General features: G+C 48.9%; 1 protein-coding gene across 1 annotated transcript; it reads left to right on the top strand.

Moving 5' to 3' along the window:
* The first annotated feature begins 26,812 nt into the window (after positions 1–26,812).
* LOC138286665 (motor neuron and pancreas homeobox protein 1-like) lies at positions 26,813–114,879 on the top strand. The gene is made up of 3 exons (XM_069227133.1): positions 26,813–28,482; positions 105,831–105,991; positions 114,142–114,879. The coding sequence occupies exons 1-3, from the start codon at positions 28,050–28,052 to the stop codon at positions 114,460–114,462; spliced, it is 915 nt and encodes a 304-aa protein (XP_069083234.1). The 5' UTR covers positions 26,813–28,049; the 3' UTR covers positions 114,463–114,879.
* The last annotated feature ends 29,300 nt before the right edge of the window (positions 114,880–144,179 follow it).

The raw sequence follows: 144,179 nt of genomic DNA, 5'->3' as shown, positions 1-144,179 counted from the left end.
GGTGCTGTGGAGTTCGTGTTTGACAGACTCCCAGACCATATACTCTTATGGCTACCCTGCACTTACAATGTCTAAGGTTTTGTTTAGACACTGTAGGGGTACCATGCTCATGCACTGGTACCCTCACCTATGGTATAGTGCACCCTGCCTTAGGGCTGTAAGGCCTGCTAGAGGGGTGTCTTACCTATACTGCATAGGCAGTGAGAGGCTGGCATGGCACCCTGAGGGGAGTGCCATGTCGACTTACTCGTTTTGTCCTCACTAGCACACACAAGCTGGCAAGCAGTGTGTCTGTGCTGAGTGGGAGGTCTCCAGGGTGGCATAAGACATGCTGCAGCCCTTAGAGACCTTCCTTGGCATCAGGGCCCTTGGTACTAGAAGTACCAGTTACAAGGGACTTATCTGGATGCCAGGGTCTGCCAATTGTGGATACAAAAGTACAGGTTAGGGAAAGAACACTGGTGCTGGGGCCTGGTTAGCAGGCCTCAGCACACTTTCAATTGTAAACATAGCATCAGCAAAGGCAAAAAGTCAGGGGGCAACCATGCCAAGGAGGCATTTCCTTACACAACCCCCCCCCAAACGAAAGAGGATGAGACTAACCTTTCCCAAGAGAGTCTTCATTTTCTAAGTGGAAGAACCTGGAAAGGCCATCTGCATTGGCATGGGCAGTCCCAGGTCTGTGTTCCACTATAAAGTCCATTCCCTGTAGGGAGATGGACCACCTCAACAGTTTAGGATTTTCACCTTTCATTTGCATCAGCCATTTGAGAGGTCTGTGGTCAGTTTGAACTAGGAAGTGAGTCCCAAAGAGGTATGGTCTCAGCTTCTTCAGGGACCAAACCACAGCAAAGGCCTCCCTCTCAATGGCACTCCAACGCTGCTCCCTGGGGAGTAACCTCCTGCTAATGAAAGCAACAGGCTGGTCAAGGCCATCATCATTTGTTTGGGACAAAACTGCCCCTATCCCATGTTCAGAGGCATCAGTCTGCACAATGAACTGCTTAGAATAATCTGGAGCTTTGAGAACTGGTGCTGAGCACATTGCTTGTTTCAGGGTGTCAAAGGCCTGTTGGCATTCCACAGTCCAGTTCACTTTCTTGGGCATTTTCTTGGAGGTGAGTTCAGTGAGGGCTGTCACAATGGATCCATATCCCTTCACAAACCTCCTGTAATACCCAGTCAAGCCAAGGAATGCCCTGACTTGAGTCTGGGTTTTTGGAGCTACCCAGTCCAGAATAGTCTGGATCTTGGGTTGGAGTGGCTGAACTTGGCCTCCACCTACAAGGTGGCCCAAGTAAACCACAGTTCCCTGCCCTATCTGGCATTTGGATGCCTTGATAGAGAGGCCTGCAGATTGCAGAGCCTTCAAAACCTTCTTCAGGTGGACCAGGTGATCCTGCCAGGTGGAGCTAAAGACAGCAATATCATCAAGATAAGCTGTGCTAAAGGACTCCAAGCCAGCAAGGACTTGATTCACCAACCTTTGGAAGGTGGCAGGGGCATTCTTTAAACCAAAGGGCATAACAGTAAACTGATAATGCCCATCAGGTGTGGAGAATGCTGTTTTCTCTTTTGCTCCAGGTGCCATTTTTATTTGCAAGTACCCTGCTGTCAAGTCAAAGGTACTTAAGAATTTGGCAGCACCTAATTTACCTATGAGCTCATCAGCTCTAGGGATTGGATGAGCATCTGTCTTGGTGACAGAATTGAGCCCTCTGTAGTCCACACAAAACCTCATCTCTTTCTTTCCATCTTTGGTGTGAGGTTTGGGGACTAAGACCACTGGGCTAGCCCAGGGGCTGTCAGAGCGCTCAATTACTCCCAATTCCAGCATCTTGTGGACTTCCACCTTGATGCTTTCCTTAACATGGTCAGATTGTCTAAAGATTTTGTTCTTGACAGGCATGCTGTCTCCTGTGTCCACATCATGGGTACACAGGTGTGTCTGACCAGGGGTTAAGGAGAAGAGTTCAGGAAACTGTTGTAGGACTCTCCTACAATCAGCTTGCTGTTGGCCAGAGAGGGTGTCTGAGTAGATCACTCCATCTACTGTGCCATCTTTTGGGTCTGATGACAGAAGATCAGGGAGAGGTTCACTCTCTGCCTCCTGATCCTCATCTGTTACCATCAACAGATTCACATCAGCCCTGTCATGGAAGAGCTTAAGGCGGTTCACATGGATCACCCTCTTGGGGCTCCTGCTTGTGCCCAGGTCCACCAGGTAGGTGACCTGACTCTTCCTTTCTAGTACTGGGTAAGGGCCACTCCATTTGTCCTGGAGTGCCCTGGGAGCCACAGGCTCCAGAACCCAGACTTTCTGCCCTGGTTGGAACTCAACCAGTGCAGCCTTTTGGTCATACCAAAACTTCTGGAGCTGTTGGCTGGCCTCAAGGTTTTTGGTTGCCTTTTCCATGTACTCTGCCATTCTAGAGCGAAGGCCAAGTACATAGTCCACTATGTCTTGTTTAGGCTCATGGAGAGGTCTCTCCCAGCCTTCTTTAACAAGAGCAAGTGGTCCCCTTACAGGATGACCAAACAGAAGTTCAAAGGGTGAGAATCCTACTCCCTTCTGTGGCACCTCTCTGTAAGCGAAAAGCAGACATGGCAAGAGGACATCCCATCTCCTTTTGAGTTTTTCTGGGAGTCCCATGATCATGCCCTTTAATGTCTTGTTGAATCTCTCAACTAAGCCATTAGTTTGTGGATGGTAAGGTGTAGTGAATTTATAAGTCACTCCACACTCATTCCACATATGTTTCAGGTATGCTGACATGAAGTTGGTACCTCTGTCAGACACCACCTCCTTAGGGAAACCCACTCTGGTAAAGATACCAATGAGGGCCTTGGCTACTGCAGGGGCAGTAGTCGACCTAAGGGGAATAGCTTCAGGATACCTGGTAGCATGATCCACTACTACCAGGATATACATATTTCCTGAGGCTGTGGGAGGTTCCAGTGGACCAACTATGTCCACACCCACTCTTTCAAAGGGGACCCCCACCACTGGAAGTGGAATGAGGGGGGCCTTTGGGTGCCCACCTGTCTTACCACTGGCTTGACAGGTGGGGCAGGAGAGGCAAAACTCCTTAACCATGTTGGACATATTGGGCCAGTAGAAGTGGTTGACTAGCCTCTCCCACGTCTTGGTTTGTCCCAAATGTCCAGCAAGGGGAATGTCATGGGCCAATGTTAGGATGAACTCTCTGAACAGCTGAGGCACTACCACTCTCCTAGTGGCACCAGGTTTGGGGTCTCTGGCCTCAGTGTACAGGAGTCCATCTTCCCAATAGACCCTATGGGTTCCATTTTTCTTGCCCTTGGACTCTTCAGCAGCTTGCTGCCTAAGGCCTTCAAGAGAGGGACAGGTTTCTTGTCCCTTACACAGCTCCTCCCTTGAGGGTCCCCCTGGGCCTAGGAGCTCAACCTGATAAGGTTCAAGCCCCAAAGGCTCAGTTCCCTCAGAGGGCAGAACTTCTTCCTGAGAAGAGAGGTTCCCTTTCTTTTGCTGTGTTGCAGTTGGTTTCCCAACTGACTTTCCTGTTCTCTTGGTAGGCTGGGCCATTCTTCCAGACTCCAGCTCTACTTGTTCACCCTGTGCCTTGCACTGTGCTCTTGTTTTCACACACACCAGTTCAGGGATACCCAGCATTGCTGCATGGGTTTTTAGTTCTACCTCAGCCCATGCTGAGGACTCCAGGTCATTTCCAAGCAGACAGTCCACTGGGATATTTGAGGAGACCACCACCTGTTTCAGGCCATTGACCCCTCCCCATTCTAAAGTAACCATTGCCATGGGATGTACTTTTCTCTGATTGTCAGCGTTGGTGACTGTGTAAGTTTTTCCAGTCAGGTATTGGCCAGGGGAAACCAGTTTCTCTGTCACCATGGTGACACTGGCACCTGTATCCCTCAGGCCCTCTATTCTAGTCCCATTAATTAAGAGTTGCTGTCTGTATTTTTGCATGTTAGGCGGCCAGACAGCTAGTGTGGCTAAATCCACCCCACCCTCAGAAACTAGAGTAGCTTCAGTGTGGACCCTGATTTGCTCTGGGCACACTGTTGATCCCACTTGGAGACTAGCCATACCAGTGTTACCTGGATGGGAGTTTGGAGTGGAACCTTTCTTGGGACAGGCCTTGTCTCCAGTTTGGTGTCCATGCTGTTTACAGCTATGACACCAGGCCTTTTTGGGATCAAAGTTTTTACCCTTGTACCCATTGTTTTGTGAAGAGGCTCTGGGCCCACCCTCCTGTGCAGGTTTTTGGGGGCCTGTAGAAGACTCTTTACTATTTTTAGTTTTGGTTGTCTCATCACCCTTCCCCTGGGGGGTCTTTGTGACCCCTTTCTTTTGGTCACCCCCTGTTGAAGTCTTGGACACCCTTGTCTTGACCCAATGGTCCGCCTTCTTTCCCAATTCTTGGGGAGAAATTGGTCCTAGGTCTACCAGATGCTGATGCAGTTTATCATTGAAACAATTACTCAATAGGTGTTCTTTCACAAATAAATTGTACAGCCCATCATAATTACTTACACCACTGCCTTGAATCCAACCATCTAGTGTTTTCACTGAGTAGTCTACAAAGTCAACCCAGGTCTGGCTCGAGGATTTTTGAGCCCCCCTGAATCTAATCCTATACTCCTCAGTGGAGAATCCAAAGCCCTCAATCAGGGTACCCTTCATGAGGTCATAAGATTCTGCATCTTGTCCAGAGAGTGTGAGGAGTCTATCCCTACACTTTCCTGTGAACATTTCCCAAAGGAGAGCACCCCAGTGAGATCTGTTCACTTTTCTGGTTACACAAGCCCTCTCAAAAGCTGTGAACCATTTGGTGATGTCATCACCATCTTCATATTTAGTTACAATCCCTTTAGGGATTTTCAACATGTCAGGAGAATCTCTGACCCTATTTATGTTGCTGCCACCATTGATGGGTCCTAGGCCCATCTCTTGTCTTTCCCTCTCTATGGCTAGGATCTGTCTTTCCAAAGCCAATCTTTTGGCCATCCTGGCTAACTGGATGTCCTCTTCACTGGGGTTATCCTCAGTGATTTCAGAGGTGTTGGTCTCTCCTGTGAGGGAACCAGCATCTCTGACTATTATTTTTGGAGTCAGGGTTTGAGGGACCCTGTTCTCCCTAGATAGGACTGGTAGGGGGGAATTTTCCTCCAAGTCACTATCCTCTTCCTCTGAGTTGCCACCCTCAGAGGGGTTGGCCTTTTCAAACTCTGCCAAAAGCTCCTGGAGCTGTATTTTGGTAGGTTTGGGGCCCATTGTTATTTTCTTTATTTTACAGAGTGACCTTAGCTCCCTCATCTTAAGATGGAGGTAAGGTGTGGTGTCGAGTTCCACCACAGTCACATCTGTGCTAGACATTTTGCTTCTAAAAGTTGGAATACTTTTTAAGAATCTACAACTGGTTCTAGAATCTAATTCAAACTTTTACAAACTTTTAAACTCTAAAAGAAATGCTAAACAGGATCTAACACAAGGCCCTAGCAGGTCTTTTAAGAATTTAGAAAACTTTTCAAATTGCAAAAATCAATTTCTAATGACAATTTTGGAATTTGTCGTGTGATCAGGTATTGGCTGAGTAGTCCAGCAAATGCAAAGTCTTGTACCCCACCGCTGATCCACCAATGTAGGAAGTTGGCTCTGTATGTGCTATTTCAAAGTAAGGAATAGCATGCACAGAGTCCAAGGGTTCCCCTTAGAGGTAAAATAGTGGTAAAAATAGATAATACTAATGCTCTATTTTGTGGTAGTGTGGTCGAGCAGTAGGCTTATCCAAGGAGTAGTGTTAAGCATTTGTTGTACATACACATAGACAATAAATGAGGTACACACACTCAGAGACAAATCCAGCCAATAGGTTTTGTTATAGAAAAATATATTTTCTTAGTTTATTTTAAGAACCACAGGTTCAAATTCTACATGTAATATCTCATTTGAAAGGTATTGCAGGTAAGTACTTTAGGAACTTTAAATCATAAAAATTGCATGTATACTTTACGAGTTATTGACAAATAGCTGTTTTAAAAGTGGACACAGTGCAATTTTCACAGTTCCTGGGGGAGGTAAGTTTTTGTTAGTTTTACCAGGTAAGTAAGACACTTACAGGGTTCAGTTCTTGGTCCAAGGTAGCCCACCGTTGGGGGTTCAGAGCAACCCCAAAGTCACCACACCAGCAGCTCAGGGCCGGTCAGGTGCAGAGTTCAAAGTGGTGCCCAAAACGCATAGGCTAGAATGGAGAGAAGGGGGTGCCCCGGTTCCGGTCTGCTTGCAGGTAAGTACCCGCGTCTTCGGAGGGCAGACCAGGGGGGTTTTGTAGGGCACCGGGGGGGGCACAAGCCCACACAGAAATTTCACCCTCAGCGGCGCGGGGGCGGCCGGGTGCAGTGTAGAAACAAGCGTCGGGTTCGCAATGTTAGTCTATGAGAGATCTCGGGATCTCTTCAGCGCTGCAGGCAGGCAAGGGGGGGGTTCCTCGGGGAAACCTCCACTTGGGCAAGGGAGAGGGACTCCTGGGGGTCACTTCTCCAGTGAAAGTCCGGTCCTTCAGGTCCTGGGGGCTGCGGGTGCAGGGTCTCTCCCAGGCGTCGGGACTTTGGAGTCAAAGAGTCGCGGTCAGGGGAAGCCTCGGGATTCCCTCTGCAGGCGGCGCTGTGGGGGCTCAGGGGGGACAGGTTTTGGTACTCACAGTATCAGAGTAGTCCTGGGGTCCCTCCTGAGGTGTTGGATCTCCACCAGCCGAGTCGGGTCGCCGGGTGCAGTGTTGCAAGTCTCACGCTTCTTGCGGGGAGCTTGCAGGGTTCTTTCAAGGCTGCTGGAAACAAAGTTGCAGCCTTTCTTGGAGCAGGTCCGCTGTCCTCGGGAGTTTCTTGTCTTTTCGAAGCAGGGGCAGTCCTCAGAGGATGTCGAGGTCGCTGGTCCCTTTGGAAGGCGTCGCTGGAGCAGGATCTTTGGAAGGCAGGAGACAGGCCGGTGAGTTTCTGGAGCCAAGGCAGTTGTCGTCTTCTGGTCTTCCTCTGCAGGGGTTTTTCAGCTAGGCAGTCCTTCTTCTTGTAGTTGCAGGAATCTGATTTTCTAGGGTTCAGGGTAGCCCTTAAATACTAAATTTAAGGGCGTGTTTAGGTCTGGGGGGTTAGTAGCCAATGGCTACTAGCCCTGAGGGTGGGTACACCCTCTTTGTGCCTCCTCCCAAGGGGAGGGGGTCACAATCCTAACCCTATTGGGGGAATCCTCCATCTGCAAGATGGAGGATGTCTAAAAGTCAGAGTCACCTCAGCTCAGGACACCTTAGGGGCTGTCCTGACTGGCCAGTGACTCCTCCTTGTTGCTTTCGTTGTTCCCTCCAGCCTTGCCGCCAAAAGTGGGGGCCGTGGCCGGAGGGGGCGGGCAACTCCACTAAGCTGGAGTGCCCTGCTGGGCTGTGACAAAGGGGTGAGCCTTTGAGGCTCACCGCCAGGTGTCACAGCTCCTGCCTGGGGGAGGTGTTAGCATCTCCACCCAGTGCAGGCTTTGTTACTGGCCTCAGAGTGACAAAGGCACTCTCCCCATGGGGCCAGCAACATGTCTCTGGTGTGGCAGGCTGCTGGAACTAGTCAGCCTACACAGACAGTCGGTTAAGTTTCAGGGGGCACCTCTAAGGTGCCCTCTGTGGTGTATTTTACAATAAAATGTACACTGGCATCAGTGTGCATTTATTGTGCTGAGAAGTTTGATACCAAACTTCCCAGTTTTCAGTGTAGCCATTATGGTGCTGTGGAGTTCGTGTTTGACAGACTCCCAGACCATATACTCTTATGGCTACCCTGCACTTACAATGTCTAAGGTTTTGTTTAGACACTGTAGGGGTACCATGCTCATGCACTGGTACCCTCACCTATGGTATAGTGCACCCTGCCTTAGGGCTGTAAGGCCTGCTAGAGGGGTGTCTTACCTATACTGCATAGGCAGTGAGAGGCTGGCATGGCACCCTGAGGGGAGTGCCATGTCGACTTACTCGTTTTGTCCTCACTAGCACACACAAGCTGGCAAGCAGTGTGTCTGTGCTGAGTGGGAGGTCTCCAGGGTGGCATAAGACATGCTGCAGCCCTTAGAGACCTTCCTTGGCATCAGGGCCCTTGGTACTAGAAGTACCAGTTACAAGGGACTTATCTGGATGCCAGGGTCTGCCAATTGTGGATACAAAAGTACAGGTTAGGGAAAGAACACTGGTGCTGGGGCCTGGTTAGCAGGCCTCAGCACACTTTCAATTGTAAACATAGCATCAGCAAAGGCAAAAAGTCAGGGGGCAACCATGCCAAGGAGGCATTTCCTTACAACACTCTTCCACCTCTTCCTCCCTCTCTTCTCTCCTCCTCTCTTTTCTACACCCAGGGCCCCTCCCCGATTGCTCTGCTCGGCCTCTCTCGCAATGCGCCACATGGAACAGGCAGCAAGGGCTCCATTTAACTGAAGGTCGGTAACTAAAGATCTCACAATGCGCCCCGCGCGCCGTACTTCCGGGTCACTCCTCCATCAGAGGTGATCTCAGTGGTGTGGCCGAGCCTTGCTGTTGGATCGAGGAGAGTCCGCGGCTGTCATTCTCCTGGATCTCAGTGCGCCGTTGGATACTGTCAGTCATGACATTCCTATGGACAGAATGCACTGGGCAGGAGCCTCCGGTCCTGTCCTTGTCTGGCTTCAGTCCTTCCTCAAAAATAGGACTTTTTTTTAGGAAGGCTTTTTTTCAGACATACTTTCCACTGTATTGTGGAGTACCACAGGGCTACTCATTCAGTCTCACCTTATTGAATGCGTGCATTGGCAGACATGTCCTTCCTTTTAGGACATCCATCACATGTGAAAGATACCCAACTGGTCTCTGCACTTTGTCGAGGTCAGGATCTCACTTCTGTGGCCCTTGGCCCCTGTTTAGAGGAAATAGCCGACTGGAAAAACAACTGTAGGACCTGGCTCTGGATATACCAAAGCAAAGTGAGATCTAGTGTGCACAGAGTCCAGGGGTCCCCCGGGGGCTTAACAGAGGCAATAATAGATAATACTAATGCTCTTTTTTTGGTGTGGTCGAGCAGTTAGGCTTATCAGAGGGTAGTGCAAAGCACTTGTACACACCTAGACAACAGAAGAAGCACACACTCAAAGACTAACTCTAGGTCAATGGTTTTTATGTAGCAAAAATATATTTTGTTACTTTATTTCTAGAACCACAAGATTCAAGTTGCAGGTAAGTACATTTTTAAGTAAGTATCCATCATATGTATCAATATCACTTTGTTTTTATTTGGCAAATTAAATGGTTTTCAAGAAAATAGCAATAATCTGTTTTAAAAGTTTACACTGCAATTTTTAGAAACAGTTCTTGTGGGGTGAAGAAAAGTTAGCACAGTCTCAAGGTAAGTACAAGACTTACAGTTCCAGTCTCCTGGGGCTTAGGATGTCCACAGGTTGGGCTTCAAGTTAACCCCAAACACCCACCACCAGCAACACGGGGCCAGCAGGAAGCAGAGGTCAAATTTGAGGTCATTTTAACGTTTGCTCCTATGGAGACTGGGGGCACGGAATCAGGCCTGCTCGCAAGTAAGTACCATTGTCTTTTAAGTGCAGACCTGGGGGGTTTAGAGGATCACCAGGGGTCACAAAGATGTTGCAGGTGAAGTCCATGGGGGCAGTTCCGGGAAGCCAAATGATGGACAAGGAGGAGGGCCGCCAGGTGGACGTTGCTGCACCGAAGGTCGGATTCCCCAAGGCCAGGGGACTGCGGGTGCAGGGGTACCTTTTGGCTTCAGAAATCTTCATCCGGTTCTGTCACGTTCAGGGGGGTCCTCCAGATTTCGGCTGCAGGCATCGTTGTGATGCACAGAAGGGGTCAACCCAGGGTAAACACTAGGTAAGAATCGCCTGGGGACCAGCTCTAGTCGGTTGGTCGACCTGGACATTGACTTTGAACGTTGGGTGCAGGGTGGGCAGGTCTCGCGGATCCAGGGCGATTCTGGAGTCCTTTGCTGATGTTTCCTTCTGGGCAGGGCCGCCGTCCTCAGGAGATCTTCGTCCTCTGGGGTGCAAGCAGTCCTCTTGAGGCTTTTAATTGCTGGCCCTGCAGGATGCGTCGCCTTTTGGTTGCAGGGCTTCAGAAGCTGGAGACAGGCCTGTAGGGTTGGGGCTAAGTCAGTTGGTGTTTTCAGTCTTCTCTGCTGTGGGTCGGCTCAGCAGTCCTTCTTCTTTTCTTCTTTCTTCCACTTGAGGTTGCCAGGAACCTGACGAGCTACGTTCAGGGGAGCCCTTAAATCCTGGATTTAGGGGCGTTGCAGGGGTCAGAGGGCAGTAGCCAATGGCTACTTTCCCTGAGGGTGACTGCATCCTTCCGGTGTACACTCCCTTTGGGGAGGAGGACAGAGACCTAACCCTATTGGTTCCTGTCATCCAAACCAAGATGGAGGATTTTTCAAGGAGGGGTCACTTCAGCAGCATGAGGGGTAGACTTGCAACCTAGCTCCATGTCAGCTGAACACAAAGCTTTCAGGCCTATGAGGATTACATCTGGTATCTTAATATGTTGCACAACTTACATCTTGGTTGGCTAATGTGGAACCAACTGTAGGAATAAATCTCAAAATAATGTTAAGTAAAAGAAACGCATGGACCGAAAGTTTGTTTCTTTTTTGGAGTATACCGTGGACTATAACCCAACAAGGCATCTGCAGAGATGGGCTACCACTGCTGCGGAGGGGCACCTCTGTGTGATGTCTACTTCTCTTCAAGGAAGTGTCCTAATTGGCAGCATTGTGTATAATTTAGATGCTGCAGTCACTTTGCTTGAAGGTAGTTCCAGGCACTTTTGTCCCATTGCTATAGGCTCCTCTGGAAACACTCCTAAGGCAAGGGATACAGGATACTGAAGATGCTCAAGAATGCTGTGGGTCCGAAGTGGTCTGTGGGTGTCTCTTTTCAGCTACTTCTTGGTCAACAAACTTGGTGAGGTGGTCCTTGTCACAGGGAATGATGTCCCTCAAACTCCTCTCATTCCTGTTAGAAGTCCAGATGCCCCTTGCCTACCACCCGCCTGCTATCGCAGTCACAGCAGAATCCTACCTTGGATGATAACTCAATGATAAATTGCCTTCTGGGTGACAACGGTACACTCCAATGACTCTCTCAGATTCGGCAGACTCTGGGGCAACTTTGAGCATCAGCTCCTGGTCTCTGGTACTTCATGGTGATGAGAAATGACAGCTTGAGGTTTTGGGCTACCAACTCGCCCCAGAAGGCTTCTTAAGCTGTCGTGGTGCTTTGTTGTGAACAGGAGATCAGCCAAGTGACCCTTGAAGTCTCCTGCTTAGGTTGGGCTCCGGAGGTGACTCCTCCATGAGCAGGACACAGCAGACACAGTCCCTTTTCCTTTGTTAGCCACCAGGTTCGGCTGATGCAGTCCACACTGGTGCAGTCCCTCTTTGCCGGTTTCTCTGTGCAGCAGGGAAGTCCTTCTTTGGCCCTTCTTCCAGTCCAGGACAGATCTGAGTAAGGAGTCCAGGAGTGCCCTTGTATGCTCCGAACTCAGAAAATGCCTTTAGGATAGCATACAGTAGATAGTCAATGGGCCAGGTTCCCTTCCTACTGATGACCACTTCCTGCAAAGTGTAGCATCTGCTATCCCAAGATGCATCATTCTGCCCACTTCCAATATGGCAGAATCACTCTCCTGGTATCAAGAGCTCATTAGCCCAATCAAGAGGTGTGATTACCAAGGGGGCTACACGCCCCTGGAAAACCGGTTTGGCAACTGATTTCCCCTCACTGTCCCTCGTGCCAGCCTGTCTACCTAGGCAAAAGAGCAGCCTGTCGCCCCAAATGTTTTCTATTCATCCCTCAAAGGCACCTTCTCCTTTGAAGCTTGCCTTCTGGGGTAAGACTTGCATAGATTCATGCAGGAGGGAGGTAACACCTCTCCAGTGCAGGTTGTAACCTTTCCTGGGAGTTAATAGCACAGCTGGGGGAGTCAGTGTGTAACCATGTGCATTCCAATGGGGTGAACAAGCCAGGACACGTAAAATACATGTTCTGCCCATTAAATATGCTGCACCCTGTCTTAGGGCTTGGTAGGCCTGCCTTAGGAGTGACTTACACATATGGCAGGAGGAGGCTTGGCTTTGGCAAGGTGAAGTTAGCAGTTTAAAGCTGCTCTTCCACTCTGCAATAACAGACTGGGAGACTTGTTTTACCTACATCACATCCAGGGGGCACAACCAGTGCTGCAATTCCTGGGTGACCCTCTAACTTACATTCTGTGGGTACCCTTAGTACCAGGTACTAGGGACTTGGAGGTAAGCTAGCTTGTGAAATTTGAATATAAGTCAGTTCAACATACACATTTTAGGGCCAGGGCACTGGCACTGAGGTCTGGTTAGCAGGCCTCAGTGTACTCTCAGAGTACAAAAAACAGCAGCATCAGTCCAAAAACATAGGGGTGACCGCACAAAAAGCAGCATGTTCTTCCACCTTGTGATTGTGGTTCTAAGATATGAGATTACTCAAAATTCCTGGGGTACAATGAAAGGCAGTAGACAGAAGGATGTGCAAGTGCAAGGGGGATCACTGTAGCAGACTAGATATCCGCCTTCTGCATGCCACCGCCAGATCGTGCCAGAAGCCTACCAACCACCCTCGAAAACGCCAACAGCTGGATTACCACCTGCACCGATGCTCTGCCGTCCCTCAGACCTAAAACCACCACAGCAAGATCTTGATCAAATGCAAGCTGGTACACAGAAGTCAAGCTGCCAAAACAACACTGCAAGCAACTGAAGCATGAGTGAAGAACCACCCAAGACACTGAGGGCAAAGACTATTTCAAATCCACCCTAAGACACAACCACCAGCTGATCGAGAATGCCAAGTGCACTGCTACTGCAAACTGTATCAACTCCTGCACAAACAACAGCAAAGAGATTTTTACCATTTTCAAAAAGTTCACCTTTTACCTATTCACCTTCAGCAGTGTCACACCCTCACAAGACCTCTGTGACAAACTATCTGAATTCTTCAGCAAAAAAATCAACTCCATCTAGAGTAACTTCAACCTGCAACCAGACCCATCATGATAGTCATCCAATTCCCCATCAAGACCAGGAAGCGAACCCTGACCACCTGGCCCACCATCACCACAGACAAAACCACTACCATTAAATCAGTCCACTCAGGGCCCCCCGCCGACCTCTGTCCCCACCACACCTTTACCAAGGACTCCTAATCAATGAGGCGCTCACACCCATACTCAATGCCTCCATTGATTCATCCACATTCCCAGACTCCTGGAAGCATGCCACCATCACCCCCCCTGCTCAAGAAGCCCTCTGAGGACCGAATCACACTTGCTAACAACAGACTGATCCCCCTTCTACCTTACCCGGCCAAGGTCCCAGTGAGCCTCACTGACTAACTCAGCAAACACCAGCTTCTTGGCTCTACGCAGTAAAGTTTTAGACCCAACCACAGCATGGAAATAGCACTCAATGACACCACAGACGTAATTAGCGTAAGTGGGCAAATGGCAGGCCTCCTCCTAGACCTCTTGGCAGCTTTCGACATTGACTCACACCCCATCCTCATCAGATGTCTGCCCGAGGTCGACATCCGAGAACTTGCCCTCTTCTGGGCATGGCCCTTCGTAACAGATAGAACTCAAGCTGTCAGCCTAGCCCCCTACCCTCTGTATCTCATAAAAACTGATTTGGGGGTTCTTCCCTCAACCCTACCCTGTTAAACACATACATGACCCATGTGACCAAAATTACGCGTGCACACAATAGCAACATCCTCTCTTACACTGACAACATACAACAGATATTCACAAACCATGTGGTAGCAGGCTACAACTCAGTGCACCTGACCCATAACTCCCCTTAATCTAAATGTAATTTGGATGAAAAAATAAAATGTTCCTCATGCATGCACTAATACCAACACCTGCTGCCAAGGTGCACTCCTTGAGAAAAGGAACTAAAATGCTATTAGAGTACTGGCAGTGCACCACAGTCAACAATATTTAAATGTCCAATTCTTAAATGTAGTTTCGTTCAAATCTTCTCTTTATTCTTTTTTCTTAAAACAGCACATATTCATAGCAGAAACAGCCAATGTGTTTCGCCCTTAAGAAAGGACTTCTTCAGGGCAAATACTTTGGCTCCCCTTTCGGTTCACCATTTTCAAGGGGTCATTCCCAATGTAATAAGAATATCAAATGATTCCAATATAAATGCCTGGATGACCTGTGAAAAGGATAGTGATGGGTTGTTAATGTTTCTGAGCAGGACCCCCAGGTTTTAGTCACAAGGCACACTCCCTCAGGAGAGGTAATCTGTGCAAGCCACACTTCTCCGGGAGCGTATCAGGACAGCCACTCAGGCGGTTGCTGCCTCTGGGAGTTCTTCGGCATGCATGTTGATTGCTACTTGTTCTCTCTCTTGCCTCTCCGCCTCAGTCACAGGCTTTCTCCTTCCCTCGCGGTTTCGGCACCCCCTCCAGTCAAGGATTCTGGTGGTCATTCTGACCCTGGCGGTCTTTGACCGCCAGGGCGGAGGACCGCGGGAGCACCGCCGGCAGGCCGGCGGTGCTCCAATGGGGATTCCGACCGCGGCGGTAAAGCCGCGGTCGGACCGGCACCACTGGCGGGCTCCCGCCAGTGTACCGCCGCCCCATTGAATCCTCCACGGCGGCGCAGCTTGCTGCACCGCCGCGGGGATTCCGACCCCCCCTACCGCCATCCAGATCCCGGCGGTCGGACCGCCGGGATCCGGATGGCGGTAGGGGTGGTCGCGGGGCCCCTGGGGGCCCCTGCAGTGCCCATGCCACTGGCATGGGCATTGCAGGGGCCCCCGTAAGAGGGCCCCTACATGTATTTCACTGTCTGCTGCGCAGACAGTGAAATACGCGACGGGTGCAACTGCACCCGTCGCACAGCTTCCACTCCGCCGGCTCGATTCCGAGCCGGCTTCATCGTGGAAGCCTCTTTCCCGCTGGGCTGGCGGGCGGTCTGAAGGCGACCGCCCGCCAGCCCAGCGGGAAAGTCAGAATGACCGCCGCGGTCTTTCGACCGCGGAACGGTAATCTGACGGCGGGACTTTGGCGGGCGGCCTCCGCCGCCCGCCAAGGTCAGAATGAGGGCCTCTGTGTCTCTTCCACGCTTGGTTTCAGCTTCTCACCGTTCCCCCGAACTACCAGCGGTCTCGAGTCTCCCACCTTTTCCTCTTCACATCCTCCTCTAGTCCTTCTTCTCTTTTTCTTTTTGTCCTTCTATTCTCGTCCTTCTCTACAGGAGAGTGGAACTCTCTGGTCTCTGTATGTCACCCCTGAAACACTGGCTGCAAAACCTGACCGCTTTATGTTTCTCTTGTCACACTGGCTGCAGAGCCTAGACTCTCTGGGTCTCTTCTTTCACACTGGCTGCTGAAGGTGGTCTCTTCACGCCTCTCCAGTTACACTGTGCCCCAGCCTGACCTCCACGGGTTTTTCCCGTCACCATATGTCCCATCCTGGCTCTTCTGGCTCCGTTCTGCCACATTGGGCCTGATTCTAACTTTGGAGGACGGTGTTAAACCGTCCCAAAAGTGGCGGATATACCACCTACCGTATTACGAGTCCATTATATCCTATGGAACTCGTAATACGGTAGGTGGTATATCCGCCACTTTTGGGACGGTTTAACACCGTCCTCCAAAGTTAGAATCAGGCCCATTGTCTGCTAAACCAGGCCTTAGCAAGTGTCTCCTGTCACAGTCCGGCCTCTCTAGGTCTCTTCTGTCACACGTAGCCTTTTATGTCTCCTCTTTCACACTGCATCCCACCCTGACCTCCAGGGGTCTCTTCTGTCACACTGCATCCCACCCTGACCTCCAGGGGTCTCTTCTGTCGCACTGCATTCCACCCTGACCTCCAGGGGTCTCTTCTGTCGCACTGCATCCCACCCTGTTCTCCATGGGCCTGCTCTGTCATACTGCATCCCACCCTGACCTCCATGGGCCTGCTGTGTCACATTGGGGGTCATTACGACCCTGGCGGAACAAGTCCGCCAGGGCCGTGGGACGCGGTGGCACCGCCGACAGGCCGGCGGTGCCCCGCGGGGCATTCTGACCGCGGCGGCTCAGCCGCGGTCAGAGAAGGGAAACCGGCGGTCTCCCGCCGGTTTCCCGCTGCCCCAAAGGAATCCTCCAAGCCGGCGCAGCATGCTGCGCCGGCATGGGGATTCCGACTCCCCCTCCCGCCATCCAGTTCCTGGCGGTTCTCCCGCCGGGAACCGGATGGCGGGAGGGGGAGTCGCGGGGCCCCTGGGGGCCCCTGCCGTGCCCATGCCTATGGCATGGGCACGGCAGGGGCCCCCGTAAGAGGGCCCCTAAAAGTATTTCAGTGTCTGCAAAGCAGACACTGAAATACGCGACGGGTGCAACTGCACCCGTCGCACCTTCCCACTCCGCCGGCTCTATTACGAGCCGGCGTCATCGTGGGAAGGGAGTTTTCCCCTGGGCTGGCGGGCGGTCTTGTGAAGACCGCCCGCCAGCCCAGGGGAAAACTCGGAATACCCTCCGCGGTCTTACGACCGCGGAGCGGTATTTCGGAGGGGGGAAGCCTGGCGGGCGGCCTCCGCCGCCCGCCAGGCTCGGAATGAGGGCCATTGTCTGCTAAACCTGGCCTCTCCGGGTTCCCAGCCTGGCATCTCCGTGTCTTTTTTCCTGCCTAAAGCTGCCTCCCTGTGCCGCTCTTGTTATCCTGGTGCTCGCTTGTCCAGTGAATTATTTGTAGCATAGACTACAAGCAGGGCTTCCACTGTAAGGATATGGCAGCTGGTTCTGATTTCATAGCCATAAATGGCGTGGGGGAGAGTACATAAAAAGTTGAAGCATAATGCTAGCCTCCAGCCTTGACATAAAACCCTATGTTGAGGAAGGATAATGTTCTCTGAAGAGATGGGTTTTCAGATCCTTTCTGAACTGTGCAAGAGTTTGTGCAGTTCAGATTTTACTGAGGAAGTTGTTCCAGATCCGAGATATTTGTGTGTGATAGAAATGTGATGCATTGGGCCCTGAGCGCCAACAGGCTCCTGTGGGTGGTGTGGATGCCTGAGCAGGGCCACACCAATGCACTCATGCCTCGGTGGAGACTACATGTGACCCAGCAGTCACAGCTGGGGAGTGGGGCCTCACAGGAGGCGGTGGGGGGCGGGGGTGGGTTGTGCCCTGTAGCCCCTCACAAGGAGCTGCCACTGGTGATGTGCTATGGGGAATCTGATTGACCTGCACTAGGGTTTGCATGCCTCCGGGTTCACGTCCTTGAGTCAAGGATGGACTATGCAGTGCTTGCTGTTTTTAACAAATGGCAGGTATTCTGTTTTTGTGGGCTTGAAATAATCTTTTGTCAAAGACCTACAAACGTCTATAATCTTCTAGACAAATACCTATAAATGTCTCCTACCGCCCCCCACCTCCATATGTCTCATGGTCTCACTTCCCTCCTCGTTGTTTTTTATTATCCACTTCTTCCTCCTCCATCCTTTGTCACAAACATGTTCTTTCCCTTTATGCCTCTGTGTCTCCTTTCCCTCAAGTACTCATCTTTTTTTAGGGTTGAGTGCACAAGCGCTCCCTCCCTGTTGTAATCTCTCTTTCGGCTTTTAACCACATCCATGTCAGGCCCACCGGTTTGGTTGGTGCGTGGGCTTAGCTTTTAAAATTTGCTTGATTTCATTAGCGAAAGGCATGCATCCGTCATGCCTTTTCCAGTGCTTAGCCCTCCTTGAACGCACCGGCCAACTACTGAAAACATACAAGGCTTCATGTTTTCAGCTTGGTTTCTGGACTACTTTATCTTTTTATTTTCCATGCACCGCAATCACGCTGGGTTTACATAGCACAATCACGCTCAGTTTTTTGGTTTTCAATTTCAGCGCAATCGCACTGCATTTTACATAGCGCAATCGCGCTCATTTTTTTTCTTTCAACATGTGTGGCAAGAAAAGTCCGATTAGGAGTTTACAGCACTAATAGCTCTAACTCGAGCAAATGTGAGACCCGTTGCATTGCAAATGCTTGTTTCATGTTCTCTCCCTCGTCTCCCTCTGAGCGCTGCTTCTGTCAGGGTCCCTCTCCTTGTCTCTTATTCTATCCAAATGCTTTTTCTCCTGTCTTCGGCTTGTGTCATTCCTTCTCCCACTCTTTCACACACTCGTTTCTCTTAGTCTCCCATCTCTCACTCTGTTTTCTTCTCTTCAGCCTTGTATGTGTCTGATTTCCTGTATGTCTCAGCTTCTCATACACTCTTTCGCTGTCCACATCTTCTCACTTGCCTGCCCTTTTCTCCCCTCTGTCTCTCCAACCTCTCCACACCTATGTACTCTTTCTCACCATGTCCCTCCATTCACTCATCTCTACTTCCTTTGTGTACATTCTTTCCCCTCACATGTGCCTTGCTCTGTCCTCATTTCTATTCCTCATTCTTCTCTTCGCTCTTTCCTCTTTTCTATTACTCGTTCTTCTCTCTTCACTCTTTTCTCTTTTCTTTCACTCATTCTTCTCTCTTCGCTCTTTCCTTTCACTCATTCTTCTCTCTTTCCTCTTTTCTATTCCTCGTTCTTCTCTCTTCACTCTTTTCTCTTTTCTTTTACTCATTCTTCTCTCTTTGCTCTTTCCTCTTTTCTATTCCTCGTTCTTCTCTCTTCGCTCTTTTCTATTCCTCATTCTTCTGTCTGTGTGCTTTCCTACCTCTCCTCCGTCTGAACTCACGTTCCCTCTCCTACCTTCCTGCCCTTTTCCCCTCCACTCTGCCTTGCAGTCTTATGTCCCCAGCCCCTCTCTCTACCTTCCTCGTTTGTCTATCCTTTGGGGTTGTATGTAAAGGTTACATCTCTGCCTACTCCGCCCTCTTTTCTTTGTTCCCTTCTTCTCGTTCTCACCTCTCACTCTTTACCTTTCTCTGTTCTCTAAATCTCGTTGCTGTTTTTGCCAACTCTTTGCCGCTTTTTCTTTCTCTTTTCCTCTGTTTCTATTCTGCCCTCTCCGGCTCTTTTTCAGCTATGTTTCAACCTTCTCTTTCTCTGATATTTGCTCCTTTCTCCTTATGTTTCTTTTTCTGTCTTTTGTTCTTAACTTTATTTTATTTTTTTCTCCAGGTCCCTCTTTGGATTTGTTCTTCTTTTTCCCTCTCTCCAGGTCTCTTCTCTCTTCCCTGTGTCTCTCTTTCATTCCCGTGATCCCCCGCCTCTCCTGCTCCCCGCCCACAGCGCCCCCTGCAGGGACCTCCACTTGTATAGGATGCTTCCAGCCTCCAGGCCGTAATATACACACGTGACACAAACTCACCACAGACCCTAAACAAACACACCACAAACACACACCATGCATAAACAGACACAAACACACATACTATGCACACACGCATCACCCGCAGAACCGTCTTTCTGTACGTACACACATCACACACAAGAACCAACAGACACGCACACCGACACACACGCCAACATACACAAACACACACACCACCATACATCAAAACATACACATCAGCGCGCACACAGCAACACACGCACACCAAGACGCACGCACCAACATACACAAAAACACGCACACCACCACACAACAACACGCACACACCACCAGACATGAACACACACATGATACACAACCACCCCAACACACACCAACACACTACAACACACACACCACCACACACCAACAAGCACACACCACCAGACATGAACACACACGATACACACCGACACACACCCTCCCCAACACACACCGAAACACACACACACCGACAAACTACAACACACACACCACCATACAACAACCCGCACACACCACCAGACATGAACACACACGATACACACCGACACACAAGATACACACCCTCCCCAACACACACCGAAACACACACACACCGACACACTACAACACACACACCACCACAAACCAACACGCACACACCACAAGACATCAACACACACCGACACACACACACACACGATACACACTGACACACAAGATATACACCAACACACCCACCCCTACACACACCGAAACACACATACCAACACACACACCACCGCACATCAACAGACACACCAACACGCACACGCCAGCGCAGAAACACCCCCACACCTCCCTTCCGCCTAAGTCTCCGTCTCTAGTGTTCTAGTGATATATTTATATACACAACTCACAAACGTAAACGCGAGCACCACAATAATCAGATTGTGATGTGCAGCACTAACCGGGTGATAACAGACCAGGAGCGGGCACGGCAAACTGCTGCCAGGGCTGAGGTCGCGTCCTCCCACAGCCTTGAAGGTGTCCTTTTAGTTTCATTACTTTACCTTTGTGGTCTTTGTTTAGTGTGTCACTTCCTTTATTTTATTTCGTTTTCCTGTCGTGTCCAGTTTCTTTATTTTTCGTTCGTTTCGTTTCCATCTTCTTTCTTTTTTATATTCCGAGATACATCTACTTCTCTTTCAATGTCAGTTCATCTCTTCAGTATTGCTTGTCTTCTCTTTGTGTTGTGCTGTATTACTTTCGTACACTCTGTTTTTTTATTTTCTTCCTTTAGGATTTTTATTTTTTTCCCATTCTCAGCCCTCCTTGCTTCCTTTGCAAAATAGCGCAATGAGGTAAATGAACGCTCGCCCTTGACACGTGTTTCCCTACAGGTCACCAGTTCTAACCCTGACGTCAGCCCAGATGTTTATCCTTCAGACAGCGGCAAACTGAGTATTCTTAAACTAACTTCCTGTTTTTATTTTTTCATTCTTTCGTTCTTGTTTCCTTTTCTCTCTTCTTTTTTCTTCCTCCTCTGTATTCGTTTTCTTTCCCTCCTTTTCCGTTCTCTGCTTCTATTCCGCCCCCCCCCCTTCTCGGATTACAAACACGTACAATATATAAACAACTTTTTCCTTTTGGAAACGAGCCCCGCCAGGTCGTTCGTAGTTATGCTGTTACTAAATACACAATAAAGCCATCATTTGGTTTTGTAATCATTTTACGAGGCTGTAAAACAATATAAAACGAATTGCCTGCAGTAGACAGTCCCATCTGTGCCCCCCTCCCCCCATCACACGGGGTAATTATGGTCCTTATCAGAAATCCGTCCTCCAGAGAAGACCCTTCACAACAAGAGATACGGGAATTAAACAAACACGTCTCCAGTTATTAATTTCCCATATCAGCAAAGTGCAATTAAAAACAAAAACGGTTTACAGCCTTGGGGGGGTAGGGGAGGGGGGATCAAAGAAGCAATGTCCCTGCGGATAAAGGCGGCGCAGCCGTTGGCATGAATTACCCCCATAATCTCCTTTTCCGCAGATAAAGGCGCCCGGGTGTTTAAAAACATAAAGTGACTCTGTGCCCTACCCCCCGCCCCCCGTGAGAGAGGGCCCCAAAACCGGCCGAGATCCCCCCTGAAACACGGGCTTAAGTGCTGCTAAACACAGGGTCACGGGTGAAATAAAGAGAAAGCCGCCGCCTCTCGGTCCTCGACCCCAGAGAGATCTTCACACCTGCCTCGGCCGCACCCTGTGATCTGAGGCACATGAGCGGCAGACGAACGGTGAACCTAGTAAAGTTCTGCTCTCTCCTGCTGGAGGACAGAGGGCAGAGCTGAGGAGGATGAATGCATGAATAACAATAGGGCAAATACAATGATCGAAAACGAATGAACGAGAACGCTGATCCTACACAGAGCACAGGGATGGATACAAAGCAGCCAATGGCTGACAGCCTTCCTTGCACGGAAGTGCTGGGACGCTTGTAACTTGCCACACAGACCTCCGTCAGCTGGAAATAGCAGCAAAGGAAAACAGATGGATATTTAAAACTTTCCATACAATTTTCACTAGCAGAACTTAAAAAGGTAGGTAGTCAAATATGTTAAAAAAAAAAAAATAACAATAAGCTCTGATGTCGAATATACAAGTAATGACGTAGAAATGAAATAAACCTATAACACGCAATCTAGAACTATGTCAGGTGATGCTGAGCGCACAGTGTTACCATGTGCGAGCTCTCAGGGCGCATTCACCGGTATCGCTTTATATTTCGAAGTGGGCTCGCCGTGAGAATAATCCAAACAAGAGCAGAAAATATAAATAAAGGAACAAAGAACGAGAGAGAAAAAACAAGAAAGAATTAAAACATAAAGGCTATGTATTTGCGTTTTCAGTCGCGGTAACCCGGTGCCTGAGGTTACAAGTAGGGAAAGCGGGCGGGTGCCGTCCCTGACGGAGTCTGTGGCGGGTCCTCGGCGCCCCCATCACACGGCGACACTGTGCCAAATCCGACCTCGCACCCTTCGGATGTCCCTGAGGATGCTGCTCCCAGAACAATGGGTGCTCGGAAGACTGGGGGCGCACATGGCAGCCACGCGTGGTCTAAGTTTATACTTGTTTTAATCTGCCGACATTTCAAGGGAGTTTAAGTTTTAAGTGCTGCCTTCTTTTTAGTGCGAAATTAAGTGAACCATTCAAAATGAGAAAAAAAACATGTATTGAACTAAGAAGCCTCTTTAATCGCTGACTCCACGATATTCTGCAGTTTGAAGCAGTGGCGTAACAAAGGCTCCCACAGCTCCCGCTGTGGGGGTGGAGCGAGCTCCAGGGGGCCCTGAATGGGTCCAGGGTGAAGGGGGCCCCCCAGGGACTTTGCGGGAGAGGTGGGTACCTTACGTTTCGTTACGTCACTGGTTAGAAACAGGGGTAGCCCCGCTGCAGCCCCGCTGCCTCTGTCCCTGGGACTACGACGCGCCCTCTTAACAGGAAACTCGTAACCCTACAATCTAGCGCTCTCTTTGCAACACAATGTGAACCCTACAATCCAGGCCCTTGAGCCCCTATGTGGCAATGCGCGTTCTTAGCAGCAAGCGGTGAACCCTACAATCCAGCGCCTTGAACCCCTATGTATCAATGCGCCTTCTGAGCAGCAAACCATGAACCCTACAATCCAGCGCCTTGCACCCCTACGTCAATGCGCCTTGTTAGCACCAAACGATGAACCCTACAATCCAGCGCCTTGAACCGCTATGTGTCAAGGCGCCTTCTTGCATCGAACGTGAACCGTAGAGTCCAGCGCCTTCTATGATCCAAGGTTTATCTACAACACCCCAATAATCATTCACCTTGTACAACACAAGTAGCCAAATGGTAAAGGATGAAATATAAGCAACGGGAGAGCGACGATAAAAACCAGAACATAACAAGGACAATAATATTAGTGATAATAATAACACCAGTAACAACAACAACAATAATAATGTTAATACTATTAATGATAATAATAACGCAAATAAAGATAGTAATAACAACAACAATAATAATAATAATAATTTTAATACAAATAATGATAATAATAACGCGAATAACAATAATACCAACATTAACAATAATAACAATAATAAAAACCATAATAATCATAACAACGATAATAATAATAATAATGTTAATAGTAATAATTATAATAATAACGCCAATAACGATAGTAATATCAACAACAATAATGTTAATAATAATAATGTTAATAATAATAATGCTGATAATAACGCCAATAACGATAGTAATAACAACAATAATAATAGTAATAATAACAGTGAAAGGCGGCGAAGAGGAGCCCCTTCTGATTATTTTACGGAGCTTCGGGCCACGTTTCGGCCCCTGCAGGTGCTGCCGACCTCGAGTCCCGGCGTCGACTCCACATCCTGTGACTCTGGGCAGATCGGCGCTCCCCGCCCCCCGCGCAGGAATGTGACCCTGCGTCACGTGACTGGTGCTCCTGCATAGCGCTCCGATGCCCTCCTGGGCGGCGCTATACCCAGCCGTGAGGAGGTCACTGTCAGCGCCCAGACGCGCTCCCACCGGACGCGGAACCGGCTGCGCTCGTCTCATTTACGAGATTGAAAACGGCGTAATTAACACTTTGTGATTACAAACTGCCGCAGCCCGGCCCTGAGTGTAATTTGTGGCACCTCAAGGGCAGAACGTTTCTTAAATAAGATGCCCCCTCCCTCCGGGATGTCCTGAGCCCCCGAGCCCCTTGTCAACATTCCTCGGCGGCCCGGGGGTGTCCGGTGTTGGGTGTTTTTTTCTCGCACTACTGGCCTTGTTGGCGAGTTGAATGTAGAACCATTAGCCGTGCGTGGGCTGTGAGGGGGTTTATAGCGCTCACCCCCCGCTCCTGGGAGGGTCTCACATCTGTCTTCAGGGAAGGTCTCACCCCCGGCTACAGGGAGGGTCTCACACCTGTTTCCTTAGAGAGTCTCATCCCCGGCTCCAGGGAAGGTCTCACCCCCAGCTCCAGGGAGGGTCACACCCCCGGCTACAGGGAGGGTCTCACACCTGTTTCCTTAGAGGTTCTCATCCCCGGCTCCAGGGAGGATCTCACACCCAGCTCCAGGGAAGGTCTCACCCCTGGCTCAAGGGAGGATCTCACACCCAGTTCTAGGGAGGGTCTCACCCCCAGCTCCAGGGAGGGTCTTACCCCCGGTTCCAGGGAGGATTTGACACCCATCTGCAGAAAGGGTCTCGCCCCTGGTTCCAGGGAAGGTCTCACATTTAGCTCCAGAGAGGGTCTCACACCCGGCTCTAAAGAGGGTCTCACACCTGACTCTAGTAAGATCTCACACGAAGCTCCAGGGAAGGGCTCGCGTCTGTCTTCAGAGAGGGTCTCACACTTACTTCCAGGGACGGACCCACACCGCTCCAAAGAGGCGGGTGTGAGACCGTCGGCTCCAGGGATGGTCTTACCCGGCTCTTACACCTGTCTTGACGGAGGGTCTCACACCTGTCCCCAGGGTGGGTCTCACACTTAGCTCCAGGGAGGGTCTCACACCCGGCTCTGGGGAGGGTCTCACACCAAGCTCCAGGTAGGTTCTCACATTTAGCTCCAGAGAGGGTCTCTCACCCGGTTCCGGGGGGGAGTGGGGAGGGGGGCTCACATTTAGCTCCAGATAGGGTCTCACACCCGGCTCTAGGGAGGTCTCACACTTAGCTCCGGGGAGGGTCTCACACCCGGCTCTGGGGAGGGTCTCACACCAAGCTCCAGGTAGGTTCTCACATTTAGCTCCAGAGAGGGTCTCTCACCCGGTTCCGGGGGGGAGGGAGGGGGGGGGGCTCACATTTAGCTCCAGATAGGGTCTCACACCCGGCTCTAGGGAGGTCTCACACTTAGCTCCAGGGAGGTTCTCACACCTGGATCCAGGGAGGGCCTCTGCCAAGTGAAAGACCCTCTTGGGCCAGTGAGGGTTTGGAGGGGCCTAGCCAGAAGTGAGAGGGTAAATTGTTAACTTGTGAGCTGTCAGTAGCTGCCCCCCCCCCCCCTCCCCTGAGAGGGTGCAGCAGAGGGAGCCAATGGAAGCATCTGTCCCAGAGACCGCTGGGCAGAGAGGGAGGGAGGAGAGAGGGCTGGAGTACACATCAGCGGGGCTTGGAGGGAGACAGAGAATGAGGGACGTCTGAGCTGGAGGGAGGTGAGGGCAGAGCGAGGGTCAGCGCAGGGTAAAGCATCCTGAGAGGAGAGAGAGAACTGAGGGTGACACCAGGAAGGTTCTGTCCGCACCCAGGGTGGCAGCGGAGGCCACTGACGGAGAGGTAGGTGCTGGGCGCTGGTGCCAGGAGGAGGCTCGCGAGCCGAGCCCGCTGCAGCCCGGGAGTCGAGCCGAGCCGGGGACGCAGGGCGGAGAGGCAGCGGAGGTGCAGCGGGAGAGCCATTCCTGGACACTCCTGCTTCGGTGCAGGCGGCCAGTGGCTGCAGGAGGGAGACCACCTGGGAGTACCCACAGATCAGAGGAGCAGAGCACCACTTCTAGGGTGCCAAGGGGCAGCAGCACTGCCAGGGTGCCGGGGATCAGCATCATTTTAAGGGTGCCAAGGGACACCAGCGCTGCCAGGGTGCCAAAGGACACCAGCGCTGCCAGGGTGCCAAGGGACACCAGCGCTGCCAGGGTGCCGGGGATCAGCATCACTTTCAGGGTGCCAAGGGACACCAGCGCTGCCAGGGTGCCAAGGGACACCAGCGCTGCCAGGGTGCCAAAGGACACCAGCACTGCCAGGGTGCACAGGAGCCGCATCACTTCACTGCAGGGAAACACCAGCTGCCACCCTTCAGGTAGGAGTGATGCCAAGTGGCGTGGAGAGGGGATCTGAAGCCCACCTAAGGGTGATGTCTAAGTAAAGTTGTTCCTCACACGTGTTCCTCGTTCCACTGGTGGCGCAGGGCGACTACAAATCAATCTTTAGAAATGCCACCTCTGCTGTAGGGCCAAAAGAACCAGACTGCCAAAGGGATCCACACCTGGGCACAGGAGCTCCTACCTGCCACGTGAGCTTCATACCTGCCAAGTCTACCACTCGCAACTAAGTCTGTGAAGAAAACTCCATACCCATTGCCCTTGCCAAAGCATCCTCAGTCCACAGGCACCAAGGCTGGCAAAGGACCCTAACACCTGTGTGGGCATCACAAGCTGGCACAACTATTGCACGCACTTGGACAGAAGGATCTCTGCCAGCACCTGTAGAAACAACCAAATATTCTCTCAAGCTGGACAGGAGGTCCTCGGCGACCCCCCGTTGATGCCACCAAAAGTCCCCCCAACATGAGCAAGAGCACCTTGGTGACCACCCATTGATACCACCAAAGGTTCCCTCAGCCTGGGCAAGGACCTCTGCGACCATCCGTTGACACCACTAAAGGCTCCCTCAACCTGGCCAAGGACCTCCGTGACCACTAGTTGATACCACCAAACGTTTCCTAATCCTGGGCAAGAGGGCTGTGGCCACCACCTGCCAATACCACCACAGTTCTCCCAACCTGAGCAAAAAGACCTCAGCGAACACACATTGATTCTGCCAAAGGTTTACCCAACCTGGGCAGGAGGACCTTGGCTACCAACCACTGACCCTGTTAAAGGTTCCCCCAGCATGGGCAGGAGGACCTCAGTGACCACCCGTTGATACCACCAAAGGGTCCTCCCACATGTGCAGACAGTCCTCATCACCACCAGTCAGACCGCCAAAGAGTCCACAGCAGTGATCAGAAGGAACTGGGCCACCAAGTGCCAAAACTCCCAAGAGTCAGCACACCTGGGCAGGAGGGGTTCTGTCAGCACCGAGCAATCTTTGCAAGCCAGGAAACACCTACCAAGTGACCCCAAGCCTGCCACCAGAAGGACCATCTGGGAAGGCGAGCAAAGGATGTTGTGACTTCTCGAGGCCTCAGTCGACACCTGGCAAGCATCGCAAACCGACCTGACTTCTGCTGAAACCCCCAGTAACAATCTGCTAAACTTAGCAAAGGGTCCTGACTTTTTTTGCTGAAACCCCCACTTATCACCTGCCTAACCTAGCAAAGGGTCCTGAGTTTTCTATTGAAACCCCAGTCACAATCTGCCACACCCAGCAAAGGGACCTGACACTTCTGCTGAAACTCCCACTTATCATCTGCCAAACTTAGCAAAGGGACCTGACTTTTCAGCTGAAACCCACAGTCACACTCTGCCAAACTTAGCAAAGGGACCTGCTTTTTCTGCTGAAAGCTCCAGTAACGATCTGCCAAGGGACAGTCAAAGGTTTCTTGCAGTGCACTGACTCACCAGGACTGGCTGCCAAGGGACCCCTCTGTGAAATCGGCCAGGGCGCCCCTAAAACTGCCAAAGCGCTCAAGGCGTAGATAGGTCCCCCAGGGCCACTCTAATCTGGGGATCCCTGGAAATCAGTAAACGGCGCAGACAATGACAAACACCCCCCAGAATCACTGAACATCAGTCAATTGTTAAGGCATTCACAATAGGTGTCAACTTTGGTACAAGGCCTGCGCCCAGCTGCCCTCGCCCTTAGGCCAGGGGTGTCCAGTTCAGCTTCCCCGTGTGCCCAGCCTGCACTGTGCTTTGCCTAGGTGAGTGTGGCACTGCCTTCCTCATCCATAGCCAGGTGTGCCCGGGTGAGCGTGGCCCTGCCCGCCCCTTCCTTGGTGTTTAGGCGCTGCTGCCCAGCCTGGCACTGGAGGTGCCCAGAAAAGACATTATGATGCTTAAATCCATGGAAAAGTCCAAGAACTTCCGAATCGATGCTCTGTTGGCGCAGGAGCCCCCCAAACCTCGGGCCGGTACCCCTCCACAAGGGTTGAGCCCAGAGCGCTTGGCACGGAGCCCGGGCATGGAGATGCCCATCCACCGGGCACATGTGGGGTCCCTGTCCCACCTCATCCCCAAGCCGGGCTTACTGACCCTGCACCACTCTGGACTTGGCGCTCTGAGCCAGGGGACACTGCCAGCCTTGTACCCAGCCCCTCTGTACCCCATGGCCACCCAGCACCCCGCCTTCACCTACAGCGGCTTCGCCCACCTGCACCAACCCAGCCCGGAGCACCTGAAGGCGGTGGCCATGGCGGGCTCCTTCCCCCTGGAGCAGTGGATCCGGGCGGGCATCGTGGTACCCAGGCTGCCGGACTTCCACTGTGAGTACCCAGAGCAAGGGGGTGAGGGGTAGGGTGGGGGGAGTTTAAAAGGGGTGAACACTGACACCTGTGGCCAGTAGAAGGGGCGAGACATGGGGTGCCAGGGATGGAGAGGAAGGGCATTTGATGCCACCTGGGGAGGAGGGGGCAGGAAGGAGAGCCAATGCCAATGTGGGTGAGAGGATTTCATGGCAAGGAATAATTAATGCTAGGGTAGGGTAACAGGGGAGAAAATCCCCCTGTTGTGAGGGGGCAAATGCAAACACGTGCTGAATGCGAGGGAGGGGTTTAATATCAAGGCCGGATATCCATACTATGTACTTCCGGGGAAGAGGGGCTGGGGATAGGAGGGATATTAAATGTCATGGATGGGAAGGGGAGAGCCTGGCGCCAGAGAGCGTGTTGTGGAGTTAGGGGACAGGAGAAGAGGTGTACTGTAGTGGAAATGGGATTGACGAGGTGCAGGTGTGTTGAGAAGGGCACAAGGACTGGAAAGTGGACGGAACCATAGGGCAGGGGTCCACGGGGGACGGGTGCTGCATTACTGGGATGCTGCGGCCGAGTACGGGCAGCTGGGCAGAGTTCTAAGTGAGAGTTTGGTGCAGTGAAAATGGGGAGAGATGCAGTGCAGTGGACAGTCTATGGGGCAGTGAAACACAGGAAGGATACAGTGCAATGGGCAGCCTATGGTGCAGTGACACTGACAATGAGGAGGGATGCAGTGCACACGACAGCCTATGGTGCAGTGACACTGAGGAGGGATGCAGTGCAGTGGGCAGCCCATGGTGCAGTGACTCTAACACTGTGGAGGGGTGTAGTGGATAGCCTATGGGGCAGTGACGTTGAGGAGGGATGCACTGCACTGAGCAGCCTATGGTGCAGTGGCACTGAGGAAGGATGCAGTGCACTGGGCAGCCTATGAGACAGTGACACTGAGGAGGGATGCAGTGCAGTGGCAGCCTATGGTACAGTGACATTGAGGAGAGATGCAGTGCAGTGGGCAGCCTATGAGACAGTGTTACCGAGGAGGGATGCAGTGCAGTGGGCAGCCTATTGTACAGTGACACTGAGGACGGATGCAGTGCAATGGACAGCCTATGGTGCAGGGACACTGGCAATGAGGAGGGATGCAGTGCACAAGAAAGCCTATGGTGCAGTGACACTGAGGAGGGGTGCAGTGGGCAGCCCATGGTGCAGTGACACTGACACTGTAGAGGGATGCAGTGCAGTGGACAGCCTATGGGGCAGTGACGCTGAGGAGGGATGCACTGCACTGAGCAGCCTATGGTGCAGTGACGCTGATGAGGGATGCAGTGCAATGGGCAGCCTATAGGACAGTGGCACTGAGGAGGGATGCAGTGCAGTGGGCAGCTTATGGTGCAGTGACATTGATGAGAGATGCAGTGCAGTGGGCAGCCAATGAGACAGTGGCACTGAGGAGGGATGCAGTGCAGTGGGCAGCCTATTGTACAGTGACACTGAGGACGGATGCAGTGTAATGGGCAGCCTATGGTGCAGGGACACTGGCAATGAGGAGGGATGCAGTGCACAAGGCAGCCTATGGTGCAGTGACACTGAGGAGGGATGCAGTGCAGTGGGCAGCCCATGGTGCAGTGACACTGACACTGTAGAGCAGAGGTATTCAAACTGGGGGGCGGGCCCCCCTAGGGGGGCCTCGAGTGATCACAGGGGGGGCGCCAAACTCTGGCCAAAAGAAGCATTACACAGATAACAGGCCTTTGTTTTAAGCAGAAGCATGTTATTGCATCTTTAAAAAGGTAACAATACTTAACTGCAATGTTTAAATAGGTCTACACATATGGAAGTGTAGAGAGTGCAGTGCAGGGGTATACAGGAGGAGGTGAAGACTAGGGGTATAGAAGTGTAGTGTGTGCAGTGCAAGGGTATACAGGAGGAGGTGAAGACTAGGGGTATAGAAGTGTAGAGTGTGCAGTGCAAGGGTATACAGGAGGAGGTGAAGACTAGGGGTATAGAAGTGTAGGGTGGGCACTGCAGTAGTATACAGGAGGAGGTGGAGACTAGGGGTATGGAAGTGTAGGGTGTGCAATACAGGGGTATACAGGAGGAGGAGAAGACTAGGGATATAGAAGTGTAGGGTGTGCAGTGCAGGGGTATACAGGAGGAAGTGAAGACTAGGGGTATAGAAGTGTAGGGTGTGCAGTGCAGTAGTATACAGGAGGAAGTGAAGACTAGGGGTATAGAAGTGTAGGGTGGGCACTGCAGTAGTATACAGGAGGAGGTGGAGACTAGGGGTATGGAAGTGTAGGGTGTGCAATACAAGGGTACACAGGAGGAGGTGAAGACTAGGGGTATGGAAGTGTAGGGTGTGCAGTGCAGGGGTATACAGGAAGAGGTGAAGATTAGGGGTATGGAAGTGTAGGGTGTGCAGTGCAGGGGTATACAGGAGGAGGTGAAGACTAGGGGTATGGAAGTGTAGGGTGTGCAGTGCAGGGGTATACAGGAGGAGGTGAAGACGGGGCATAGAAGTGTAGGGTGTGCAGTGCAGTAGTATACAGGAGGAGGTGAAGACGGGGCATAGAATTGTAGGGTGTGCAGTGCAGTAGTATACAGGAGGAGGTGAAGACTAGGGGTATGGAAGTGTAGAGAGTGCAGTGCAAGGGTATGCAGGCTCAAGTGAGGACTAGGGGTATAGAAGTGTAGAGGGTGGTGCAGTGCCGGGTACAGAAGGGCTGCAGTGCAGGGGTATACAGGAGGAGGTGAAGACTAGGGGTATGGAAGTGTAGGGTGTGCAATACAGGGGTACACGGGAGAAAGTGAAGACAGGGGTATGGAAGTGTAGAGAGTGCAGTGCAAGGGTATGCAGGCTCAAGTGAGGACTAGGGGTATAGAAGTGTAGAGGGTGGTGCAGTGCCGGGTATAGATAAAGACTGCAGGAGTACGGAGGAGAGGCTGGAGTACAAGGGTATAAACAAAGGTGTAGACTAGTTACTAAAGAGGTACATACATAGGGTATAGTGCAGGCGTGTGCAGGGGCGGCTAGACTGCAAGGGGGCATTATGGGGGGCTGTAATATAGGGGTGTGACAAACTTACTGACATGCTTGCGCATTGAGAAATGTGCAGCATAGGTGCATGAAACAGAGCTGCATTGCCATCCCAGGGGATAGAAGAGAAACACTAGTGCAGGGCAGAAGTGCAGTCCAATGCTCCAGAAGGGGGTGTCGGACAAAGATACGGAGGAGGAGTATTAGTGCAGTGTTCTGGGCATGGGGTGCAGCTGTAGTGCTCTGGCATGTGTGAAGAAGGTGCAGTGTGAGGATTTAGAGGATGTGCTGTAGTGCAAGGGTTTACTATTCCTCCTTATTATTAGGGCTCCTGGTTCTATGGTATTCTATGGCCCATATTTATACTTTTTTAGCGCTGCATTTGCGTCATTTTTTTATGCAAAAGCAGCGCAAAGTTACAAAATACAATTGTATTTTGTAAGTTTGCGCCACTTTTGTGTCAAAAAGCGGTGCAAATGTGGCACAAAAAAAGTATAAATATGGGCCCTAGTTTTTTCAACATTTCTGTCTGTATTTATCCATATTTATTTTTGCTCATTTTTTAAATGTATTTATCCTTTTTTATTTTGTGTTCATTGTATAAACGAAGCTGCAATAGGTATTTTTCCATGGATCAGTGGTTATTGCTCTGAAAATCATTCCACAAGAGCAGGGTGAGGGTTTCTCTTATCTGTGATCTGATGCGCTGCAACATTTTATACAGTTTCCCGCTTCCTCCCCAGCCCCCGGCATCAATGTCCCCCTACTGGGCACTGCTGTATTCTAGGGGTGGCCAAAAAACTCTGCTCCGCCGGCGGAGTTCGCAGGGTTTTGCTTACTCCGTACTCCACTTGGAGCATGGAGTTCCGGCAAAACTCCACCAACCACTTCATGGCGGAGGTTTTATTCACATGTGGCTCGCCAACCTTAATTTGGCGAGTGCAAGTAAGAATTTGTTTTCCCTAATTTTCGGGTGCTAGAACACCTCTTGGCGAGATTTCTCAACGTGGCTCATCGCAGTAGGACACAACTGTTCGTGCTGAGAACGTTTCTGCTCAAGCAGAACATCTACTCGACCAGCAGAAAGACAGTGTGCCCTCATGTCCATCACGTGGTGCCATTCGCGCTGATTGTACGGTGTGGAAGACCCGTCGAGCACTAAAAATCAGTGCGAGCAGCACGAAGTGCCTGATTCTGCCCGCACACGGAGCACCGCAGCATCTCGCAGACCTTTTATGTAACTCTACGGAATTCTGCGGAGTGAAACTCTGTGAGTTTAGCCCAGGCCTACTGTATTCAAGTTTTGGTGAGAGGCAGGGAATTGTTTTGAGTTAGGTGTAAGGTTTGTAGATATGTAACTTGTAACACAAGGTGGATGTGAATGTCTGTTCAGGTGGCACCACTCACTTGGCATCCGTTGGCAGTGACAAGCTCAGTATGACCCCAAGTTTTTTATTTCTTATGGCGCTTGTTTCATCACCCTCTGCGGTGACTTGGCACAGGCTGAGGAATGCCCCCCAGGGCATTAGAAGTCTACAGTGAGGACCTCCAGGCCAGACTTACTAAAGTGGGTGCAACTTACAACTGTCATGGCTTACGTCTACAGCTCCTCTGAAGTCGAGCCTGCTGAGGTTAGTCACTAAACCTCTCTACCAAAGGATGCGTATCCTGTCACTATATGGCTGGTGCGACAAGTATAAAAAAACACACTTACACCTGTCTTACCGGTCCAGCATTTGCACATTTGATCATTCACGAAGAATACACCAGTTTGGAGTTGGAAAATGATACCTACATTTTAATTAACTCTTTCTTAAGTCCCTTTTTTCTGTCGGATGAAGCTATCTATCCCTAACATGTCCCTTTGTTTTCCACTCCCCTGAGATACCTGGATAATTAGCGCCTCTTCCTTGACTTCCTAGCAGTTACACCTGAACCTTTCCTCTATAACCTAAGTGTGCAGAAGTACATTGTAAACGCTTCAGAGATACACACAAAGTTACACCTGATTTTCAGAACCACTCTTCTGACCAGCCCTGGTAACTCCTTCAAGTGAAACACAGGGAACACTTACAAGTGTGTCAGTTACGCACTAGTGAATAGATTATCAAATTGAACCGCTTTGATTCACAGGTTTTTTAGCTTTTACAAATATGGTGCGACTGATGCAAGTGTAGATTACACCTGGTGGGCACAAGGTGAGGATGGGGCATAACTGCAAGAACTGCCACCTTCGGAGCTGGGGAACCAGCAGTTTGAGTCTCAGCGTCGGCTCAACATCCTGTGATTCTGGCAAATCACTTAGGTCCTCATCAATCAATCAGGAATTTGTAAAGCGCACTACTCACCCGTGAGGGTCTCAAGGTGCTGACAAGGGGAGGGGTGGAAAGTAAGGTGGCTGCTACTGCTTGAACAGCCAGATCTTGAGAAGTTTCCTGAAGGTAAGGAGGTCTTTGGTCTGTCGCAGGTGTGTGGGAAGAGTGTTTCACGTTTTGGCGGCGAGGTGCGAGAATGATCTACCGCCGATTGTACTTCTGCGGACGCGTGGGACGGTTGCGAGGGTGATGTCGGCGGAGTGGAGATGCCGGCTCATTACAAGTGTGGCGGTATGAGGACCACCACACTCGTATTGATGGTCGGACCGCCCAATTACAACCCTGGTGGGCAGACCCACCAGGGAACCGTTGTCCCCGCTGGGAACATGGTAGCCAGTGGCATGACGGCAGTCAGAGTTTTACTCAGCCAGGGCGGCGCCGAACTCAGTGACGCCCGGCTGCTTACATGGTCGAGTGACCAGCATGGAGAGGCTGGCAGTGAGGGTGTGCGCGGGTCCCACTGCCCAGCTTCATCAGAATGCATGCTGTCTGTTTCGGAGACAGTACGCATTCCAAGGGCGCTAGTCGACCCCCTCTGTGCTACGAGATAGCACTCAGCTCCTTTAAAGGAGCCAGGTCCTATCTCAAAGCACTGTTCCTGACGGTCTGACGGGCGGGAACATTCTATTGCAATGTTCCCGACAGTAAGCCTAGTGGGAACATTGTAATAGGGCGGGGGGAGGATGCCACCACCATGGCCTCCCTGTTAGTTTGGTGGTTCTGTGGTGGGACCACCAAACTCTTAATGAGGCCCTTAATCTTCCCCTGCCCACCAGAAATAAATGTGTCCTTGTGTAATGTAACTGCTGCTCATGCTGTTCAGTTCCAGTTCTCGCTATAAAAAACTGGAAAAAAAAGTCAGGTGTAAGGCTGGAAATGTTCTTTGTAAATTCAGCACTGTGTTGTTCACACGTCTATGAAGGGTGTAGTGTAAAAGTGTAGTGGCAGCAGTAGGGAGCAGAGCTTCTGGACACAGGTATGGCAGGGGGTTTTAGGGCATTGATCTGAGTGGTTGATGTTTTCCCTGATTTAATACCAGTAAGCTAACGTGTTATAAAACACACACCACACAAAGCAGGAAAAGCACACCCCATTTAAAATGTGCATTAGATATGTGTGCTCTGAGTTTACTGTACTTGCTGGGATAGACACATCTATGATGTGTGTGCCTGCTTGTCATTACACATGGAAATACATGCAATTCACTTTTAAAGACCAAACACTGTGATATGTGCTATTAACACCAGGACCATAACATTAAGAATTATATTAAAAATAAATGTAGCAATTATTAACCCTAACATTTCTATCTGTAGCAACTGCAGCAATGTCCCTCAAGCTCCGCCCTCTGCTGCACCTCACCCTGAGCACCTCTGACGTCATGCAGCGCTGGCGTAACAGGCCAGGCCATTGGTCTGTTCCCTCAAGCTCTGCCCCCTGCTGCACCTCATCCTGAGCACCTCTGATGTCAGGCAGCACTGGCGTAACAAGCCAGGCCATTGGTCTGCTCCCTCAAGCTCCGCCCTCTTCTGCACATCACCCTGAGCACCTCTGATGTCACGCATCGCTGGTGTAACAAGCCAGGCCATAAGCCTGTTCCCCGTCAGTTCATGTTGCAGGGGATGTTTGTGATTGGGTTATTTTTTGTGCTCATTGGTATCAGAATTGTTTTTTAAGCATATTGGTTATGGAACTATCTGCTAATTGTATAGAGTGAAACTGCGCAAAGGGCAGCGGAGTGGGCAATTCAAGGCAGGCAGCTTTTCCTTCATCTACTCAGATGAGTTAAAGAACAACAATGATTGGTTATTTGGATTTGTTGATCTGCATTTACTCATTTAAGGAGTTTAGGTTGGTATAACATAGGTTTGAATGTTGGATGTTTGAAGCCCAAGGGTTGTTGAGCTTTGCTGTTCAAGATTGTTGGAAAATGGTATATTGCTTGGTTTTGTCCAGATTTGTCGTTTTTTTCAGATCTTTGAGTAGGATGGGATGGGGCTGCTTGGGTGTAGGCTGCTTTACAGTGCTGTGTTGGTTTGGGACAGTTGTAATAGCTTGACTTAGCTACTTAGGTTGATTTGGAAATATTTACTTACGTTTGAGATATTGTACGGTGTAGGTGTAACTCACGTAATTCAGTGTATCGCAATCATGCAGCATTACCTGGGAAATCTGCAAGACAAGGCATAATTATGCGAGGCGAGTAATTCTGCATTTAACACTATTTCTTAGTGCAAAAATGCTCCTGCACGTTCACAAGGGGGGCAACATTGTATTTTGCCCTAAGAAATAGCTCTAAATGCAACAAACAATAAATAGCGAGCATCCTCTCGCACCTCCAAAATGTGCTCTAACAGTTTGATTGTTTTTCCCCAAAATTACTCTTAACTATGCAAGCAGGAGTAATCACATCACTATCTGTAATTCCTTGTCATAGAGTAACACAGAGTTACTGAAATTGCTCTGATTAGTCTGGCATCATTGAAAATCTGCCCGGTCCTACTTTGTATGAGGCAGCTTTGTTTAGACAGTGGCTACTTATGCATGAACCCTTCCGATTGGTTATGACAGCTGTGGTACTTTGAGGCAGGAGTGATGATGTAGGCTTTGGGGCTGGTTTGTAGATAGGTGCACTAGTTTCTGGCGATGAGTTGAGTTGTAATTTCAAGTTTATTTCCAGTCGCTCACATTCAAAACACTGCCCCTAACCTTTGTATTTGTGGTTTGGCACTCACAAATTACCTAAATGGTCCCTCCCAGGTAATAAAGTCTACCTGAAGTGTTTGTTGACCGCCCATGGCACTCAAAATACAGGCCCTCACATTACGATTTCTAGTTGCACAATGAGAAATTACCCAAAAAGTCTGCTCAAGTGAAAAATCTACCTGAAATATTTGTTGACTGCCTGCGGTAAAATTTGCCATATTATGACCCCCGGTCGCACCGCAGGGACCAATGGTTGCTCTGGGGATAATGACTCTCCTTCCAGCCAGCCTGTCCATGGCAGTAGAGACCGCCATGGAAAGGCTGGCGGGAAGGGGAGTCGCGGGGCCCCTGGGGGCCCCTGCACTGCCCATGCACTTGGCATGGGCAGTGCAGGGGCCCCCAGGCACATCCCCACCCTGCTTTTCACTGTCTGCACAGCAGCCTGCTCCAATGTTACGGCCGACATCCCCGCTGGGCCGGCGGGCGGAAACTCTGTTTCCGCTCGCCGGCCCAGCGGGGATGTTGTAATGTGGCCGGTGGGATTGCGGCCGCATGGGCGGCCGCTCGGCAGTCCCGCCAAGGTTGTAATGAGGGCCATAATCTCTGTAATTCCAAGTAATTTTTGCTGTGTGAATGACCAAAATTATGCCAATGACGCCGGTGTAATTAAAATGTCATCCAGGCCTAGTGATGAATAGCTTAGAACTAACATTAAGCCAGGAATTTGGCCCCTGAAGGGAATTCATGAAGAACACTGGGCAAGGAATGATGCCGTCAGCTTCAATGAAAGCTTGTTAAACATCGAGCTCTTTGTAACAGTAGGGCTCCATCACTGGTGCCCACCACTTAATGTATCTACTTGAGGATGAATTACATGTCTACATCTTCTGGGGACCTGTGATCACTGCTTGGTCGGTTAAGAGATAAAACGAAAGGGGATACATTTATTACCTAAAAAAATATTAAACTCAAAGAACAAGCAGTTATGATTACTCTGTGACCCTGTATATGATTAAATACTTAGGCATTAATTACAATATGTCATGCCGCTGAAAGAGAGGAAAATACAGAAAGTTAATTGGTAAATTATATTAAGGAATACTAGTGAATGTAAACCTCTGTCATAAGTAGGAAAGAGCCTAAAACAAATCATAATAACTACATTAGCATCAGTATAGAAATGTTGGTGAATTATCATATACACTTATCACGTACCATCTTAGTACCGAGTAATAAAAATGGTGGCAGATTTGCCTTTTAATTATCTGCCCATGTCTTGGGATCATGTCTAATTGAGTGGCTCGATGCATGGCATATTGTCCCTAGCACGTGAGAGAGGATTTGTGAATGGATACTTGTGTACAAAGCAGCCCCCCAAGACCTTCCAGTAAGGGGATATTAAACACTGCCCCTATTCCACCCAGTGCAGGTTTGCCATAGGAAAGATGTCATTTTCAAGCACCAGATCTGCCATCAAGAAGCTCATTGAGAGGCCATAGAGGCCGGAAGTGAACACAAAGTTTGACAGTGTTGCACACACTGCATTCATGCTGGTGGGGACGCTGCTGACAGTGCACTGCTCCCCAGGCAGGAACTGTGATTTCCACGAGAGCAGCTCCACCCAATACCAAACTGAGCAACTATTTCAGACAGCCACTCCACCATACCAAAGGCAACCCCCTGCAGAATTATAGTTTTATAGTTATTAAATAAAGTTATAGTTAACTATAAGCAGTGAATTTCAGTGTTTTTTCTAGTTTAAAATGTTACAGTTAAATTGACATTTCCACCTAACTATGTAATCACTTTAAACTTTGTTTTTTTCAGTTCAGTACGATATAGTTACAATACCTAATAACAACGTCACTTAACCTATATATTTTCACCCATGCCATCGGTTTAGTATATAGCGTGCTGACCCACCTCCGAAAGTTGGGCCGAAGCCCATGTGCCAGATGACTACAAACAGGAACTCCCAGCCAAGGGCATCAAAGGCCTTCTCTATGTTTAGTGATACCGCCACATGTTCATCCGCCGCGGAGGAGACTCTTGCATGACATGTAAAAGGCTTCGTATGTAGAGAGAAGTGCTACGGCCAGGTATGAACCCAGCTTGATCTTCATGAACTAGTGTTTTGACAAGGGGGGGAGTCTATTTTGTAAAATTTTTCTCAGAATCTTACAGTCAATGTTAAGCAAGGATAAAGGCCTATATGACTTTACATCCAGAGGATTTCGCCCTTGTTTTGGCAGGACCACTATTAGCACCTCACGCTGAGATGTAGTTAATTCTTCCCTTTGCCATGCTTCTTGGAAAACTTCCAGTAGTGGCTGGACAGGGTGGGCCGAGTATGATGCATAATATACTATTGGCAGACCATCTGTGTCTGGTGTTTTATTGTGAGCCATTTGGGCTATAGCTACGCGTATTTCTGCAACCTGGATGGGTTCCTCCAGAGCAGCTGTCGGCATGACGGATAGGTGGGATACAGGAGCAGTGCTCATGAACTTCTCCAGTTGTGTGGTTGTGGAGGTGCTTTATATAGTGTGTGGTAATAATCGCGGAAGGCTCCGTTAATAGCAGATTGTGTGGTGGCCTGGGTGCCATCACTAAACTTGATAGCGCCTATTAGAGTGTTGTGATGTGTCTCGCGGGTGAGCCAGGAGGTAGTCTGCTCGCCCAATCAACTTCCACGTTTAATCTAGTGACATGAAAATTATAGTCTTGTTTGCGGAGGCGTGTTTCAGCTTCGTTGTATAGTTTACTAAGTTCACAGAGTTGAGTTGGGTCCGTCCCTTGGTTTGCAGTCATCTTTTCCAGTGGGCGAAGCTGACTCTCTAATGACAGCACGTCTCTGTGTAGTGTTTGTTTTACCCCACAAGTTACAGACAGGCAACGTCCCCTCACCACCACCTAATGAGCGTCCCGTTAAGTGGCCCGGAGGGTAGTGGAGCACCTATTATGTTCCAGGGAGTGTGCAATACAAGTGGAGAGTTCTGCCCTGAATGGGGGATCCGATAGAGCAGCGACCCGTAGGCACCATGTGGGTATTCTAGGGTGCAGTGTGCCCCATTGAAGTGTAAGCATCAGTGTGCAATGATCAGATAAAGTGTGAGCAAGGTATTCTACACTGGCTATCTTTTGTCCCGTAGTGATAGTGTCCAATAACAAGTCTATTCGAGTAGGAATGTCGTGCACTGGAGAATAGAAAGAATATTCCTTTTCCAATGTGATGTGTGAAACGCCAGAGATCATAAAGCTCACTGTCCCTAATCCATACCCCCGGTTGCTGGGATGCTTCCCTGCTTGCTGCGCCTCGTAGTGGAGGGAGCGAGCGGTCCATTTCCACATCAATAACACAATTAAAGTCACCCCCCACAGACATGGGATCAGTGGGTCACAGAGAAGTTCTGGTGTGACTGTTGTGAAGAAGTCTCCCTGCGCATAATTAGGAGCAGACTCCCCAAATCGCTAAAGCTGACCCGTCCAAGGAGCCTTCCACAATTACATATCGGCCTCCTGTGTCTTCTCTATGTGTGTGAGTCGTGGATGGTACTCCCGGTGCTATCCATATTAGTACACCTCTGGCGAATGCTGAATAGGACGTGCCATAGATTTGACCTCGCCATTTAGCTCTTAGTTTGTGAAGTTCACCTTCAAGTAAGTGAGTTTCCTGTCTAATGGCTATCTGTACTCGGTGTAGCTTGAGGTAAGTGTGTATTCGGTATCGGTTAGTTGGCGTAGTCATACCCGGACGTTCCAAGTGAGCATGGTGTATTGCAGCCTATTATCAAGTGTGGGATCACCCACTGCGGTATCGTTGGAAGTAAAATGCCCATCGCAGGCTCTTGTCCCATATTGCCTGACGCCCTACATTGTGCCCGCTCAGTATGCAACCAGCGTAGGCCATCCCAACAAATGCCAACAGCACCCTGTTTCACCTCCCTCCATCCAATTTCTGCGAAAAACAGAAAAACATCTGTATTAACCAGTAAACAGGCAACAATAACCCTGCAGGCAGTAGGGCTTTCCCCAATCTGCCATAGTACCTCATATTACAGCACAAGCAGGTCCAACAAGATGTAGAGGCAGAACTGGTCCATGTGAATAACATGGGTCGGGTCATAAAGGTCTCACAAGCACTCACAATTTCTGACCTTGGCCCAGTTAAATAATGTTCCATCTAGCTTCGTAGTAGAATAAAGTTACGGGGGAGCTTGTGCGGGATCTTAACGTGTGTATTTGGGCCCCCTTTCCACTTCACTGTCCATTTCAGGAGTGTTCTTGGCCACATCTGGCCCTTATAGTGTGACCGCTTACCTTACTTCACAGTGGCAGCCGGCCCTTTAGGCGTGCTCAAGACTGTGGAATGGGAGCTCCCTGTGTCTGATCCTGAGCCTGAGTGATCCCTCTCCCTGGGTGCCACGAAGAAATTTGCTGTGTGGTGTGAGGTCTCTGCTAGGACTTTGGCCCTTTCTTTTGCAGCTTGACTTTTAGTTGGCTTGGTTCTTGGCCTATTGCGTCATTGATGGCGCACGGTAGGTGTCAGACAAGTATCTCCATCCTTATTTGCTGGTGCACTTGAACCAAACTCCTTAGCATGCATCCACGTCCATGCATCTTCTGGTGTAGAATAAAAGAGAGTCTGCTCCCCATCCACCACCCGGAGGTGGTTCATATTTAATGTTCAATTCTCTAAGACACTGTTTGATTTTCACATAGGAACCCCGCTGGCATTGCACCTCCGCTGTGAAGTCCAAATAGGCCGTGACAGTAGAGTTCTCAATCTGCCATGGTCCATGTGCTTGAAAGCTTTGTAGTATTAAGTCCTGGTCAAGGTAATTCAGAAAACGGACAATTAGCGGGCAAGGCGGAGACCCGGGTGGTGGCGCCCTGTCTGTGATTCTGTGTGCACGCTTGATCGATAAGAATTTAGGGACCGTGTCCCCTAATCCAATCATGTATCTAATTATCTTGTAAGCACCTCTTGCACTCACGCAGCCTGAAGAGCAGGTGTCTGGGCACAGAAAAGCTCCACAGACACCAAAGATGCCAAAACACATGTACATATGTCACGACCTTCCACCCTAGAGGCTGCCAACAAACTCCCACACATACTCACCTTCTATGGTTAATGTCTGCACAGGCATTTAGAAGGACAACAAAAATAGGCTGTGGACCAGGTCTAGTCCCTCTTTTTGGGGTACAGGGGTCAGCAGTGATGTCTCAATCTTATATCCAGAAACAACCATCCAGCCACTCTCTCTTCTCCCCATGACCCTTGCTGAGGGCAAGAACTGTGGAGCCAAAGCCTGGCATGGAAAGCCTACAATAAGGTTACAGACAATAGCACTGATAACCATGAAGAGCAATATTACCCCTCTTCCCCCATCCTACAATCAAAGAGAAGATTACCCAAAAACAAAACAGCATAGACACTTTGCGCGATGGATGATATCTTCACATATTTCCTTTGAAGGTCTTAGATTGAAGACTAGGTGTGTTACCTCAGGTTCCGTCTGGTCTGGGAGGCGTTGGTGAGGTAAAGCCACTGAACTTCCTAAACTGCCTAGTCCTCCTTCTAGATCCTCAGCCCTCCCTGGACAACCCACTGATGCTCCCTGATGATGGGCGTCTGGCTCACCCGGCTCTGATCATAGGTCCTAAGAGGCAAACCCTGCACCGAGCGAGAGTAGGGGATAGCCGGAAGCTAAAACCACACACCCAGTAGGTTCAACTCCCAGGACTCTAGTACAGGGGGCCACCCAAACTAAATGCACCTGTTGTGGCTTGTGGGGGGGCTGCACTGCCAGAATCACTAGGAACAGGAGATTGCAGGGACTGCTGTGACCAGGGGTGCCCTGTCCATATAGGCAAACTAGTTGGTCATGTAGGGTGCCAAGTTAAGTGGGATGCCAAATCCAAGGCAAACAAATGTCAAAACACAGGGATTCACGAAGACATCATTTCATCATCTGTGTATTTGTTTGATAAATGCTTCTTTCTGCATTGTTTGTGTGTTGTTCATCGAAACTGCTTAGGCCAGGTTCCCTGGCTTCCAGTAATATCTCGGGGGGAGGGAGTCCTCAGATTCAAGTAATAATTCAGTGGTCGTCTTTAGAAGTCAAAAGAACCACTGTCATAAGGATTAAAATGAACAGAAAGTGAGGGCACTGTATAGATGGCTCACACAGGACATTAGGTGCTGGTATCTGGTCTAATTGCAGCTCTCCCTGAGACCACTGTGTCCCATACTCAGATCCACATCACAGGGGACTCTGCCACCCAAACCCTCTCAGTGAGGGCAGGGAAGAGGCGGAGAGGGAAGGGATGACCACCACACACCAGAGAAGCATTCACTCGGCAGCTAGACCTAAAGTGTGCCTGAGTGAGAGCCCGTGGTTGGACCTTGCATTACTTGAACTCTGTTCACTGATTGCTGAGAACTGGGGATGATGTGCGATAAAATAAATTACCTCATTTGCCTTGTGTCATAGGCTGGGGGAAAGGGAAATGGAATTTGCTCATGAAAAATGACAAAAAATAAACAAGATAAAAGTTAAATATAGGGACCCTGATAAGGCAGCTTCACTGCCCCTTTTCCGAAGTTCCACAGTAAGTCCAGGGACATATTGTCATGGAAACCAAAGTTGCGACAAACTATGAAACTAATTTTAGCAGAACAGCTCCTGGGGGGAGAAACAGGACTGGTGCCGACAGCCATTTAAACACAAGCGGTGTCCTCTCTAGCATGATGTTCTATCAGGCTATGGAAACAACTGTATAAACACACGTCCAGAGCCGCCTGCCCTTGTGGGCTTGACTTTAAAGACTATAAATTCGTTCTCACAGATCCAGGTGCGTTAATCTCACCAGATGCAGCTCTTCTGAGCTCCCAGGACTTTGGCACACGTCTCTTTACTTGTGGATCAGACATAATGAGGTCCCTCCCTGTGTGTACACAGACCAGGAAGAAAACATTTCATGTGAAGAGGTGAGACCAGTACACAGGATGTGGGAGAAGGGGGAGGTTGTGGGAAAGCCAAGCAGCCTCTATTCGAAGATGAGCGAATAATCTGGTTCAGGGTGATGAGCTGGGTGGATGACTGGCTGACAAGGGGCTCCCAGACCACTCTGCCATTACTTGAAACAAAATGTGCACTTCTCTGCACACATTCAGACCTGGTGCGCAGAGGATAATGCCACCATTTAAGTGCATTTTGCAGTGAACAGTTCTACCTGTTTCTGCCAGTGACTCTCTTGTCAGAAGCACTGCAAGGGTGCCATGGGCCCTGATGCAAGGAAGCCAACTGATGCACTCCTCCCTCATCCTGGGGAGTAAAAGGGAGCCATGCATGGGCTGTTCTTCATTAGCAGCTGCTGGACCCTGTCTCCTGCTCTGGTGGAAACCTGTGGATACTGGGCAATTCTGTGAGGAATACCAGTCCGTTACCGCTGGTACCCCAGTGACATGGGCACCATTGCCATGCTCATTTTATGCCACACATTCCTGTGCAGGTCTTGACTCTCAGGGGATGAAGGATTGGAGCTCAGGGACAGAAGAGCAAAGTGTAAGGATGCTCCGAAAAGGCCACTGTCCAGCCAGAGCACATCTTTAGAAGGATAGCTCCTTATTTACAAGACGTCGAACAAGGAAGTCTACGAAAGAGCCAGCAAACAGAAGAGCATAAAACCTTTTGGGTGAAAATAAGACCCCCTAATGCATTTAGAGCGCTTACTCTCGAGGGGGTCTACTTTGGGTATGATGAGCATCTACAGTAATGTTACTCTATTGGTGGTGACAGCAAACACTTGACAGCCCAGAGTCCTTGCTTTCCATGATCTGGGCATGAAACTCAGCTACTGGGCAGGGAGTAACAAAATGTCCTTTTAAGGACGGTGTTTCTGCCCTTTGTCCTTGCCCGGTCATTATCCTGAGTGTTGGAAAATGGGTTATTGATAGGGCAGGTAGGTACCTACACCTAGCAACAAGCCACAAACCTCCACAAAAGTACAGTTAGGTCTCAGTAAATTAATCCCAGCTCTACCCTTGGTAGCTTAGCATCGAGCGTCAAGGCTTAACTTAGGAGACAAAGTGTAAAGCATTCAAATATCACAAAACAGTAATTAAATAAAACACAGGAAACAGTTTAAAAATCCAAAACCAATTTATAAAAATAGCTTATATTTTTATCTTTAAAATGACACAAAAACGATTAAAATCGGTTCAGGGGAACCGGAGATATGAATTTTTAAAGTATTATTATTTTCTAGCGCTCAGAAACGAAAAGCGCCAATCGGGTCATCTGGTTGCACCAGGACCGGGGCAAAGTCAAACTTTCAGGCCGACCGCGATGGAGCCCTGCTCGGCTACAAGTCGCGGGAGGCCTCGGTCAAAAAGTTACCTTCTGACTTAGTCTCTTTTTCGATGTTTTTCTTCCCCGGGACGAACCTGCCAGTTGGATCCGACCTCCTGGAGCCCTTGTCCGGATACGCGAAGTCGGTTTCCTCGGTGGTGATTTTTACCTTCGGACTTAGTCGTTTTTTCGAGATGAAAATCCTTCGACCGGGGTAAACCTGGATCTTGATCCGACGTCCGTGGAGCCCTTCTCGGATACGATGGCTGGAAGGTCCCGGTCAACTTTTTACGTTCGGACTTAGTCTTTTTTTCAGATGTTTTTCTTGACCGGGACGAACCACGAAGTCAGGCCGGGTCGCGGTTGAGGCAAGCCGGCTAGAATTTCCGCGTCGAGTCGGTCACTTTATGGAGCTTTTTTCTAAAATTTCTCCAATCTTTTCCAAACTTCTGGGGCTTCACTCAGATGTTCTTTTAAGGTTCTTTTGGGGTCCACAGCTCACCCCAAGGGTCCAGAAGTTCTGTGATGGTCCTTGGGAAGTGCGGACTTCAACTCCCAGAGTGCACCTGGCGCAAACTCCTTTTTGGCCACTGGGCAGTGGTCAGCTGGTCACTTTTTCAGGAGTTGGTGCAGGGGACTCTGGTTAGCAATTTTTCACCTGTAGCAAACAGGGAGTCCCTCCTTGAACCAGTGGAAGCCAGGCAAAGTCCTTCTTGTGGTGAAGCCCAAGTGTGCAGCTGGTGCAGTCTTTCTGAGTGCAGGGTCCAGGTGCAGGCCAGGGGTCCAGCAGGGCAGTCCTTCTTCTCCTTGTAGTTCTTTCTTCTTGAAATTTGGTGGGGATCTGAGGCGTGGGTGCAGGTCTGCCAGTTTTATCCTTGCTCCTGGGTGAAAAGCAGGGGGGCCCTGGTCCTCCAATCAGGGACAGGGTCGTCCCCCTGTGATGACCACTTCCTGGGAAGTGTGGCAAAAATCCATCCCAGAAGGCAATAGTCTCTAAAAATCCAAAATGGATGAATCTGATTTTTGGAGGAGAGATCTGGCTGAACCCACCCACTGGTGTGGCTAAAAATCATAAACACACCCCTCTCCTGCCCTCTCCTAATCTAATCAAGGGGGCACCTAGCTGTCTGGGGTTGCAGGATGTGGGGGTGTTGCTGGGTGCTCCAGATGTCCCTCTCTGCCTTTGAAGACCAGTTTGGCAGCCCTCCCCCTTCCTGCTTCCCCATCTGCTGAGGGGAGATTCTCTCCCCCAAGCACATTCCTTTGTGTAAAGCCAGGCCACTTCACACCTCATTAAAGTGGCCTGGCAGAAGCTGCTGCAGGCTGGCCAATCAGAGCACAGCAGCAAAAACAATGCAGAGCTGAAATTGGCAACTTTTTAGGTAAAGTCTAAACTTTTTACCTGCACTAGTTATATTAAATCCAACAACTGGAAGTTGTGGGATTTATTATAACAATCAATTTGATACCAAATTCTTGGTATGTAACATTTAAGGAGACTTTAAAATTTTAAATAAAGTCTGCCCATTCTAGCCTATGAAGGCCATTTACTTCAATGAGGGAAAAACGAATTTGGCTGTTTTTACCTCACCAGGGCTTATAAATCTATTTTTATAAAGTCCCTGCTTATAGTTACATGGCACCCAGCCCTAGGGGCACATAGGGCACACCTTAGGGGTGACTTATATGTAAAAATAAGGTAGTTTAAAACTTTGGAAGTAACTTTAATTCCAAAGTCGAATTTGCATATAACTTTAATTTAAAAGCAGCCAGCAAGGCAGGCTTGCTTTTAAAATGACACTGGGCACCTCAGCAATGCACCTAGGTGTGCACCACCTATGCTGTGGTCCCTAAACCTACATGCCCTACCATATACTAGGGACTTATAGGTAGGTTAACTTAGCCAATTATAATTAGCCTAATTTGCATATCCATTTTACACAGAGCACTGGCCCTGGGACTGGTAAGCAGTACCCAGGGCACAGCCAAGAGTCAGTAACCACCAGTACCTATCCAGAAAGAGTGGGGGTGATCAGGCAAAAAAAAGGACTTTCCTACACTGCCCCCCCCCAGATGAAAGGTGATGGGTACTAACCTACACCCTGGTAGTCCTCATCAGCTAAGTGGAAAAACCTGGAAAGGCCATCTGCATTGGCATGAGCAGTCCCAGGTCTGTGCTCCACTGTGAAGTCCATCCCCTGTAGGGAAATGGACCACCTTAACAGTTTTGGGTTCTCCCCCCTCATCTGCATCAACCATCTGAGAGGTCTGTGGTCAGTTTGTACACGGAAGTGAGTGCCAAACAAGTAAGGCCTCAACTTCTTCAGGGACCAAACCACAGCAAAGGCCTCCCTCTCAATGGCACTCCATTTCTTCTCTCTGGGGAGTAGTCGCCTGCTGATGAAGGCAACTGGGTGATCATGGCCCTCTTCATTAACTTGTGCTAACACTGCCCCAATCCCTTCCTCTGAAGCATCTGTTTGCACTACAAACTCCTTGCTATAGTCAGGGGCCAGTAACACTGGTGCTGAACACATAGCCTGTTTTAGGGTGTCAAAAGCTTTTTGACACTCTGGGGTCCAAATGACCTTCTTGGGTTGTTTCTTGGAGGTAAGCTCAGTCAGAGGGGCCACTATGGTCCCAAAATTCTGAACAAACCTCCTGTAATACCCAGTCAGGCCAAGAAAGGCCCTGACCTGAGTCTGGGTTTTTGGAGCCTCCCAATCCAGGATAGTCTGGATCTTGGGCTGGAGAGGTTGTACATGGCCTCCACCAACAAGGTGGCCCAGGTACACAACAGAACTTTGCCCTATCTGGCACTTGCTTGCCTTGATAGTCAGGCCTGCTTGAAGCAGGGCCTGAAGCACTTCCTTCAGGTGGACCAGGTGGTCCCTCCAGGTGGAACTAAATACAGCTATATCGTCTAGATAAGCTGCACTAAAAGATTCCAACCCAGATAGGACTCTATTCACCAACCGTTGGAAGGTGGCAGGAGCATTTTTCATCCCAAAGGGCATCACCTTGAACTGAAAGTGGCCCTCTGGTGTGGAAAATGCTGACCTCTCCTTGGCTCTTGGACTTAAGGCAATCTGCCAATATCCTGAGGTCAGATCAAATGTGCTCAGGAATTTGGCAGCCCCCAACCTGTCAATGAGCTCATCAGCTCTAGGTATGGGGTGAGCATCAGTCCTAGTGACTGCATTTAGACCTCTGTAGTCCACACAGAATCTTAATTCTTTCTTCCCACCTTGGGGACTAGCTTTGGGCACCAGTACCACTGGACTGGACCAAGGACTATCAGAGTGCTCAATTACCTTCAGATCCAACATCTTAGCCACTTCAGCTTTGATGTTGGCCTTGACCTGGTCAGATAGCCTGTACAGCTTGTTCTTGACAGGCAAGCTGTCACCAGTGTCAACATCATGGACACACCAATTGGTGAGTCCAGGGGTCAGGGAGAACAGACTAGCAAACTGTCCCAAGACTTGCTTACAGTCTTGTTGTTGCTGATCTGTCAGTTTGGGAGAGAGTACCACTCCCTCCACTGACCCATCTTTTTCCTTTGAGGACAGGAGGTCTGGCAGAGGTTCACCCTCCTCCTCCTTCCCTTCATCAGTGACCATCAGCATGGTCATGTCTGCCCTGTCCTGGTGGGGTTTCATCCTATTAACATGCAGGATCCTGTGAGGATTCCTGGGGGTGCCAAGGTCCACCAAGTAGGTGACCTCACCTTTTTTCTCTAGGATTGGATAGGGCCCAGTCCATTTGGCCTGTAGTGCCCTAGGAGCCATGGGCTCCAAAACCCACACCAGCTGTCCTGGGTGATACTCAGGCATGGTAGCCTTTTGATCATGCCAGAGCTTCATGAGCTCCTGACTGGCCTCCAGGTTCCTGCTTGCCTTCTTCATATACTCAGCCATGCGAGACCGCAGGCCTAGTACATAATCCAGCACATTCTCCTTGGCTTCCTTGAGAGGCTTTTCCCAAGACTCTCTCACCAAGCACAATGGGCCTCTTACAGGGTGCCCAAACAGTAACTCAAAGGGGCTGAATCCAACCCCCTTCTGTGGCACTTCCCTGTAGGCAAACAGCAGGCATGGGAGGAGGACATCCCATCTCCTCCTGAGTTTGTCAGACAAACCCATGATCATGCCCTTCAGGGTCTTATTGAATCTTTCCACTAGACCATTGGTCTGTGGATGGTAGGGTGTGCTGAACTTATAAGTAACACCACACTCCTCCCACATGGCTTTCAGATAGGCTGACATAAAGTTTGTGCCCCTATCTGAGACCACCTCCTTTGGGAATCCCACTCTGGTGAACACACCAAGTAGGGCCCTAGCCACTGTGGGTGCAGTGATTGTCCGGAGGGGTATTGCCTCAGGGTACCTGGTGGCATGGTCCACTACCACCACAATGTACCTGTTACCTGAAGCAGTTGGTGGGTCTAGGGGACCAACAATGTCAATCCCCACCCTCTCAAAGGGAGTCCCAACCCCTGGCAGTGGAATTAAGGGAGCCTTTGGCTTGCCCCCTGTCTTGCCACTGGCTTGACAGGTGACACAGGAGCTGCAAAACTCCCTGACTTTTTCTGACATTTCTGGCCAAAAAAAATGGTTGACCAGCCTGTTCCAGGTCTTGGTCTGTCCCAAATGACCAGCTAAGGGGATATCATGGCTTAAGGTAAGGAGGAATTCTCTATACTTTTGGGGGACCACTACTCTCCTAGTAGCCCCTTCTTTGAGGGTCCTAGCCTCAGTGTAGAGAACTCCATCCTCCCAGTAAACCTTGTGGGTACCACTGGTATCCCCTTGTTCTTGCCTGGCAGCAGTCTGCCTCAGGCCCTCAAGAGTGGGACACTCTCTTTGTCCCTGGCACAAATCTTCTCTGGTGGGCCCACCTGCCCCTTGCAGTTCTGCCAAGTCAGGCAGAGTTTGCAGGGAAGGTGTCCCTCCCTCAGAGTTCAGATCCTCCCCCTCAGGGTTAGATTCTTCCTGACCCTCTGTACTTGTTGGGGCTGGTAAGCCAGACCCAGTGCCCTTTCTCTTCTTCTTGGAGGCTTGGCCCATTGTTCCAGGGTCCAAGTGTCCAGCATTTCCCTGTTGTGCTGCCTGTGACCTGGTCACAGCACACACCCATTCAGGGAGATCCAGCATCTTTGCATGGACCCTTCTCTCCACTTCTGACCATTCAGATGCTTCAAGATCATTTCCCAGTAGACACTCTACTGGGAGGGCAGGAGCTACAGCTACTTTTTTAGGGCCAGTCACACCTCCCCATTCCAGACTCACCATAGCCATGGGATGGAGTTTGGTTCTGCTATCTGCATAAGTCACCTGGTGGAAGACACCAGGTAAGACCTGCTCTGGAGAAACCAGCTTTTCTGTGACCATTGTCACACTGGCTCCTGTATCTCTCAGAGCTTCCACTTCAGTCCCATTGACTTTAGGCCTCTGCCTATACCTCTGCATGATGGGAGGTAAGGTGGCCATAGTTGCAATGTCCACCCCACCCACGGATACTAAGGTGACTTCAGTGTACCCTGATTCCACCCCTGGGCCAACTTCCACCCCCAACCCTACACTAGCAATCCCCTGGGATTGCCCACCAGTGGGGGGCTTCTTGGTGCAGATAGCATCTCCTCTTTTATGTCCTGGCTGATAACAGTCAAAACACTTGCCGGCCTTAGCAAGCTCCTGAAACCTTCCTGCTTTAGCAGGATCAAAATTCTTTCCCTGATACCCTTTCCCTTTAGAAGTGAATTGGCTCGGGGCTCCCCCTCCCTGAGAAGTTTTTGGGGACTCTTGTGAGGACTCTTTGGGTTTTTTGTCATCTTTCCCCTGGTTCTTCCCCTGAGAAGAACCATGTCCTCCCTTTTTCTGATCACCCCCTGGGGGTCTCTGGTTAACTCTAGTTCTTAACCAGTCATCTGCTGCCTCCCCCAGCTCTCTGGGGTTGGTCAACCTAGAGTCTACTAGATACTGGCGGAGCCTCTCTTGGACACAATTAGTTAGAAGGTGCTCCCTCATAATCAAATTGTACAGCCCCTCAAAGGTACTTACCCTGTTGCCCTGTATCCAGCCCTCCAGTGCTTTCACTGAAATGTCCACAAAGTCCACCCAGGACTGGGTGCTTGTCTTTTGGGTGTCCCTAAACTTAAGCCTATACTGCTCTGGGGTTAGACCAAACTTTTTAGTCAAGCATCTCTTCATACTGGGGTATGAGTCTGCATCCTCCCCACTCATGGTTAGGAGCCTATCCCTCCCAGAGTTGGGAACTAACTCCCAAAGGAGTGAACCCCAGTACTGAGGCTTGACTTTCCTCATCTGGAGGGCCCTCTCAAAGGCCCCCAGCCACTTATCGATGTCATCCCCCTCTACATAGGCAGGAACCACCCCTTTGGGTAATCTGGGGGCAAAACCCCCACCCAGGGACACCTCAGTTTCTTTCTCGCTGCTTCCATCTTTTTTTTCTTTGCTTGCCCACTTCTTTTTTTCTAGGGCAAGCTTATCTGCCTCCAAAGCTATGTAGGCTAGCTGGGCTTCCAGCTCTCTCTCCCTAATGGATGGGTTCTCTCCTCCTGAAAGGACCCTCTTCCTACCACTAGCTTTGGGTCTACCCCTAGTGACTGTGTCCAGTGAGGACCGTTCCTCCTCTTCCTCACTTGGGGTCTGATGCCTTTCCTCCCCTGAATGGTTAGAGTTAGCATCATCTTCTTTTGGTTCCTCCTCTGGAGCTTCCTCTGTCTCTACCTCTTGGGCCTCAGCCCATGCTGTCAGGGATTTAATCAGGATTTCTTTCCTGAGATTAGTGGTTGCAGGCAACCCCCTCTCAATACACAACCCCCTAAGCTGGACTACTGTCAGTGTGGGTAGGCTAGCCAGATCAAGCTCCATGGTTCCCTAGTTTTGTGTCAACAAAAGCTTTTTGCAAAAATTGGAAACAAGAATTTAGAAAAATTACAAAAATTCAATAATTGAAATTAATCCAAATTAATTTTAAAAAAATTAAAATTAAAAATTAAAAACAATTTTTGCACTAGGACAATTTAAAGGATTTTTAATTTGTTTTATCTAAAACTGTAACGTGATATTGAACACAAGTACAGGATCCCGTCGCTGCTTCCAATTATGTTGGAAAATGGGTTATTGATAGGGCAGGTAGGTACCTACACCTAGCAACAAGCCACAAACCTCCACAAAAGTACAGTTAGGTCTCAGTAAATTAATCCCAGCTCTACCCTTGGTAGCTTAGCATCGAGCGTCAAGGCTTAACTTAGGAGACAAAGTGTAAAGCATTCAAATATCACAAAACAGTAATTAAATAAAACACAGGAAACAGTTTAAAAATCCAAAACCAATTTATAAAAATAGCTTATATTTTTATCTTTAAAATGACACAAAAACGATTAAAATCGGTTCAGGGGAACCGGAGATATGAATTTTTAAAGTATTATTATTTTCTAGCGCTCAGAAACGAAAAGCGCCAATCGGGTCATCTGGTTGCACCAGGACCGGGGCAAAGTCAAACTTTCAGGCTGACCGCGATGGAGCCCTGCTCGGCTACAAGTCGCGGGAGGCCTCGGTCAAAAAGTTACCTTCTGACTTAGTCTCTTTTTCGATGTTTTTCTTCCCCGGGACGAACCTGCCAGTTGGATCCGACCTCCTGGAGCCCTTGTCCGGATACGCGAAGTCGGTTTCCTCGGTGGTGATTTTTACCTTCGGACTTAGTCGTTTTTTCGAGATGAAAATCCTTCGACCGGGGTAAACCTGGATCTTGATCCGACGTCCGTGGAGCCCTTCTCGGATACGATGGCTGGAAGGTCCCGGTCAACTTTTTACGTTCGGACTTAGTCTTTTTTTCGGATGTTTTTCTTGACCGGGACGAACCACGAAGTCAGGCCGGGTCGCGGTTGAGGCAAGCCGGCTAGAATTTCCGCGTTGAGTCGGTCACTTTATGGAGCTTTTTTCTAAAATTTCTCCAATCTTTTCCAAACTTCTGGGGCTTCACCCAGATGTTCTTTTAAGGTTCTTTTGGGGTCCACAGCTCACCCCAAGGGTCCAGAAGTTCTGTGATGGTCCTTGGGAAGTGCGGACTTCAACTCCCAGAGTGCACCTGGCGCAAACTCCTTTTTGGCCACTGGGCAGTGGTCAGCTGGTCACTTTTTCAGGAGTTGGTGCAGGGGACTCTGGTTAGCAATTTTTCACCTGTAGCAAACAGGGAGTCCCTCCTTGAACCAGTGGAAGCCAGGCAAAGTCCTTCTTGTGGTGAAGCCCAAGTGTGCAGCTGGTGCAGTCTTTCTGAGTGCAGGGTCCAGGTGCAGGCCAGGGGTCCAGCAGGGCAGTCCTTCTTCTCCTTGTAGTTCTTTCTTCTTGAAATTTGGTGGGGATCTGAGGCGTGGGTGCAGGTCTGCCAGTTTTATCCTTGCTCCTGGGTGAAAAGCAGGGGGGCCCTGGTCCTCCAATCAGGGACAGGGTCGTCCCCCTGTGATGACCACTTCCTGGGAAGTGTGGCAAAAATCCATCCCAGAAGGCAATAGTCTCTAAAAATCCAAAATGGATGAATCTGATTTTTGGAGGAGAGATCTGGCTGAACCCACCCACTGGTGTGGCTAAAAATCATAAACACACCCCTCTCCTGCCCTCTCCTAATCTAATCAAGGGGGCACCTAGCTGTCTGGGGTTGCAGGATGTGGGGGTGTTGCTGGGTGCTCCAGATGTCCCTCTCTGCCTTTGAAGACCAGTTTGGCAGCCCTCCCCCTTCCTGCTTCCCCATCTGCTGAGGGGAGATTCTCTCCCCCAAGCACATTCCTTTGTGTAAAGCCAGGCCACTTCACACCTCATTAAAGTGGCCTGGCAGAAGCTGCTGCAGGCTGGCCAATCAGAGCACAGCAGCAAAAACAATGCAGAGCTGAAATTGGCAACTTTTTAGGTAAAGTCTAAACTTTTTACCTGCACTAGTTATATTAAATCCAACAACTGGAAGTTGTGGGATTTATTATAACAATCAATTTGATACCAAATTCTTGGTATGTAACATTTAAGGAGACTTTAAAATTTTAAATAAAGTCTGCCCATTCTAGCCTATGAAGGCCATTTACTTCAATGAGGGAAAAACGAATTTGGCTGTTTTTACCTCACCAGGGCTTATAAATCTATTTTTATAAAGTCCCTGCTTATAGTTACATGGCACCCAGCCCTAGGGGCACATAGGGCACACCTTAGGGGTGACTTATATGTAAAAATAAGGTAGTTTAAAACTTTGGAAGTAACTTTAATTCCAAAGTCGAATTTGCATATAACTTTAATTTAAAAGCAGCCAGCAAGGCAGGCTTGCTTTTAAAATGACACTGGGCACCTCAGCAATGCACCTAGGTGTGCACCACCTATGCTGTGGTCCCTAAACCTACATGCCCTACCATATACTAGGGACTTATAGGTAGGTTAACTTAGCCAATTATAATTAGCCTAATTTGCATATCCATTTTACACAGAGCACTGGCCCTGGGACTGGTAAGCAGTACCCAGGGCACAGCCAAGAGTCAGTAACCACCAGTACCTATCCAGAAAGAGTGGGGGTGATCAGGCAAAAAAAAGGACTTTCCTACACTGAGTCTAAACATGACTGAGTCAATGGTGCTGCGCTTGTCTCAAGCCTAACAAGGGGCCTCAAGTGCCCAGCTTCTCCGGTGTGCGAGGCTTGGTCCCAGCCATGATCAGACCAGCAGCTCCAGGCCCTGCTCAGCAGCTCCTCCCAGATGGTGATGCAGAGACCCCTGTTCATCCAGAGGAATACAACTTACTGGCACTGGAGGGGCGGGTGGAACTGCAGGGAGACAGGGCCAGTGGTAAGGAGTTCCACCTTATAAAATCAAGGGCCGGATTTAGATTTTGGCGGATGGGTTACTCTGTCACAACAGTAATGGATATCCCGTCCGCCGACGTCCAAATCCCATTGTTTCCTATGGGATTTAGATTTCGGCGGACGAGATATCTGTCACCGCTGTGACGGACTAACCCCTCTGCCGGTATCTAAAGCAGGCCCCAAGACTCCAACCTTCGCGGGATACTTCTTTCTGGGTGTTTCTCTGCTGATGGGGGGCGGTAGCAGTGCCAGGTCAGCTGGGTGTGTGGCGGCTCTCCAGGTGCGGGTCTCCAGGTGCGGGTCTCCAGGTTGCAGCAATCCAGGTGACAGGTATTTTTCAACAAAACTTAAAAGGGAGAGGCAAGGAAAGTCACCAGATCAAGATGTGATAACAGAGCTTGCCAGGCAGCCAAACTGGTCCGCTCAGTACTTGGTTTAGGTATTTCTAAATGCAGCAATATGGTGACATTGAAACTGGATGTGGGTGTAACTTGTAATTTGCTAAAGCATAATTACGCAAAATTACAGCAAAACCATGTGAGATTAGGCAGAACTGCACAAGGAGCGTAACCCTCCATTTAGCATTACTTTGTTAGCACAAAATGCACCCTCGCATTCAAAATGAACCGAAGCACGCTTTTTACACTGACAATAGCGCTAAATGCAACAGAACAGGGAAGGAGAGGCTGCTCGTGCTCTGTCCCTGTGCTCTTGGGCGGGCATCTACCCATCAACATAGTGTTTTCTCCAGCCTTGTCCTGCCTGCTTTGTATCCCAGAGTCTGTCAGGTCTCCAGATCCACCCTCCCTGCTCAGTAGCATTGCTCTCCTGTGTCGTTTGTGTGCAGTCTGGAGTGTGTGGGTCACTTTTCTCACCCTGTCCCTTGGTCTTTGAACAGGCGACTTCATGCCTACTTCTCGGCCTCCCATTAGGTCTCACATGTTTTGTTCTAGCTTGAAAAGTGTTCTTTTTGCTTAAAAAAGTGAGGGAAAGCTGTTTGTTTTATTTGTCTTGACTTAACATGCCTGCCAACGCACACATAATTGTTGAGCCTCTCTTTGTGGGACTTGTAATTTAATCCCATGTATTGAAACGCAAAATTCTGCCATCCAAGAGCATCATTTGAGTGAGCACAGGTGCCTGTGACCTCTCCGCTCGTCTCCGGGGTCCTAACGCCCACTGGAGTTAAAATGCTCAGCATCTTTGTAGGAGCGCCACCTGGTGGAGCCAGCGGGGAACTGACGAAGAAGCTGCGAACGCGAGCACAGCAAGGAGAGATCTGTAGAAGTGCCACCTGGTGGCAACGCGTTATAGCGCCTGCTACCCCTGACGAGGCTTCGAAGTGCTGTGTGGCGAACAGCGCGCTACTGCGGAGCCCACTGATGGTGGGTAATTCTTTGGTTATTAGTGTCAGTCTAACGATCTGAAGAGTTCCTCTTTTAGGGCGGGTTCTCTGTACTGTGTTAATACTGGACAAGCAGAGTTAATTATAAGATATATAGCACCCTGACAGCTCCTGTGCGTTTCCCGCGTCTGCTCCTGAGGCAGATTTAGCAGCTACTCATTGGCTTCACACTTGTTGTAGGGTTTGCACCCCTCCATCAGAAGCAAAGGCTATTTGACCTCACGTTTGTGATGCAATCAGGTCAGACGTCATGCACTCTCTCTGGACGCACTCAGTGCCCCCCTGTTCCGTGTACACCCTCCATCTCCCCGCCCGCCCTCTCCTCCCAGCCCCAACCCTCCAGCCCCATCACAGGTCCCTGGTGGTTACAGGGGGAGCCCTGGGCTCTGGAGCTGGTGGGGCGGGGTGTGGGGGGGGGTCACTGTCCCCCCTGTGTCCATGGGGCGCTCCCACTGACGGTCCCCCACACCCTCCATCTCCCCGCCCGCCCTCTCCTCCCAACCCTCCTGCCCCATCACAGGTCCCTGGTGGTTACAGGGGGAGCCCTGGGCTCTGGAGCTGGTGGGGCGGGGTGTGGGGGGGGGGGGGGGTCACTGTCCGCCCTGTGTCCATGGGGTGCTCCCACTGACTGTCCCCCACACCCTCCATCTCCCCGCCCGCCCTCTCCTCCCAGCCCCAACCCTCCTGCCCCATCACAGGTCCCTGGTGGTTACAGGGGGAGCCCTGAGCTCTGGAGCTGGTGGGGCGGGGTGTGGGGGGGTCACTGTCCGCCCTGTGTCCATGGGGTGCTCCCACCGACTGTCCCCCACACCCTCCATCTCCCCGCCCGCCCTCTCCTCCCAGCCCCAACCCTCCTGCCCCATCACAGGTCCCTGGTGGTTACAGGGGGAGCCCTGACCTCTGGAGCTGGAGGGGCGGGGTGTGTGGGGGGTGATTCCTTTGTGACCCCCCCCCGTGTTAAGCTGTTAACCAAAGCTCCTGCGGTGCCACAGACAGGGGGTTGTTCTGTTTGGTGATCGCTTGTAAACCCTGCCCTCTGTGTGCAGACAACACCGATTTCACGCCCCATTAGTGGAGGTGAAGAGAGCCCCCACCCGGGGGTAATCCCATCTCATGGGGGGCAGCGCAGGCTCGCGTGTGTGCGCGCGCGTGGGAATGTGTCCTGAAGGATGCTCTCGTGTGCTCCTTGCCAGCGCTGTGTGCGTGTGACAATACGCACGTGTGAGTATGGCTGCTGTGTGCCCACGCACATGTGTGACAGCCTGCTGCACATGTGACTTCCGGTGTGTGTGCGTTCTGTGCATTTTTGGAGTGTCTATTACAATGTGAGCGCATGGGGGCTGGACGAGGGGGTGTCACGGGCGGTGCTACACCCCTCCCCCCAAAATAACGTGCTGGGGGTCCGAAAAGGAATGAGTAATAAAAGTAACTTTAAATGTAGTTTTTATCCTGTCATATTTGCTGTGCGTTCAGGAACAGAGGTCAAATGTCAGGCTGACTCCTGACAAACTATTGCCTTTTCTGTTGACATGGACCTTGAGGTTCACTCTCTCGCTGCAAAGTGAGAGGTTTTTTTTTATTTACTATGTGATTATCTTGCTGGTGAGAAAGGAAAGGATACAAGATGTCATTTTTTCTAACACAAAACATTTAAATATCTATTATTAAGGAACTCTACATTTATGTCAAACGATATCAGCAGAGAAAGTAGAAATGAAGCACTTTTTAGTGAGTCTGAAATGTATTGTAAACAAAACAAATCAAGACACTTCACTGGATGCAGACATCACACGTATTTGCTGAAACCTGATTTCCACATGTTATCGCTTGTGTGCTATATTGTTTCATCGGTAAAACTGTGCATCTATACAAATATAATGCCCACTGCACTGGTGACTGGGCTGACTGTAAATGGCTGAGCGCTGCCACACCATGCGCTAAGGTACACCACCAACTACATACTACATACTACAATACTACATACCACGCCCTTAGCACGAATAGCTGCGGATCACCTGCCGCACCTGTTCTTTGTGTAACACTTGTAATTTTCACAATCCCAATGAGTTCACTGATGTAACACTGATGGCTGCACGCCCACAATGAAACTGTTTCAGTACCACCCTGTGTGTGTGCTGTATGTGACAACGTGTCAGTAAGATACACGTGTGTCACCGAGTTTTCTTGTATGTGTGAGTGTGCTATATGTGTCAGACTGCTCCCAGGATAACCGTGTGCAAGCTTCTGTGTGTCTTTGTGTGTGAAGGTGATGTGCATTGCAATGAGATGTGAGACTAGACATTCAAAAGCATGTGTGTATCTTTATGTGTGTGAATGCGCTGTATGTCAGAATGTGCTGGGAAGATATGCATGCACTAGCATGTTTCTCTGTGACTGTATGCATGTGTGTGAATGCGCTGTATGTCGGAATGTGCTGCAAGGGGGGTACGCATGCATTAGCATGATTGTGCACCTGTGTACGTGTGCGTCTGTGTGTGCTGTGGTCAGAATATCATATGAGAATTTGCATTTCTGAGCATGTCCTAGCACATGCGTCTCCACACAGTACACTCATACACACACGTGCTCAAGCATGCATATTCTCACATTATTTTCTGGCCACAGCACATTGACACACAGACACACACACGTACACAGATACACAGACATGCTAGTGCACTTTTTGAAGGTTTGCACAGATTCCGACCGCTGTATTGTGTCGTATGACAAACAGATTGTATGGTTTCTTTAGCTTGAATGCCTTAGTTTGTGTTGCACGGTGGTGTGTTGTGGTTACGCTATTGAAAGGCATCACTTAGGAACTGATAGGACTTTGGAGCTGTGTAGTTTGCCTGACAGTGTGGGGGCACACTGTCTTTTGAGTTGTGCCTGTTCTGTACATGTTGAGATTGACTGCTGTGTTTTGTGTTCCCTGCTTGAAGCGCTCTAGTGTTTTTCTTTTCTGCGGCTGTCGCGGTGTTGCCATGTTGGGTGTAGGGAGGAGTGAAGCTGATGCCTCAAGAGTGCACTGCTGTCCTGGTGGTGTTGTGATATAGACATGGTGGTGTCCGAAGCCTCCTAGAGTTCAGTTTACTCTTGTAGGACACCAACATTTTTCCATGTTTAGTTGTTCTCATGGCGCGTTGCATGGGCTGAACATCAGCGCTTTGCTGCAGTTCCTTGAGAAAGGATAAGATATAATTATGTTTACTGCTTTTTATGCTTCTATCTACAAACGGTGGGACTACATTGTTGGAGCACCTACATTCTCGTAGAAGAGGCGCTGACAGGTATAAAATCCATATGGTGTTAGTGCGACATGGCGTAGGATTGTTGGGGCATAACCCTGCCAGACACCCGTCCCAGACCCCATGGACCCTGAGTGGAACCACAGGAGTCAGGGGTGGGAGCGACCTGCCCTACATGAACATCTGCCTGTCCTGGACCACTCCATGGGGAACAAGGAACGCAGAACTGACCAAGCCTCATCCTTTTATCGGTGCCACAGCTGGGGACATCATCAGAATTATTCAAGGGAGCAATGGTACCACGCTAAATACAGAAACATGATAAAACTAGAAACACCAGAAGCTGTCCCCAAGGCGCACACCTTGCAGAAGACCGGTGTCACAAAACCACAAAATAATCATGAGGATGGGAGGGATGGGAGAGATGGTGACCAAAAAGATGGCCCTAAACCACTGAAAATGGATGTAATTTCCAGGACTGGAGAAGAAAAGGATAAGGTCACTTCTGCCTGGATCTCTATAACCCTTTCCATTCAAATCCAGCCCGGAAATGATGTCACCGCGCAGCCCTATTTCTGCCATTGCAGCAGGAGCCAGTTTGATGCTTCAGCCCAAGGGGTAGAAGTTCTGTGACACATCCCTGCCCCTGTAGGATTCAGCACAGCCAGTGATTCAGAGGGAGGACAGGGACTCTCAGTTGCTCCCTTCTGACTATCTTCCCACTGTTCCATTGCTCACTTTTCGAGAACTACTTTCTAGACCAAGCCTATCAAAGAGCGCAGCTGTCTCATTGCAAAAGATTTATTCTGGGCTTACAAAGGACACAGAGGGGCTGCAGCCCACCCATTCCTTACCATTGGTTGACTTTACTGTCACTCTTATTTGCTTGCTTCTTAATGGCTTGCCTTGTCTGAGAGCACTGTGAATTAAATTGTGTCCTTCCGCTGCTCCCTGTTAGGGAACTACTTTTTTCTTTTGTCTTAAGCACTCCACAAGTGTGCAGGCGTTCTCCAGCCGTCTCCCTAGTGTGCTTCTCTCTCCCCTCTACTTCTAGTTCTCACCTGTGTGCCTACCTCCCATCCCTGTCCTTAATGCACTCCCCCTCGCCTGCTTCACCCCCCCACACACCGGTTTCTCACCTGAGTGCGTCTCCCCCAGATAAAACTTGCTCTCTGTCTCACCCCCTTGTTTTTCTCCCCCGCATACACCATGTTGCTCTCTCTCTAAACCGTTTGCTATATTTCACCCCCCATGTTGCTTCCCCCTACCCACGCCCCGCTGTTTCGTCCCACACCCCCGAGTTGCTTCAACCCCCAGACCACTATGTTGTTTTTGTCCTCCTGTGTTGCTTCCAAAAATCAGCTTCAGCAAAATAAAGAAAACACTTGAGTGCATTTTTTGTTTAGAATTCCACCTCGGATTGGTAAAAACAGAGAAAACGAAACGCCGTCTCGTTCTGGGGATGCACGCGCGCGTGGTGCACATGCCTACAAAATGGCATGGGGGTACGTAAGGGGCTGTATTTAGGGGCGAGCGCAAAGCACTCTGTTCCCTGTAGTAATCTCATAATCTCTCTTTGGGCTTCCAACCACACCCATGTCACGTCAGTCACTTTCATTGGTTCGTGGGTGTGCCTTTTAAAATCCGCTTGCTTTCATTTGTGAAAGGCATGCATTCATCATGCCTTTTCTGGTGTTTAGCCCACCTACACTGCACCGGTAAACTACTAAAAACATACTGGGCTCGATGTTTTCAGCATTGTTTCCGGACTATTTTATCTGTTTATTTTCTACGCAGCACGATCGCGCTGCATTTTACATAGTGCGATCGCGCTGCATTTTTTTTTCTTTTAATTTGTGTGGCAAAAAAAGTCCGGTTAGGAGTTTACAACGCTAATAGCTGTAACTCGAGCAAATGCGAGACCGTTGCATTGAAAATGCTTGTTAATTCTTTAACAGCCAGTTTCTACAGCATCGCTGACAGCCGGTGTCAGAGCCAATAGGTCCCAAAGGCCATTGACTTTGCCAATGCTTCTTTCTTTCTACAGCCTTTCACCACAGTTCTTCAGGTGCAAAACCCCAATGGCTGCAGCTTGCTGGCCGCAATATATGGGCTGTTAAATCCCTTTCAAGATATGATGAACTTTTCGCTTGAGCCATTTAAATCATAAATGCCAACAAATTATTGCATGAAGGAAAGGAAACAGGTTGCCAAAGCTATTACTCGTAACACAAAGGAACAAACTAATTCTGTAATTAAGAAATCAAAATGATACAATGAAGTACAGAATGTGTTTGTATTATTAAAAATACAGGATGTGATGTCACGAATGTGACCACGAAGGGCGTTAATAGGTCGCACAAACAGTACATGTGCCTTTTCGTGCTTGCAGTTGACGTCTTTTCTGTTTTTTGCACTCAATTCCCACCAACACGTAGCGGGTGGTAAAAGAAAAAAAGAGAAATAAAGTCTCAGTGAGCGGGATTTGCACTTCGCTCCTCATCGAAGCGGGTGCAGCAGAAACGAGCGCAGATACCGGATGAGAATGTTTTTCTGCCACAGTCTAACCGACCCCAGTTGTCTTTTAGCCAGCTATGAAATGGTGGCCTTTTCATGACGTAAGAATGTGTTTATGCCCTGGCAGTGCAGTGATTAAATAAACAGCATAAGTGTCTTTCATTAATGTGACTTTCAGTGTGATTCCTCATAAATGAAATATATTGATAGTGCAGCTTATTTGACATGCGCTCCATTCAAGAAAGACGTGTTTTTTTCGTTTCATCCACGTGTCACGTGTTACCCATTCAACTTCTATCCAACAGCACTTTACAAGCCGAGCCGTTTAGGGCTATATTGACAGTACGAATTTTGGAAACTACAGTTCCCAGAATGCAAAACGCTGTTGGTTGACAGCTGGGTTGGAATAAATGAAACCATTAAACGTGACGTCACGCTTCCCCTTTGTTTATTGAAAATCCAATGGCGAGTTCAGGAAGAGTGGAATCGAACAAACCCTCTGTTCCCGAGCCCCTCCCTCAACACTGTGCGGTGCTCCCAGAAGCTGAGCCCAGGCGCTGTAGAATCACAGGCAGTGATCGAAAGAGCCAATTAGTCAGCTTTTAATTAATGGGATGAGGCAACGAGGCGATCGATAGAGCTACCCGGTGACTCGGGGGCCAAATCTAATGATTTATTGCGGCCCGCGAGAGGCTGAGTTTATATAAATGTTTACTGAGCCTTATCTAGGTTCTGGGGCAACTGGGAGAGACTTTATGGTTCAGGGGAAATGAATTCTTCGTGTAAACATTGGCGTTGTTACTATATGCAAATGCTGCTCGCCTTTCCTAATGATTGTTTCAACTATGTCTTTCGTGGGAAAAATGCGAGGCCACTTGTCACGACAAATATACACTTTATGTTCCCTGCACCAAGCACGGACTTGACATTATAGCGCAGAGGGTTAACGTGCCGGCTGCAAAGAACGCGCACTACCACAGACCTGTATCTTACGTGGAGGGCTGAGTGGATCCCTGCTGGTGTCACTGGGGGTTTTGTTGCCACAGATCACAAGATACAACTCGTGACAGAGCAGTGACTGTTATCCAAGAGCTGCTGCAGGCTGTGTTACTTAGGTTAGGATGTTGTGTGTTTCTTCCAGTCTTAAATTCTCCATTCCCAATATTGCTGAAAGGGTTCGTTCCGGCAGCTATACATTCTTGTGGTAAAGCCAGCTTTTACCAGAGTTTTAAAACAAATGAAATGTAGGTGAGAGAGGGCCGATGGAGAGATTGGGGGCACTTATGCAGTTGGTAGTGACGGAAACCGAGGAGAATGCCATGGGGGTGCAAAAATGATTGTCGCCCAGGGCGCCACTAAAGCCGCCCTGGTTCGGGTCACCATCTTCCCTTCCACCACTGAACCGGCCCACAGGACCCCAAGAATGTGCAGCTTCCCATGGTCCAGCCGAGCTCCGACGCTTGACAGCGCTGAAGCAGTATCAATGTTGTCCTTTTCACACATTCACGTAAATTGTTTCCTCGCAGTTTGATTAGAAGTACTTTTATTGGCATTCAAAGGATGAGAAGCGGGGTTCGCCCTTCTCTTCTGCAAATTACAGTTCCATCCCTGCAGCAGGTGCTCGACACATTAAGCTATTTTGGGGGGCTACCCTCTCGTTTCCACGCTTTCATCGTTTTTTCCTCCATCGCAGTCTGAATTGTCTTTGTCAATCCACAAATCTAACTCTTAATTATTTTCCTCTTTGTGCATTTTATTCTCCTCGGATTTGTATTAACTTCTTACTGATTCAATCGATTTCTCTCATAATTTTAAACTTTTAATTTCTCGTTTTTTAAATTTATCTAATTTTCTATCATTTGTTCGATCTTTGTCTACATCGTCTTATTCTAGTTTCTCACATTTAATACACTTCTCTCCCTTTTCACCTCTATTTCTCTGTGGTTCCAAAGTGCACCCCCTCTTTCTTTCCAACGGTTTTTCCTATTTTAATATATTTCTCTACTGATGCAGTGAGCATTCTCTATTACTTCGTTTTATATCACACGCTGTCTTTAAAATCACTCCTCTCCTTAAAACCAGCCCTGTGTTAATCAAGCTCGCTCTCTTACCTTCAATGTCTTTATTTTTCTTTCAGTTAATTTTTGCTTATCTCTTTTACTCTGTTTAGGTCTGGCCTAGACGCAGCTCTCTCCCTCATGTCCGGTTGAGACCTCCAAATGCCCAACCCCCATGCTCAGTGTTGCTCACCTCCTCCTGTGCTCTCTCTGTCATGTGCTGCTTGTCCAGCTGGATTCCCGCTCCCATCTGACGCGCTCTATTTTTGCTCTCTTCCCCTGTACCCCTCTTTTTATTTATTTTGTTAATCCTTCCACTTCCTTTGCTCCCACTGCCCGTTCCCCATTGCTCCTCCCCATTTGGTCCCCCGGCCTGCTCCTCCATTGGTCCCCCAGCCCTCGCAGTCTTTAAAATATTTAGGGCCTGATTTATACTTTTTTAGTGCTGCGTCTGAGTTATTTTACTACGCAAAAGCAGCACAAACTTACAAAATTCAATTATATTTCTTATATTTTTATAAGGGCCCGACAGCTTTTTCACAAATATGCTTTTGTGCAGGTGAAAATATTTTTTTTATTTGCTGAACCAGGTGCTGTCCGCCATCTTGGATTGGTAAATAAAAAAACTAAAATAGCGCCCATGTCATTCAGTGGGCGAGCACATGAATGGTGTAGCATGCGCAAACTTACGTGATCATGCACGCGCACCTCTTGAATGATGTTGCTGCGTGATACCATGACGTGTACACGATCATGCGCATGCCGCCTCATACTGTCTTTTTTTCTTCAACAGTGTCTGCTTCCATGTTGTTGTCTGTTTTTAGGTCAAGCGCGCAAGTGCTCAGGCCTGTTGTAATTGATTTGTGGGCTTTTAACCATGCCCACCGCACCCACATCACTATCACTCGTTCATGGGCTTGCCTTTCAAAAATTCTTTGTTATCATTGGTAAATAAATGCTTTACATTTGTCCCTCCTTGGGGCAGTTTTGGTACAATCTTGGCCATCGACCCTGTTACATGGATAATTGCACCTTTGCCGATACGTTTGACCTTGAGCAAACTTATTTTTTTCCTTAGTGTCTCTCCTTCGCGCTCATGCTCATGGCGGCCGTGGCGCTGTGAATTGGCTCGCTTATGTCAACTGTTTTACTTTTCATTTTCAATTTATATGGCAAGAAAAGTCAAGTTAGGAATTTACAGTGCTAATAGCTCTAATTGGAGCAAACACGAGACCCACTGTATTCCAAATGCTTGTTATCATGTGTATTATGCACAATGCTACCATTTTATTTGTTTCCGTACTGATTTAAATCTTTTTTTCCTTTATTTGCTTTTATGTTAACCATTTGCTTGTGAGAGTCTTTCTCTTAAATCTGTCTAGCTATTTATCTTTATATATTTCTCTCTTCCAGTCCTTAATTTATTTTCCATACTTTTCATTACTTAGTTTTTAAAGATGAATTCACACTCAGCAATCATTTATAGATTCTACCCACGACCCTGAATTGAAGATTCTGCCCACGATCCTGAAATAAGGACAGACCAGCATCAGATGGCAGCCTCATGATTTATAAGGCAGGAATCCAACACAAGATAGGGCAGGAAAGAGTCACAAAAACCCCGAACAGCTCATAGTTCATAAACTTGGTGCGCTGTGATGTTCTGCTCGTGAGGAGTGAGTGTTGAGGCAGTTTCATTGTTTGTAATTGTATGTTTGAGAGAAAACCTAGGTGTTGTGATTGCATCTGCAGAATGGGAGTTGTTCAAGGCTGCAGTGGAAGGACATTCTGTCCTCCACACTGGGTTACAGACCTGATCTTCTGATGAAATGAATTAGCAGGTATGGTTGGGTAAGTGGAAGTTATGGATAGGGGTCTCGGGAACTATAATTAAGTTGTTGATGGTGGCTGCTTGTTTTGTGAGTACCATTTAAGTCTTGGAATTGGAAATGTAAGAACATTGCCTTTTTTATAGCGGTAGGTGAAGAATTCTGCTCCACCGTCAGAGTTCACAGAGTTTTGCCCTCTCCGCACTCCGCTCAGAGTGCATAGTCCGAAAAACTCGGCGAAGTGATGCAGAGTTTTTGCCCTAATGTGGCTTGCCAATGTTAAGTTGGCAAGCACGAGTGAGAGAAATCACTGTGTTGGCAAGTGTGAGCAAGTTTCTGAACGCGGGTAGTCGCAGCAGGTCACGCCCACCTATGGTGAGAAAGCTGCAGCCCGCATTGAGGAAGCTGCTGCTCGAGTAGCAAACCTACTCAAGTAGGAGAAAGAAGTTAGCACCTTCTGGCACTCCGCATGGCACTGTTTGTGCTAATTTTACAGCGCAGGAGAAACTCCTTCCGCTGAAAATCAGCTCAAGCAGTGGCACTTACACAAACTCCACCACTCGCAGAACTCCACATAGTGTGGTGGAGTTTTTTCAGCACTTCGTGAAGTTCCCCATAGCAGAACTCTGAAAGCTTCACCCAGACCTACTTTTTAACAGTGCAGTAGCCACAACATCTGTGTGTTTAACCACAGCTTCCTGGGATATATCCAGGAGTCTACCACTGACTGCAGAGCTGAATTTAGCTTCCATTAGCACTGATAGATGATTGGGCAACACATTGATGGCCGGGTTATTATGGGTGCTAGAAATGTGAAGGTCTCCCAACATTGTTTGCAACAGACTCCACCAAGTTGTGTTATGCCAAGTTCAAGTCTGAAAGAATGTTTGGAAAAAGCTATGATTAATTCTAAGTATTTTCATAAAGCAGGAAGCACAGACATCTGGCACTGGCCCAGAAGCAAATATATGGGCGCTGCAGGAAGTTTATCTGCAAAGGAAGTAAGGTTTGCCTTATGTCTGCAGAGTTTTGATAATTGCTGGACTAAAGTCATGCTTTTCACTGTTCTTTATTGTTCACTACATACTTTTTGCCTTTCTCCTACCTTGAAAACACTAATTTAACCTAACCTGCTTTCTTTTGGCAAAATTAGTTTTTACTTATTTTCTGTTTTTTTCCTTATTGATTCAGCTTCTCTTTTACCTATTGTGTTTTAAAATCAGAACCTCTTTCTCCAGACATCTGGTTAGTGCTTAATTTGTAGAAAAGTAAGTGCCAAGGCCGAAGCTAATTCTCAAGAAGCCATTGCAGCTGGCACCGGCCACTGTCGGTGCCAGTGCTGCCACACACCAGTACCAACACAACTACTCCTCATCACACTCATACAAGTGCAACAAGTTGGCCCGGATGGGCTGGTATGACTCATTTTTCATCTATATTTTTTCTTAAACATACTGCTGATTTGCACACATTCCAAACTTGTACACACAGCACCACCATGTGGTGAACTATCATAAGATACGGTGTTGAGAATTAAGTGCCGGTGCTGAGTACCAGCAAACACCAGCTCAAATTAAGCACTGCCCTAGTTGATATATTCTTCTTTATTTAGGCTTTAAAATTAGCAACATATATGCTTTTCTTTTTAAATGTACTGGCATCCTAAAATGAGAACTGCACTTTAGAAATGTTAATAATAAAAAAATACAGATCCGAATACATACATGGTGGTAAAAGTGCAGAGGGAAAAATAATCCTGAATAGTTCATGGATGTAGTTCCACTCCAGAACATAATTATCAGAAGATGCAGTGGTAATGCTAGCAGCCATCCTGGTTATACCATGCATTCTCTGTTAGTTTTCATAATTTTCTATAGCAACTTTCTGCTGCCGCAGAAAGGTGGTGGAGTTCCAGAAACACACAGTGTTTCCCAATGAGTATTCCTCTGTTAATGATTCTAGATCTGAATAGTGTTAAAAAGGTGTTTTATGGGATTGGCCATTTAAGCTGAATTTCCCGGGTAAATTGATAATTGAGGCCTCTAAGTCTGTAAACATTGATGTAGACATCACTCTATCATTTATATGGAGCACACAACAAACAGAACTACCTTGTGTTGTTTAATTAATGAGACTTATTTTAATATTCATTTAATTTTGTCCAACAGGATGAAAGGCAGAGTTAGTCAATATAGGGTTTAAACCTGTGAAATATAAATTACAAACTGCACAGAGTAAAGAACACAGGTATTGCTAATCAAAGACTCTGCATTTTGAATTTATTTTGAGGTTCTCCTCCCCCAAATAAGCCCACAGCTTCAACTGGGACAAGCACTGGCAAAGGCAATGATTCAAGGTTTATTGTATTGCATTGCATTCCACGTTAGGACATTATATTGAGACACTCAAGAGAGGGCCAGCAGGACCAGGCAGAGTGACAGAGCGCCTCCCCAATTGGGAGGGTGCGGCGTTTAGGACCTGGGGCCGCCGTGGCCTGAGCCCTGTACGCTGGTCCTATGTCGCTGTTCTTGCTCTTCTGCCCGCTCGCAAGGCGAAGAGCAAGAATTAGGGGTGACGACACGCATGTCACTTCCGGCCATCGCCTGCGCCGCTGCATGCATTGAGGGGCATTTAAGTGCCCCCCAGATCAGGCCTCAGCCTTTTTTGTGGATGCGGCGTGGGCAGCGCGACTGATGATGGGCGTTACCCACCCTCCCATCCCTTTAGACATGAGATTGAGGATAATGCGTGAGGTGGAATACTAGGTGTGAGATGAGATAATATGTGATGAAATAATAAGTTCACCCTAAGCAACAGAGGGGTACCCAAGGCAGGGTACCCTGGATAACACCAAAGGTAGGATCCTGCAGTCCTGAATCAACCGGCGGATGTACACACCAGCTTGGGGGTTAGGGTGCCCAAATCACTTGGGTGGGCACAGGGCTCCAACTCCTGGCCACCCCGTTGCACCCCCAGGGCAGCTTTGTTTTTGTGGGGAGGGGAGGAACCCGGAGCACAAGGACAAGGGACGGTGAGGTGTTGGGAACCGACCCCCCCCTCAAGGATACAGGTGAAGTATGGTTCACCTGTGTGGTCCAATGGTGTTCAGGACGCGGGAGGATTCTTGGTTGTGTCGTTATCATGATTTATGACAGGATTGAATTTGGATTTACAGGATATGTTTTATGATGTATGATTTTTAATTATTTGACATTTGCAAATAAAATTATTTCAATGCCAAAACAATCAGACTTTGTCGGTTTACATTTGGCAGGTGTTGGGGTGGGGGCCTACTGGAGACATCCAGGTTCTAAGGGCTATTGTTGTAAAGTAATTCCACATGCAGGTCATTGCACACACTGGAGGTGATGCAGAAGCATGCACCCAAGCAACCAACAGTTCTCTTTAGCTGAGAGATGATTACTCCACTGGGCGGTGCCAAGAAATGATTGACAAAGTCCCCAGGCAATGTCTGAACGAGGCTGTCTATTCTCCAGAAAATACTTACTCACTGTATAAATGTGATCTTGAAACTGGTTTCAGAAGAGCATCTTGTGATGCAGAAGACAGCGAGAGTCTTATTTAGAGTTTAGTAGATGAGGATTTCAGCAAAACACGACAATCCTTAAAGTGAGTGAATGTAACTGAGCATATGCTTGTGAGTCTTCGGCTTGCCCAGGTAAATTGAAGGTAATTCATGGTTTACAGTGCATGCATCACACAACGCTGACATACTGGAGATAATGTATGGCATTTGATGTAATTAATGGCACATAGTTCACCAGTGCAAAATACTGGTGCTGGCATACCGGATGTAATTCGTGGCATATGGGGCATCTATGACAAAATGCTGACACTGACACATTAGAGGTAATTCTAGGTATAAGGGATGACCATGCCCAAGTGGCATACTGGATGCAGTTCTTGACATGAGGGGCACCCATGGCAAGATGCTGGCCTTAACATATTACTGGTTATTAGCCATATGGTTCACCCATTGTCTGTGGGTGCAGTCAGTAGTGAAATGCTTGCAATGGTGTGTTCTATATAATTTGTGGTATACAAGGGCACCCATGGCATGTATCAGGCCCATATTAAAATGCTTATGCAGTCAGACTAGAGTTAATTCTTGACATGTAGAACGTGCATGGCAAAATGCTGAAGCTGGCACTCTGGAAGTAATTGTTAGAATTAGGTAGGACAGCTCGGACATATGGGAGGACAGGTAACTATCACAGAGTGCTGGTCTTAACACTATGGAAATAACTATTGACATTCAAGGGACATCCACTGCACACTTTTAAGAAAATCAGAACAACTCCTTGGGAGTGTCATTCTTCATTGGTTTGGCACATTATGAAAGGACTTTAATATTTATTTATTAAGTGCTATTTCAGACCCTATGGTTTTCAGCAAATTGATGCAAAAATGCAGTTTTAAAAATCCCACTTTTTCAGATTTTTCTCCGGGGGAACCTCCCTGGACCTTCCTAGAAAAGTCAGGACTGGACTCAGTGCCCCTCACTGACTCTCACAAGAGTCCAGCACCTGACAGTCCCTACACAACAGGACACTGACTTCTCCTCCTTCTTGCACCTACGTTTGAGGCCCTGCACCATGCCCGTCAGCAACCTACAATCCCATGAGTACACCAGCGGAGGAAACAGGACCTTCTCGGGCCCTGCAATTACGGCTTCCAGCTCTTGTTGCCCACAATGAGCTGGCGGTGACCTAACAGCTCTAAAAAATAGGAACGTTTCACCAAAATGCTAATTCTATACCAGTCCTCCTGTGACCACAGGACCAATAACATTTTAACGAGTAGAAATACCTACATTTATGTTAAATGGGGCTTTGGCCTATGTCATAAATTAATCTAGTGCAGCACAAAAGGGGAGCCGCCCATTGGCCATTAGGACATGCCTGGCCACTAAAGTGTTTTTGTTGCCTATAAACCACCCCAACCCTCTTCCTGTGGCTTAAAAATGACTTCCAGCTTCTAGACTTTATGGACTGAAGACAGCTCTTGAGCTGTCCATGGTGCTGAAGCTGCTTAGGACATCTTTAATCACATCCTATAGCAGTTAGGATTACAATACAGTCATTTGGAGCAGTAATTTGTAAAGAAGCAAACCTTGAGCCAGAGACCTGTTGTCCTAGGAAATGGGGTCACTGCCTAGTTCCTGAGCATCAAATTTGACTCCACTCATACCACGACTGTCCAAGGGCCAGATGTACAAAGCTTGTTAGCGGTTGCACATGGTCAGACACACAGAATCAGGCCATTTGCCACTGCTAAAAAGCTTTTCGGAATGTACCAATGCAAAATTGCAATTCAGTAGTCTGTTACCGAATAGCAATTTGGTTTTGCTGTTCAGTATTAGGAAGGGGCATGTTAAGGGCACCCCTTCCAAATACCAAACTGCGGTGGTATGTTTGAATGCTTTGTGACCGAAATGCGGTTGCAAAACATTTGCAGGTTACCACCCATTTCAAACTACCGGTAACCCATTGACAAATGGGTAGAGGTCCCTTCCCCTTTGTGAATGTCTGTCAAAGTATTTTTTAAGAGCAGGCAGTGGTCCCACGGACCATTTCCTACTCTCATAAAATGAAAAGAAAACTTTACATTTTATTTCTTAAACACATCACACGTTCCTTTAAAGAACACAGGCTGCATTTAAAAAAAACAAAAAAGATTGCTTTATTGAAAACCAATCGTGGACATGGTGGTTTGCTAACCTCAGCAGGCCACCATCCCTGTGATTTTTGCAATTCCCAGTTGGTCGCAATGTGAGATCTACCTCGTGAATTTTATTAATTAGGTCTATTTGCGACCCACTGGGAATTGCAAATTAAACTCAATAGAGTTCCATAGATTTGAAATTGTGATTTCCTAATTGCAATTCACATGGATTCACAAATTTCCAATGTACGTACATGTTGCCTCAAGTCTCCACATTGGTCTCTTCCGGTCAGTAGGGAACAGACGCAGGCTCAGCCGCAATACTGCTAGGCTGTCTTTGCCACTCGTGAGTTCTGGAGAGAGGGCTGACACCAACAGATTTGGGCAGCAGGAACCTTGAGACATAGGTACGTCTGGTGCCCGGTGAGCCCGGCCTCCTGGCCGACATCGAGCTGGCGCTCTTATCAAGCACTGTCAATATTTAAAAGGTACTCATTTCCTCTCCTCATTGGGTGTTGGATACATTCCCAGCCCAATTTCCTCTCTCCATGAAGGTGAAAGACATTAATTTGAAACAATTCAATAAGCAAATGTTTCAAGTTCATTACTGGAGATCATCATTAACCTTCTGAAAAGATACTAATGGGAAAGTCACGGCAGTCGGATACAAGGATAGAGAGTGCTTGGCACTCTCTTTACCCTGTGCAGTGATACATTGAGACAGGAGTGTCCAGGGATGTTCTATACCCTGTACAGTGATATAGTGAGACAGAAGTGTCCGGGGATGTTCTTACCCTATTCAGTGATACAGTGAGACTGAAGTGTCTGGGGATGCTCTTACCCTGTGCAGTGATACAGTGAGACAGAAGTGCAGTGATACAGTGAGACAGAAGTGTCCGGGGATGTTCTTACCCTATGCAGTGATACAGTGAGACAGAAGGGTCCGGGGATGCTCTTACCCTGTGCAGTGGTACAGTGAGACAGAAGTGCAGTGATACAGTGAGACAGAACTGTCCGGGGATGCTCTGACCCTGAGCAGTGATACAGTGAGACAGAAGTGTCAAGGGATGCTCTTACTCAGTGCCGTGATACAGTGAGACAGAAGTGTCCAGGGATGTTCTTTACCCTATGCCTTTATATATTGAGAAAGAAGGGTCCGGGGATGCTCTTACCCTGTGCAGTGATACAGTGAGACTGATGTGTCCAGGGATGCTCTTACCCTGAGCAGTGATACAGTGAGACAGAAGTGTCAAGGGATGCTCTTACTCAGTGCCGTGATACAGTGAGACAGAAGTGTCCAGGGATGTTCTTTACCATATGCCTTGATATATTGAGACAGAAGTGTCCGGGGATGCTCTTACCCTCTGCAGTGATACAGTGAGACAGAAGTGCAGTGATACAGTGAGACCGAAGTGTCTGGGGATGTTCTTACCCAGTGCCGTGATACAGTGAGACAGAAGTGTCCAGGGATCCTCTTTACCCTATGCCTTGATACATTGAGACAGAAGTGTCCGGGATACTCTTATCCTATGCAGTGATACAGTGAGACAGAAGTGTCCTGGGATGCTCTTACCCTGAGCAGTGATACAGTGAGACAGAAGTGTCAAGGGATGCTCTTACTCAGTGCAGTGATACAGTGAGACAGAAGTGTCCAGGGATGCTCTTTACCCTATGCCTTGATACATTGGGACAGAAGTGTCCGGGATGCTCTTACCCTGTGCAGTGAAAAAGTGAGACAGAAGTGCAGTGATACAGTGAGACAGAAGTGTCCGGGGATGCTCTTACCCTGTGCAGTGGTACAGTGAGACAGAAGTGCAGTGATACAGTGAGACAGAAGTGTTCGGGGATGCTCTTACCCTGAGCAGTGATACAGTGAGACTGATGTGTCCAGGGATGCTCTTACCCTGAGCAGTGATACAGTGAGACAGAAGTGTCCAGGGATGCTCTTACCCTGAGCAGTGATACAGTGAGACAGAAGTGTCAAGGGATGCTCTTACTCAGTGCCGTGATACAGTGAGACAGAAGTGCAGTGATACAGTGAGACAGAAGTGTCCAGGGATGCTCTTACCCTGAGCAGTGATACAGTGAGACAGAAGTGTCAAGGGATGCTCTTACTCAGTGCCGTGATACAGTGAGACAGAAGTGTCCAGGGATGCTCTTTACCCTATGCCTTGATATATTGAGACAGAAGTGTCCGGGGATGCTCTTACCCTGTGCAGTGATACAGTGAGACAGAAGTGCAGTGATACAGTGAGACAGAAGTGTCCGGGGATGTTCTTACCCTATGCAGTGATACAGTGAGACAGAAATGTCCAGGGATGATCTTACCCTGTGCAGTGATACATTGAGACAAGAGACAGGAGTGTCCGAAGAAGCTCTTTACCCCATGCAGTGATACAGTGAGACAGAAGGATGGAAGTGTCCGGGGATGCTCTTACCCTGTGCAGTGATACAGTGAGACAGAAGGATGGAAGTGTCCAGAGATGCTCTTTACCCCATGCAGTGATACAGTGAGACAGAAGGATGGAAGTGTCCAGAGATTCTCTTTACCCCTTGCAGTGTTACAGAGAGACAGAAGGACGGGAGTGTTGGGGATACACTGTTTACCCCGTGCAGTGATACAGTGGCAAAAAGACTGGCGTGTTGGGGATGCTTTTTAACAATGCAGTGATACAGTGTGGCAGAAGGACAGGAGTGGCCAGGGATGCACTTTACCTCATTCAGCAATACAGCGAGACAGAAGGACTGGATTCTCTGGGGATGCTCTTTACCGTGTGCCGTGATACAGTGACACAAGCGAAAAGCAATGTCTGGGATGCTGTTTACCCTGTACAGTGAGACAGAAGGGCAGGAATGTCCGGGGACGCTCTTTATCCTAGCAGTGGTACACTGAGATACAAAGTGAGGGGATGCATCTATTTATACATGTTTTCTGTGCGGCTGTTCTACATTTCTTGCCTTGAGACAGCGAGTGCTTTGCTAGAGATGCTCTTTACTCCATGCACTGCTAGGGATGTTATTTAAACTATTATTTGCTTAGGATGCCCTTTACGTCATGTATTGCTATAGACACTCTTTATTCCATGCATTTCTATGGAAGCTCGTTAATGCATACATGTCTATAGATGCTCTTTATTCAATGGATTGCTAGGGATGTTCTGTTTAACATGCATAGCCCTGGTTGTTCTGTATTCCATTCATTCCCAAGAATGTTCTTTATTACAAGCATTCCCATGGATACTTGTTCATTCCACACATTGCTCATTCTTCTCTGTATTCCATGAGTTGCTGGGTATACTCTGTATTCCATTCATTACTATGGGCGCTCTTTATTCCATGCATTGCCATATCTGGCCTTTATTCCATGCATTGCTGCAGATGCTCTTTATTCCATGCATTGCTGCAGATGCTCTTTATTCCATGCATTGCTATGGGCGCTCTTTATTCCATGCATTGCTATGGGCGCTCTTTATTCCATGCATTGCTATGGATGCTCTTTATTCCATGCATTGATGCAGATGCTCTTTATTCCATGCATTGCTACAGACGATCTTTATTCCGTGCATTGCTCTGGATGCTCTTTATTCCATACATTGCTCTGGATGCTCTTTATTCCATACATTGCTATGGATGCTCCTTATTCCATGCATTGCTATGGATGCTCTTTATTCCATGCATTGCTGCAGATGCTCTTTATTCCATGCATTGCTACAGATGCTCTTTATTCCGTGCATTGCTATGGATGCTCTTTATTCCATGCATTGATGCAGATGCTCTTTATTCCATGCATTGCTATGGATGCTCTTAATTCCGTGCATTGCTCTGGATGCTCTTTATTCCATACATTGCTCTGGATGCTCTTTATTCCATGCATTGCTATGGGCGCTCTTTATTCCATGCATTGCTATGGATGCTCTTTATTCCATGCATTGATGCAGATGCTCTTTATCCCATGCATTGCTATGGACGCTCTTTATTCCGTGCATTGCTCTGGATGCTCTTTATTCCATACATTGCTCTGGATGCTCTGTATTCCATACATTGCTATGGATGTTCCTTATTCCATGCATTGCTGCAGATGCTCTTTATTCCATGCATTGCTGCAGATGCTCTTTATTCCATGCATTGCTACAGATGCTCTTTATTCCGTGCATTGCTGCAGATGCTCTTTATTCCATGCATTGCTACAGATGCTCTTTATTCCGTGCATTGCTATGGACACTCTGTTCTGTGCATTGCTATTAATGCTCTTTATTCCGTGCATTGCTACGGACACTCTGTTCATTGCATTGCTATTAATGCTCTTTATTCCGTGCATTGCTACGGACACTCTGTTCTGTGCATTGCTATTAATGCTCTTTATTCCGTGCATTGCTACGGACACTCTGTTCTGTGCATTGCTATTAATGCTCTTTATTCCATGCATTGCTATGAACACTCTTTATTCCATGCATTGCTACGGACACTCTGTTCTGTGCATTGCTATTAATGCTCTTTATTCCGTGCATTGCTACGGACACTCTGTTCTGTGCATTGCTATTAATGCTCTTTATTCCGTGCATTGCTACGGACTCTCTGTTCTGTGCATTGCTATTAATGCTCTTTATTCCATGCATTGCTATGAACACTCTTTATTCCATGCATTGCTACGGACACTCTGTTCTGTGCATTGCTATTAATGCTCTTTATTCCATGCATTGCTACGGACACTCTGTTCTGTGCATTGCTATTAATGCTCTTTATTCCGTGCATTGCTACGGACACTCTGTTCTGTGCATTGCTATTAATGCTCTTTATTCCGTGCATTGCTATGGACACTGTTCTGTGCATTGCTATTAATGCTCTTTATTCCATGCATTGCTACGGACACTCTGTTCTGTGCATTGCTACAGGGATCGCTCCCATCCTTTTTAAGCTGCCTGGGTGCAGATGCTCGAGAAGACATCGCGCACGTTCATAGCTTGCTTTTAATGGCTCAGTGTCACTGAAGGAAGGTGTTTTAAATGATCTATATGAGGCCAGTTATCACCTCAACCACAGTTCCCCATCTTCTATTAGTATCCCCATCATTACAGCTCTTTGAGCAGGAATCCAGAGCAGGTGATTTACACCGGAAGGAAAGACTTCTAATAAGTTCATTAAAAGCGCAGCGTGATGTCCCAGTTAATTAACAGACACCTCAAGTCAAAGAATGATGTTCAGAAAATCGTAAAATAAAATCAAACGCATAATCACCGTTCATCTGTGGAGGACGGAGGAGGGAATGCCAAGCGAGGGGTAAGGAGGTTTATCGTTTATCTTTCCGCCATGGAGGGGCGCTGGCCGCCCCCACCTTCTCTTTGTCTGAAGCTTTGGCCTATCAGATAGATAATCAGCCGTAGATACTTACCAAGACTGTGTGATCTTGGGCAAATTAAATATTCCCCATCTGTATCAGTTCGCACCTATGCCACCACTGAACATACAAAGGGACAGACTAAATCATTTTAATACTAAGAACATGAAAAACTGAGCATTCCCATTGTTTCTGTCTCTCTCATGTTCCCACTATCTTCTCCAAAGACCCGTTTTTGCTTGTTGAAAACAACTACATATAAGGTGGATACTTGTGATGGTAGCTTCAGAGCTACACATGCGCCTCTGGCTTGGTACACCCCCATTCAATGACACAACACTCGAAACCCCCCTCCCCTGTCGGCCGATCACCTTACCTGGTAGTCGCGGTGGTCGTTCGGGAGGGAACGGGGTCCATGGCGCTTGCTCTGCCGCCAGCGCCCCGTCAACACAACACCGCCACACCTACTACTAAGTCGTAATAGGCGTGGCGGTGTTGTGATGACGTGGCGGTGCAAGCGGAGCAACCTCCACTGCACCGCCAACCGCCAGTATGGCTGCTGGCGGCTCTCCGCCCAAATTATGGTGGAGAGCCGCCAGCAGTCATAATATGGCGGTCGGATGACCGCCATCACTGGCGGTCTTGTGGTTGGCGGGACTTCGGCAATCTACGTTGTAGACCGCCGGAGTCATAATGAGGGCCAATGTCTTTTACCTATATGTTAGTAGTTATCTGATTAGGTTTAATGTTTCACCTTTTCCTTGATTGATTTAGTAACCGCCCTATTGTTTCCTTAATTAGGTGACACACACAGGGCTGTGTTTTTGCATCTACACACCATTTCTTACCCAAGGGTTCCGGAAAGAAGAATAAATATCCTATATCTTTGTAGGAAAGTAACCTCTTCTTTGGCATGGTTACCCTCATTTTCTGCCTGTTGTTAGTGTGTTTGACTGTGTTCACTGGGATCCTGCCAATCAGGACCTCAGTGATTATGCACTCTCCCTTTAAACTTGGTTACTTGAACCACACACACACCACATTTGGCATACTGGTGCCCCTATGTAAGTCCCTGGTATATGGTTCCCAGGTACCTAGGGCATTGGGGTAGCAGGGGATCCCTATGGGCTGCAACATGTATTATGCCACCCTTGGGGAGCCTATGCAAATTGTGTCTGCAGGTCTGCAATTGCAGCCTGCGTGAAAGGGTGCATGAACCCTTTTCACTACATGCCACTGCACCAGGTCACTGTAAGTCATCCCTGTGGTAGGCCCTCCTAGCACAGAGGACAGGGTGCACATACCTATTTGTGAGGGCACCCCTGCACTAGCAGAGGTGCCCCCATGAACTCCAGTTCCATTTTCCTAGACTTCAGTAAACACATAAAATGGCATCCCCGCTCTCATGGACCTAGGTCACTACCTTTGCCCAGCTACATAATGGTAAGTCCGAACATAGGCATGTTTGGTATCAAACATGTCGAAATCATACCCCAGTACTGTTGCCAGTATTGGAAGTATGATCCCATGCACTCTGGGGCCCCTTAGAGGACCCCCAGCATTGCTCCTATCAGCCTTCTGGGTTTTCTGGGCAGCTCAAGCTGCTTATACCCCTCAGACAGGTTTATGCCCTCCTGCTGCTTGACCAGTGCAAGCCCAGGAAGGCAGAACAAAGGATTTTCTTTGGGAGAGATGGGTAACACCATCTCCCTTTGGAAATAGGTGTTACATGCCTTGGGAGGGGTAGCCTCCACAAGCCACTGGTATGCTTTGAAGGGCACATTTGGTGCCCTCCATGCATAAACCAGTCTGCACTAGGTCAGGGACCCCCAGTCCCTGCTCTGGCGCGAAACTGGACAATGTAAAGGGAAGTGACCACTCCCCTGTCCATCACCACCCAAGGGGTGGTCCCCAAAGGTCCTTCAGGGGCTCTCTTGATTCTGCCATCTTGAATCCTAGGTGGGCAGAGGCCTCTGGGAACATCTGAGTGGCCAGATCAGGCAGGTGATGTCAGAGCCCCCTCCTGATGAGTGGTCACCTCCCCCTTTCAGGGCTATTTAGGGTCTCCCTCTTGGGTGAGTCCTCAGATTTGGCTTGCAAGATTCCAGCAGGACTCCTCTGCAACCTCTACTTCAACTTCTGGCCACTGGAACCACGACTGGACCTTCCAGGAACCAACAATCTGCATCCACAATGAAGACTCTGCTTGTGACAATGTTTCCATGGCTCCTTCCAGCTTCAACAACATTTCCCCGGCTGTTCATCCCCTGAGGACAGCAAGTCTTCAGCCTGCATGAGAAGGAAGAAGGAATCTCCCTTTGAGTGAAGGAGTCACTCCCCTCCATCCGCAGGCACCAACTGCAAAGACAGCCGGCTGTATGGATCTCCTCTCATCCTGAGCTGCATGGATCCTGCATCACGGGTGGTGGTCAGAGTAGTCCTCTTGGTGCTCTCTGCCAGCTGTCCAACTTTGGTGGAGGTAAACCCTTGCCTTCCCACGAAGGACATTGGTCCTGTGCACAGTGACTCTTGTAGCTACCAAGGCTTGTTGGCATCTCCTCCGAGGGATTTTCAGGCTCAAGGTAGCTCACACCCTCAGCATTCTCTCCTGTGATGCACAGCCCTCTGCATGCTCCTCCTGCGGCGTGGGACCCTTCTCCAGTTGTGTTGCATGGGCTCCTCTGTGACTCCTACTTCCTCGTCCAGTGGGTCTCCTGTGGGGACTGCCTTTTCTTCTGTGGACTCTCTGCCTTGCTGAGGGTCCCCCCAGGACTTCCCCCATGGGTTGAGTCCTCCTGGACCTTGCTGGTCCCTGGCATCTCCAATTTTGCTTCACAGCGACTTCTACCTTCGCCAAGGCTTTTTAGTGCCTTTTCCACGCCACTGACCGACTCCACTCATCCAGCTGGCATGGGACGTCCACTGCATCCTCCAGGAACTCTTCTCCGGCTCCAGGGCTGCATTGCTGACCGTCTTCATCCTACTGTCAACCAAATCCTGCAATCACAGATGGGTGGGTAGTGGCTCCTGCTACCACCTGACACTCCTGCGACTTCTAGACTTCGTCGCCTTCTTCCACAGGTCTTCCTCTTCAGGAATCCACTGCTGGTTTCTTGCAGTCTTGTCTGGGTGTTGCATTAACTTCTTTTTAGTATTTTTGGGTAGTTTGGGGAAAATCCAGTATTTTACTCTTTTCTTCCTGGTCGCTTGGGGGCACCGTGGTACTTACCTTTGGGGTTTCCTAGTACCATCAGCTCCCCTCTACACATTCCACTTACCTAGGTGGAGGTCTTGCATTCGCATTCCATTTTTTTATTATATGATTAGGGCTCCCCCCAGGGTCACAATTGTCTATTTGCATTTGCACTGTTTTCTATCACTTTTTATGCCTACTACTGATTACTAGTGTACATATCTAGTGTGTTACTCACCTCCTATTGGAGGGTTTCCTCTCTAGTAATTATTGGTAATTGTGTCACTAAAATAAAGTATCTTTATTTTTGTAACACTTAGGGGCATATTTATGATGCCCTAGCGCTACATTGCGCCACATTAGTGTCATTATTTTTTACATTAATGTGGCCCAACGAGGCCGTAATCCCTGCGCCGTATTTACAGGGTGGCTCATTGCATGCATTGCGCCACTTTGTAACACTTTGCATAATGTATGCAAAGGGGGCGTTCCCCCATTAGGGGGGCCGGAAAAATGGCACAAAAAAATCTATCAAATTTCCGTGCGCTATTTTTCATGGCACTTTTAACACCTGCTCAGAGCCAGCGTTAAAAGGGGGCTTCCATTGTTTAGAATGGGCCCCTTTTGGTGCTACTCTTCAGAGTACATCAGTAGTGTCATGAGAAGTGATGCTGTTGCCCCCTACCCTGCGCCATGGTGCGCTGTACTTTAAATACGGCACACAGATGGTGGCGGTAGTGGGGTACTAAGGGGCGCAGGGAAAGTGGCGCTGCACTCGGTGCACCTAAGGGGCGCAGGGAAAGTGGCGCTGCACTCGGTGCACCTAAAGGGCGCAGGGAAAGTGGCGCTGCACTCGGTGCACCTAAGGGGCGCAGGGAAAGTGGCGCTGCACTCGGTGCACCTAAGGGGCGCAGGGGAAGTGGCACTGCACTCGGTGCACCTAAGGGGCGCAGGGAAAGTGGCACTGCACTCGGTGCAGCGCCACTTTTCATAACTCTGCCCCTGAGTGTTTTCTTTCGTGTGTGTTAAGTGCTGTGTGACTACAGTGGTATTGCTTGAACTTTGCATGTCTCCTAGATACGCCTTGGCTGCTCATCCAGCTACCTCTAGAGAGCCTGGCTTCTAGGCACTGCCTACAGTACAATAATAGGGGATACCTGGTATAAGGTGTAAGTACCTTAAGTACCCACCACACACCACGCCAGCTTCCTACCGTTTACCTAAACTTCTATAGCAGCAAAGAAACCACTAAGAGGCCCCTTCATGGGAAAAGAGTCAGGAGCAAAGAAAGGGGGCAGTCATATATTTCTGTGTGTAAAACATTTAAAGGAATTATTCCTCTACATTGGCAATACCAGCCTAACTTTTAAAAACATTTACTGCACACAAAGAGAATAACATAGGAGGCAGCTTAACTGCAAATGAATTATAGCGATTTTGTTAAGAATGGCACCTTTTTGCAGCACTATGAAATAGCAGAGCAAGTATTACCAGGCGCTATATAAAAAAAAATGATTTGTTCCCACCAGACAAAACACCCATGGGGGAGGATGTAGCATAAGGGCCAGAGCTGCCAACTTTGGAGCTGGGGAACACAGCTCAAGTCTCGGCACTGGCTCAACATCCTGTGATTCTGGGCAACTCACTTAATCTCCCCTTGTTACCACAAATGAATGTGTGCTTGTGAAATGTAACCGGTGCTCATGTAAAGTGATGTAATACCTTCATATTGATTTTGTGCTAACTGAACTCTACTTGAGGAGGCCCAATTTACATCCAAAGGCTAGATGTTTTTTGCTATCAAGCTTGAGGCCGTGAAGTGCTTGGGTCTGGAGTCACAACTCCTTTTCCACCATTTTGGAGACAACAGTTTTCGCCATCTTCTTGCCTAGAACTGACCTATGTGCTTGGTTTGCGACTCTCCGGAGGTTATCAAGAGCACGTGCTATCGCCTAGTGTTAAGCTCTGCTCTAGTCAGTTGGTTAATGCACCCACTGCAGAGGTCTTGACAGAACGAGAATGTCACAGATTACAATTGTAGGAAGTTGGCTTTGTATATACTATTGCAAAGTGAGAGATAGTGTGCACAGAGTCCAAGGGTTCCCCTTAGAGGTTGATAGTGGCAAAATTAGGTAATACTAATGCTCTATTTTGTGGTAGTGTGGTCGAGCAGTAGGCTTATCAGAGGGTAGTGTTAAGCATTTGTTGTACACACACAGGCAATACACGAGGAACACACACTCAAAGACTTAACTCCAGGCCAATAGTTTTTAAATAGAAAGAAATATTTTCTTAATTTATTTTAGAACCACAAGATTCAACATTTGAGGTAAGTACATACAATACAAGGTACTTCACACAGGTAAGTATAGAACTTTGATTTAAAACAGTAGTACACACAGTTTTAGTTAAAATGGCAATAAGCTATTTTAAAAGTGGACACTGTGCAAAAATCAACAGTTCCTGGGGGAGGTAAATTTGGTTAGGTTTCTCAGGTAAGTAAAGCACTTACACTGTCAGTCTCCTGGGCATAGGCAGCCCACCGTTGGGGGTTCAAAGCAACCCCAAAGCCACAGCACCAGCAACACAGGGCCGGTCAGGTGCAGAGGTCAAAGCAGGGCCCAAAACACATAGGTGCCTATGAAGAACAGGGGTGCTCGTGTCCTAGTCTGCTTACAGGTAAGTACCTGCGTCCTCGGGGAGCAGACCATGGGGGTTTTGTAGAGCACTGGGGGGGGGACACACATAAGCCCACAAAACACACCCTCAGCGAAACAGGGGGGGCCGGGTGCAGTAGGTAAAATAGGCGTCGGGTTTGCTATTGAAAGCAATCGAGGGACCTGGGGGTCACTTAGGCGATGCAGGCAGGGCACAGGGGGCCTTCTCGGGCCAGCCACCGACTGGGCTAGGATCAGGGCCACCTGCTGGTCACTCCTGCACTGGTAGGTGGTTCCTCTCGGTCCTGGGGGCTGCGGGTGCAGTGCTTGGTCCAGGAGTCGGGTTCCTTTGTTACCAGGCAGTTGCGGTCAGGGGGAGCCTCTGGATCCTCTCTGCAGGCGTCACTGTGGGGGTGCAGGGAGGTTGACTCAGGGTGTCCATGTCCTTGTTGTCGCCTGTGAGTCCTCTCTGCGGTGTTGGTTTCTCCAAACTCGAGCCGGGGGCATCGGGTGCAGAGTGTGAAGACTCACGCTTCTTGCGGGAAGTGGAGTCTCTTTAAAAGTTGCTTCTTTGTTGCAAAGTTGTTGCAGGTTCTGAACAGTGCCACTGTTCAAGGGAGTTTCTTGGTCCTTTAGGTTCAGGGCAGTCTTCTGAGTCCTCAGAGGCCGCTGGTCCCCGTCAGATGCGTTGCTGTGCAGGTTCTTTGAGTCTGTGGACAGGCCGGTAGGGCTGGGGCCAAGTCAGTTGGTGTCACTGTCGTCTCTGCGGGGCTTTCAGGTCAGCAGTCCTTCTTCTTTCTTCAGGTTGCAGGAATCAGATTTTCTGTGTTCAGGGTCGCCCCTAAATACTAAATGTAGGGGGGTGTTTAGGTCTGGGGTGCAGTAGCCAAAGGCTACTGTCCTTGAGGGTGGCTACACCTTTGTGCCTCTCCCAGAGGGGAGGAGGGCACATCCCTATTCCTATTGGGGGAATCCTCCAAACTCAAGATCAAGGATTTCTAAAGGCAGGGATCACCTCAGCTCAGTGCACCTTAGGGGCTGTCCTGACTGGTAGTGGACTCCTCCTTGTTTTTCTCATTATCTCCTCCGGCCTTGCCACCAAACGTGGGGTCTGTGGCCGGAGGGGCGGGCATCTCCACTAGCTGGGATGTCCTGGGGTGCTGTAACAAAAGGCATAAGCCTTTGAGGCTCACTGCCAGGTGTTACAGTTCCTGCAGGGGGAGGTGAGAAGCACCTCCACGCAGTACAGGCTTTGTTCTTGGCCACATAGTGACAAAGGCACTCAACCCATGTGGCCAGAAACTCGTCTGGTTGTGGCAGGCTGGCAGAAACTGGTCAGCCTAGCACTAGGAGTCGGACTGGTATTCATGGGGCATCTCTAAGATGCCCTCTGTGTGTATTTTACAATAAATCCCACACTGGCATCAGTGTGCATTTAGTGTGCTGACAAGTTTGATACCAAACTTCCCAGATTTCAGTGTAGCCATTATGGAACTGTGGAGTTTGTAATTGACAGACTCCCAGACCATATACTCCTCATGGCTACCCTGCACTTACAATGTCTAAGGTTTTGCTTAGACACTGTAGGGTCATAGTGCTCATGCAACTATGCCCTCACCTGTGGTATAGTGCACCCTTCCTTAGGGCTGTAAGGCCTGCCCAGATGGGTTAGTTACCTATGCCACAGGCAGTGAGAGGTGGGCATGGCATCCTGAGGGGAGTGCCATGCCGACGTAGTCATTTTCTGTCTGCCAACACATACAAGCTGTGAGGCAGTGAGCATGTGCTGAGTGAGGGGTCCCCAGGGTGGCATAATACATGCTGCGATCCTTAGAGACTTTCCCTGGCATCAGGGCCTTTGGTACCAGGGGTACCATTTACAAGGGACTTATCTGTATGCCAGGGCTGTGCCAATTGTGTGAACAAAGGTATAGTTTAAGGAAAGAACACTGGTGCTTGGGCCTGGTTAGCAGGGTCCCAGCACACTTTCAATCATAACTGGTATCAACAAAAGGCAAAACATCAGGGGGTAACCTTGCAAAGGAAGGCATTTCCTTACAACAATCTTGACATAGCATTTTCACTTCTTCATCTCTGCAAGGTTGATGCATATGAATTAAGAATGGCGCCTGCTTTGCAGCGCTATGCAATGGCAGAACCTGCATTAGCAAGTGATATACAAAAAAAAATAGTTATTCCCAGACTGCTCCAACATGCACCAGTCAAAGAGCCCTAGGGGAAAGGATATGGCGTAAGGGCCAGAGCTGCGGAACATGGTTCGAGTCTCAGTGCCGGCTCAACATCCTGTAATTCTGGGCAAATCACTCAATCTCCCCTTGCTACCAAAAATGAATGTGTTCTTTTGTATTGTAACTGGTGGTCATGTAAAATCGAGTTTGCGCTACATAAAACTGCAAAAATAAAAAAATAAAACACTCTAATACCTTGTGTCAAGTTCGCGCTACATAAAACTGCAAAAAAAAAAAAAGACCCCCACAGACATTGCAAAGAAATATGAAGATGCCCGGAACCAAGGAACTTCATGAGTGAAGAAGCAAGGCAACAGACTAAATAGTGCGCCATGCTAACTTACATGTCTGATTGTGCAATAATACACGTAACAGGGTCAGTCTCCAAGGTGGTAACAAAACAGCCTCAAGGAGGGACAAACAAAAGCATTTACCAACATCAAGAGATTTTCGAAAGGCAGGCCCAGGAACAAAATAAAGTGTTGAGTGTGATTAAACCCCACAGAGTAGTCTACAAGGTGACAAGAAGAGCAGAGTTTATTCTTATGTATCTCAGTCACAGAGCTCCCCTTCCACCTTCATCCTCCAGCTCTCATCTGAAAGATGCTCACCAGTGGCGTAACGAAACATGAAGGGGGACCCCTGCAAAGGACATAGAGGGGCCCTCCTCCGAACTTACTCAGGAGCTCTTAGGCCAGGGTACTGTGGTGAGGGGGGGCTGGAGTTCAGAGGCTCCTGCGCATCACAGGGGCTGCAGGGGCCTTTGTTATGCTGCTTATGCTCTCCCTATGTTTTATACCCTCACTGCATTCTGAGACATGGAGTTCCATTCCATGCATGAGCGTCACAGCATAGATCCCAACAATTAGCGAAATCCCACACATCTCCCTTCTAATAATTTTAAGCAACATTCTATATATCAACAATGTAAAAAATGAAAGGTGGAATTATTATATTGTTTCATCACCAAAATCAAAAAGATAATAGTATTTAGACAACAAGAAAATGTACACAAGTTGATCGCACAAAATATTTCCTCTTCGCCTTACTCAAACTCTTCTGAAGGCTGCACCAGCATCTCCTCATATTTGTCACATGCCCCTGCTCTTCTCACACCATCAGCACCACACTCTGGATCTTCCTCCATCACTCTGCTTGCGTCACCAACTCTTTTCACCACAGCAGCCCTGTTTAGATTCTACATTCTGAAATCACCAGTTTTTACAGTATTGATGAACAACTTCACCACTCTCTTGGGTTTTGGGAATTTGGACCCATCACGTGTGCCAAGAGGGTTTTTTATCTCGACAATGTCACTCACACCAGTTTCTTGATTCCATGCTTTAAATCAAACCATTTGTTATGGTTTCACAGCCTTTCCTTTCCCTTCTCTTCCTACTCACCTCTTAACACATCACCAACACCTTTCTTCCCTATCCATGGAGGACATAGTATTGTGTTACATCTCCTCCATCTAAGCATCTCAAGTGGCACTTGATCAGTGGTGGAGGGAGGCACTAGTCTCTCCATCTCCACTTTCTTAGCTACATCTTCTTTCCAAGTTCTCCCACTCGTCATTGCAATGTGTATGGCTTCTCTGGAAATTGATCCAACCCTACTCCACTGCAGCCCAACACATGGAGTTATGTGAGCGACCGACACTTAGCTAGGCGCTACAGGGAGCTTTGGGCATGATTTAGATATTGGTGGACAAGTTACTCCGTCACAACGGTGATGGATACCCTGTCTGCCAAAATCTAAATCCCATAGAATGAAATGAGATTTATATTTCACCAGAAATCCGGAAGTCAGTGTTGTGACAGAGTAACTTGTCCGCCAATATCTAAAACAGGCCCTATGTCCAGAAAAGGACTGAGTGGAGTAGTCACTCAGGACCTGCAAGTGTTGTGGTGGACGTCACAGTCTGGGTTATGGGTGAGGTCAGCACCCACATATTTTAGGGTCAAGGATCCCAGCTCCAGCAAGAAGCCTTCTTGGCTGCCATGGAGTCAGAGTGACTTGGACCCATTAGTTATTAGCCGACCTATCCAACAAACCTTGAGATGAGTCTGGTATCTTCAGCATGTGTCAGACTCCGCTTGAGGGTCCAAAGCCAGTGATGGGAATGGGTGAGACTGCTGATGTGCACGAGGCCGGTGATGGGGCATGAGTGAGACTGTTGATGTGCACGAAACCCGTGATGGGAATGAGTGAGACTGTTGCTGTGCTCAAGACCAGTGATGGGAATGAGTGAGACTGTTGATGTGCACGAGACCCGTGATGGGAATGAGTGAGACTGTTGATGTGTACGAGACCCGTGATGGGGAATGAGTGAGACTGTTGATGTGTACGAGACCCGTGATGGGAATGATGTGTACGAGACCAGTGATGGGAATGAGTGAGACTGTTGATGTGTACGAGACCCGTGATGGGAATGAGTGAGACTGTTGATGTGTACGAGACCCGTGATGGGGAATGAGTGAGACTGTTGATGTGTACGAGACCCGTGATGGGAATGATGTGTACGAGACCAGTGATGGGAATGAGTGAGACTGTTGATGTGTACGAGACCAGTGATGGGAATGAGTGAGACTGTTGATGTGTACGAGACCCGTGATGGGGAATGAGTGAGACTGTTAATGTGTACGAGACCCGTGATGGGAATGATGTGTACGAGATCAATGATGGGAATGAGTGAGACTGTTGATGTGTACGAGACCAGTGATGGGGCATGAGTGAGATTGTTGCTGTGCTCAAGACCCGTGATGGGAATGAGTGAGACTGCTGATGTGTACGAGATCAATGATGGGAATGAGTGAGACTGTTGATGTGTATGAGACCCGTGATGGGGAGTGAGTGAGACTGTTGATGTGTACGAGACCTGTGATAAGAATGAGTGAGACTGTTGATGTGTACGAGACCCGTGATGGGGAGTGAGTGAGACTGTTGATGTGTACGAGACTCGTGATGGGAATGATGTGTACGAGACCGGTGATGGGAATGAGTGAGACTGTTGATGTGTATGAGACCCGTGATGGGGAGTGAGTGAGACTGTTGATGTGTACGAGACCTGTGATAAGAATGAGTGAGACTGTTGATGTGTACGAGACCCGTGATGGGGAGTGAGTGAGACTGTTGATGTGTACGAGACTCGTGATGGGAATGATGTGTACGAGACCGGTGATGGGAATGAGTGAGACTGTTGATGTGTACGAGACCCGTGATGGGGAGTGAGTGAGACTGTTGATGTGTACGAGACTCGTGATGGGAATGAGTGAGACTGTTGATGTGTACGAGACTCGTGATGGGAATGAGTGAGACTGTTGATGTGTACGAGACTCGTGATGGGGAATGAGTGAGACTGTTGATGTGTACGAGACCTGTGATAAGAATGAGTGAGACTGTTGATGTGTACGAGGCCAGTGATGGGGTGTGAGTGAGACTGTTGATGTGTACGAGACCTGTGATAAGAATGAGTGAGACTGTTGATGTGTACGAGGCCAGTGATGGGGTGTGAGTGAGACTGTTGATGTGTACGAGACCTGTGATAAGAATGAGTGAGACTGTTGATGTGTACGAGGCCAGTGATGGGGTGTGAGTGAGACTGTTGCTGTGCACAAGACCCATGATGGGAATGAGTGAGACTGTTAATGTGTAGGAGACCAGTGATGGGGAGTGAGTGACACTGTTAATTATGTACGAGACCAGTGATGGGGAAGAATGCGTACGAGACCGGTGATGGGGAACAAGTGAGACTCTTGATGTGTATGAGACCCGTGATTGGGAATGATGTGTATGACACCAGTGATGGGGAGTGAGTGAGACTGTTGCTGTGCAGGAGACCAATGATGGGAATGAGTGAGACTGTTGCTGTGCACGAGACCGGTGATGGGAATAAGTGAGACTGTTGATGTGTACGAGACCAGTGATGGGAAGTGAGTGAGACTGTTGCTGTGCCGGAGACCGGTGATAGGAATGAGTGACACTGTTGATATGCATGAGACCAGTGATGTGGAATGAGGGAGACCAGTGAAGTGTGTAAGACCGAGAGAAGCTCCTTTAAACTGCACGAGGCCAGTGATGGGCAATGAACTGCTCCAGCTGTGCGTGAACTCACAAGTGACAAGTGCCTATTCCAAGTGCCTGTGACAAGTGACGTGAGAATCGCTGGGCCCAGGACTGCCACAAGGCATTCCTCAGCCTCCGGACGGGCGAGACCCTGGCACTGCCCTCGTGCGAAACCAGCCGGATTCCCTTTGTAAACACCCAGTGCACACTGCACATGTTTGCATTGCGTGCCCTGGCACCCCTTGTGCTGGAATCCCATGAGTTGTGTGTACCCTCAACCTCCTAGAGAGGGGTGGGGGTCGGTGGGCATGATTCAGCAGAGCCCCAGGAGGGCTTGGTACCCTCAGGTGACGTCATGCTGACTGACCGCAGTGTTTGTGGCTCTGTGGTTAGTGTGCCCTTCTGCTCCTCCTGCCAATTGTAGCAACTGCAGTTTATACCTCTAATCGGTGCCTGTTTCTTACCCGGCTCTAGCCTGGAGACACTTATTAAAGAACATTTAAAGACATACACGCCCCTCTGTCAAAGATCGGACGACGTCACTCGGTGTAGTACTGTCAGGTATTGGGTGGTCTGTGATCTCAATTCTGCTGCTCCTAGAAGGATGCAGAGTGTTCTATACATGTTTGCAGTCTAAGGGCCTCATTTACGAGGCCGCTGGCGCAGGGCGGTGCCGCAGGTGTCTTGCTGGGTCGCCCTGCGCCTCTGGGAAAAGGCAGAAAAGCACCGTATCCACAACATACCACGCTTGTCTGTTCTCTCCCCAAGCGCTGGCGCACAAATTGCTGCCTAGCTAGTGCCAACACAGGCACCCTTGCACCATGCTGCACGGGTATCGGTGTTGCAGGGATGATTGCTTATGCGCAGGAAGGGGCACCTTCCTGCACAAAAACAACCACAAGAGATATTTCTCCCCTTTGTGTCACTCGTACGCCACCCCTGAGGTGGCGTAAGAATCTGACGCATTCCCAGACTTGTAAATCTAGGAATGCGTCAGATTTCTTTGGGTTCCATGGGTGTTGCGTGGGAACATCCCAAGACACATTCATGGAATGCCCCTTTCACGCAGTTTTATGCGTGAAAGGGGTCCATATTTACAAGGCCATGAAAAGCCATGCAAGGTGGCATTCCGCTGGTGCAGCGTGCCACTAGGGCCTAGTAAATGAGGCCCTAAATACGTGCTTCTGTTTTTCATCCAAAATTATTTGTTGGGCTCGTATTTTACATTCTTTTGCTCTCTTTTATCCTAATAAGTTGAAAGGGTAAGGCATGTAGGTTCAGAGCTTCCATAAAGCGAGGTAAGATAATTTCAATTAATCATGAACAGTCTTGCAGCAAAATATATTTTCCTGAAGCACCAGACAGGCTTGCACTGTTTTTTTGAGGCTCCAGGACACTCATTCATTTCCTTCCTTTTAGAAAGGACAAAAGGCTCTCTTTCTCGGGCTCGCCTACCACTAAGCACAAGCCAAGAACTTACAGAGGGCTTAAGGGCTTACATCTCACCCTTTGCTTACATTGGTTGGCTTTACTGTCACTCTTGTTTCCTTGTTACTTATTAACTAACTTGCTTACCTCTTCTTGTGTTTGTCCCACCCCTGGAGCTTAGCCTTTTTAGCATCCTTTTGATTTACTGATTTGTATCCTTCCACTGCTCACTTTTAGGGACCTACCCTTTTTAAAGGACTCGCCTATCAGACAGCACAAGCTGTCTGGCTAGTGAAAACAAATGTTGTCAGCTTACAGTGGACGTAGAGCCCGTCCACTGCTTACTGCTGGTTGGCTTTATAGATACTCTAATTTGCTTGCTTTTTATTTATTAGCTAGTGCGGGCTTTCCTTTCACTTCTTGTTTGTCCCAGTCCTTTAGCACAGCTTCATTACTTGTGTCTTTCTACTGGTTACTTTCTAGGCCCAACATTTCCCTTTTTAAATAAAAGCTCCATGAGTGTGCATGTGTTTGCCAGCTGTCCTCGTGGTGTGCTTCCCTCTCTCCCACTGCCCCGTTCTGTGTTACTCTCTCTCTCATGGCATGAGCTTCTTCCCGACCCCCTCCATGTTGGGCTTGCCCTCATGTCCTTCTCCCTCCCGCATTGCTTTCTCGCTTGTCACTGTCACCATCAAGTGCTGTTTTCCCCTCAGCTGCCAATGCCCTTTTGCTGCTCCCTCCCACCTTCCTACTCATTGCTGTCTCCTACCACACTCCTGCTATGCCTTGCTGTTCCCTGGCGCTCCCTGTAGCTTCTCCACTCCAACCCACAGGCTTTTTTTTAATTTATTATTTTATGGAGAGGACCAGGCAGCAATTTGCTGCCGGCCCATCAACCTTAAAAGTGCTTTTGCACTACTGTTATTTCATTGTTGTTTAAATACTGACCCATGTTGCATTGTTTGGAGGGCCGAGCAGCTGACATTTGCTGCTGTATGCTCTGCTACAACAAAAACATTTTCATGCACTCACAATGTCCTTTTTAATATCTATCAATCTGATTTAGAGTTTGGCGTACGACCCACCACTGATTTCCCAAATTGGGATCCAGGGAGGGAAAACAAACAGTGGCCCGGGTGCCGGGGCGGCCTTTGGCGTCGGCGAGCGGGGCCCAGGCCCAGGGCGTCGATACCCTGAGGGGCGCATGGAGCTGCGTGCGCCGCAGTCCTAGGGGAGGCCCAAAGGTTACATCCAGGACAGAAGCCGAGCCCAGGTCCGGTGGTACAGGCGCTGTAAGGGCGTCAGAGAGGGCGGCCTGGCTGCGCACGCCAGATGCGCCGGTTGCGCAAGGTTTGCGCCCTCAATGGCCCTTTGTCTGGCAGCGCCTTATTGCCAGTCAGGAAGAAGTGGGTGGGGGCGGGGGCAAGATAAGGCCCCCTGGGGAGACAGGTGCCCTCGGACGGGGCCTGGCGCTGCGCATCTTATCAGGGCCGGCGGCAGCTGGCTGCGGGCAATCGCGCACAGTTTACAACGAGAACACGGAAGCCGCCGTTCGGGGAATTGATTCTAACTGTTAGATAATCCTTCAGTGGTTTCATAACTGCGGTGATAAAGTGATTATGAGAAGAGGAGATACCCAGCTGTGGACTGAGCAGGCAACTGGTGACAGCTTTGTACCGCGGTAAAGGCCGCTCCACAGGGTCTCTTGGGATGAATTTGCTTTTCAGCAGAAAACATAACATTTCTAATTTTGGAAAATCACTTGAAGATTTCAAGTCTCAGCCTGAACTTCCAGGTGAAGGGAAAGTGTCCAGGATCACTCGAAATGAAGAAGGAATGATTGGGGCACAGAAGCGGTGCCGCAGAGGCAGCCATAAAGTTATGTGTGCACCCCTGGAGGCTGCGACAACAGGGGTGTGACCCTGCGGCCGGGAGGGGGTCCCAGGGCCCCTCATTCAGCCCAGGGCCAATGATTATCTGTGAGAGATAGAAGGCCCAGGGGAGGGATCATCATTTTCCGTTACCTCACTGAGTGACATCATCAGATTTATTTAAAGGCCTCTGAGTCTCAGCTGAGCTGCAGGCTGGGTTCACCCAGATGTGTGCTCTTGGGCGCACCACACAAAGCTGGGTTGAGGCGAGGTGTGTGGGGTGCACACCCTGGCACCAGGGCACAGAGCCTGACAGGAGAGTTCTGTGAGGGGGGGGGTTACCTTAGGACAGCTCAGCACGTGCTGCGCTGCCTTCTCCTGATTGGCCATGGCACCAGCAGGCGGTTCCTTCTTGGTAGCTGGTAAACTTATGACACTTTCGATTTTTTACTGCTGTGCAGGTGTACTCAGGGGTGTGATCTAAGATGCCTTGGTGCGGTCATATACAGTGCTATATGTCGCGAGTGACGTCACTGGTGATGTAATTTGCAATTTCGTTTGTGATGTCATTTTTGACTCCCTTTGTGAGCCTTTTACCTGGTTCTGCACTATTTGCACTATACAAATACCATATAAAACCCTGCCAGGCCAACAGACGAGATGGATACAAAGAGGCCACCCTGCGTCCTACTGCCCGCATCATGCCAGGCCAATAGAAGACATGGATACAAAGAGGCCACCCTGTGTCCTACTGCCCGCATCATGCCAGGCCAATAGACAAGACGGATACAAAGAGGCCACCCTGTGTCCTACTGCCCGCATCATGCCAGGCCAATAGAAGACATGGATACAAAGAGGCCACCCTGTGTCCTACTGCCCGCATCATGCCAGGCCAATAGACAAGACGGATACAAAGAGGCCACCCTGTGTCCTACTGCCCGCATCATACCAGGCCAATAGACAAGACGGATACAAAGAGGCCACCCTGTGTCCTACTGCCCGCATCATGCCAGGCCAATAGACAAGACGGATACAAAGAGGCCACCCTGTGTCCTACTGCCCGCATCATGCCAGGCCAATAGACAAGAGGGATACAAAGAGGCCACCCTGCGTCCTACTGCCCGCATCATGCCAGGCCAATAGAAGACATGGATACAAAGAGGCCACCCTGTGTCCTACTGCCCGCATCATGCCAGGCCAATAGATAAGATGGATACAAAGAGGCCACCCTGCGTCCTACTGCCCGCATCATGCCAGGCCAATAGAAGACATGGATACAAAGAGGCCACCCTGTGTCCTACTGCCCGCATCATGCCAGGCCAATAGACAAGACGGATACAAAGAGGCCACCCTGTGTCCTACTGCCCGCATCATGCCAGGCCAATAGAAGACATGGATACAAAGAGGCCACCCTGTGTCCTACTGCCCGCATCATGCCAGGCCAATAGACAAGACGGATACAAAGAGGCCACCCTGTGTCCTACTGCCCGCATCATGCCAGGCCAATAGAAGACATGGATACAAAGAGGCCACCCTGTGTCCTACTGCCCGCATCATGCCAGGCCAATAGAAGACATGGATACAAAGAGGCCACCCTGTGTCCTACTGCCCGCATCATGCCAGGCCAATAGACAAGACATGGATACAAAGAGGCCAACCTGTGTCCTACTGCCCGCATCATGCCAGGCCAATAGAAGACATGGATACAAAGAGGCCACCCTGTGTCCTACTGCCCGCATCATGCCAGGCCAATAGACAAGACGGATACAAAGAGGCCACCCTGTGTCCTACTGCCCGCATCATGCCAGGCCAATAGAAGACATGGATACAAAGAGGCCACCCTGTGTCCTACTGCCCGCATCATGCCAGGCCAATAGACAAGACATGGATACAAAGAGGCCAACCTGTGTCCTACTGCCCGCATCATGCCAGGCCAATAGAAGACATGGATACAAAGAGGCCACCCTGTGTCCTACTGCCCGCATCATGCCAGGCCAATAGATAAGATGGATACAAAGAGGCCACCCTGCGTCCTACTGCCCGCATCATGTCAGGCCAATAGAAGACATGGATACAAAGAGGCCACCCTGTGTCCTACTGCCCGCATCATGCCAGGCCAATAGACAAGACGGATACAAAGAGGCCACCCTGTGTCCTACTGCCCGCATCATGCCAGGCCAATAGAAGACATGGATACAAAGAGGCCACCCTGTGTCCTACTGCCCGCATCATGCCAGGCCAATAGACAAGACGGATACAAAGAGGCCACCCTGTGTCCTACTGCCCGCATCATGCCAGGCCAATAGAAGACATGGATACAAAGAGGCCACCCTGTGTCCTACTGCCCGCATCATGCCAGGCCAATAGAAGACATGGATACAAAGAGGCCACCCTGTGTCCTACTGCCCGCATCATGCCAGGCCAATAGACAAGACATGGATACAAAGAGGCCACCCTGTGTCCTACTGCCCGCATCATGCCAGGCCAATAGAAGACATGGATACAAAGAGGCCACCCTGTGTCCTACTGCCCGCATCATGCCAGGCCAATAGAAGACATGGATACAAAGAGGCCACCCTGTGTCCTACTGCCCGCATCATGCCAGGCCAATAGACAAGACGGATACAAAGAGGCCACCCTGCGTCCTACTGCCCGCATCATGCCAGGCCAATAGAAGACATGGATACAAAGAGGCCACCCTGTGTCCTACTGCCCGCATCATGCCAGGCCAATAGACAAGACGGATACAAAGAGGCCACCCTGTGTCCTACTGCCCGCATCATGCCAGGCCAATAGAAGACATGGATACAAAGAGGCCACCCTGTGTCCTACTGCCCGCATCATGCCAGGCCAATAGACAAGACATGGATACAAAGAGGCCAACCTGTGTCCTACTGCCCGCATCATGCCAGGCCAATAGAAGACATGGATACAAAGAGGCCACCCTGTGTCCTACTGCCCGCATCATGCCAGGCCAATAGACAAGACGGATACAAAGAGGCCACCCTGTGTCCTACTGCCCGCATCATGCCAGGCCAATAGAAGACATGGATACAAAGAGGCCACCCTGTGTCCTACTGCCCGCATCATGCCAGGCCAATAGACAAGACGGATACAAAGAGGCCACCCTGTGTCCTACTGCCCACATCATGCCAGGCCAATAGAAGACATGGATACAAAGAGGCCACCCTGTGTCCTACTGCCCGCATCATGCCAGGCCAATAGAAGACATGGATACAAAGAGGCCACCCTGTGTCCTACTGCCCGCATCATGCCAGGCCAATAGACAAGACATGGATACAAAGAGGCCAACCTGTGTCCTACTGCCCGCATCATGCCAGGCCAATAGAAGACATGGATACAAAGAGGCCACCCTGTGTCCTACTGCCCGCATCATGCCAGGCCAATAGATAAGATGGATACAAAGAGGCCACCCTGCGTTCTACTGCCCGCATCATGCCAGGCCAATAGAAGACATGGATACAAAGAGGCCACCCTGTGTCCTACTGCCCGCATCATGCCAGGCCAATAGACAAGACGGATACAAAGAGGCCACCCTGTGTCCTACTGCCCGCATCATGCCAGACCAATAGAAGACATGGATACAAAGAGGCCACCCTGTGTCCTACTGCCCGCATCATGCCAGGCCAATAGACAAGACGGATACAAAGAGGCCACCCTGTGTCCTACTGCCCGCATCATGCCAGGCCAATAGAAGACATGGATACAAAGAGGCCACCCTGTGTCCTACTGCCCGCATCATGCCAGGCCAATAGAAGACATGGATACAAAGAGGCCACCCTGTGTCCTACTGCCCGCATCATGCCAGGCCAATAGACAAGACATGGATACAAAGAGGCCACCCTGTGTCCTACTGCCCGCATCATGCCAGGCCAATAGAAGACATGGATACAAAGAGGCCACCCTGTGTCCTACTGCCCGCATCATGCCAGGCCAATAGAAGACATGGATACAAAGAGGCCACCCTGTGTCCTACTGCCCGCATCATGCCAGGCCAATAGACAAGACGGATACAAAGAGGCCACCCTGCGTCCTACTGCCCGCATCATGCCAGGCCAATAGAAGACATGGATACAAAGAGGCCACCCTGTGTCCTACTGCCCGCATCATGCCAGGCCAATAGACAAGACGGATACAAAGAGGCCACCCTGTGTCCTACTGCCCGCATCATGCCAGGCCAATAGACAAGACGGATACAAAGAGGCCACCCTGTGTCCTACTGCCCGCATCATGCCAGGCCAATAGAAGACATGGATACAAAGAGGCCACCCTGTGTCCTACTGCCCGCATCATGCCAGGCCAATAGAAGACATGGATACAAAGAGGCCACCCTGTGTCCTACTGCCCGCATCATGCCAGGCCAATAGACAAGACATGGATACAAAGAGGCCAACCTGTGTCCTACTGCCCGCATCATGCCAGGCCAATAGAAGACATGGATACAAAGAGGCCACCCTGTGTCCTACTGCCCGCATCATGCCAGGCCAATAGAAGACATGGATACAAAGAGGCCACCCTGTGTCCTACTGCCCGCATCATGCCAGGCCAATAGAAGACATGGATACAAAGAGGCCACCCTGTGTCCTACTGCCCGAATCATGCCAGGCCAATAGACAAGACGGATACAAAGGATGAGTATAGGCCCCCTTCTGTCTGAAGTTCGCTGGGTCAGAAGCAAAGGACACAACGCATCTTGAAACGATGTTTACATGTCAGATGTCCAAACATAAATGTGTCACTCGGGTTTCACAGAATAGTTCATTAAAAGACTGGTCAGGCCACGGCTCAAGTGAAAACTCAATACATGTTTTCTAGACATTTTATGAATGTCGATAGTCAATAGAAACAATGTTTTTTGTGTAAAAACTGGAAAATTAGTGTAAACCTCGAATTTAAATATAGCTTTCAATCTCAGGGAGATGGGGGAGGTTCGAACCTATGTCCAGCGAACCAATTAGGGGACCAGAACAGGGTTAGAGGTGAGTTATAATTTTGAAAGTTCTCAGAGTGTCTGGATAATGTCTGAAGCACAAGGTGAGAGCAGGAGGAATGCTGGGATGTATAGATAGAGGGACAGATCTGCAGGAGGGATGCTGGGATGTATAGATGGAGGGACAGGAACAACAGCTGAAAGAGGGAGCTTCTGTCTGCAGGAGGGATGCTGGGATGCATAGATGCAGGGACAGGTACATCAGTTAGGATGTATAGATGCAGGGACAGGTACAACAGCTGAAAGAGGGAGCTTCTGTCTGCAGGAGAGATGCTGGGAGATATAGATGCAGGGACAGGTACAACAGCTGAAAGAGGGAGCTTCTGTCTGCAGGAGGGATGCTGGGATGTATAGATGGAGGGACAGGTACATCAGCTGAAAGAGGGAGCTTCTGTCAGCAGGAGGAATGCTGGGACGTATAGATAGAAGGACAGGTCAGCAGGAGGGATGCTTGCATGTATAGATGCAGGGACAGGTACATCAGCTGAAAGAGGGTGCTTCTATCTGCAGGAGGGATGCTGGGATGTATAGATGGAGGGACAGGTACAGCAGCTGAAAGAGGGAGCTTCTGTCTGCAGAAGGGATGCTGGGATGTATAGATAGAAGGAAAGGTCTGCAGGAGGGATGATGGGATGTATAGATGCAAGGACAGGTGCATCAGCTGAAGGAGGGAGCTTCTGTCTGCAGGAGGGATGCTGGTATTTATAGATAGAGGGACAAGTCTGCAGGAGGGATGATGAGATGTATAGATGCAGGGATAGGTACATCAGCTGAAGGAGGGAGCTTCTGTCTGCAAGAGGGATGCTGGGATGTATAGATGGAGGGACAAGTCTGCAGGAGGGAGGATGAGATGTATAGATGCAGGGATAGGTACATCAGCTGAAAGAGGGAGCTTCTGTCTGCAGGAGGGATGCTGGTACGTATAGATAGAGGGACAGGTCTGCAGGAGGGAGGATGAGATGTATAGATGCAGGGATAGGTACAACAGCTGAAAGAGGGAGCTTCTGTCTGCAGGAGGGATCTGGGATGTATAGATAGAGGGATAGGTCTGCAGGATGGAGGATGAGATGTATAGATGCAGGGATAGGTACATCAGCTGAAGGAGGGAGCTTCTGTTTCCAGTGTGCCCATCACCAGCCTACATGAAAATGTAAAGTCTGGCACCCACGTCTCTCAGCCACGCCCATGAAGTACCACAACAGATGACGTCATTCAGGGTCTCCTAACAATATAACGCTGGTGTCCACCCAATCTGAGCAATGTAGAGGCCAACAGTAGGGAGGGAGAGGGAGGCAGAGACATTCACATTTCTGAAGAGAGTACATCCAATGAAGAGCCACTCTTCCCCCACCGAAGGCTGCTCCTACCACTAGAGGGTATGGCGCACGCTGGGGTTTTCTCCGAATATGGGTCTGATTTAGAATTTGGTGGATGAGTTACTCTGTCACAAACATGGTATCCTGCCTAGCTCGTTAGCCTTTAATTCTAAATTAACAGTTTTGACTTCCTGGATCGGTCTCCTAGCAGAGTTGATGTAAACTCAAACGTGAAGGATGAAATAAGAATGGGACAAAAACTGGATGACTGAGCGTGCAGGGAGCATGACCTGCAGGGAGGTAACCCACTGGATAAATAAATGTACCCCTCACGTCACCCAGCGGCAGCGTCTGTTTGTAGAATGGGTATTAGGCTAAAAGCCAGATATATCAAGTATTGACATGCTTAACTGTGTGCCACATGTGTGTAATGCGTGCTGTGACTACGTGATACGTACAGCCGGAGGTTGTGTATAGGCTTAAAGAGCTGTGTATCGAAACTACCACTGCCAAGTTTAAAGGGAACATGTTGCAAGGGTGAAGGAGGGTCTAATACAAGCCACCGAACACTACTTCTCAGAAAATGAAGCTACCATGTCCTCGCCCTCCATAGTATGGGAGGCTCATAAAGCCGTGATAAAGGGGCAGGGACTCTCCTTGGTCATGGGCCACAAACATGACAGCAGGGCAGGGCTGGAGGAGCTCGGAAATTACATCCTACAACTAGAGAAACAACTTACACATCAGGCCCAGACCGACAACAAACGCAGACTGAAGCTCCAACAGCAAGGATACCAAGAATGGGTGACAGAGGCAGCCACGGCCAAACACAGGACTACTTTACATTGACTCTATGAGGTGGGAGACAAGGAGGGAAAACTACTACCTGGTTGGATAAAAAGGAGATAGTGAGCAGGTGGGTTCTAGGTCTAAGGTCCAAAGAGGGAGATGGAATTACAGGAAAAAAGGAAATATCTGAAGCGTTCGTGTCATACTATTCTCAACTCTACTCCCCAGCCCTTACGGCACGGCAGAGGAATCTCATGAATTGCTAGCAGACTTAACACCTTTGATCGAGATGATAAGCCCTCCTCAAGAGTGACATCATGGAAGATGAAATAATCTGTGCGATCCGTGAGCTGAACGCGGATAAGAGTCTTGGCCCTAATGGGCTACCCACAGAGCTCTTCAAGCTAACGGCCCAGACAGTTGTCCCCCAACATGCTTCATATGTTTAAAGAAAGTAGGGACTGAAGCATTCTCCCTAGGGACCAGGAAGTGGCACAATCGTAGTTATACATAAACAGGGGAAACGACCAGAAGAGTGAGCCTCAGACAGGCCGATCTCACTCCACAATGTGGAGGTTAAAATACTGACCAACCTCCTAGCTTCCCATCTAACACAAGTTATCAGCAGACAGTCCACCTAGACCAGTCTGGCTTTATCTCAGAGCGTGGCACTGCTTGCAACCTCCGTATATTGCATGGAGTGCTGGGTCGCATGAGTCACATTAGAGAGGAGGCTGTTGTACTTTCCTTAGATGCCCTAATGGCCTTTGATGCAGTAGAGTGGCTGTACCTCTTCGAGGTATTGAGTAAGCTGGGCTTCAGTGAACAAATTATGGGATGGATTCAGCTTTTATACATGGAACCCCTGGCCCAGGTTGCAGGTAAAGGTAGAAACGTATACATGGAACCCCTGGCCCAGGTTGCAGTGAATGGTAGAACCTCTTGAGTCTTCCCCCTGTGGCGCGGCACGCAGCAGGGTTGCCCGCTCTCCCCCCTCCTTTTTGCCCTGGTGTTGGAGCCATTGGCGGCTTGGATCCATCAGGACATTGCTGGACTGAGCAATGGAAGGATAGAATTTCTCTGTGTGCTGGTGACATCCCATTGTACTTTGCAGATTTCAAACTCTCCCTTAACATAATCATGCATATACTATCCCTCTTTGGCCGATGCTCAGGAGACTCAATAAATTGTACAAAATCACGAATCTTTGTAATACACGGTCCTACACCTGAGCTCCACCGAGACTGCGAGGCCCTTGAGGTGACAGGTGGCTTTAAATACCTGGGAATCTTTGTCATCACAAACCCAGAACTCTTCTATATGAAAAACTTGCTTACACCCGGGAGAGATGGAAGAAGGACGTACACCCCTGGAGATCCCTGCCCCTGTCGCTACTCGGAAGAGCAGCACTTTTCAAAATGATGGCAGAACCCCGCTTCCTGTACATGCTCCACAAATCACATTACACGTAGTACTGTGGAATGGGGGTGAGTGTGCATAGCACTTAACAAGCTTGCAAGGGGGTGGTATGATGGCAGGATAGCCTTACCGGACATACAAGATATGACTGGGCAGCCCAACTGAAATTCATCAGTCAATGAGTACACCTTCCAGACGATGAACCATGGATACGTATGGAACGCTTGACTACGGAGCTCAAGGGATACCAGCGTGTATATACTCCATGTCTCGGATGCATTACAAAACCCTACGGCAGTCACTGTTACACTCTGGCACACTGCACTGACAATGCTGAGGTGGAGGGGTAAACTAACTAGATCCACACCCCTAAGGGACCCAGAAGCACTTGGCGCACTTGGTAAATTATGTGGATTCGAAAAATGGGACCTCATAGGGCTCTCCAGGGTGGGCGACCTGTGGTCCTGGGGAGCAATCGTTCCCTTTGACGAACTGCAGAGAGACGACCCATTAACCTCTACTGAAACATAGCATTACTTGCAAGTTCAGCACGCTCTCAAGGCAGTGCTGCCCAAAGAGGGGGACCACCGGAATCCTCCCTTCTGGAGGATAGACTACTTGATGGGTACATGGTGCATAAGGCGACTCCCCTCACGTACCGCCAGCTACTAAACAATACCCCAGACAGCCTTATACAGCTCCATGAGTGATGGGCCCTGGAGCTGGGGGACGTAGAGATGAGGAATGGCTGAAAGCCCTGGCTTCCCCTAGCGAAACAGCGATGAAGGCTGGATTTCGATTGGTGCAGCTCAAGGCCCTACACAGAGTATGTTACGCCTGTACCACACTAGTAAAGATGGATAGAGCGACAAAGGATACTTGTCCAAGGAAATGCAGCCAGACAAGTACTTATTTCCGTATCATATGGGAGTGCCCAGTTGTGCGGCGCTATTGGGAAGCAGTAGCAGAGTGTCTGAACACCCTCTGTGGCATCATTACACCTCTCACAGCCAACTGGTGCCTGCTTAGTATTTGGCAAGAGTTGGACCTTAACCGAACGGGCCAGATTCAGATGGCTATGGGTCTGGCAGTAGCCAAACGCAATACTGCTTGTCAGTGGGAGGCGGAGGCAGCGAAATGGCCGAGAGACTGGAAAGTGACATGGACTGGTGTATGATGGCTGAGAAAGTGGTTTATAGAACTAGAGGTTGTCCGGAAAAATAGGGGAAATATGGAATAAATGGAATGATTATCGAGGGGGAATATGTGTCCCCCTCTACGAGTACGCTTGTAACAAGCCTCACTCCCGAGCCGGTACCCCTGATCCTTAGGGATGAGGGTGGGAGGATGAGGGTAGGAATTCCAAAATGTATAAGACTGACATCATATTCTGTAACCAAGCTACGTCGTGTGCTAACTTGTTATTTGGTTTAAGTAAAAAGTTATTTAAAAAAAAAAGGCATGTTGGGGGAGGGGGGATCCAGGAGGTACAATGTAAATCAAAAAACAACTCCAAAAAGTTATGTTTAGGACATTAATGTTTAAAAACTAACCTCTCTTACTTCTAGGGGGACCTAAGTTACACCCAGAAAACTTGGCAGAGAAGGACATCAGTCTAGTGTTTACAATGTTTGTTTTTATAAGTCGTAGCATCTACTGGTAAAATATTAATTTCAAATGGAAAAAAATAATGGTTGCCAGCCCTTTGGCTTTGTCAATGTGCTTTTGTTCTGTCTTGGCTTTTGTAAAAGTTCAATACTGGGCATTTTTGAGGGGTGAAATATAGACTAATAATACAACGTACGCGGTATGACATCAGACCACTGATAAACGTTGTTTCCTATTTTAACTTTGGAAGGACATTAATGTAGAAAACACATTTACAGCTCATATGAAAATAAAGAAAAGGGCCTCATTAGTAGCAAATTTGCATAAATTCATATTATCCATAATTTACAGACCTTTCAAGGTTGATATACTCTGACCTTGATCGATATTTGAGGTCAACTTATTAATGGCTGTGATGCGTACTCTCATTTTCCCTGTTGGCTCTGACTTGTGAAGGGTTTCTGTGATAACACCGAATGTCCAGTGCTGTGAAGGTTTCCAGTGTGAAGGCTTCCTGTGATACAACCGAATGTCCAGTGCTGTGAAGGCTTCTTGTATGAAAGATTCCTGTGACAACCCTAAGCGTCCAGTGCTGTGTTGATGTCCTTTGATAACACTGAATGTTTAGTGATGTGATGGCTTCCTATGAAAGTACTGAATGACAGTACTATGAAGGCTTCCTGTGTGAAGGCTTTCTATGATAGCACTGAATGCCAGTACTGCAAATACTTCCTGTGATAACGCTGTGTGTCCAGTGCTGTGAAGGGCTCCTGTGTGTAGGCTTTCTATGATGGTATTGAGCGTCCAGTGCCGTGAAAGCTTCCTTTGATAACACTGAATGTCCAGTGCTGTGAAGGCTTCCAGTGCAAAGGCTTCCTGAGATAATGCTGAATGTCCAGTGCTGTGAAGGCTTCCTGTGATAACGCTGAATGTCCAGTGCTGTGAAGGCTTCCTGTGTGAAAGGTTCCTGTGATAACGTTGAATGTCCAGTGCTGTGAAGGGCTCCTGTGTGAAGGCTTTCTGTGATAACACTGAATGTCCAGTGGTGTGAAGGCTTCCTGTGTGAAGGGTTCCTGTGAAAACACTGAATGTACAGTGGTGTGAAGGCTTCCTCTGATATCGCTGAATGTCCAGTGCTGTGAAAGGCTCCTGTGTGAAGGATTTCTGTGAGAATACTGACTGTCCAGTGCTGTGAAGGCTTCCTGTGTGAAGGGTTCCTGTGATAACGCTGAATGTCCAGTGCTGTGAAGGCTTCCTGTGATCACGCTGAATGTCCAGTGCTGTGAAGGCTTCCTGTGTGAAGGGTTCCTGTGATAACGTTGAATGTCCAGTGCTGTGAAAGCTTCCTGTGTGAAGGGTTCCTGTGATAACGTTGAATGTCCAGTGCTGTGAAGGGTTCCTGTGATAACGTTGAATGTCCAGTGCTGTGAAGGCTTCCTGTATGAAGGGTTCCTGTGATAATGTTGAATTTCCAGTGATGTGAAGGCTTCCTGTGAGATGAGGCCCATATTTATACTTTTTTAACGCCGCATTTGCATCACTTTTTGTCGCAAAAGCGGCGCAAACTTGCAAAATACAATTATACTTTGTAAATTTGCACCGCTTTTGCGTCAAAAAATTATGCAAATGCGACGCTAAAAAAGGTATAAATATGGGCCTGAATGTCCAGTGCTGTGAAGGCTTCCTGTGATAACGCTGAATGTCCAGTGCTGTGAAGGCTTCCTGTGTGAAGGGTTCCTGTGATAATGTTGAATGTCAAGTGCTGTGAAGGCTTCGTGTGTGAAGGGTTCCTGTGATAACACTGAATGTCCAGTGATGTGAAGGCTTCTTGTGTGAAGGGTTCCTGTGATAACGTTGAATGTCCAGTGGTGTGAAGAGTGCCTGTGTGAAGGCTTTCTGTGATGACGCTGGATGTCCAGTGGTCTGAAGGGTTCCTGTGATAACACTGAATGTCCAGTGGTGTGGAGGCTTCCTGTGTGAAGGGTTCCTGTGATAACAATGAATGTCCAGTGGTGTGGAGGCTTCCTGTGTGAAGGGTTCCTGTGATAACAATGAATGTCCAGTGCTGTGAAGGCTTCCTGTGATAACGCTGAATGTCCAGTGCTGTGAAGTCTTCCTGTGTGAAGGGTTCCTGTGATAACAATGAATGTCCAGTGCTGTGAAGGCTTCCTGTGTGAAGGGTTCCTGTGATAATGTTGAATGTCCAGTGGTGTGACGGCTTCCTGTGTGAAGGGTTCCTGTGATAACACTGAATGTCCAGTAGTGTGAAGTCTTCCTGTGACAACACTGAGGCCCTCATTCTGACCTTGGCGGGCGGCGGAGGCCGCCCGCCAAAGTACCGCCGTCAGGTTACCGTTCCGCGGTCGAAAGACCGCGGCGGTAATTCTGACTTTCCCGCTGGGCTGGCGGGCGGTCTCGTTCAGACCGCCAGCCAGCCCAGCGGGAAAGAGGCTTCCACGATGAAGCCGGCTCGGAATCGAGCCGGCGGAGTGGAAGCTGTGCGACGGGTGCAGTTGCACCCGTCGCGTATTTCACTGTCTGCGCAGCAGACAGTGAAATACATGTAGGGGCCCTCTTACGGGGGCCCCTGCAATGCCCATGCCAGTGGCATGGGCACTGCAGGGGCCCCCAGGGGCCCCGCGACCCCCCCTACCGCCATCCGGATCTCGGCGGTCCGACCGCCGGGATCTGGATGGCGGTAGGGGGGGTCAGAATCCCCGCGGCGGTGCAGCAAGCTGCGCCGCCGCGGAGGATTCAATGGGGCCGCGGTACACTGGCGGGACCCCGCCAGTGGTGCCGGTCCGACCGCGGCTTTACCGCCGCGGTCGGAATCCCCAATGAAGCACCGCCGGCTTGTCGGCGGTGCTCCCGCGGTCCTCCGCCCTGGCGGTCAAAGACCGCCAGGGTCAGAATGAGGGCCTGAGTGTCCATGCTGTGACAGCATCTGTATGAACACGGAGTGCCCAATGCTGAGTGCCAGTGAAGGAAGCATGCTGAATGTCTCACCATGAAGGCTGCGCTGGCCGCAGGACACGTGACTCTGAAGGGCACTAATGTTGGGAAGAAAGTCCCATTGGGGAATGCAGCACGGCAGCTGTGGGGTAGTTATTTCCATGCTGCTGGTTTGTGTTCTTCCTAGAAAGGGGTACACAGTGTATGAAGTGCACCCTGTTTCTGTGCTGCGTGCAACTATTTAAGTGCCAAGCAGGCCATGCACCTTGTAAGATGACTTGCTGGGCCGTTTGTTTACAGCGGAGACAATGTCTGTGCAGATGAGCAGGCATGAGGCTCTTGCTTGGCTCCTCACCTTAGAATCTCTTCTCTTCATCCCTACAGCCTCAGCTCAGGCCGGCCTGATGGGGAAGTGCCGGCGGCCCCGCACCGCCTTCACCAGCCAGCAGCTCCTGGAACTGGAGAACCAGTTCAAAGTCAACAAGTACCTGTCCCGGCCAAAGCGCTTCGAGGTGGCCACATCTCTGATGTTGACGGAGACGCAGGTAATCCTGGGGGCAGGGCTCGGAGGCACTCCCTTATAAACAGTGAGATTGTGGTAATACTGGGGGACGGCCTCTGTGGGGCATACTCCTACTAACAGTGACATTGTGATAATACTGGGGGCAGCCGTCTGGGGGCACACTCTTATAAACAGTGACATTGTGGTAATACTGGGAGCCAGCCTCTGGGGTGCACACTCGTATAAACAGTGACATTGTGGTAATCCTGAGGGTAGGCCTCTGGGGGTCACACTTTTATAAACAGAGATGTTGTGGTAATACTGGGGACAGACCTCTGGGGGTCACTCTCTTTTAACCAGTGACACTGTGGTAATAGTCTCTGGGGTACACTCTCTTATAAACAGTGACATTTTGGTAATACTGAGAGCAGCCATCTGGGGGTCACACTCTTATAAACAGTGACATTGTGGTAATACTGAGGGCAGGCCTCTGCTGGACACACTCTTATAAACAGTGACATTGTGGTAATACTAAGGACAGGCCTCTGGGGTTCACACTCTTATAAACAGCAAAGTTGTTGTAATACTGAGTGTAGGCCTGTGCAGGGGGCACTCTTATAAACAGTTACATTGTGGTAATACTGGGGGTAGGCCTCTGGGGTTCGCTCTTCTATAACCAGTGACATTGTGGTGACACAGAGGGCTGGCTTCTGGGGTTCACACTAGTGACATTGTGGTAATACTGGGGGCAGGCCTCTGGGGGGCACACTCTTGTAAATATCACAGTTGTGGTGATTAAACCCTTTGCAAAAACATTCAGTGTAAAAAAAAAAAGAAAACAATATCCTTATGAATACAGCACACCGGTCCCCAGGAGTTCTTTCTCTCTATTTGCAAGGTTACTTATATTGCACTCTGCACAAACAGTTTGTTTGTGCTATAAATAGATCACAGTTTTAAAGAAGCTTATAACCCCTGTGTAATAACAGTTTATCTTAGCTTTGCAATGTGACAAGAGAAAATGAAAAAAGACATTTTGAGATCTCTCTGGTTTGAGGTTTGAATTTTGGGTGGTGGATGTGGAAAGCGACATTGCAAAAAATGTGTCTGATATACCTCATCTGTGTCCGTGACTTCATCGTGAAATCACCCACTTCAGCCACTGGATAATTTCAGTGTTACTGACAGCATTCTGCTCTCTCACAAGGTACACAACCACAAAGGAGTCTCCTTCACTGCCGGAGACTACTCTGGTGAAGTGTGCTTTTTAAGACCAACAATATTTTTGCTTTACGCCAATTACTTTTTAAGGTTGAGCCTGCGTCGCATGCGCTCGCGCATGCGTATCGCTAGCGAGACTCTTTAGGTATTAGAAAAGGGCTCGGGGGCCCCGTCAATGTCACATCAGTGTCTTTCATTGGCAAGTTGGCTTGCCTGTTAGAATCCGCTTCTTTTGATTAGTGGAAGGCAAGCATACGTCATGCCTTTTCCGGTGGTTAGCCCTCCTCTAGCGCAACGACCAAGTACAGAAAACATGCGAGGCTCGCTGGGTTGTTGGACTACTTTTTCTCTATTTTCGCAGCGCGATCTCGCTGGGCAGAAGTCGAGCGCTCCCTCCACACTCTATCGACCTTGTTACACAGTTAATTGTACTTTTGCCGGTTACGTTCATAATTGCATTTTTGCCGATAGGTATTATTACATGTGAACTGTAGCAGCGTGATCGCAATGTTTTTTTCTTTTAATGCAAGAAAATTCCGGTTGGGAGTTTACAACTGTGAACAGCTGTAACTCCGACAAATGCGAGACCCTAGTGCATTGCAAATGCTTGTTTGCATTGGTGAGGCCTGGCAGCTTTCCCAATAATAACGTTTTACAAAACTCATGACAAAACAAACTAAACATTAACAAATCTTAAAACTGGCAGCCAACACAAGACCATTTACCTTTGCTAATGCTTTTTTCCATTTTGTGTGAAGAATGCAGATAATGTATTGCCTCAGTTATCAACCCATTGTTAAAATATTGGAAGCAAATGACTGTGGGACTATAATTTTAAGTCATTAAATAAGATGGGTTCCAGGTGGAGCGCCCCTGCCACTGAAGACAGATAGCTCATAATCTTGAGTCCGTACCTGGGGCATTGAAAGGAATGAGGGAGTCATGGAGGTGTTGACAAGGCAAGAGGACAGGCTAATAACAGTTTTAAGACAGCATTTGAGGCTCCATGTAAGAAACAAACTGTTATTTATTGAGTCTTTTACAATTTTCCTAAGTGTTTTGACTTTTTCTCGTCTTATAATCATTCCAAAATGGCTTAGCTCCTCTATATGGTCACAGAACGTCTTGGTGATTTGCAATATCCCTATAATGTACAGCCGGGTTATATTATCACATATATTGTGTCAACTTGACACTTTTCCGTTTCTTCAGAGGTTATAAGTTTATTTGTGTACACAGGTGCTGGAGACAGGTGGGTGGCTGAGTACATGAGGGCATAGCCATCAATAGTCCGGCAGGTGGAGTGGCACCGTGGCCCGGGGATGTGAGGGATCTACTAGAATCCTAATATAGTGCTCATTTTTACTATGAAACCAGAGGATGAGGAGTCAATTTTCCGTGTTTGCATCAAGCGCCAGGGCATGCTTGCAACATCACTATTATAGCTATCAAGATTTCCCTGCTATGTGTGTGTATGATGCACACATCCCAACATTTAAGAAGAGGAACGGTGAGAGATTTAAAACTAGTCAGAAGAATATATTTCTCCCATTGACTTCTACTGAAGCAGAGGCAATTTCAGGCAGAAGACAGACAAATAAAGATACATTTTGCTTCAAAAATTGCAAGACTCATACCTAAATTGAGTCTATTGGCGTGCATGGTGATGTGATACTCCGGTCCAAGTTTGTTTTTCCTTTGAATTCTGAGACTTGTATTCTTGTTTAATTAAAAAAAAAACAAGACTAGTCCAAGCGTTTAAAGAAAAACTCTGGCACGTTGCGCGTGAAGCTGAGAGACCTGGCAGTGCTGCACTGTGTACACTGAGTGTGAGATTAGTGTGGGCGGGGCAGATGTTATGGCACCAAAAAACAACTGCCAATCAGCAAACAGCTTTCATACTTAGATAGGATGACACAGGTAACCCGAAGACTACCAGCAGAAGAGAGAGAACACACTGTGAAAGCTACGAAAAGAGATTATACTTTTCAGCAAATCAGCCCATCAGAATAGAGATGACTACCATGTGACATCCGCATATCTTTCTGGTAGAAAGGGCCTAATTGGCGGCCTGGCCCGACACAGGAAAACGAAACCATCAAAAAATGAGCGCGCAGAACCTTTCCACCCCCTTTTCCTGCATAGGTGCGCCTGAGTTTTTCAGAAGCAGGCCGACAGCGACACGCAGTGGTCAATCGAGGCATAACTTGTTTTATAAAGGTTTTCATTTTACGGGCTCGTCTCCGACTTTCAGAACTACAGAGATAGTGCGTCTTACTCGGTCCACAGAAAGCTGAACATAAATCGCCAGACTGTCTCAAACGCGTGATGTTCCTGCATTGGTTAACATCCCAGAACAGGAAGTGGACTAGTAGCGGCGCCTCACCCTCCTCTCTGCTCTTTTCCCCGCAGCAACATAGAAGAATGTTTTTAGGCCAGGACTGGGACAAGAAGTCATTCCTGTGCTCCGCTGTCAGGAGGGAGTGATGCCACTTTATCTGATTTTGGCATTTTGGTGAAGCGCTTATCACCTCAAAGACAGGCTTCAGCCAGGGGACATACAGCCATTATATAGAGTAGGTAGAATCCATACATTCCTTCCTTGTTTACTCTGCCATGGTGCTGGGCGTTTAGAATTGGCCAAGAATTACTTCACCGTGTTTCTTTTGCAGTTTAGAGCACACGAAGAATGTTATATATTTTTTTGTTTTGTTTTGCAGTTTATATAGCGCAGAGGCGGCTAGAAGGCATGGAGCGCTTTACCTGAGCCCCAGTTACATTACACAAGGTCACATTCTTCTTTTTAGGTCGAAGCCTATCAGGCAGCACAGCTGTCTAGTTTGCTAAAGACATCTTGGGGACTTTCAGAAAGCTTCTCTGGGAATGTATTCCTTCCATTGCTTACAATTGGCTTTGTGGTTTGTAAATCACATTTTGCTTGTTTTTTTGTAAAGAAAAGCCTTTTTTCAGGTTAACCCCCACCCCCCCACACACACACTTTTTGCTCCCCTACTCAGTACACACACTCTGACCCTTAATATGTTTTATTGGCTTTTCTCCAATTGCCATAACCCAGTTTACTTGTAATTATCTTGTATATGGTACCAGGAGTACTTAGGGCCTGTAGCTTGAGGCGTCACTCGTGGATTGTGCCCCAAGAGTACGACAAGGTAAAACGTCTCCCAGTCTGCCACTTCAGACTGGAAGGGCAGTTTGAAACGGGTAACTCGACTCAGCCATTTAAAGTCATGGTAAAGTCCACATCTCCCTTTTTTAATGTATGTAAGTCACCCCTATAGCATGCCTAATGAGCCCTAAGGCACGGTGCTGTATGTTAAAAAGTGGAACCTCTACTTTTACATGTTCCAGCAGTAAAAAAAACTAAATTGGCGTTTTTACTCTGAAAAGGCGAGTATCCCCATTGGCAGGTAAAAAGTTACAAGCTGGCACCCCAATCCTGTTAACTTCTGAATAAGACTACTAGGGTTGGTACTGTTTGGTATCAAAAGAATCAGTGCATTAAATCCAATTTAATGGTTACATCAAATTTAATGTCACTGGTAGGCGAAGTGCAACTTTAGAAGCTGCCACTTTTGTTGCTCAACGTTCCCAGTGTCCATTTACTGATGTGCACAGGACAGCTTTCTGCCCTCCTGTGGATATGTGCTAACGGCTCCCAGGAAAGGACACAACAGGGGCCTGCTTGAGAGAGAGGTGTTACCTCCCTCCTGCAGGAAGCCACATGGGTGTTAGGCCAAAAGGTGAGCTTCAAAGGTAAATAACCTTCAACAATGTTCCAAAAAGAGTGGTGATCACTGCTTCTTGGCGCAGCCAGCAGGCCCTCCCATTTCCTGAGCTCTCACTCTCTCTTTGCTTTCTGACGGGTGTCTTTATACTTCTTCCATGCTACTTTTATCAAAGGCCTGTCCTGCTGTTTGATGGCTTCAGTTAGGGCCACTCTAGTGCCGCTGCACTGACTATTGTACCAGGTGGGCGCGGTACATGTCCTTACTGGCTGTCTAATTTCCACATAAAAGTAATCTCTAAATCTCACAAATAACTGATTATGGAGGGTACTAATGCCGGTCAGGACCTCCCCCCTCTCTAGCGGCAATTCTGGTAGTGGCATCAGCCCCCCTATGCCTTCAGCAGATAATCTAAATAGTTCTTCAACTGATTGGGACAGAGTTCTCCATTTAACCCTGCGCCTGTTGGTGGTCATGGTTATCATTCTACGAAAGGGCGCTTCATGATTAGCCGGAGCAACTGGGACCAGTGAGCTCATACCTAGGGCCAGAGCATTATGATCACTATCTTGACGGGGTATGACAACCATGCCAAGAGCCTATTATCAAGCAGGTAGTAATCAATGTGGCGTTTACTCTGCAGGTGATTAATTTAGATTTGTATTATAAAACTGCATAATAACATAATACCTCACATTAGTTGCTAACTGACATCAGGAAACTATTCCAATTTGTGAAATGTATACATATTTCAAAATCACATATCAAAATCAGCTTTAGCCAACATGTCAATACAGCCTCAGCGAACACGTGTTTCGCCGGCACAATAAGTCGCTTCTTCAGGGCTTATCATTTGGCTTTAATCTTTCCATTAGCATGTTAACTGTATAATTGACTGCCTTGGGTTCCATTATATATCTTCCTAAATTGCCAGCCTATCTTATAGATTCCCATGGAGCAATAATTACATATATCCAATCAACATCGCAGCCTGATACAAAATATCAGAGGAGCTAATCCAATTACACAGTAATTCTCTGTTTCCTTCACCCTTCCATGATCACTCCAGGGAAAAGCGCTCACACCAGAAACCAAAACATAAATGCAAGTATCCGTAGAGCGCAATATTAACTTGTGTGATACTTTGTATCAGGCTGAGCTGTTGATCAAATACGAGCAGTTCTTGCTCCATGGTAATCTATAAACAATGATGGCGATTTAGGAAACTCTACAATGGAACCCAACGCTGGCGGAATTAATCTGCAGTTTTTGTTATTGTTAAAACAAGGCGAAAGAAGAAGCAGTCCCTCTATGGTTAAATATCACAGCAGAGTAAGGTTTAATCTGCTGTGGTTTTTGAACAGAGATGGGCTGCTCTCTCTTCCAGCCCTGTTTAGAAACCAAACCACTGCAGTGCATACCCTTCAGTCCCCTTACATACTCTTCAGTCATCACTGCAGAATATGTAAAGTCACTGAGGGGATATGTACTGCAGAGTGATATGCAGTGGTTTCTAAATTTTAGAAACCACTGCTTCCCATTCGGTGGCAGAGCCCTTTACATGCTGTACAGTATAATCAATGCAGAGTATGTAAGGGCACTAAGTGGTGTTTGACTGAACTAGTTTCTTAGCACAAAATGCATCCCTGCATCCATTTTTGGAAGCAAGGCTGCATTTTGCACTAAGAAAATAGGGCCAAATGCCCATTCTGTCCTGTTTTGGAATTCTGCATAATCCTGTGGAATTTTTATGTAATTCTCAGAATCAAACGCCGCCAATCCTGCCCACCCCTAATAATGAGAGAGGGGAAGTGGGCCTACAGCCCCCCTCCCTAAGCCTAAAAAGGCCCTGGGGAGACCCCCCCACCTGGGTTGAATACAATTTAAAAGGGGAGAGGGCATGTAGACCCCATCCCGTGAGGATGGTTCACTAACTGTGTCGCGGGGAGGCCACTTCTGGAATACAGTAATTTTCCCTCCTGCAGGAGCATGGGCAGAGAGGGCATGTCTGTTCCCTCTTGCCGGGAGCTTTAAAAATGCTCCTGCTGGGTGGAAGCAGACATGTTTACCTGCCTGTGCTTTTGCAGGCAGGGAGACTCATATTGCTCCCAGCCGGCGAGAGCAGTGAAAAATATCTGCTTCACCCGGGCATGAGCAATGCTGGCTGCTGATGAAACCACAATGGGTGCATGCAGGGAGCCAGCAGGGCTCTAGGGGGCCTTGCGGCTCCTCTGCAGCTCCCAATAGTGTGTGCTGTGGGTGCCGCAGGGGTGCACTTGGGCACTCATGTAAGACATCAGTGATACTGTTTCACCAGCTCCTCCTGCGATCCGTAACATCCTGTGTCTCGAGCTCCTCACACTATCTGTCCATGTGCCTCAAGCGCTTCACTTTGCCTGCCCATTAGTTCCAGCTCCTCATTTTCTGTTGTCTATAGCTCCTCACACTGTCAGTGCTGTGTCTCAAGAATCCTCCACTGTTGTTTCTCATTCACACTGTCATTCCAGCAGTACCACACTTTCATACTCTGCCCACCTGCCCAGTCTGCTCACACTCGCACTATACTCCGCACACTTTCTGTGCCTAGCGTTCTTGAATGCCACAGTGGGTTGAGTGGGCATAGTGGTTTATGGCAAAGCTGGAGGTTGGGTGCCTGTCCATGGATTTCATATAAGGATGGCAAACCAGTGTTCAGTCAAGCTGCTGACAGTAGTGCTAGGGGTGACTGAGTGACCGAGGATGAGCACCGCAGTAGTCAAGGAATCACAGGAGAGGACGCTGAAGACGCGGCTTCAGTCTCAAACAAGGAGGATGACATAATGTAGAAAGTGAGGGTCAGGCCTCTTAAGAATTTCTAAGACCAGACCCACAATAAAGTAAAAAAACACACATGGAATAATCACAGTGTGAGACCAAAGAGATGCAGGAGGTTAAGTGGGGTCCTCTGTGCTACAACAGGTGGAGACAAGAGCAGACTAGATAGACCCAACAGATGCTCTGTGACATCAGTGCCCATGTATCGATGCATCGCTTCATGAAAGAGTAACTCAAGTGGGGGACACACACCTACATCTCCAAGGGGGAGTACACTGTATCAATGATGTCTATGGCCTCTTCACAGCGCACAGTGATGTTTGTGTGCGTCACTGTCCATGCTCCTACGTGTGAGCCTTGTATCTGACTGCCTGGTTCTGCACTCACCTAAACACCTGTCTTGTTTCCACAGGTAAAGATCTGGTTCCAGAACCGGAGGATGAAATGGAAGCGCAGCCGGAAAGCTAAGGAGCAGCAGGCACAAGCCGAGGCAGAGAAGCAGAAAGCCGGCAGCAAGGCCTCAGTCAAGTCTGCCAAGGAGCCGCGTGCTCCTGCAGAGGCCGAGGAGGACAATGAGGAAGATTTGGACCAGGATGAGGAGGATGTGGACCTGGACCAGCACCAGAGCCCCCTTGATTTCTTGCACCATGCAGGAGACCTGGGTTACAGCCCAGATTCCTCGTGCTCAGAGGTGGAACTCAGCCCTGCTGAGCGGATCATGTCTGCCATATGAAGGCCACGGCGTGGTACAAGTGACAAGATGAAGGAAAATGGGAAAGACCCCTGAACTCATTTATTTATAAGACTAAATTGAAAAGACTACTTATGGTCATGGTCTTTCCTGTCCACAATGGGGCCTCCGCTTAAGTGGGCGGAGAGCAAAACAGAGCAAGAGACTCTAAAATGGCCGCCAGTCTCAGCAATAGCGGGTGAGCGCAGCAACATGGAGAGAGGGTAGAGCCTCAGTCCTAACCTCCTTCCTGAGAGGACCCTATCATCAAAGAACTAAATAATTTATGGGCGTCACTGCTCTATTTATCTCTTAATTATTCTATGTCAGTGAATGTCTATATTTGGGGACGAGGGAATTGGATGAGCGGTACTGTTTTAAATTGCATCGTGTTTTCTTGATAAAGGTATTTGCTACAGTGCAAGGCGGTCTGTTTTCTAGCGGGGGATCGCATTGAATGTTGTGGTGTAAAGGGAGCAAACCCTACCATCCACCTATGTCTGCATACTCACTCTTGCAAAATAAGAAGTGGAGAGAACTTACTTGCTTTGGTGTCCAAAACATCTAGTTGCAAGATTGATTGAAATCATAGCAGGAGCTAGATGCGGTAAGTATTGCAAGCCATAAATCAAAATCAAGAGGATGAATGAGTGAATGGCTGATACATGGGATGGTAAAAGGAAGGCACAATATTGTGGGTTGGCAGGTAAGTGGGGCTTTGTTTCCGGGGCAAGTACATACAGCGACCACCAGTACACCACCTTCTTACGGCCACCCTTCAGTGCCTGCACCACCGACATTCCAATCCCACCTTCCACAATTTCACATTCCAGGCAGGGCTGCATTCCCAACACATCTTCCCCCTTAATAACTCAAATAATGGAAAAAGCTAAAAGTGAAGCATTAACATACATATAAAACTGCCTATCATAGAGCTATAATACAGGGATTAAATAGAGATAAAGCATTGAGAGCATAACCAATCCTTCCCAAAAGTGCAATATAAATAATCAGATGTGCAATGTGAACAAGAACAGCAGGTGGCATGAAACAAGCCCTTATAACCTAGAGTATAACCCTTGAACCGCTCAGGTATTTGTCTATCTTTCTCTGCACATGTCTGGTGTGACTTACATACATTTTTCTGCAGGGCTTCCGCTGCTCCTAGATGGGCAATACAAATTCCATCTTCTTAAGGCGCAAACCAGCAATTCTGTCTTTATTCCAAACTTTGCCATCCCTAGTGTGCCCCATCATTGACATAATCTGTAGCAACATAACTTGGGGCCAGATGTACAAAGGATTTTTCTAGTTGCAAATGGCCCGCTTCGTAGAATTGGCCGTTTGCGACCCAACAAATGCCTTTTGGTATGTACCAAGCCCTATTTGCGATTTGGGAGTCTATTCAGTATTAGAAAGGGGTGTGTTTAGGGGAATGTGTGAATGTTTTGCGACGAAAATGTGGTTGCAAAACATTCTCATTTTACACCAACTTCAAGTTGGAGGTAACCCATTCACAAATAGGAAGGAGTCCCCAAGGGACCCTTTCCCCTTTGAGAATAGTTGTAAAAAAAAATGCTCATTCTTAAAAATGAGAAGAAAACGTTTAGGGGCATATTTATACTCCGTTTGCGCCGAATTTGCGTCGTTTTTTTCGATGCAAATTCAACGCAAAACTAACTCCATATTTATACTTTGGCGTTAGACGCGTCTAGCGCCAAAGTTCATGGAGTTAGCGTCATTTTTTTGCGTGAACACCTTCCTTGCGTTAATGATATGCAAGGTAGGCGTTCCCGTCTTAAAAAATGACTCCGATGCATATGCGTCGTATTTATACTCCCGGGCAAAAATGACGCCCGGGAGTGGGCGGGTCTAAAAAACCTGCATTAGCGCCGGATTTTAGCACCTGGGTCAGGGCAGGCGTTAAGGGACCTGTGGGCTCAGAATGAGCCCAGAGGTGCCCTCCCCTGCCCCCAGGGACACCCCCTGCCACCCTTGCCCACCCCAGGAGGACACCCAAGGATGGAGGGACCCACCCCAGGGACATTAAGGTAAGTCCAGGTAAGTATTTTTTATATTTTTTTTTGTGGCATAGGGGGGCCTGATTTGTGCCCCCCTACATGCCACTATGCCCAATGACCATGCCCAGGGGACAGAAGTCCCCTGGGCATGGCCATTGGGCAAGGGGGCATGACTCCTGTCTTTGCTAAGACAGGAGTCATTTCAATGGGGGATGGGCGTCGTAAAAAAATGGCGCAAATCGGGTTGTGGCGATTTTTTTGCCTCAGCCTGACTTGCACCATTTGTGGACGCCCATACGCCATTTTCCCCCTACGCCGACGCTGCCTGGTGTACGTCGTTTTTTTCAACGCACACCAGACAGCGCCGGCAGCTAACGCCGGCTAACGTCATTGAATAAATACGGCGCCCGCATGGTGCTTCAGAATGGCGTTAGCCGGCGCAATTTTTTTTGGCGCAAAACTGCGTTAGCGCAGTTTTGCGTCAAAAAGTATAAATATGGCCCTTAATTTTTCTTTCTGAAACACATCCCATTTGCCTTAAAGGATAACAGGCTGCATTTAAAAAAAATTGCCTTATTGAAACGCAGTCACAGACATGGTGGTCTGCTGACCCCTGCAGGCCACCATCCCTGTGATTTTTGCCATTCTCAGTGGGTTGGAAACCGAGATCTTCCTTATGAATATTAATGAGGTAGGTGTATTTGCGACCCACTGGGAGTCGCAAAAAGTGTTCAACACACTTTAGTGCATTTATGTTTGCGATTGCCAAATAGCGAATCACAAAAAATCGCTATTTGGTAATCCCAAACCGTTCCCTACATACAACTGGCCCCTGGTTTCTTAACCCTGACCCAAGTATTTACAACCAGGTTTCGCAAATCACTTCTTTTAAGACAAACTTCACATTCACCTTTTTACTTAAATCAGCTACTCCAGACATACGTGGTACATCAATTAAACGTCGATCTATTCATTCAGTATTCAGTTTGGAACCAGGAACTCGACATTTCCAAAGTAAGAGATGGGATTCCCCAGTTGATACATTGGGTGTCGTCCTGTACACTATAACGTGTTCTCAGCAATAGTATGTTGCCCTCCAATTACCACCCCGCGAAACCCGCACCATCCACATTTCAATCCCCACCTATCCCCATTCCAGTCAGGGCTGGAATACCAACAGATGGAAGGATGAATAAATGAATGAATTTATCACACAACAGTTCTACCTGATTGTTACGAAGATGGACTAATTAACAGAGGAGCCTCTTGAAGAAATGGGTTTTCAGGTTCTTTCTGGACATCAGTTGGTCTGTCTTGGTGCTCTTCCCAGTGGGGAACCGTTGTCTTAATTATTATAAGTGGTCTTGGACATGGGGGTTTATTCTAGAACTACAGTGTTTTTGTGGGGCTGTGGAGAAGATTCTGGGGCTAGCAGAGCTGTGGCGGGAGGTTGGCACTTTCTGTGATATAAAAAGTGACAGGAACCCACAGGTGATATCCGCTCTGGGGGAGACAGACAAATAGATGGCTAAGCTTCTCGAGATCCAGGTTTTGGAATGATGTACAGAGTAAAGGTTCTTCTGCTGGAAATTTGGAAATTGGGATCTCCACCCTAAGGTAGTCTTACAGAGATGGGTGTCACCCAAGCAGTGATCAGAGATGTTTTAAGGCATGGGCAAAGTGGGCGATTGTCCTGGGCCCCCACCTTCCAAGAGGTCCCCAGGGAAAGTGAATGTTCTCGCTATTAAACCTCTGACTATTCAATTTCACTCTTCAAATCTCTCTCCCTCTCAGTCTACATGTACATCTACCAAGTGCTATCTTAAGTAGTCATGTGTTAAGGTTTAACATACAATTCAATATTGTTTGGCATGATTCAGGCTTGAGTTAGCAGATGTGTGATCAAATTCAAATTTGTTCCTCATAGGACCCCCAAAATATGTCTTGCTAGGGCCCCCACAAATACTTAGCATAACACTGCCCCTAATCTGAGAGGACCGGGCTGGCAGAGCTCTATCCAGGGGGTCTGCAAGAGAGGAGATTTAGGCGGTCATTCCAACCCTGGCGGTCCGAGACCGCCAGGGTTGGGGACCGCGGCAGCACCGCCAACAGGCTGGCGGTGCTCCCATGGGCATTCTGATCGCGGCGGTACAGCCGCGGTCAGTGACGGAAAACCGGCGGTGTACCGCCGGTTTTCCGCTGCCCTGGGGAATCCTCCATCGCCGCCATGGGGATTCCGACCCCCATACCGCCATCCTGTTCCTGGCGGTTTCAGCCGCCAGGAACAGGATGGCGGTATGGGGTGTTGTGGGGCCCCTGGGGGCCCCTGCAGTGCCCATGCCCATGGCATGGGCACTGCAGGGGCCCCCATAAGAGGGCCCCACCAAGATTTTCAGTGTCTGCCATGCAGACACTGAAAATCGTGACGGGTACTACTGCACCCCTCGCACACCTTCCACTCTGCCGGCTCCTTTCGGAGCCGGCATCCCCGTGGAAGGGTGTTTCCCGCTGGGCTGGCGGGCGGCCTTCTGGCGGTCGCCCGCACGCCCAGCGGGAAACCCAGAATAACCGCAGCGGTCTTCTGACCGCGCAGCGGTATTCTGGCGGTTCCCGTTTGGCTGGCGCCGCCCGCCGCCAGCCAAAGTTGGAATCACCCCCTTACTCTTTTGAGTGAGGAACTGGTGGTAATGAAAATACATCTTGGCCCATATTTATGGGCTTTTAGCGCAGGGCAGCACAGGAAGTCACCGCGCTGCTCTGTCCTGCATCACAGGGAAAAGGCAGGAATGCGCCGTATCTATGGCACACAGCACATTCCTGTCCTTTCCCCCTGTGCTGGTGCCATTTTGGCTCCCTAGCGCCAATGAGGCACCCTGGCACCATGGTGCCAGGGTGTCTCCATTGTAGGCAGGAGAAGGGGCACCTCCCAGCACAAAAACAATCCTAGGAGTCTTTTTCCTCTTGTTGCAGCACACACACAAAGAGGAAAAAACAAGGAGAAATAAAGATACTTCGCGTGTAATCTCCCCTCGGAGGCGTAAGGTTTTGGTGCATCTGTAGGTGTACAAAGGCTCGTAAATCTGGCGATGCATCAAAATCCATGGGTGTTGCGTGGGAGCACGCACCATAACACCCATGGAAGGCCTCTCTCGTGCAGAGTAAGTCAATGCAGTGACTTGCGCTTCTTTGTCTTACTCCATATCTATGAGGCCATTCAAAGCCACGCAAAGGGACATGATATCAAGGTTTGCGTCGCAGTTGTGTGACAAAAAGTGACACAAAAACTGCGGCACAAGGGGCTCATAAATATGACCCCTAGCCACTCTGAAAAATATATGAGTGAGGCTTCGACTGATTGCTAAAAGGTCAATTGATGATAAATAACAAAGGAAAATTCATAATATTGGTTCCGCGTCTTCCTTTTTGTAGTAAGATGTGTAGAGGGTGGATCAAGCACATACCTCTTTCCCGGAAGTGAGTAAGGACGATTCTTCTGAGTATCCAAGAGAGAGGCGGCTGGTCCTGGGTGTGAAGAACAGAGCGCCATCAGATACCACTTCTCAGTCACCACTGTGGTTACTAATCGAACTGCCTAACCTAGGATCAGGCATTCCTGCTAAGTTATCATTTATTTTCACAGTGGGCATGCGCGGGTGGGAAGTGCATTCTCCTTGAGCTCCCGTCTACCTGCACACAGGGCGTACGCAAGTCAGGGGTGCATTCAACTAGGGCTCCCATCTACATGCACAATGGGCCTGCACGGATCAGGGGTGCATTCACCTGGAGCACCCGTCTACATGCACACGGGACACATGCAGGTCAGGAGTGCATTCACTTGGAGCTCCTGTCTACATGTACATGGGCATACGCGGGTCAGGGGTGCATTCACCTGGAGCTTCTGTCTACATGCACATGGGGCATTTGCGGGTCGGGGGTGCACTCACCTGGAGCTCCCATCTACATGCACATTGGGTGTGCCCGGGTCAGGGGTGCATTCACCTTGAGCTCTCTTCTATCTGCACACAGGGCATGTGCATGTCAGGGATGCATTCACATGAGCTCCACTCTACCTGCACACAGGGCGTGCGTGGGTCAGGGATGCGTTCACCTGGAGCTCTCATCTACATTCACACTGGGCATGCAGGGGTCAGGGATGGGTTCACCCGGAGCTCTCATCTACATGCACACTGGACATGCGTGGGTCATGGGTGCATTCACCTGGAGCTTCTGTCTACCTGCACACTGGACACGTGCAGGTCAGGGGTGCCTTCACCTGGAGCTGCCGTCTACATGCACACTGGGTGCACCCGGATCAGGGGTACATTCACCTGCAGCTTCCATCTACATGCACACTGGGTGTTCACAGGTCAGGAATACATTCACCTGGCGCTCCCGCCGACCTGCACAGGGCATGCGTGAGCCAGGGGTACATTCACCTGGAGCTCCCATTTACATGCACACTGGGTGTGCGCAGGTCAGTGGTGCATCCACATGAGCTCCCCTCTACCTGAACACAGGGCGTGCCTGGGTCATGGGTGTATTCACCTGGAGCTCCTGTCTACATGCACAGTGAGCGTGCACGGGTCAGGGGTGCCTTCACCTTGAGCTCCTATCTGCATGCACACTGGGCATGTATGAGTAAGGAGTGCATTCACCTTTAGCTGCAATTTACATGCACACTGGGCCTGCGTGGGTCAGGGGTGCATTCACCTTGAGCTCTCTTCTACCTGCACACAGGGCATGTGCATGTCAGGGATGCATTCACATGAGCTCCACTCTACCTGCACACAGGGCGTGCATGGGTCAGGGATGCGTTCACCTGGAGCTCTCATCTACATTCACACTGGGCATGCAGGGGTCAGGGATGGGTTCACCCGGAGCTCTTATCTACATGCACACTGGACGTGCGTGGGTCATGGGTGCATTCACCTGGAGCTTCGGTCTACCTGCACACTGGGCACGTGTAGGTCAGGGGTGCCTTCACCTAGAGCTGCCGTCTACATGCACACTGGGTGCACCCGGATCATGGGTACATTCACCTGCAGCTTCCATCTACATGCACACTGGGTGTTCACATGTCAGGGGTATATTCACCTGGTGCTCCCGCCCACCTGCACAGGGCATGCGTGAGCCAGGGGTAAATTCACCTGGAGCTCCCATCTACATGCACACTGGGTGTGCACAGGTCAGTGGTGCATCCACATGAGCTCCCCTCTACCTGCACACAGGGAGTGCGTGGGTTTTGGGTATATTCACCTGGAGCTCCTGTCTACATGCACAGTGAGCGTGCATGGGTCAGGGGTGCCTTCACCTTGAGCTCCCATCTGCATGCACACTGGGCATGTATTAGGTACCCACCACACACCAGGCCAGCTTCCTCAGTTGGTGGTGCAGCGGTGGGATAAGCACTTGCAATTGTCTTACCACTCTGTCACTTGGTACTTTCCACGGGAAAGACCACTTACTAGCTAGGGATGTACACATACATCTAGTTTCAGGACATAGGGGGTCATTCTAACAGGCTGGCGGTGCTCCCATGGGCATTCTGACCGCGGCGGTACAGCCGCGGTCAGAAACGGGAAACCGGCGGTGTCCCGCTGGTTTCCAGCTGCCCTAGGGAATCCTCTGCAGCGCCGCCATGGGGATTCCGACCCCCTTACCGCCATCCTGTTCCTGGCGGTTTTCACCGCCAGGAACAGGATGGCGGTAACAGGGCCCCACTAAGATTTTCAGTGTCTGCATAGCAGACACTGAAAATCGCGACGGGTGCAACTGCACCCGTCGCACCCTTCCCACTCCGCCGGCTCCATTCGGAGCCGGCATCCTCGTGGGAAGGGGTTTCCCGCTGGGCGGGCGGGTGGCCTTCTGGCGGTCGCCCGCCCGCCCAGCGGGAAACTCAGAATAACCGCGCCGGTCTTTTGACCGCGCAGCGGTATTCTGGCGGTTCCCACTTGGTGGGCGGCTCCTGCCGCCCGCCAAGCTCACAATGACCCCCATAGTCTCTAGGGTTTGGGTAAGAGAGGGTTCTAGGTATAGCTCTTGCCCCAAACTTCTCTAAGAGAGACTAGAAGTTAGGAGGTTAGGCACACCCTACACCACTTTAACATGTCTTCAGTACTTAGCACAGCTCACAACATGGGTTCTCACTAAGAGAATCTTACCTTTCAGGAACTGAGGAAAGTGTCTAAGAGTAGCAAACTGAAGACAGGGAGGAACCCTAATGAGAGTCTGCTTCTAGGACTTCTCCTCCAGGATGACAAGGATCAACTTGGTAGCCAGGAGGAGAGGGAGGAAGATGTAGATTCTAACCCCCCAGTGGTAAAAACAAGAAGATCTGGACACTGAGCAGGGTCAGGAGGGTCCCTCAAAAGATCACGGGGTCTCTAGTAAGCCCCCTTCGTGTATCTGGGAGCACTGCAGGTAGTGCCAAAGATGGCCATGTTAGTAGGCCTCCCTTTGTACCCAGGGGACTAGTTCAGAGGATTAGTAAGCCTAGGGACAGATCCTCGTCCTGCCACTCTCATGTCACCTCAGTATCTGAGGGGACAAACTGCTCCACTCCAGCAGAGGATTTTCTAGACAGGGAGCTCAGGAAACTGAGGCTGGAGGAGGCCAAGCTGAGGCTGCAACAGCAACAGCTAGCCCTAGGTAGGGTGGCCTTGGCAGTAGAGAGAGGCAGGGATTGGGGTTAGCACCTCATGGTGGCAGCAGCTTTGGTTTCATTCGGAAGACAACCTCTTATACTCAGAAGCAAGGGAACCCAAACCTGGCGCCACCAGGAGGTTGGTTGTACCTCTGCAGTATAGAGAATTTTTGTTGACCCTGGCACATGATATACCCCTGGCAGGTCACCTGGGGCAAAGCAAGACTTGGGACAGACTTGTCCTACACTGTCACTGCCCCCATATGTCTAAATATATAAAGGAGTTTTGTCGCTTCTGTGTCACCTGTCAAGCCAGTGGCAAGACGGGTGGCACCCCAAAGGCCCCCCTATTTCCACTACCAGTGGTTCAGGTCCCCTTTGAGAGGGTTGGTGTGGATATTGTTGGTCCTCTAGACCCGTCCACTGCCTCTGGAAACAGATTCATACTGGTGGTGGTGGACCATGCCACCAGGTATCCAGAGGCTATACCTCTAAGGACCACTACAGTTCCTGCAGTGGCAAAAGTCCTCCTGGGAATCTTCTCCAGGGTGGGCTTTCCAAAAGAGGTGGTATCAGACAGAGGTACAAGCTTCATGTCTGTATACCTTAAAGCCATGTGGAAGGGGTGTGGTGTAACATACACGTTCACCCCCCCCTTACCACCCCCAAACCAATGGTTTGGTTGAGGGATTTATAAAAATTCTCAAGGACATGATCGTGGGACTCTCTGAAAAACTCAGAAGGAGATCGGATGTTCTACTGCCATGCTTCCCGTTTGCCTACAGAGAGGTTCCTCAGAAGGGAGGGACTACAGCCCCTTTGAACTTCTGTTTGGACGCCTTGTTGGGGGTCAACTTGCACTTGTAAGGGAGGGCTGGGGGCAACCTCTCAAGCCCCCTAAACAAGACATTGTGGATTATGTACTTGGCCTCATATCTAGGATGGCTGAGTATATGAAAAAGCCTCTAAAAACCTTCAGGCCAGCCAAGAACTGCAGAAGCAGTGGCATGACCAGAAGGCTGTCCTATGTCCTAACTGTGTACCAGCCAGGACAGAAAGTGTGGGTCCTGGAGATGTGGCTCCCAGGGCACTCCAGGACACGTGGAGTGGTCTCCACACTATAGTGGAGACGAAGGGTGAGGTCACCTATTTGGTGGACCTCTGCACTCCCAGAAGCCCCCTCAGGGTGCTTCATGTGAACCGCCGTTAGCCCTACTATGACAGAGTTGATATAACCCTGCTCATGGCGAGTGATGAGGGACAGGAAGAAGAGAGTGACCTTCTCCCTGACCTCTTCTCCAGCACTGCAGTTGATGGCTCAGTGGATGGAGTTGTCGTAGCAGACTACCTTTATGACTCTCAGAAGGAGGACTGCAGGAACCTCCTAGGCCAGTTCTTTAATACCTGGTCAGACAACATGGTGTGAACACACCATTGACACAGGGGACATTTTGCCTGTTGAAAGTAAAATTTACAGGTAATCTGATCATGTTAGGGACAGCATCAAAGCTGAAGAGCAAACAATGCTAGACCTAAGAATGATTGAGCACTCTGACAGCCCCTGGGCTAGCCCAGTGGTGCTGGTACGAAAACCTCACTCCCAAAATGGGGAAAAAGAGATGAGATTCTGTGTTGATTAAAGAGGGCTCAATACAGTCACAAAGACTGATGCTCATCCTATCCCTAGGGCAGATGAGCTAATAGATACACTGGCATATGCCAAGTATCTGAGCACCTTTTACTTGACTGCAGGATATTGGCAGATAAAATTGTCAGTGGATGCAAAACCAAAAACTGCGTTCTCAACCATTGGAGGGCATTATCAATTTACTGTTCTGCCCTTTGGTTTGAAGAATACACCTGCCACTTTTCAGAGGCTGGTGAATACAGTCCTCCAAGGTTTGGAAGCCTATAGTGCAGCCTATTTCGATGACATAGCTGTCTTTAGCTCCACCTGGGATGACCACCTGGTCCACCTCTGGAATGTTTTGGAGGCTCTGCAGAAAGCAGGGTTCACTATCAAAGCCTCTAAGTGCCAGACAGGGCATGGGAAGATTGTATATCTGGGCCACCTAGTAGGTGGAGGCCAGATTCAATCATTGCAGGGGAAGATCCAGACTGTCTTAGAATGGACTCCCCTTACCACACAGACCAAGGTAAGAGCCTTGCTAGGCCTCACTGGGTATTACAGGAGGTTCATCAAGAATTATGGCTCCATTGTAGGCCCTCTTAATGACCTCACATCCAAAAAGATGCCAAAAAAGGTTTTATGGACAGCTAGCTGTCAAAAAGCTTTTGAGGACCTTAAACAGGCCATGTGCTCTGCACCGGTGTTAAAAAGCCCTGACTACTCTAAAACATTCATTGTCCAAACTGATGCTTCGGAGGTAGGGGTGGGGGAAATTCTTTCTCAGCCCAACACTGAAGGCCAGGATCAACCAGTTGCTTTTATAAGGAGAAGGTTGACCCCTGGAGAGTGGCATTGGTCAGTTATAGAAAGGGAAGCCTTTGCTGTGGTCTGGGCCTTGAAGAAGTTGAGGCCCTACCTGTTTGCACTCACTTCATTGTTCAAACAGACCAAAAGTCCCTTCTATGACTCAAACAGATGAAGGGAGAAAACCCCAAATTGTTGAGGTGGTCCATATCCCTACAGGGAATGGACTATACAGTGGAACATAGACCTGGGAGTAACCACTCTAATGCAGATAAACTCTCCAGATAGTTCCACTTACACAATGAAGACTTATCTGGACAAGGTTAGCCTTCTCGCCCTTCAAGGGGGGGGGGGGTTGTGTAGGAAAGTACCCTCTTTCTTAGCATGGTTACCCCCATTTTCTACCAGTTGTCAGTATGTTTGACTGTGTCTACTGGGTTCCTGCTAACCAGGACCCCAGTATTTTTGCTCTGTCCTCTAAATTGTATGTTTTTCTTCCCGCAATTGGCATACTGGTCCACCCATGTAAGTCCCTAGTATATGGTACCTAGGTACCCAGGTCATTGGGGTTCCAGGGGATCCCTATGGGCTGTAGCAGTTATTTTGCCACCCAGAGGGAGCCCATGCAGAGGGTTCTGCAGGCCTGTCTTTGCAGCCTGCGTGAAACGGGTGCATGCCGTTAACTACTGGACACATCACCAGGTCACTATAATGCACCCCTATTGTAGGCCCTCTTAGCCAAGAGGACAGAGTGCAGGTACCTGTGTGTGAGGGCACCCCTGCACTAGCAGAGGTGCCCCCATAAACTCCAGATCCATTTATCTGGACTTTGTGAGTGCGGGGATGCCATTTTACGTGTGTACTGGACCTAGGTCACTACCTATTTCCAGCCACATAATGGTAACTAAAAACCTGGGCATGTTTGCTATCAAACATGTCTGAATCATACCCCAATACTCATGCAAGTATTGGAAGTCGATTCCATGCATTCTATGAGAGGAAACAGCGTGACCGAAGCAAAGGAGGTGGCTGACTTGAAGGGAGAGGCTGGGCTGAGCAACTGGTGAAGGAGGGGCTGGAACCCCGCTGGCATGAGCGGCAGAGGAGACAGGATGCTGCTGGGCTGGAGGGGAGTGACCTCTCCAATGTCGGACCAACATCGTACATTGACAGTGGGAAGCTGAGAGTATAGGAGGAATCCCAGCCGGAGAAGCCTACACAGGCCCTAAAGGGGCCACGACATCGGGGTCCCCCAAATATGGTCAGAAACAAAGTGCAGCTACCACAGCAGAATAATAAAATGGACAAGTATGCTGTCCCGAAGCAGGCAGGGGGACCCCCAACACTGGAGGAGGCCTGGGGAAACAGGCAACAGAAGGTGCCCTCCTTAGTGAACCCTGGCTGAGCTCCATAATGGCAGCCATTCAAGACCTGAAGGGAAGGTTGAAGCCTAAACTTGACACAGTAACTGTAGATGTGACTCTCCTGTGGGCAGACCTCAAGAAAGTAGTGGAAAAAGTCACAACTGCAGAGACAGATATTGCTCGCTTACAGTCTACATCCAAGTGACTCAAAGACCAAGGGCCATATGTATGAAAAAATGGCCTTGCGAATCGCAAATAGCGATTTTTAAGAAATCGCTATTTCCGAGTCGCAATTGGCCATGTAACAAAATTGCAATTCAGAATTAGCGATTTTTTTAAAATCGCAATTTGTGGTTTGCGAGGCACATTTACCGAATCGCAATTTGCATTTTCACAAATTGCGATTTTTTAGCGATTCGGTAAAAAATCGCAAATTGCGAGCAGTTTCGAGAAAGCACACCTGGAGGAGCCTGATGACATCACAAGCAGGAAGTGAGTCATCCCAGGCAGTTTCAGGTGCCACACCCAAACCAGCATCCTCAGAGAGAGCAGCCCAGCCACACAGAGCAGCACTCTGAAGGAGGCAGCACACTTGAGCAAGGATGGACACCTCAGCCCACAGACAGGAGAAGGGAGAGAGAAAGCGCAAGCTAAAATTCAGCGAGCAAGAGCTTGAGGTGCTGACAGAGGAGGTGGTCAGGAGCCATGACCGCCTTTTTGGCAAAAGCTCACTCCAGGTGCCTGAGAGTGAGAAAAGGAGACTATGTGCAGATATCCAATCAAAAATCTGCGCAATTGGAGTGGCACAGCGCTCCGTTGAAGAAATTAAGAAGAGCTGGTATGACCTGCGGTCCCGTGCGAAGGAGAGGGTGGCAAGGAGATTGCAGGAGGCCAGGGGCACAGGAGGCGGTCCACCCACAGAGGCACCATCCACCCCATTAGAGGACCTAGGGCCAGATGTAGCAAACGATTGCGACTCGCAAACGGGCCGATTCGCAATTTGCGACAGTGCAAAATCGGAAATGGGATGCAAAAAGCCCATTTCCAACTCGCAAAAAGCGATGGGACCCGTTTGCGAGTCGCATCCGGTGCGACCCCATTTTGCGACCCGCAAATTGCAAGTCGCAATTTGCGAATCGCAAACCTTATGCAATTGCAACTCGCAAATTGCGACTAGTCGCAAAAAGGCCAGTTTGCATGTCCCATTTACCACTAACTCAGAGCAGGTGGTAACCATTACCAAAGTATAAAAGGGGACCCAGAAGGCATCTGGGTTACTCAAGATGGCGGAGATATACCTGATAGCAGTGAGGAGGAGAGTCTACGCAGCCCAGCAGAGGAGGAGGAGGGGCCACAGACAGGAGAAGATATATAGAACCAGGCAGACTCTTTTTCAGCAAACTGAAGCGGAGATCTATGACAGCCATTCTAGAATTAATAGATTTACTGAAACCACAGCTAGAACACAAGACTCTGCGTGGCTGCGCCATCCCTACGCATGTGCAAGTACTATGCGCACTGCACCTCTTGGCCTCAGGGAGCTATCAGGGGGTCATTGCCGTGGCAGGTGGGGTATCCCAAAGTGCAGTGTCAAGGTTCCTCAGGGCATTCCTAGATGCCTTAGTCACGCACATGTCTCACTTCATATACTTACCAAGGAATGAGGCAGAAATTAACAGCACCAAGCTGGACTTTTACCGCATTGCCCACTTTCCTCATGTCATAGGGTGTGTAGATGGGACACACATTCAAATATGCCCCCCTGCTAATCTGGAACACATTTTCCGCAACAGGAAGTGTACCCACTCACTCAACATACAGGTTGTTTGTGATGCCCATTATGTCATCACGGACATCGTAGCTAAGTTTCCTGGCAGTACCCATGACTCATACATTTTTAGGCATAGTGGGATACATCAACGCCTGGAACGTGGGGAATTTGGAGACGGTTACCTCCTAGGTAGAGCCACAGACACTTGCAGACATACACACAGGTCACTGTGCACGACAATCTGGACTTCCTAACCGTGTACTTTTGTGCCCAACAGGTGACAGTGCATATGCTCTCAGGCCTTGGATCATGACTCCGTTTTTAACACCCAGAACTGAATCAGAGAGGCAATACAACAGTGCGCATAAGAGGACCAGGAACCTGATCGAGCGCACCTTCGGACTGCTGAAGGCAAGATTCAGATGCCTCCACCGCAGTGGAGGCGCCCTCCAATACACCCCCATTACCGCTTTCAAAATTGTAGTCGCATGCGCCATCCTCCACAACATAGCCACCCGACGTGGGCTACCTCTCACCCCTGCAGACCCAGATCCTGATGATGAAGAGCAAGAACAACCACATCGCCATCATGGGGATAGGAGTCTAGCTAATCAAGGCAGACTGAGACGGGACCACATTGCAACGCAATATTTTGGACGGTACGTGTCAACTCCCACCATACTCACCTATTAACCATTTGTTAAGTGGAACAAAAATAACTGTTTTATTAATGTCATGAAGAAACTATATACAAGTTGAAATTGTCCATGGGCAGGAAAATGCCAACCAGTCATGTGGCACATTAACGCCATGTGCCACATTAATCTGTCCTGGCTGTTATCTATGATCTCCTGCCCCTCCTGCCAGCCTGGCTGGTCCCTGCTGCGTCCATGGTGCTGTGCCTACCACTCCTCAGCACCCTACTGTGAGTGGCAGAGACACTGCTCACTGTTGAGCCCTCCTCCCAGGTGTATTTGTTAACTTCCTGGCTGTGATGCCATCATCATGTGCCAGGAAGTGTTTCCAGAGTGTTCTGGTATGCTTTCTGGAGTGTTCTGCTGCATCTGCAAGCAATTTTGAAGGTATTCGCAATTTGCGACACCCACTCGCTAATTGCGAGTTCGTTTTTGCACACTCGCAAACAGCGACCTCGCAAACTGCGGACTCGCACACAGCGTTGCGAGTCCGGCTGCGAGTCGCAAAATCGGATCGCTTTTTTTTCTGGCATTCCAATTTGCGACTCGCATTTTGCGAGTCGCATCAACTCGCAAAATGCGAGTCGCAATTTTTATTTTTGCTACATCTGGCCCCTAGTCCAGTCGACACTCCTCCCTAAAGCTGTGACAGGGATCACAGAGGTAGACACCTCCAGCACACCAAGTACCAGCCAAGGTAAGTGCAATATTGATTTGTAACCCCATATGTGTATGCACAAAATCCCCTTAGGAATTAGCAAGTAATGTTAAACATTGTGAGAAGTAGTCCAGTCCACATCTTAGAAGCAGCACAACAATGCATTATGGGAGTGGCAGTCCACAACCCAGAGCTAAAAGTAGCACATACAATGTATTTAAGTAGAGCGACACCCAGAGGAACACAACACACACAACACAGTTTAGAGATGTACCTGTACCTTTATTACCATTGTGTGACCGTAATTGTAACAAACATTACTGACATGCTGCATATTGTCGTTACAGGTGGGCCAGGCTCAGCAGCCACAGCATCAGCAAGTGTAGGCGAGACAGACACCCATCCGGCCTCTGATTCCAGCACCAGTGGGTCTCTCACCATTGTGCCTGTCCGACGCAGGCCTAGGGCACTGCCACTGCCAGAGCTCAGCCAAGACTCAGATGAGCAGCAGGAAGGGCCAATTTCACAATCACCAACAGGCAGGCACAGCCAGATGCAGGAGGTCAGGTGTCAGCAGACCACAGCACCCCGCAGGATGGCGACCAATTCCGGGGCACAGCAGCATGAGGCAGGTGAGGGTCCCTCCTTATTTGGTGGGCTGGAAGCTGCTATGTTGCAGCAGCAGCACCTACAAAACAAGAGGATCCTGGGATTACAAAAGAATTTGCGCCAACACAACAGCAACATGGTGGGCCTGCATCGCCAGCTTGAGTCCCTCAATTCTAACATAGAACTGCTGCATGAGGGACAGGTGCAGGCATCACAGGACACCAGAGACCTCACAAGTGCTGTCCGTGAACTATGCCAGGAGCTGCGCCATGAGAGAGTGAGCCAGCGCATACAGGAGCGCAGAGTTAGGAACATGTTTGGCAGCTTCTGTCGTTCTGTGAACAGGGTTGCAAATGCAACGTCACTGATTGCCCGTCGTGCAGTGGCTGCACAAGTGGAGGCGGCACACAGCAGCAGGGATGTTGTGAACGGACTGGTACAGATCACCAGTGTGATCGACCACATAATGGGACAGAGGTCAGCCACACCGAGTGAGCTTGCACTGGGGGACCCTGAGGACAGTTCCAGCCTCAGCAGTGTAGCTGTACCAGCATTGGACACCAGACGGCGCAGTGCCAGGCACAGCACTGCCACTGAGGCGAACAATAGAGGTGCCAGTGAGGTAACTGGGCACCCGAGTGGTGTGCGTGGCCGCAAAAAATGACTGTAGCTGCCAGTGGACTTATGTTGTCACTATGACGTAATAGTGCATTACTCAGGTCCTTCATTGTATCTAGTTTATCACTTAACCTTTTTTGGCAATTCCTCAAATGAACATTACCTGACTTAAGGTAATACATTTATTTCACTACAGGTACAGTTGTCAGAGGATTTGTGTCATTTATACTCACGTCTGAAATGGTTGTGTGTGATGTCGGCATGCCTTTGCCTTCCCTCTGCTGCGCTGGTCCTGTCTGCTGGATGTAGGGGTGGTATGGGATCATCATCCTCATCAGATTCAGTATCACATATTTCTACAGGTATGCCCCTGGTGGTGGCTATATTGTGCAAGATAGCACAAGTAGCCACTATTCTACATGTCTTCTCTGGACTGTACTGTAGTGCCCCTCCACTTTTGTGAAGGCATCGGAAGCGACTCTTCAGCAGTCCAAATGTGCGCTCCACCACATTGCGGGTTGCCCTGTGTGCTGCATTGTATCTCCGTTCAGCAGGTGTTGCAGGATTGAGGTAGGGCGTCATCATGTAGGTGCGCACTGCGTAGGCACTGTCTCCTGGAAGGGACAGAGTGTATGATAAGAAGTGGGCCATCTGACATCAGCATGCCATCAAAGTGCCGTTGTATAGAGGGACAATACCTAGTAGATATCCTTCACCAAACTCCCCAGCTAGCAGTCTTGTGTGAATGCCGCTGTGGTGAAAGATGTACGAATCATGTGTGCTCCCTGGGTACCTGGCCACGAGATCAGTTATGATGTAGGAAGCATTGCATATCACCTGTATATTCATTGAATGTTGGTATTTCTGGTTGCGGTACACATACTCTGTGGCTGATGGTGGACAGATTGCCACATGTGTCCCATCTATGGCACCTAGGACGTGGGGGAACTGTGCTATCTGGTAAAATTCAAATTTTATCTGCTGTATTTCCTGTGGGGTGTGGGGGAATCTGATGTACTGGTTTAGTTTGCTCAGCATGGCTTTGATAAATGCATTGAAAAATCTGGAGAGGGTATTCTGTGAGACCCCTCCAGCTGCTGCTATGACCCCTTGATAGCTCCCTGAGGCGAGTAGGTGGAGGGAGCATAATGCCTGCACATGGGTGGGTATGCTGTGAGTCCTTAGTGTTCTGCGCTGCAGTATGGGTTGTAGCTCAGCTATCAGATCAAGTATCATGGCAGAGTTCAACCTATACCTCTCATATATTTCCTCCTCTGTCAGGTTAAAAAGTGTAATGCGCACTCTGAAAATGCACTCCTGTCTCCTCCTCCCTCTCCTCAAACCTGCCAAGATCCTCATCCTCCTTGCCATTACGTAGAGTGCAGCCATTGTGGAAAAGAGTCTGAGGCATTCTGGGCCTCTTTATATAGGTTGCACCTGGTTACCACCTGGTTTCACTTAGTGGTATTTTGCATGTCCAAAATGCCATTCTGCGAAAAATCGCAATTTGCGATTTTTTGATGCATTGATTTGCGACTTGGATTTTGCGACTCGCAATTTGCGCCTCACAATTTCCTACTGGAAATACCGAATCGCAAAATGCGACTCGCAAAACCAGGTTGCAACGCAAAAATTCACAATTTTAGCTATTTCTTATTTTTGGTCTGCGAATGCCTTTCAAGCATCGCAGACCACTTTTTTACACTCGCAAACGGCCAAATTTGGTGATTCGCACCGTTTGCGAGTGCAAAAAAGTTTCATACATCTGGCCCCAAATTTCTCACCACAGAATACAAGAGAATGGCATCACGCTTGGAGGATCAGGAAGGGAGGGGTTGGGGTCCCGGAGGGGGCCGAGGGCCCGACTGTTGAGCTCTTTCTGGAGTCCCTAATCACAGGCCATCTTTGCCCTAAGAGACTATCTACATTTTTTTACTGTTGAACCGGCACACAGGGCACCGGTCCCCCCACCGAGACCGGGGATCGCTCCGAGGACAATCATTGTGAGAATCTTTAATTATCGAGATAGAGCCGCTATCTTGCAGGCTTCTAGATCTCGCGGGGATCTCCAATATGAGGGTGCAGTTGTCCGGTTTTTCCCGGACTTTACGCTAAGGGTTCAGAGACAACAGCAAAGCTTCCAAGAGGTCAAGAAAGCACTACAAGATTGTGAACTTAAATATATGGTCTCTACCCGGCGCACTTGCGGGTAGTAGCAGAGGATAAATCATGGCACTTTGATATGCCGGAGGAGGCCTGGGAGTGCCTGGAGGGGTCCCGAGCAGCAGGTCATCCCGGCCAGAAAGTCAACAGAAGAGGACATGAAAGGAAAGGGAAGGTGGAACCCCGGCCGCAGAGACAAGAATCTGGAACCGCAGCGACGTGGTCAACGACTAAATAGGTGACCGGCCCATAGTAGAGACTGCTAAGCTTGGACGCTAAGGGGGGTGCAGTTGCCTTCAACTGGAGGTAGTCTGGAAAATTTGTCTCCCTGATCACTTGGCTATGATGACAGCTGGAGCTTCTGGCTGAAATTTGATGGTGGCTTCCGGCATGTTCAGACTGGTCGCAGCCACATGCCGGTGCCTGAACAGGATAGGCGAGCAGTAATTTAAAACAAAGGATATGTTGATTGGCGGATTGAATTGAATTTAGTTTGCTACTGGTTGGCTGTGATGGTCAGACTTGGTGACGCAAGCACACCCACACAACAGTTTGAGTTCCTAAGGGTGACAGGTGCTCTGCGGGTTGGGGAGTCGGTAGTTCAAAGCCTGCTTTGCGGCGTCACAGGGTGGAGGGAGTTACTAGAGGGGGAATGTTAATCAATAGTTCAATGTTACATGGCGTTTACATGCTTTTGCACAGCAGCATGGTGACCTTGGACACTACCTGAGATAGAGGGACATTTAAGGAACATGTGGCAGGGGCCCAGTGCTGCAACCGTCTAAACTTAAAAAAGTTTCTCAATAACAGGTACTTCGGTGCACACCTTAAAGTGCTGACATGGAATGTGAATGGGCTGGGCAATCGTATTAAATGCACCGTAGTCCTTCAATACCTGCGCAGACGTGGCCCTGACCTTATCCTGCTACAGGTACGCACCCTAAAGGGAATCAATACAAGGCCCTAGACAGATTCGGCTATCAGCTAATTGTGCATGCAGACTCCACAGCGGATTCTAGGGGAGCAGTCATCCTCCCAAAAAAATCTATACTATTTATACTGACTCATACCTGGTGGGACATATCGGGCGATCAGTCGCAGTTCCTGGGGTGGGGGGAAGCTCAATTTATGTTCAGTCTATGCCCCACCACGACTGCAGTTCCCCACCCTGGCAGATCTACGGGCACTGTTGGTGGGCCTCCCGATGGGACTACAAATCATGGAGAAGACATGAATCTTGTGGCTGACCCGGGATTGGATAGAGTCTCACATGCAAGGACACTGGACACTTCATTGCTGATGCTGTCCTTTTTGGACTCGTTAGGCCTGGTGGACCTGTGGAGGGAACACAACCCAGAGAAGCGGTAATTTATGTACTCCTCTATGCCCCCTGGTGGCTCATCGAGTCTGGACTACCTACTCACCACACAGGCCCACATTGGGAGGTTTAGGGAGGCCACGCACTACCTCAGGGGCATTTCAGACCACTCCCCGGTGGGAGTCACGCTGCTGGGACCCACACGGTACCACTTCCTGCCGCCTAGACTGGACCCCTGGTACTTGATGGATAAGTCCTTCACCGATACAATTAGGGAGAGGGCTACGCAGTACTACGAAGACAATGTGGAGTCTATGGACTTGGCGTGTGTCTTGTGGGAGGCATTCAAAACTGTAATCAGAAGACATGCCCAGGATTTGATAGGGGGCAAGAAAAAGGAACACAACCTACAGTGTGGGGAATTGGAGAGAGAAACTGAGGTCCCTGAGGCCCGCTACCACACAGAGGGGGAAGTGGTTGGTGGACCACACCACCAATTGCACATAAAATGGCAGAAATTGCGTACACTAGCTGAACAACATGCGCGGGCCTATGCGTTAGCATCCCAGCGTCAACTATATTAGGTGGTCGACAAAGCCAGTAAGGTATTGGCTTGGTTAGATAAGACGGACTGTGAATGAACATGGGTCAGGGAGATTTGGTCCAAAGAGGGTGTCACCCATAGGTCAAATGAGGCTACAGCGGAAGCCTTCGCTACATACTATGAGGGAGTTTATGCCTCAGTGACACAAATGACGGGGAGGATTGCAGGCATCTTCTGCAAGACAAACCGCTGCTGGAGCTTTCAGAGCAAGAAAGGGGATTATTAGACGCTGAGCTAAATGAGGAGGAAGTTGTCTCTGCACTACAGGCGTTGCTGATGGGTAAGGCGGTGGGACTAAATGGACTCCGGGCTGAGCTGTTTAAATGCATGGGGAGTAAGACGCCAAGCACAGGCTGGCTATGTTACGGGAAGCTAGGGGGGCGGGGCGTCTGCCGACTGATCAGAAAGCAGAAACTATTGTGGTAGTTCCAAAAAAAGGCAGGCCCCCAGTGGAATGTGCTTCTTATAAGCCCATCTCGCTTCTCAATACAGAGGTTAAGGTCCTGGCGAAGGCTCTAGCCACTGGAATATGTGCAGTTATTGTAAAGTTGGTCCATCCGGATCAGTCCGGCTTTATGCTGACCCGATGCACATGCCTGAATCTGCGGAGACTTTATGGGGTCCTCCATATGACACAAGAACAGAATGGTGAGCAGTCAGCACTCTTGTCACTGGACACCAGGATGGCTTTCGATAGCGTGGAATGGCCTTACATTTTCGCCACTCTCTCAAGGTTTGGTGTGGGGCCCCGGTTCTTAGACTGGATCAGACTGTTATATTGGGACTCGGTAGCCCGGGTGCGATTGAATTCTGCGCTCTCCCGGCCCTTTGCCCTACATAGAAGCACCCGACAGGGGTGCCTGCTTTCACCTATCATGTTTGCGCTGGTGATTGAACCCTTAGCAGCATGGATCCAGCAAGACCCTTGATACGGCGTATAGACTCTGGCACAATATTGGAGGAGCGTATCTCCCTGTACGCAGATGATATTTTACTATATGTCACCAACCCTTGATGGTCTGTAGACAGGATAATGCAGGTTCTCCGAACATTTGGGGAACACTCTGGCTATCAGATCAATTGGGAAAAATCGCTGGTCTTCCCCCTAGCTAGGCCCCCTCCCGTCCTGCCTCCGGATTGCACGGCACCGATATGCCGGGATGGTTTTAAATATCTGAGGATATATGTGACCAGGACCCAGGAGGGCTTCCTCCCACAAAATCTCCAGCCACAACTGGATAGATTCCACAGAGATGTGACTCATGCTACCAGTCTCCCTGATGGGCAGAGTCGCCTTATACATGATGACATTGCCACGACTTTTATATGTCTTTCAGAATACTCCATATAACATACCGGCAGCGGTGTTTCAACAATTAGACCGAGAGATTGGACTGTTGCCTTGACACGGTGTCTGTTCCCTCGTAGCACTACAGAAGTTGAAACTGGGGGTAAATGAGGGCAGGTTGGCCATCCTGGGCCCCCAATGTTACTACTGGGCGACACAATTGATCCCTGTCAATGACTAGGCTTTTGCCGACCAGGGAGACCCGGAGTTCCAGGTGGACAGGGAGATGATGGGCAGGAAGGGTTATGAGTCTGCTCTGTATGATCGTGAGAGCCTGAGACTGCTGCCGATGCACACCGCAACTGTGGTGAGAGCGTGGTGCGACGCCACCTGGTATCTGGGGTATGGATCAACGTTGACGGCACAAAACCCACTGTGGTGTAGCGACCTATTGGGTGGTCTTAGGACCCTGGGAGGGTTTCATAAATGGTTTCTGCTAGGAATTGAACACCTGGGAGATGTGTGGAGGGGCCCAGAGCTGGTGACATTCGAAGTCCTTCAGCAGGAGTATGCTCTGGCAGACACTGAGCAATATAGATATTTGCAGCTTCAGCACGCATTGGGCCAGCATGTCCCGGGCGATGAGCAGTTGCCAGAATTATCCCCTCTTGAGGACCGTCTCCTGTCAGAACCACTGGAAGGAAAAGCCATTTCTCTGACATATAAGTAATTACTGCAGAAATCCCCAGACCCAATGATACCCTTGTGCGCCAAATGGGAGGCAGACCAGGGAACACTAGACGATGAAGACTGGGTGGGAGCGAGACAGAGCCCCAGGGTGGCGGTGGTCAAGGCCAGGTCCAGGCTGATCCAGTTGCGAATTCTACACAGGGCTTACTACTCCAGGGTAGTGCCATGTAAGATGGGCAGGGCGCAGACCCCGCAGTGCCTGAGAGGCTGTGGGCAGAAGGGCACCTTTTCCCATATTCTCCGGGCATGCCCCATGATACAGGCTTATTGGTAGGGAGTCGCCGGAGCGATGGCTCGGACACTTGGAAAGGAGGTCCTATTGGATCCCAAGCTGTTCCTACTCATTATAGAGGGGGAAGATTACCTGCCAAAATACCAGGGCATTTGGTTGGTCATAGCAGCAGAGGGTGGCTAAGCGTAATATAGAAGGAACCTGGGGAGCTGACTCTCCGCCCAGTGTACAGGAATGGCACACCAATCTGGACTGGTGCAGGGGTGCAGAGAGAGTGATCTACCAGAGTAGGGGTTGCCTGAAAAAGTGGGACAAAATCTGGGAAGGGTGGGAGGCCTACAGGAATGGGGAATGACTCGCTAGGTGGGATTCCACGGGCAGGTGGAGGGTCAACGCACCAGTTGTATTTGATTGTCATATCTGGACGATTTTCGATCAGAATATTATACCTTGAATGATTGCCACAAATTGTATTGAGACATACTATACTCTGCAATGGTTGTTTTGCTGTTCAATAAAAAGATTTATATAAAAAAAAATCAAACAAGGTACTCATAACAAAGGGATGTCTTGAACCATAACTGGACCACAACATCCATTATAGAAAATCTTATTATTAAACCATGCACACGTTCTGACCACTTCTTTGTTTACTTCCCTATTTTCATACCTCACTCTAAAGCAGCCACTAGCACTTCTGTAGTGCTCATGCAGAATTGGAAAAATGTAAATCTGAGCCCCTTCCAGCTGGCCCTAGATCACTACTTGTAGAGCACGGCTTATGACCAGTGAGGGTTTCCAGGCGCTGGGTTGCTGTGCTTAGTCAAAGACCCAGATCAGACTCTGCATACCAGTTACTCTGTTATAGAAACTCAAATTAAGGTATTTAAGAAATGGCTAACTCAAGCAGTGGACACAGTTGCTCCTCCCAAACTTGCTAAGATGAGGAATAGTAGACAATGAGCTAAATTATGCTCAGTGGATGGCACACCCTCAAAATCAATGTTCGCCAAAGTGAACGGACTTGGCATTGTAAATGCACGGAAGATGATCAAATTTATGAAAGGTCATGACCACATACAAAGATGAACTAAAAAATCTTCTCCTCCATATGATCAGTATTTCCTCTAACCCATCAAACGTGGATTTCTAAACCAATAAAAAAAACTTCTGACTTTCCCCGGTCTACTTTGGAATTCTCTACTTGCCAGACATTGTGCAACCAACTTAATGACATTTTTGTCAATAAAATGTCCCACTTGAGGTCTAGGATTTTAATCATCAATTGATTAGACTGGTTGCTGGAGCTCTTCACTTTTTTGCCACTCCTGTGGACTCCCACAAATAGTAGCTAAATCTGTTCCTGTTGCTGGCTCAAGTGGAGTTGAGTTTTTATCAGAACAATGGGGGAATGCTGGGTGGTAGGGATTTTGTGGATCCTTACAGATTCTAGGAGTTTATATCACAGCAATGCAAGGAAAATATGTGATTTTAGGCAAAGTTTGAGGTTTGCGGGGTATTCTGGTTGTGAAACTATTGTGGGATCCACATGAGGCACAGCACCTTGGCCTCCCCAGTTGTTAAGTTTTCACAAATGCCTGGGTTTGATAGATCTCCCTGGGTGGCCGAAAAAACCCTGGCCCAAATATTACAGCAACCCTCTACCCCCTCTAACCCCAAATTAGTTTTTTTTAATCCAAAATGTTGACGGCTCCACAGTGTGATTTTGACCCTTTTCTGTTGTGAATGCTATGCCTACGCACACAAGTGAGGTACCATTTGTATCAGGAGACTTGGGGGAACACTGGATGGTAGAATATTTGTGGCTCCCTGCAAATTCCAGAACTTTCCGTCATAGCAATGTGAGGAAAATGTGTGTTTTTAGACAAAGTGTGAGGTTTACAAGGGCTTCAAAGTTAAAACAGTTTGGTGAGAGCCATACATGTCCCACCATCCTGGACACCCTCTGGTGTCTTGTTTTTAGAAATGTGCAGGTTTTGTAGGTTTCCTTGGGTGCCGGCTGAGCTAGAGCCCAAATCCTGCAGCCACCAGTACTGCAGAAAAAGGTTGGTTTTTGGCTTGAAAAGGGTGATCTGTCCAAGTTGCGTTATGGGCATTTTCCTTTTGCAGTCACTAGGCCCACCCACACAAGTGAGGTACCATATTTATCAGGAGTTTGGGGAGAATGCTGGGTATTAGGAAAATGTCATGACTCTCTGCAGATTCCAGAACTTTCATCACAGAAATGATAGGAATATGTGCATTTTATACATAATTTGAGGTTTGCAAGATCTATTGGGTAAAAAAACCTGCTGAGAGCGATGCAAGCCTTACTACCCTAGACAGCATCTGTTGTCTAGTTTTCAGAAATGTGCAGGTTTGGTAAGTTTCCCATGTGCTGAATGAGCTGGGGCCCAAATTCAGCAGCCAGCAACACTGCAGAAGGGGTTAATTGCTGGGTGGAAAAATTGTACCTGTCCATGTTGTGTTTTGGGCCTTTTCCTTTTGCAGCCAATATGCCTACCCACCCAAGTGAGGTAACATTTGTATCAGGAGACTTAGTAGAAGTCTGGATGGTGGGACATTTGTGGCTCTCAGCAGATTCCAGAGCCGGACCTCACTGGCATGTGAAGAAAATGGTAGCTTTTAGGCACAGTTTGAGGTTTGCAAGGCCTTTGGGGTAAAAAAAATCTAGGTAAGCCTGTTGGAAGCTGGCTCTGTATATACTATACCAAAATGAATTATGGTGTGTACAGAGTCCAGGGATTCCCAGAGGCTTAACAGAGGCTAAAGTGTAGATAATACTAATGCACTCTTTTGTGGTAGTGTGGTCGAGCAGTTAGGCTTATCAGAGGGTAGTGCAAAGCATTTGTTCTACACACACAGTCACTAAATGAGGCACACACTCAATGACTAACTCCTGGCCAATGGCTTTCATATAGCAAAAATATATTTTGTTACTTTATTACTAAAAACAAAACCAAAGAATCTTAGTTGTACATAAGTACAGTTGTAAGTATGTATCAAGCATGTGTATCAAATGTACTTTGTTTGGATTTTGCAGATAAAACAGTTTACAAGTAAGTAACACTTTTCAATTTCAAAAGTTGACACAGTGCAGTTTCTCATAGGAGTCATTAGAGTCCTGGGGGAAAGTGTTAGCACAGAAAACAGGTAAGTACACGACTTACAATTCCAGTCTTTGGGTGTTAGGCTGTCCACAGGTCAAAGTTCAAGTTGACCCCAAAAGCACACCACCAGCAACAAGCGCAGAGGTCAAATTTGGTGGTGGGTTTGCAATGGAATCCTATGAGGACTGGACTTAGGAGAAAGGCGATTGCAGGTAAGTATCCGTGGTTTCAGGACACAGGCATGGGGGGTTTAGGCCAGCACAGGGTGGCCACAGGTCAGCACCAAACAAATATCCTCAGTGGCACAGGGGCGGACGGGTGCAGGGTGCAAACACAGTGTCGGGCACCCAATGCTTTTCAATGAGGGAACCGAAGGGGCCACAAAGAGGCTGCAGGCTGGGTCCAGCGTGTCGGTTATGGGAAACCAAAAGCTAGACAGGAAGGAGAGGCACTGGCTGGACGTTTCTGGACCATCGGTTGGATTCCCCAAGGCCAGGGGGCTGCGGGTGTAACGGTACCTTTAGACATCAGGAATCTTCGTCAGATCTGATCGCAGTCAGGGGGAGCCTCTGGATTCAGGCTGCAGGCCCCAGGAGGGGTCAACCAAGGATGGACTCAAGTCCAGAATCACCTGGGGACCTTCTCTGGACCAGTGGGCAACCTGGACTCAGGCTGTGGGCATTGGGTGCAGAGTGGACAGGACTTATGAATCCAGGGAGGTTCTGGAGTCCTATTGGTGATTTATTTTGGACAGGGCCGCTGTCCTCAGGAGTTCTTGTTCCTCTGATGGGCAGGCAGTCCTCTGGGGGTTTGTAGAGGTCACTTGTCCTGCAGGATGCGTCACTTTTTTTCAAGTAGGGGTCTTAGAAACAGCAGATAGGCCGGTAGGGCTGGGGCCAAATCAGTTGTCATCTGTAGCCTTCGCTGCTGGGGTCAACTTAGCAGTCCTTCTTCTTTCATCTTCTTCTTGAGGTCACCAGGAATGTGGTGAGTCAGGTTCAGGGGAGCCCCTAAATACTAGATTTAGGGGTTTTACAGGGGTCAGGGGGCAGTATCCAATGGCTACCGTCCCTGGGGGGGGGGACTACACCGTTCCGGTGCCCACTCTCTTTAGGGAGGGGAGCACATTTCTAACCCTATTGGTCCCTACCCTCCAAAACAAGATGGAGGATTCTGCAGGGAGGTGGTCATTTCAGCTCTGGACACCTTAGGGGTGGTCTTAACTGCAGTGTTCACTCCTCCCTATTTTAACTAATTTTCCTTCCAGACCTGCTGCTAAAAGTGGGGCTTGGTCCAGGGGAGTGCCCTGGGGCAGTGTAACAGGAGGTCTGAGCCTTTGAGGCTCACCGCCAAGTGTTACAGTTCCTGCAGGAGGAAGGAGTGAAGCACCTCCACCCAGAGCAGGCTTTGTTCTGACCCCAGAGAGCACAAAGACTCTCACCCAATGAGGTCAGAAACTCATCTGTTAGTGGCAGGTTGGCACAGACTTGTCAGCCCTGCACTAAAGGGTTGGTTAAAATACAGAGGGCATCTCTAAGATGCCCTCTGGGTGCATTTTACAGTAAATCCAACACTGGCATAAGTGTGAGTTTATTGTGCTGAGAAGTTTGATACCAAATGTCCCAGTCATCAGTGAAGCCATCATGGAACTGTGGAGTTCTTAATGACAAACTCCCAGCCCATATACTCAATATTGCCACACTGCACTTACAATGTCTAAGAATGGACTTAGACACTGTAGGGGCATATTGCCCATGCAGCTATGCTCTCACCTTTGGTATAGTGCAACCTGCCTTAGGGTTGCCTACCTATGCCACAGACAGTGGTCTATGGGCATGGCACCCTGAGAGGGGTGCCATATTGAGTTTACCTTTTTCTCCCCACCAACACGCACAATCTGCAATGGCAGTGTGCATTTGTTTGGTGACGGGTTCCTTAGGGTGGCACAATATATGTGGCATCACTTAGGGACCCTCCCTGGTCACAAAGTCCTTGGAACCACTGGGACCTTTTAGAAGGGACTTAGCTGTGAGCCAGGGGTGTGCCAATTGTGGAAACAATGGTGCAGTTTTGGGGAAAGAACACTGGTGCTGGGGCCTGGTTAGCAGGATCCCAGCACAGTCTCAGTCAAGTCAGCATCAATATCAAGCAAACAGTGGGGTGGGGGTAACCATGCCAAAAAGGGCACTTTCCTACAAGGGCCATACAAATCACTCAGCCGTGGACATACTCAGATGTCTTGTTTGCAGAAATGAATTGGTATGGCAGGTTTTCCTTAGTGGGGGCAGAGCTAGGGTCTAAAATCCACAGCTACCTACATTGCAAAAACGTGGATTGTGCTGGGTACAATATGATGTCTCCAGGTCGAGTTTTGGGGTATATTGTATTGCAGGCACTATTTCTAGCCACACAAGACAGGTACCAATTTTATCAGATGTGTGGCAACACAGAACAGTAAAACATTTGTTATTACCATTTAGATTTCTCTGCATTTGTGCCTTCTAAATGTAAGCGAGTGGGCTAGAAAGAAGACATTTTGCAAAATGCCCTCTGAATCATACGCTTGTGCGGGTACCCATAAATTCGGAGATGTACAAATAACCATAGCTCCTAAACTCAGTATTGGGTGTACATTTCAGAAATGGATAGGTTTCCTTCATACCTGTTTTTCACTCCTAATATTGTGTCACATGAATTGTTGTATACTCTGGATACAGTGAGAAATTAATGCAAGGTGCAGCTCAGTTGTTGGCTCAAGTTCTTGTAAAACTTACAAACTCTACTAATCCCCACTACTAGAAGAGTCTAGCAAACATAACGCTGTATTGCTTTTGCAAACTGGCCATCGTGACAAGAAGTTACAGTTGAAAACATTGTTAGAAATGGCTGTTATTTTCTACACATTTGCAATAGTTTTTTACTTCGACAATTTCTTTGGGAAAACCTTGCGAAACTACACAAATGATCCCAGGCTGAATTCGGAACTCTGTCTACTTTTTATAACTGTATAGCTTTCTGGCATCACCCATGTGTTTCACACCAGTTTCTACCACAAACTGAAAGTGGGTTAAAAGCATTAAAAATAGGAAAACTGGGCAACCACTTAAAAAAAATGCCAAAACTGTAGTTAAAAAAACTGATTTTGATACAGCTCTGCATGTTCCTGAAAGCTTGTAAAACTGTGATTTTAGCACAGCTAACCCTTGGTTGATGTAGTATTTAGGAACAAAAAACACACTTTTTTATGGTGCACCATTTTTCCTACCACCCCACCCCAAACAAAAACGGAAATGTAGCTATTTTTTGGCTATTGTTTCAATCCTCCCCAGGGACTCAACAAACCCTGGCTACCCTTAGAAGCCACATGATGTTGGGAAAAAAGGATGCTAATTTGGCATTCATGCCTTACGTGGAAAATAAT

This window comes from Pleurodeles waltl, chromosome 3_2 (assembly GCF_031143425.1).
Source record: "Pleurodeles waltl isolate 20211129_DDA chromosome 3_2, aPleWal1.hap1.20221129, whole genome shotgun sequence".
Taxonomy (NCBI): domain Eukaryota; kingdom Metazoa; phylum Chordata; class Amphibia; order Caudata; family Salamandridae; genus Pleurodeles; species Pleurodeles waltl.
This window is presented reverse-complemented; position numbering and strand designations above follow the sequence as displayed.

What these genes read in the sequence shown, in the direction of transcription:
- LOC138286665 (XM_069227133.1), top strand. Translation starts at nt 28,050, where the DNA reads ATGATGCTTAAATCCATGGAAAAGTCCAAGAACTTCCGAATCGATGCT. An exon ending in CAGGCTGCCGGACTTCCACT is followed by an intron (nt 28,483 to 105,830) that starts GTGAGTACCCAG and finishes TCATCCCTACAG; the next exon opens with CCTCAGCTCAGGCCGGCCTG. An exon ending in TGATGTTGACGGAGACGCAG is followed by an intron (nt 105,992 to 114,141) that starts GTAATCCTGGGG and finishes TTGTTTCCACAG; the next exon opens with GTAAAGATCTGGTTCCAGAA.